The sequence below is a fragment of the Setaria viridis genome, chromosome 5, assembly GCF_005286985.2.
Source record: "Setaria viridis chromosome 5, Setaria_viridis_v4.0, whole genome shotgun sequence".
NCBI lineage: Eukaryota > Viridiplantae > Streptophyta > Magnoliopsida > Poales > Poaceae > Setaria > Setaria viridis.
The window spans coordinates 26,570,378-26,700,152 of NC_048267.2; the positions used below are offsets into that span (position 1 = coordinate 26,570,378).

Here is a 129,775-nt window from a genome sequence, read left to right on the forward strand (position 1 = left end):
ACTATTTACAAAACTTATTACATAAGTGGAGGCTAAACGGCGATACGAATCTATTAAGGCTAATTAGTTCATGATTTGACAATGTGTTGCTACAGTAAACATTTGCTAATGATGGATTAATTAGGCTTAATAGATTCGTCTCGTCATTTAGCCTCCACTTAAATGGGTTTTGTAAATAGTCTACGTTTAATACTCCTAATTAATATCTAAATATTCGATGTGAGACGTGCTAAAAAAAGCAAAGGGAACCAAACGCCCCCTAACCAGGACCTGATAGTCAGTCACTAACTGGATTCGCTCCACTCCTCGGCATCGTGCGTACTACAACCCATCACGACACGCCATTGCCTCTGCTGCCAACGGAGATAGGTAGTGCTCGTACCATGTCGCTACCCCGCCGCAACTTCTTCCTTCATGGTCCCTGAGAACCACCCTGGTCGCTCCTGTGCGATCCTCCACGCGAAACGAAGCATCGACCACTAGTGGAAAATTAAATATTGATCCTAGCCCTTAAGTACCAGTTAGTTTTTGACGTACCAGGTTTAACGGTTAGTTCCTCAGGAACTCCCCGCGACCCCTTTAGTGCTGGTTGGTGGCTCCAACCGGTACTAAAAGTCACCCATTAGTACCGAGTGGAGCCTTCACCCAGTACTAATGTGCCTGAGAGCCTTTAGTACCGGATGGAGGCTCCACCCGATATTAATGGGTGACATTTAGTACCGGTTGGAGCTCCCAACCGGTACTAACTTCCCTCCTATAAATCAGGCGTTTTCTTCCTCCTGCCCGAGCCATTTCCTCCATCTCGAGCTTCATCCATTTATGGCAAAATAGTGGAGGTGCTACCGGATTTTTGACCATTTCATGAGAATTTCACTCATTCAAGTGTTCTAAAGGTTAGAAACTTCATCCTCCCTTAATACATGGTTAGTATACTAAGTTTTATGCTTTAGAGCTAGAGCAATTTATGATTTTTAGAATAAGGTACAATGGAGAATTTTTTTCATTTATATCCATGTGTTATTTAGAGCTTATATTTGTGATTTTTAGAATAAGCTATAAATTTTTGGATGCTATGTTTCGTATTAGTCAAATAAATTGATATGAGGTTAGAGGAATAATTTCATAGTTTAGTCCTTTACAAATATGAGATAAATAAATTATGGGGAAAAATATAATTTGTTCATATTTTAGTCATTTGCAAATATGCGCGAGATAAATTGTGGTACATAGAGATAATAAGATAAAATAGAGGTATGTAATTAGTCATTTTTAGAATAAAATATAATGGAAATTTTTTTGACAAGGAAGGCAAAAAATGGAGTTTCTGACAAGGGTTTTGATGAGTTAATAAAAATCATAAAAAGCATGCTTCCCGAGAGGAACGAATTGCCGTCCTCAACGTACGAAGTGAAAAAGGTTGTTTGCCCTCTGGGTTTGGAGGTACAAAAGATATATGCATGTCCTACTGACTCTATCCTCTATCGAAGTGAGGAATATAAGAAATTGAAGACTTGTCCTGTGTGCGAAGCGCTGCGTTATAAGATCAGGCGAGATGATCCTGATGATGTTGAGGGGCTGACCAGCAAGAAGAAAGTTCATACGAAGGTAATGTGGTATTTTCCTGTAGTACCATGCTTGAAACGTTTATTCAGAAACATGGCACATGCAAAGTTGATACGTTGGCACAAATAAGAACGTAAGCAAGATGGAATGATCAAACACCCCGCTGATAGGTCCCAGTGGAGAACAGTTGAAGAATTTTCTGAGTTTGAAAAGGATGCAAGGAACATACGTTTTGGTTTAAGTACAGATGAATTCAATCCATTTGGCGAGTTCAGTAGTGGTCATAGCACTTGACCTGTGACCTTATGTATGTTCAATCTTCCGCTCTAGATGTGCATGAAGCGGAAGTTCATTATGATACCGGTAATTATCTAAGGCCCAAAACAACCTGGTAACGACATTGATGTTTACATAAAACTGTTGATTGATGAACTTTTAATGTTATGGAAGGAAAAAGGTGTACGTGTATGGGATGAGGATAAAAAGGAGAATTTTAATCTACGAGCATTACTGTTCATAACCATCAATGATTGACCTGCGCTTGGTAATCTGCCAGGACAGATAAACAAGGGATATTGAGTTTGCATGCACTGTTTAGATGATACTTGCAGCATGTATTTGAAACACTGTCAGAAGGTCATGTGTATGGGCTATCATCGATTTTTTTCCTGCTAAGCACCCGTTAATAAAGAAAGGGAAACATTTTGAAGGGGAGGAATAAAAACGTACTAAGCTCGTTCACCGCAATGGTAAACATGTATTTTCTATGATAAAGGATGTGAGAATAGTCTTTAACAATAGCTCTGGTAGCAACCTATTTCTAACGACGAGGACGGACATGCACCTATGTGGAAGAAGAAATCTATATTTTTGAAGCTACTTTATTGGAAAGTCATTGAGGTCCGTAATGCAATTGATGTGATGCACCCGATGAAAAATCTTCACGTGAACGTGCTTGGCTTCCTAGGTACATATTGTAACAGCTGCCAATTTAGTCATCTAAGTGACTTTGAAGAATTAAAAGCAAATTGGGAAGGAAAAGAAAAAGAATTTAGCCAAAAATCAAATTCGGGTCAAATTTGGCCGAAATTTGATTTTTGAATTTGAAATTCAGAAAAATTCGGCAAAAATATGGAATACAAGTGTAAGAGTGATTAGAACTTAGGGATCAAGAATTTGGAACAGAAATGGTGCAAATTATCTCAAAGGAATTAAAGAAAGGAAAAGGAAAACTGAAGTTACTGTTCCTCGTCTGAAAACAGGGACTCAGAAAAACAGCCGCAGAGTCTGTTTTCAAAATTGAATTCTGAAGAATTTTTCAAATAAGTGCATCAGGGCAACTATACCATATTGAAGTATGAACTTTGGACTACAAAATTTGGGTGTTGTTGGCCAGGAACATGGAAGGGAACAAATTCGAAATTAAGCTCAAAGTCAGCACACTGTCACAATTGACTATCACCCTAAAAAATGGTTAAGTCTGAAATCAGTAGTACAAGGTCGACTTTGGACTCAAATTCAGAACAATGTAGATCAAGAGGGGTAGGTGTTCTTGAGCAAAATGGAACATTGGGATGTTATAGAACACATTTGGAAAGAAATTGGACTGGAAGAAAAGGAATTGGATCACTAAATTGATTCACCAAGTGAGATCGACGTCACTGTCAGTTAACTGACGAACTGAAGTTTGGATTCAGTCAATTTCAGAAGGACATGAGAAACAATTCAAAATTTCGCCCGGTTTGATGTTTATCTTGGGGTAGAGCCAAAATAAAAGTTGGAGGACTCGAGTTTATCTACAACTTTTGTTAAGACGCTTGGGGACCCTTGGATGGAAGATCGACCGCAATTTAACTCTGAAAATTTCGGGCGTCAGAAGAAGGAAAGAGGGGCGATGACAGAGCAGCTGGACGTGTCGCCGCCGCCGTCGTCGGTCGCTCGCCAGCGCAGCTAGCTAGGCCACCTCCTCACCACATAAGCCTATGGGTAGGCCACGGTGTCGCCCATGCGCGCGGTGAACGCTTGAATAACTACCGCTCCCGCGCCGCCGTTTCTACCGCTGTCTTTTTACCGCCGCCGCTCTTCTGTCAAGCACCGCCGCTGAGCAAAATTCCACCGCCACACCGCAGCTCCCGTCGATTCCTTCCGTCCACGCCTCCGCCTACACCCCACCAGCAACCCTAGCAACTTGTTGCCCAGCTTCTCCACCGTCACGCCTTGAACCACCGCCGTTTCTGTCCGCCATCGTCACGCCGCCCGCTCACAGTGAGCCCTACCTTGCGCTGTTCTCCGTCCTTCTTCAGTAGTCGTAGGCGAGTCCTTAAGGTCCTAGGATGGTGTAGGAGTAGTTGTTCGAGTAGTTTGTGCCATCGTCGTGAGTAGTCGCGACCGGCCGGAGGTGTCGCCGCCCGTCGCCGTGGAGGGAATGGCTCCGGCCATCTCCCGAGGAGCTGTTGCCGCGCACGGGTGCGTGAAGGTGTAGGGGTGCCGTCTTGGCCTAGCTTCGCCGCCGGTGGGGCGCCGGCCGGCAAGTCGCGCCGCCCCCTGTTGCGCGCGCGTTTTGGCGGGAGGAGGAAGAAGCGCCTGGAGCAGCAGGCCCGCGCATCACAGAGACGGGGAGTGAAGGAGGCCGGGGTACGGGCGTCTTTGGGCCGACGCAGTAACAGCCCAAGAAGTCGGGGGCGGTCGGCCGGAAAAGAAAAAGGCCGGAGGCCCAGAGCAGCTAGCAGGCCGCGCTCGCGAGAAAAGAAGAAAAGAAAGGATGGGCCGTTGGGCCAAAGTCAGACCGGGAAGTGAATAGGAAAAAGAAAACGGCCCACGGGGCCCGTAAGTGGAGAAAGAGGCCGGCGGGTAGAAAGGAATAGGGATAGGTGGGTCCGCGCCGTGGGTCCCAGTGCGCATGAGAGGGGGTAGAGTTAGGATAAGTAAGAAAAGTTTTTCCGGGTGATTTTCGGGAAAATTCGATTTCCTTTAGGAAAGTAATTAGTTTAAATCCGTTTTACACCATTTAAATCACAGAAATTTCTAGGAGTGTCCAAAGTTAGTGAAACCAATTTTGTTAGGCTTGTTTTATTTTCCTTTATGCACTAAAATTTTTACACCCTAGAAAAATAATAAAAATTTGGGTATTTATTTAATGCCTTCCTTTTAAGGTAATTAAATAAATACTTAATATTTATAAAATATATAAAATATGAATAACATTTTCTTAATCACAAATTATTCTTAACTCATAGGAAAGTAGGTTTTCAAGTTAGAAAATAATTATAACTTTTTCTAAAGATAAAAGAAAAAGCCTTAAGGAGGGTTAAGTAAGAAAAATAAAATTGTGGGTTAACCTTTTTGGGTTTTTGTGTGTTGGCTTACAACTTTATCATGATAGGTTGTATAGTCCTTGTTGGCTTGCAACTTTATCATGAAGGAAAGTTGTATAGTCTTTTATTCAAAATTTTGCATTTCTAACCCCTGCATGTATTATGCTATAGATCCCGAAGCACCAGAAGGAGAATATTTGGAATTTTCAGAAGGACCTTCGAAGTTCGAAGAAGTTTTTGAGTTAGTCCCCTGTGAAGCCAACCCGTCAGAGAATACTAACTTTTTAAGCGAACAAGGCAAGCCCCGGTGCATTTATACTTATCTATTTTGGAGTCGTTATTTCATATGTCTAGTTATCGGTTATTTGCTTTATGTACGCACTAAGTCTCGGAGTTGTTTGAAACCTATTCTTGTGTATGTTCATGCCTTGCTTTAAGGACATCTTTGCCACTTGTTCAAACCTTAGAAGATAACCCAAGTCTAGAAATGCTTAGTTGCTTAAATGCTTGGTTTACCAACCTTAAGGAAAACTTTTGAGTCATACATGTTGCTTATGGAAGATAACTTGAAAAGTTGAAAGCGGACAGAAGCTAGAGATGTAGTTCTGTCTGCTAGATTAATTTGGTTAAGGCCCGATTCGTTGTCTTAACCTTTGATCAAGTGATAAGCATGTGATCACTTACTGGGTATGGGACCAGTAAAGCCCAGTAGATTAGTAAACTCTGTGATCGGGAATACTTCGTACCCGCGCTTGAGGTGCTGGAGATTGGCAGGGGTGTAGCCTGAAACTCACATGGTGATCAGGCCAGACGTGGGGTCCCATGTGGGGGTGCATCCCTGGGTCCAGGTAGTCGTATTCCTAATCATTGATTTTGCTAATCGAGAGGTTGTTAGATACGACCTGGACAGTCGTATAAAGCTGGTGATCAGGGTACTCTCCTGCATGATGTAACTAGATCCGGATCGCCGCAATTCTCGGTTATGAATGCACTTGATCACTGTTGAGCATCGTAGTATCAATTCATGCAATGTGTATACCTTTGGTTAATATTTGATGCGTGACTTAACATCTATGGTTGTTTTTACTTCCTGCTCATCATTTAGAATGGTTAGGTAATAACTTAACCCAAATAAAAGATAAAACTAAGGCATTACTCGTAGTATGTTTTTCGGCAAAAGTTATGTTAGCCAAACACACCCCAAAAGCTAGCATGCATTCCAAAGAAAAACTATTATATTGGTTAGTCGGGTAAGACTTGCTGAGTACCCCGTACTCAGGGTTTTCCCCTTGTGGCTATCTTTCAGAAGCTCCGCAGGAGTCTACAGAGGAGGAGACCCCGAAGTCCTTGGGTATTGTCCTGAGTCTCACAATACCCCTAGAAAAGAAGTTTTACATGCACATCTTCTCCTGAACTGTTTTTGTTTAAATCTTAGAACTCTGTCTAACACTGCATCGCTAAGTTTGTTTCAATCTATGTTCTGTAATAACTCGTACCTCTTATATGTATGTAAAAATGTAATGTTTGTTGATGTTATCCCATCGCGGATACTATCCTGATGTATGGCTATGAGACACGTCGTGGATCCTTCGAGGAGTCCTAGGGACACTCGACGGACTACCGGACTTATGCTGTTTTAGGTGCATTTCGGATAATTGCTGTTCCGACAGCGATTAGGCGCACTTAAACCAGCTTAAGTTGGGCGGTTCCGCCACAGCTGGTATCAGAGCCGTAGGTTGGGATAATCAACAGATATTACCTTTTAAAAATTGAGACTACATTAAAATAGTAAAAACAAGAGTCACAGGTGGCAGTAGTATTAACTGGTTGTTTGTTTTGCAGATGCTAACTGTTTGCTGCGTGTCGCTAGTATTCGGTAGTCTGTTATTTAGGGAGAGATTACGATGCCACCAATTTTCCTACGAGTGTGTATATGAGTCTGAAAGTACGTAGGAATCGTTGCATCATGTTTGCATTGCATGTTTTAAAAGTTTTGGGTTTGGTGAGTGCCGTTAGACCTGACCCCGTTTCTTTTATAGGATGTTTGAAGAAGGCTACACAGATAAGGATGGACGGACCCGCGGTCACTATTTGGATAAGCCGGGATTCGTGCAGTTGCTTTGGAAGACGCTACAAGAGTTAGGCTTCCACAACCCCCCGGAATATTATTGGAGAAAAGAAGATACTGGCCACAAACAATATTGCACTGTGTATGTGCATATTCCGGATGATGACACCCATCCCAATTGGCGTCTGGAGGAGGTGATGGAGTCGGGTTTTGAGTTCAACGACACCATAGAAAGGGCGGCTATGACTGCTCTTACTGAATTATGTGAGAACCACAAGGTGGAGGTAGGGTCGAGCTCCGCTCGGTTCTATCCTATCAAACATCAAGATGACGGAATCTGGAGGAGAAGGATTAAAGCTTTGAAGAACACTTCTCGAGTAGAGCACGATGTTTTGGTTGCTGCTGCTTCTGATTATATGACAGCTATGTACAACTTGCATCAAGCCTGTATCAGAGAATATTATAACCAGAGGCAGAAGAATGAAGACGCTAAGATGGAGTTGATGGGTGCCCGACATGATAAGGAAATGTACAAAAAGGCGGCGTTGGCAAGAGAGCATGACATGGAGAAAACAATGAGAGAACAGTCCAGAAGAATTGAGGATTATGAAGAAAAACTCAGAGTGATGCAAGGGTTTATTGAAGCTAGCAGGAGCATAACAGATAGAGCAAGGGAGGAAGCTGAATCAAATGTCAATAGGCTGGAAGCGGAAAGATTCCAACAGCTAGACGAGATCCTGTCACTTCGTCTAGCTTTGGAGGAGATGCAGGCCCAGGTACCTGCACAAAATATTGTCAATGTTCCACCGCCTCCACCACCAGAAGAGTCTCAGCCACCGAACCCGGAGGAAGCGGACCAATTAGTACCTGTGGTAGAAGTGGAAGAAGATCCGGTTCCACCTGCAGTTCCTGAGATAGATCTGTATGCTCAAGAGAATCTGGAGGGATTTGACGTGGATATGGAGGACGACTAGGGTGAAGCCCCTGCGGGAAATCAACAGTTCACTTGGGCCAATGCCAATGCTGATGGGCTAGATCCTCAGGGCTATGGACCCATGCAGCAATGGGGAGAAGAGGAACCAGAAGGCGGAGAAGAAGAAGAGGATCCTGAAGAAATGGAAGGAAACTCTGGAGTTAGCACCTCCGCATCTGATACTTCCCGCACTTTGAGCGACCCCGGGCCGGAGTCCGGGAGTGAAAATTCAGTCAATCAAGCCCCACCCGTCGCTCCCCCAGGGCAAACATTGATGACCGTAGACCAAGATATCTTGCAGGCAGCAATGGCTCGGCTAGGACTAAATGCCGAGGAACTAGGCATTTTCCCCTATGATGGTTGAAGTGAACTTGTCTGAAAAATGTTGTATATATTTATGTAAGATATGTGTGTTGGACAAGTAGTACGGAGGTTTTTGTAAAAAGTAACTCCAGGGCATGTATTATAAATAAGTATGTGTATAAGTATGGTTTATGTGTGATCGTACTGTGATGTGTGACATAATAGTGTGCAGGAAACCGTTGATAAATTGCACCCTAGATATTAATATCCTGTTTACTCTTGGCAGCATGACGGATCCCAGAGGACCACGAGCTTCGGGTTTAGGAGGTCAGGAGGAGAATTTACCAAGAGCACCCACGCTGGCAGATGCTATAGCCAGCCTTATGAACTCCGGGGCAGAACAGGCCCGATTACTCCAGATGATCGTACAGAACACTGGTAATGGTGGACATCGGCGGGATCCGGAGCGGGGTGTGTCCTACACCCAATTCCTGGAGACCCGTCCCCTTTCGAGAGGTTTATGGCTGTTCTGAACAAGTATGTTCGTAATCGTGCCCGTCTAGAACGAAGCATCGCAAAAGTATAAGGAACAGAGGAAGTCATTGAGTTTTGTGTTGACTTTATTGATGACCTAAGTTCGATTGGAGTCCTTGTATCATGCCATGAGGGGAGCTCAAGGGAAAAGACACACTAGGGAGGAAAGCTCGGATGGACATCGATGAGAGTACATGGCGTAAAGCACACTTCACGGTCCTGCAACAATCATCCCTGGTGGCTCCATACATGGAGGAGCACAAGGCTATTGTATGGTCCTCAAACCAAGGGAAGACTGAGGTCTGGATTACACGTCATCACATTGACACTTTCGCCTCTTGGTTGCAGCGACGAATGATGGGTGATGACACGATTGAACAACAACTAGCATGGTTGGCTAGGGGTCCATCTATCTCAGTATCGATATTCTAAGGGTACAAGATAAATGGGTACACATTTTACACAAGAGCTCAAGATCAAAAGAGCACAAACCAAAATAGTGGTGTTCGTATAGATGCAATAGACAACAATGAAAAAAAAGATAAATACTATGGTGTGATTGAGGAGATATGAGAACTGGAATATGGACCTTGAAAATCCCTCTATTTTAGTACTAATGGGTGAAACTTACCGGGGGAGGCGTAACGACAGACAACTATGGAATGACAATAGTGGACCTCAACAAGATTGGATATAAAGACAAACCATTCGTCATAGCCAATAATGTGACTCAAGTTTTCGATGTGAAGGACTGTCAAGCAAACCAATAAAAAGGTGCTAATAAGTCAGATGACCAGCCAAAGCGTTACATAGGGCCTGTTCGCTTCAGCTTATAAGCCGGCTGAAAAGCTGAAACGGCTGATTTGTTGTGAGAGGAAAACACTGTTTGGTGGCTGATAAGCCGGCTGAATAAGCTGAAGCGAACGGGCCAATAGTTATTAGGCGGGCGCTTGTTGGAGTTTCGCTAGAGATTCGGCGAAATCGGTCTGACCGGGTTCTAAAACTGGTCTGACCGGATCTCGCGGAGGCACTGCAAGGAGCGGCTCTGCGCGTTGCATGTTCGAGTGCGTTCGTGTGTTGGTCCGATTTTAGCGCCAACAATGTCATCCTCAAGAAGGTGTTGAACACTTCATCAAACATTGTATAGGATGAAAAACTTTCCCAGTTTCAAGTAATTGTGCTAATGTATAATGATAATTGCACAATTTCCCCGCAAATGTAGCAGAAAAAGAAAGGCGAGGCTCTTCACAAAAGACTGACCCTTCCTATGGAGTCATGTTATTGCTTTTAGCTATTGCTCCAATGCACATATAATGGAAGGGCATTTTCTTGTGCCACCAAGATGCAAATTCATTGTTGCTTTTGTCATTGAGTTCTCATAACATATGGGCCCAGAATGGAAGAACAAGATTTACTCATGTCTGAATGGAAAAGGAAAAAAATTGCCCCTACAATGTTTAATTAAAGAGTAATATGGAGTGTTGGTCCCAAACAAAAGAGGGCATGTATATTGATACAATGGTAAAAGTGATTTCTGATTTGTCTAAAAGGAGTAATGATATAATCTGTGTCAAAAACTTAAAATGTGGTACTATGAGCCTTAAAAGCCAGAAACTTTTGACATAAATTGGATCGGTGTCTTTTCCTTTGGTTCCAGTAATCGTTCATAACAAATTGCTCCCTATCCTGCTGTTGTTCTGTTTTTGCTTGGGCTTTGCGTTAGGTACTATCTTTGCTTGTTCACTGTTTTCGTGAAGTGTGTCTGTGACCTGGTTTCTTCCTTTGTTCTAGCTGCTTTCACCGGCTGGTGGAACCTGCTGGGGAGGTTGTTGTGAGTAAGTTTTTTTTTATTATCTCTATTTCAGCGTCGTTTCACGTGTTTAACTCCTGCCGGCACAGCCTTACTGTTTCATGGTTCCGACAGGAGCGCGGGTATCAGCCTTAACGTTTGTCACCTACCACTCCCTCCGTCCCAAATTACTATTCTCAAATTACTATTTGTTTAGGATGGAGGGAGTATTGTTTAATCTTTGTTTATTCCCTGTACGATACTTGTGTGGATGAACAATTCGAGGTAGAGCCGGTTTGGGATCTTTCGTGTCACTGGTGGAACCATGTGGAGGAGCGCGGGAGGTTTCTTTCATTGGCTCATGGTGCGTGCATTACCTATTTATTACTAATTCCTAGTTGTAGTTATGTAGACGGGCTGTCTGATCTGGGTATTCTAGTGGACCTATTTGTGCTTAAAGGAGCTTAATCAAAGCCGGCGCATGCTTCAGGAGTTGTTTCTTCAAGGAAACACCAGAATTATGATGTGTGCTCTTGTATTTTAGCTTTCCGTGGACTTCTGTTTTACCTGGTACTTCCTCTATCCTAAATTACTATTTGTTTAGTTTTTTCTAGACACAAACGAATAGTAATTTGGGATGGAGGCAGTATTATGTTATCCGAATTAGATAGCTTTTGTTTTGCTCCAGCTTGGGAGATTATATGAGCTCTAGCTACTCTCTTGCATAAAAATGGTATTGGCTCCAGATTGGCTGACAAAGCTTTTGTTTCTGTTCAGAAGCGGAGAAAGAAGACCCTGCCATCAAACTTCACCCTCAGGCGTAGCAGACGCATCGCAGAACTGCCACCAGAGTGATATTCAAGCGGCGACCATCGTCTGTCTCCGAGTTGGCTTTATATGCTGAGATCAGGAGAAACTCTCTGATGCCCTTATGGAGAGCTATAAGTTCGTGCGTTTGATAAACCTTTATGCAGAGAGCATATCAGATCCCTTGCTGCGCGCGTTGTTTGGATGGGAAGCACCACTTGGTTAATCACTGGTCGCTATTTTATGTCTGGATGATGATCATCGTGTCTGGATGCATGAGTCCACAGGATCTTTCTCCTCCAAGTTGGCTTTGATGGAGTCTTTGATGAGTCTTTGATGGAGTTTCTCCTTGCATCCATGAAGCCCGAGTGAATTTAGAGAGGAGGCTCATCTCTTTAATGCTTGGCTGGAGCTAAGCCGAGGTTGACCTTGCCGAGGAGCCTCAAAGAGAATATTTCATGCCGTAGTCCTGAAATACGAGAGACCAAACAATTCTACTCCTACCCCTCTTGAATTTTCTGAAAAAATACTACCGAACTTCTCCCACTTTTTGTTGGCACGACCGCACGAATATCAAATTCTCGAAATAAAACCAAAAAGCAACACGGGCCTCTGATCAAAATTCGGTTCCAAGCCCATTCACCACAGCCCACCCTCAGAAGGCCCGCAAAAGACCAAAAAAATAGAAGGCCCGCAAAAGACCAAAAAAAATAGAAGGCCCGCGTAACCGTTACAAGCGTCTTCCTCCTCCAGCCCCAACCATCCGCCACCGCCTCCCTCAAAACCCTAGGCCACAAATAAAACTGCGCCTCGCTTAAACCCGCGAGCCCTCGCATATGTTCCGCCTGCCCCCCTCGTAGCTACCACCCCCGCTAGAGCCGCCGCCCCCACCTCGCCGGCGGCCATGGCGACCCCGTCGCACGCGGCGGTGAAGTGCCTCAACACGTGCGCGTCCAGCCGCAAGCGCTTCTCGGTAGGCGTCTCCCCTCACCCCGAATCGAGCTCGCGGACGGGTTCTACGGGTGCTGATGTGCTCCGTGTTTGCTTGTGCAGTTCAAGACCTTCTCGCAGCGGGTGGAGGAGATCGACATCGATGTGTACCGCAGCCTACACGCTGTGAAGGCCGAGCCCTCCAGCGGCTCGTCCTTCTTCCTCGACGCCCTCATGGAGTGGAGGGTATGCTATTTCTGCTTCGCTTGCTTCATTTATTTCAATTTTTGCTATCCTTAAAATCCAGTTTGGAAGCAACAGGGGAGCTTAATTAGGTGCTTAATCCTTCAGGAAGAGTTGAACTGCCTTAAGTCTTGTTTGCTGATGCTGTCCTGTGCGTTATATTGTGTAATCTAGTCAGGGTTGCATCCAAGAAAATAGAAACAAGTGCCTTTTAAATTCCACTCAGTGTGGTGTGGACCTTATTCCGTCTAATTTGCTTAAATTTCTGATTGAAGAATTAGCAGAGTTCAAGGTTGTGATAGATAAACTTAGAATGTTGGGGGTCTACTTAGGAATTTTGGATTTGCTAGATTCTTTCTCATGCATAGGCACAGACAAAAATGATCTTACATGCTTTAATGCCCCAATTTCTTGCTTTGACATAACATTTTTTAACTTAAGTCCTTCAGTGTCAACAAGCAACACAAATTCGGACATCTGCTTTAGTAACTCTACCATGAATTTTTTTTTACAAGTTTCAACCACTCCTTGCTGCCAACCCCGCCCTCCCAAACAACTGATTGGCTCATCTTTTCTCGACCCTGTGAGAGCTGTTATCTTTCTACGCCATCATCCTCCATTGCCATGCTTAAGGTGCATCATGCCTCTCTGTGGTCACCTTTCTGGCTAATAGCCAGCACCATGGTTGGCCAGGTTTCGCCTGGCTTGTGTCTTGGTCCACCACTATGCATGACTTGGGTGAGTGCACTCTCGATTAGAATTCTACATTGACTGCTCCCACCACTGTTCTCGCTTTGCATCACCTGCTACTAACAAATCAACTCCACCACGGCTTCGCTTTAGGCTTGTGCTTTGTATGTCACAGTTCAATCAACCATCTAGGTCTATCATTCTGCTTGATGCATGGCATTGAGGTGCCAATATGTCAAGGGCAATGAACTCGTTAATATTTGTGGCCAATAGATTATGAATAGAGCTTAGAGGAGATTTGATTTTTTGAAAATTGATAAATTGAACTGAATATGTAAGTACACTTTCTTATAGACATAAGGAGTCCGTTAGGAGTTAGATCGGAAAGTAGACAGTTTTTATTAGCTATCTTTTTAGAAGGTGAAGAGCTAAAGTCAGATGTACTCCCTTCATTTTAAAATAGATTTGTACAGCTTTTACAATACTGTTTCATAATATAAGGCAATGCAACAGAAAGCAGGTTGAGTGAAAAGAATTCCTTTTCCTGTTCCCCTTTCAAATCCACACTCCTAGAATCAGACTTCATCTCCCTAGTCGCCATCAATGTATGAAGTCGGTGTAGGTTCTTTCCATGATCCTTTTAATTGCCATAGAGCAGATTGTAGATATACCCCACACCTAGTCCATAGTTGATGCTAATATGACCATGAGCGGTGCGTTGTGAGGATTGACACTGTGCCAAGGGTATGATTGTTCAGGAGGTCCAACACATGCACCAGCATGGCTCTCTCAGTCTAGTGATGGAGCCGAGTGCATGGTATAGGCTGATCACTTTCAGCAGATGTGTGATGTGGGCTGGCTGGGAGCATATCTGTAAGGGGTTCTGAGTTGAATTGTTGCTAGTTTTCTGGCCCTGACAGATGCCCTAGCTGGGCCTGCTTTGGCTAGTGATGGAGGTTAGGCCTTGATGTAGGTCAAGCACAACGTGTGGGCATGGCTTGTGCCCAAGAGGAGCACATCTGGAAGGGGTTTTGGGTTATATCTAGGCCTACTGAAATTAGTTATTTTTATTGCATGTGGATGGTTGTAGATAATTATTGTCACTGCCTTAATTTTGTTCCATTTCTCATGTTAATCCAGGAGCTTAATACTGCAGAGGATTTTATCTCATTTTATGAGGAGATGATACCATTGGTACAGACCCTACCTCAAATTGTATTGCACCGTGAAAAGCTCTTTTCTGCGCTTCTACTGAGAGTGAACATGAGTGCGAGATTGTCCCTGGAGCCAATACTCATGTAAGTGTATCATGGATTTATGCACTTAGTTGAATGAAATGACTTTGAATCTTTCTGGTACTTAAATGCTACGCTGTCATTGCCTTTCCTTATTTGTTTGGTTTGGGTCACACATATGTGAATCATTCATGATTGGTGAAGTTTGGGGTTTTTGTTCAATATCGTGTTCCACAATTTTGAAAAAGTTATCTGTATTCTGTATATAAGATAATGAGAAAAAAATTGGAAATAGACTCAAGGTTGTCATGCTTATATTTGATGATCTGCCAAAACTACAGGAATTATCATCCTTGATTGTTCTGTTGGACAGTAAATGGAACCTGCATGTGTCAAGCCTGTGCCTGTACTTAACTGTAGATGTTTTGTTGGATCTGCATACAACTCATATGAGTTAAAGAAAGCTAATTTTAAGCCACATTATGCTGTCTGCAGTTCTTTTTGTGTAAACTGGCACGGTTAGTTAGGACAGTTCTTTTTGGGTAAAACTGGCACGGTTAGTTTGGCCTCAGTTTATTGACGACTATTTGGCTGCATACATGCATTGTTTTCTTTGATATTCTATTAGCTAATTATCTTTATTTTGCCCTCTTGTGATCCTTAGTTTTGAACTATTTATATCTTTGGTTGAATAGAAACCATAATTAACCTGAATTTATTTTTTTAAATTCTTTTATTTTGCTTCTGTCAAGTTATCGACTCCATATGCTGTATCTTGGAGGATTGGAATTTCAGTCTCACTAGGTTACTAGTGGAACACTAATTTGTGTTTAATGTTGAATAGATGTTTGGTCTGTGGTTTGTTACTGATTTAGTCACTATTGGATGCTTAAAGGGTTCCTTTTTGGCATGCAGGTTGATCACAGCTCTCTCCAGGGACATTCTAGAAGATTTTTTGCCGTGAGTTCTAATTCAACTAAATTACTATGCAGTTATTGAGCATGGCTGTTAGTCTGTAGGGTTATACTGCTGCATAGGCCCTGGTCGTTATTTCTTGCTTGGTTTAGTGTTTGTATCAAAGATGATTACCTTGACCTAGTTCTTCCCTACGGTCTAGATTAAATTAACCTAAGAGGAATGTGTTCTCCTTCTCTATTGTTCTGCTGCAAGAATTGATTACGAGACTTTGTTTTTCATACACATTGAAAGGTTTTGAAGGTCCTTACTTGTAAAACGCTTTAACCTTCTTCTCTGTTTTATTGATTACAGCTTTCTAGGAAGACATGCTAATGGCATTTTAGCTCTCCTTAATGATGGTGGTGATCGTGATCCTGAAGTCCTGGAACAGGTTGGTCTGCTTAGTGTGGTTCACAAGTCTTGCTTGCAGTTGAGTAGCACAAGTCATATATGTTCTGTTGTATTTCAGGTCTTCACATCTTGGTCATATATAATGATGTACTTGCAAAAATATCTTGTGAAAGATATTGTCCAAATTCTAAGGTGAGTTTGCATCTTTAAAAATGAGGTCTAGGTGAGTTTGCATCTTTAAAAATGAGGTCTTCCTATGCTATTGGCTCAAACCTCATTACATGGCCTCTGCTCAAGCTTGCATTGTTGTTATCCTATAAAACCTGCATTTGTTGATATTCCAGTTTCAGCCATCTAACTGACTGCTCATTTTTATAATTGTTGAAGGATCACAGCAGCGTTGAGATACTACCCAAAGGATTATGTTAGAGAATTTATGGCTGAATCAGTTTCATTTCTGCTGAGGAATGCACCTAATAATCAGCTAACACAAGGTATTTTTCTTTTCTCACTTATATTCTTTTACTGAAGTATGTACGGAATAGGCAAACATTGAGTGGCAAATTTTGTATGGACTAATATTGCTCAGATCCATTTTTCCCTTTTCTCCACTGGCTTCATATCTTGTGCATCTAAAAAATGTTATCTATTTGCAAAAGCACATACTTCTAACATAGGAAGAACCCTTTTTTTCGTATAGATTCATGTCGTGTAGTTTTATGACTCTGCCAATTAAGCAGGAGTCTAAACCTAGCTACCAATACGGTAGGTGGGCTGCTAGGATGATCATGCTTATTTATGATGAGGTAGCTGCTTTATTTCAACTGACATTTTTCTTCATTGGTTCTTAGGTTTAATGAAGTTTCTATTTGAGGCTGCTAAAAAATCATCACCTGTACGGATAGACGGGGTGATATCTTTGTTGTTGCATGTCATGAAAGGAACTTCTACAAAGCTCCACTCAAGAGCTGGGAAAGTCTTGAAGTTCTTGTTGAGCAAGTCAACTTTTACCACTATCCATGATAAATTCCCTACTGGTCAGATAACCTTCTACCTATGACATGTAGTGATTTTCTTATACATCAGTTGCACTGCCCTTACATTCCATATGCTCTATCTATTGCTTGTCTTCATTGGCGCACCTCATTATGTGTTGCGTTATGGTTTAGCTGAATTCATCAGTGCCTTATACGATTCATAACTGGCTTTAGCATTCTCTATGTCTCATAACTATAATGCAGGGCCTAACATCATTTTCTTTTGTATAATCATGTCAGGCAAAATCTGTATTATGTTTCATAGCCATAATGCAAGGTCTAATATCATTTTTTTGCATAATCATGTCAGGCACAATCTATATTAACAGCATCTCATTTTTATACTTTATTGCTGTTCTTCAATAATGTAACCACTGGATAGTGCAAAACGCAGGGACTTCTACTGTTCATGAGGTCATGACGGGGCTGATTCAAAGATTATGTGATGAAGTGGATCCAAAAGAATTGCCGTTGATATATACTTGTCTATTTGAAGAAATCAACGACTGCCTTAAGGATGGCTGTTTGGAGCATTTGAAGTGCTTGATTGATTTTCTTTCATTTGCTTTACATAAGAACCAAAGCAATGTGTTCGGTCAGATTTACCATTTCATTGTCCATATGCTTTCACTGCATGAATTCATTGCTAATTCAGATGATAATTACTGGATCCTTTTATCGTTTGCCAGATAAGGTGAAGATAATTGAACTTGTTGAGTTGCTGGTTAGTAGATATGTGTTACCTGGTAACAACATAGTAGAAGCTGCTTCATCTGAGGTGCTGGGAAGTATTTTGGACTTTCTGCTGTGTGTTCTGGATGTTCCAATCATTTCTGGCAATTTATCAATCGTATCACCCTTTTATGTCCCAGTGTTTGAACTAACGAATCTGAGGTAAAATTTTCTTGCTGGTAGTGTTTGTTTACTTTGATAATTCCTGGTCATTTCTCCTTTTTTTTCCAAATGTAGTGATGTAGCACTTAACACCGTTTTCAACTGTGTTTCAGTGTGATTGTCTTTATAAAGAAACTTTTGGCAAAAGGTCCACAAATTACACAATATTTTGAAAGCCAGATATTGAGGTATGTAATATATACTCTTCTATTACTTACAAGATAATATACAATCACAATTCACATACAAAAGGTTTCACCATGCAATTTTATGCCTTGTAGTGCAATGTGCAATTTTCTTTCAAGTTCACCGGAAGAAGTTCTCTTTATCCTTCTGAATTTCTTTAAAGGATCACAGAAGCAAATAATTCTTCATAGCACTGATGCAAACCATCTGGATTCAGTGGAGAAAGTGTGCAAGTTCTGTGAATCGAAATTCTCTTTCTGGATAGAATTCTTAGATGATACAGTCAACATTTCCAATCAATCTAGTAATCAGATCAGTGAAAAGGAAGCTGCTATACTGTGGGGATCTATTTGTTGCTATCCTTACATAAATGGTGTACGTCAAGATGGTTTGTCACTGTTGAAGAAGTTAATCTGCAACTTCGATCGGTTGCTTGAAGTGGGAGAAGGTGATTTTCTTGAAAATTTCTTTAGTTTCTTACAATATAAGCACCATAGCTAGTCTTTCTAACAGTCATAAATTCAATTGACTGACGTGCAGAGAACGTGAATGGTCTTCCAATGACTACCTGGAGAGGTTTAATTGGTGCAGCATTGTCATCATACTGTGAACTTTTGCTGGTTAACACAAATATAAATTCAGAATTAAGTTTTTTCATATCACTTGCCAAGAGTCACAGTACATGCCCACAAGTACTGTCTGCTGTAGCCGAGTATTTGGATTCCCTACAAGCGTAAAGCTGCACCTCCAGTTTAATTCTTGTCTTCTTAATTTGTTTGATTCAGGCAATTTTTCATTCTTCATTTTTTTTTCTTTATGCTTCTTTGAGCAGGGTAGCATCCCTTGAAGTGACAAAAGAATTTGATCCACAAAATCTCTTGGATCTGTTCTCTATCTTTGCTGTCAACTTGAGCAGTCCAAACAAGGATGTCCGGATTTTAACATTGAGGATTCTATCATATTTTGTGAAAATGGACCAACGTCTAGGCACAAATGAAGAGAGACCACACAAGAGACAAAGAACAGAAGATTCTGGAGAGGAAACAGCTAAATACACTAATGTATGTCTTGTCAGCTAATACTTTTACTTGCTATTTTGCTGGCGTTGCTCTAATGTTTTCCATTAAATCAGGTTTTGGATACCCTTCTGAGTGTTGAGTCAACTCCAATTTCAGTATCTACTAGCAGGAAAATTGCTATCTTCATTTCTCGGATACAAATGAGTATATCTTCCAAGATGGTTCATGATGATTACATAACTTCTCTCTTACATGGTCTTATTGGCATATTATACAATAGATTTAGTGATCTGTGGCCACCAACGCTGGATTGTCTTGCTGTCCTTGTTAGAAAACACAAGGAGCTTGTGTGGAGTCAGTTTGTTCAGTTTGTTGCAATTCACCAATCAAAAGGTTTGACTGTGAAAAATCTGGAGAAGCTGGAAGCTGCAACCCAACCACAGTGTATGTATCAGGCATTTATCTAATGTTCCTTTGGCACCGTTCTTCTAGAAACCAACCCCTAAGCGCCCTTACCCAAACACACCTTACCCCTTCGTTACCGTTTGTGCATGTCCTCATCCTCTACATGCATTTATTTGTCCATTGAGATGCTCTTTTCATGTCCTGTGCAGCCATATTACCAGTTCTATTTAGAAGTTCTTGACACTCAATGGGGATTTGTATGAGATTTGAAAGGGTGCATTTGTAGGCTGTGCGGCGGTTGTATTATTGCCAAACCGTTTTCACATCGGCACATAAGCTATGGTTTTGGTGACAAAGTTCTGGTGTGATATGCAAGTTGACACCTGATGATCTACTGTGAATTTATTAATTTGTGCTCCCTAACTTAGTGTTTTGCATGCTTCTACATTAATAATGTAGTCTCTCTTGTGCAACTTGATTTACATTAATTTGTTGACTCAAACATTTTTGTGATTTCCATGTAATTGGCCTAAAATGCTTGGTACTCATTATGGAAAGCAACAGATACGAAGCAGTAAGGGTGGATGATGTGTACACTTACATTCCTTGTGTCCATTTGTACTGCTGTTTCTTACTCCATGTTTGGTATTGCAGCTATTTTTGACTGCTTCAGCTTTTATCTTGCTACGGACTTTGATTGCACACCGGTTGAGACCATGGCTACCTTGTTGCTTCAATCCCTTCAAAGGATTCCTGATGTTGCTGAGTCCCGATCTCGACATCTTATACCACTATTTCTAAAATTTATGGGCTATGAATATGATGATGGCAGCATCTTTAGGTATTTAGTTGATAAACTATCTTATTTCTGCAGTTTATACTTGAATTTGGAAGTCCAATCCTTGTTGATGCAATTTTTGAACTTCAAACTTCTGCAGTGCTGATTCATATATGCCTGAAAAATGTAAAGGCAAACAATGGAAGGCGATTCTAAAAGAATGGTTGAACTTATTGAAGTTAATGCACAATGCACGGTCGTTATATCAGAGCAAGGTTCTCCAGGAAGTACTAACTACAAGGTTTGCGAATGAATTAATATATTTCTTGTTGCAGCCTGCAGGTGAATTATTAGTTGTGTATTAATTAACAATTTATTCCCAGGGTTCTTGATGACAGTGATCCTGACATACAAGCAAAAGCACTGGATTGCCTATTGAACTGGAAGGATGAATTCTTGACCCCATATAGTCAAAACATTAAAAATCTGATTGACATTAAAACTCTTCGTGAAGAGATGACCACATGGGCAGTTTCACATGACTCCTTGTCAATTCTGAAAGATCATAGAAGTCGTGTTGTTCCTCTGGTTATCCGTGTGTTGACACCGAAAGTAAGGAAGTTGAAGCTACTTGGTTCTCGCAAGGTTTGTGTTTAGTGCTGCTTATCTATCACCATAAGTATTTACTCCCTGGAATCGATCAGTCGAAATAAAAGATGTTTTAGGCTTGATGCAAAAGCCTATTAAAGAATGACATTCTCAGTGTCATTGCTGATTTTCAGTTTTCCTGCCTGCATGCATGCCTTATTAGTTACATTTGAGTTCTAGTATTGGTTGCAATATCGTCGTTGTAGGCTATAGCCCCATGTATGCAGCACGGACTAGGTGCTCAGATTAAAATTTTGCGGATATGTGCGCTTAATTAAAACAAATACAGCCGCTTTATTATGCCTTGGCCTGTGTGCTGACCTTCGAAACGTCATTCTTTAACAACTGGAGGGAGTAGTTTATCATTTGCTGCTTGTCTGACTTTGTCATTATTTTTTTGCATTCTGCCAGCACGCAGGTGTCAGTCATCGAAAGGCAATTCTTCGTTTCCTTTTGCAGTTTGATTCAAATGAACTTCAGCTCTTTTTCTCGTTACTTCTGAAGTCCTTGATCCCTGGCAGCCTCCAGCTTAAAATATTTGGTTCTCAGTCTGACAACCCACTTGGAAATGTCTCTGACATTATTGGAACTTCAACAGAAATTTGTATAGAGAACTTTACATGGAAAAAGGCAAATGGTTTTCTTCATTTGGTCGAAGAAATTTTTGGTACTTTTGATATGGCACACATAAGTCCATTCCTTAATGTTTTATTAATCATTGTTGCTCGTTTGCTGGAGAGTTGCATGCGGAATATCAGAAGTGCTAGTGATGGGAAATATGGTTGCAATCAATCAAATGACCATGATGATGGCGGCCTGGCAAATGTTGAAGTGGGTAATTCTGCAAATATGAATGAATGCCCTAAAGAAATCCATGGAGCAGACCATACAGAGGTCTGTCATATCATTGCCTTTATCGATTCTTTCAGTTTTAATGTAGTGCCATGTATCATATCGTTTCACATAACTCCCAAAATAGCTGGTACTCTTGTAATCAAGGTCAGAATGCCATGTAACTGAACTAACCAGGGTATCTAATTTTTTAGGGAAAAATTAGCGCCATCCTTTCTTCTTATCATTAAGCTATTATGCATTTTATTGGGCAAGTGTTCATATCTTCTCGTAGCTAACTGCATCAGCAACCTCATTCTGTTGCAGGCAGTGTCGATCAAGCAGTTGAAGCAGTTGGAGTTGAAGCAGTTGAAGGAGTTGAAGCAGTTGAAGGATCTGAGGTCTTTGTGTATTAAAATTGTCTTCTCAGCACTTAGTCACTATGAAAGTCATGACTTTGGAGAAAACTTCTGGAATATTTTTTTCTCTTCAGTGAAACCTCTGGTTGACTGCTTCACACAAGAAGCTTCAAGTAGTGAGAAGCCAAGTTCATTATTTGCTTGCTTCATGGCTATGAGTCGGAGCCCAACATTAGCACCACTACTGGAGTCAAATAATCTTGTACCAGCTATTTTTTCTATTTTAACTGTGAAGACAGCTTCGGGATCCATCACCTCTTATGCACTTGAGTTCATTGAGAATCTATTGAGGTTGGATATTGATTTGGAGCAGCAAGATGACAATTCAGTGAAGAAAATTCTTGTTCCACATATGGATGTTCTTATCCATAGTCTCCATGATTTTGTTAATCATCGCAAAGAGCTTAACAGGTTACTCATACCACTTATTTAGTAATACTACCTCTGTCCAAACTAGATTTTGTCGTGGAATGCAACGCTTGACCACTTTGATGCACCAAAGTACTCCCTCGTTTTACCATATGTTTTTCCATCGCTTTTGGGGAGTACGTGGTAGAATACGTCCATTTAAGAATCAAAAGTATAGTTATTGTGACGTTTTCCACTCTACCACTAATTAAATGCCTGCAATGTGGAAGATTAGTTGTAGCATGTTATTTAATATTGTTATGGATGGTCATTTCACACCAACTTTCTCTTGGAATTACCACCTCCAGTCAAAGTTGACATTTCAGACAATATTGTTTATTTGCATGTATGTGGGAGTAGAATTTTCTTGGTTAGTGGCTTAATGCATATGGTGGGCTATGGACAAATATAGGGAAACAGAGGGAGCCCATAAATTTGTCACAGGAGAATCATCATTAAAAATACTTATATATCATAGACATTTTATCTTTGTTCTGTACATAGGAAAAGTACTTGTCAGAGTTGTGGATCCAATGCTGTGTCTACATCCTAAAACAACAAATGAAATATGCTGTATATAATATATGTAGAGCTTTTTTTATAATGTTTTTATCATCTATTATGATAGTTAAACATCTCTTATGAGAGACTCAGGACTTCAAAGCCATTTTCTTAGATGTCTGTTAAGCAAGTGCATTAATTTTCTTATAATTCGTAACTGCTTGGGTCGTATCCTCTGTTAAAAGTTTCGTTCAGCGCTGCATCTGTTTTGGTGTGGTTATCTCTTCCGACAGTGTTTACTGCACATTTAGGAGCATATGTTTGTGACATCAAAAGCATGACTTATGTCCTGCACTTTCAACGTGTACAGGAAATCTGGTACATGGCTTGGGCAACGTGAACTTAGATTGTTCAAATTATTGCTAAATTACATCACAGACGAAGCTGCAGAGAATTTCATAGACCTTATTCTTCCTTTTTTCAGTAAGAAGGATTTGAACTCTGGTGAGTCTTTTTTTAGTAAACCTTTGTGCACATTAGCATGCATTGTAAATGATTATTCATTTTTTCTTTTCATTTGGGATTGTCCAGCAAACTTGACATGATCTGCCATGGTTCTTTAATATTGCAGATGAGTGTTTGGAAGCACTACGTGTTGTGAGGGGAATAGTTCCAAATCTAAAATGCAAGGTACCTGCAAAAGTTCTAAATGCACTGAACCCATTACTTGCGACTGTTGGATTGGAACAGCGGCTATGCATCTGTGATATTTATGATGGGCTGTCATTGCATGAATCTTCAATGTCATTTATGGTAATTCTTGCTCTATTTGTAATGTCAACTTTTCCACGTTGCATGTTCCTATTTCACAGTAATTGGTATTTTTCACAGGCTGGGTTAATACGAGATCTGAATGCAGTTTCGACATCAGAACTTGGTGAACTAGATTATGACACAAGACTTAATGCCTATGACAAGGTTAACCCACAGTTGTTTCTTGGCCTGACAGAAGAGCATGTGGGCGCCATACTATCTCATTGCGTGTATGATATGTCATCTGAAGAGTTGATTTTTCGTCAAAGTGCATCCAGGGCCCTGCAAGCTTTTCTGGATTTTTCTGCCTCAGTTATGAATAATGATGAGTCCAAGTACTCTATTGAAACTGCTGATGTATCTGGAGAGAACAACACCAGAAACATTTGCACAAGGAACTGTATTCAGAAGATACTAGAAAAAACTTACCTGCACAATATGGGAGTAGCAATGGCTAAAGATGTATCAATTCAAAAGGTGTGTTTATATTTATTCTTGTCCATATCGTAGTCTATGATATTATTGGTTGAAAGGCTGAAAATAATGTTGTATTCAGGAATGGATTATTTTACTTCGGGAGATGGTCTTCAATTTTAATCATTTAGCATCCTTAAGCTCATTTAGGCCTCTCTGTAAAGAGGATATGGAAGAGGATTTTTTCCACAACATAACTCATTTACAGGTAATTTACTGATTCAGTTATCCCAAAGGCCAGATAAAGGAGTGTAAAACTTATTTATATTTACTAATGCAGGCAGGTAAAAGATCAAAAGCATTGTCACTTTTCAGACAGGGAATCAAGGAAAACAACTTTTCGGAGGTAAATGTTAAGATAACACTCCAGCTGATGTTAGTATGATATGTGCATCGTATGAAATTAAATTGGTGATGATTGATCATTTGTTACGGATGTTGATTGAACGTTCAAGTCATTGTTTGGTGGACCCGTGATGTGAAGTAGAAGTTTATTGCCTTTTGGTAATTAGTTACCTTGTCTCTTTGCTTTCAGACTAATATGGCTTTTCACAATTTTTTATATGATAGTGCTAAACAGTAATGTGACCTGTGGGCCTATATTTTTCCCTTTACCTTCAAGAGCCTAAGAGTGTGGTGTGGAAGACCTGCATTTTTTTTTTTGAAATCTTACAACACTGTAACAGTGTACAGAACTATCATCACATGATGCAGCAAGAAGGTTTATCTTCTCAGGCAGTAGGATTCTATGTCGTCCAATATTGTATTAACAAGTGCTTCAAAGGAAATATTTTAATTGTTGACTACAGGAAAATGTGTTATTATGGCCATCTAGTAAGCACTCAACACCTAGAAAATGAGATATGTTCAAAGTGTCTACATTTTTTTAGAAAGAAAAACAAATGTATCTGTTTCGGTTACAGGGATTGTTTGACACAGCTCCCGCTCCAGCTCCAAGATCCATGAAGGATTTGGAGTTTGTAGAATAAAATAAAGTGGTTTAAACATGTGTTTTTAAAGTAATAATAAAATTGCTTAACTTCAACATGCTCACAGCTCCAGGAATTTCTGGAGCTAGTGCAAATTTCACATCCAGGGGCACGGGCGTCCTCAATTGTGAATTTTATCATGTTAAGTGTTTCAAAAAGTCATCGAAACATCAGTATGTAGCACACATAAGTTATGTATAGCTGCAACACTTCAGTTTCAAATTCTTCCTAGATGTCAAGAAACAGAACAGGCATTGCTCATCATGTGCTGACCATAACAAATGTTTTTTTTAATCTCGAGCAAAGATGAATTTGAGATTGAACTTTGGCAGGTTTATGTAACTTTGTGTATTCTACATACATGATTTTTTTTTAAAAAAAACATTGCGACATGTTGGGTTACCTATATTTATGTAAAGGGAAGCTCAAACCCCAGGGCACCAATGAATTTCTGTTCTGGAGCTAGGTATGACAAGCTCAAAAGAAATCTTGGAGCTAGAGCTATGCCAAACAGGGTCAATGTTTCCGCCGTTGGCTCTTGTGTTTGCGTAAAATCTCTTGGAATGTTGTGATTTTATTGGTACTTTGTTTCATACAACTATTAACTCGATATTAAGTTGTGCAACGAGTGTCCAATGGACTGAATTTGTTCTACTCCCTGTTTGTTTATTCATTTCTATTCCCTGTTTGTTTATTCATTAACATTACTTCTTGTGCTGTCATTTTAGGATATCACTATGAAAGTGTTTGTTCCACTATTTTTCAATATGTTTTCTGACGTAAAAGCTGGGAAGGGTGAACAAGTCAGAGATGTATGTTTGGATACGCTATCTGCTGTCGCCGCCAATGTGCAATGGGAGCACTATAGAACAATATTGACGAGATGCTTCCGAGAATTGAGCCTTAAGCCTGATAAGCAGAAGGTCATATTGAGGTTGATTTGCTCAGTGTTAGACGCGTTCCACTTCATGAAGCCTGCAAAAGATGCCTTGGGAGATTCTGATGCAACAAGTGAAGATACTGATTCTTCAATTACATTCTCTTTAACTGCAGTCTCTTCTGATAAGCAAAACTACCTTCGAAAGGTAGTGTTTCCACAGGTTCAAAAGTTGTTGGGGGCAGATCCAGAGAGAGTTAATGTCAACATAAACCTGGTAGCACTGAAAATACTTAAGTTGCTACCTGTGGATTATTTTGAGGCACAACTTTCGAGCATCATTCATCGAATCTGTAACTTCCTCAAGAATCGTCTTGAAAGCATACGTGATGAAGCTAGGTCTGCTTTAGCTGCTTCTCTGAAGGAACTTGGGATTGGGTATTTGCAGTTTGTGGTCAAGATATTGAGAGCTATACTGAAAAGGGGCTTTGAGTTACATGTTCTGGGCTACACACTTCATTATTTGTTGTCAAAAAATATAACTGCTGATATGAATGGTAAGCTTGACTACTGTTTGGAAGATCTGTTGGCAGTTGTTCACAGTGATTTATTTGGAGATGTTGCTGAACAAAAGGAAGTTGAAAAGATTGCCTCCAAAATGAAAGAGACAAAGAAGAGAATGTCATTTGAGACTCTTAAGCTGATTGCTCAAAGTATTACATTTAGGCAACATTTGCTGAAGAAGCTAATCTCACCTGTTTCTTCACATCTTCAGAAGCAACTTACTCCGAAGTTGAAAACACGACTTGAGATGATGCTGCACAATATAGCCTTAGGGATTGAGTGCAATCCATCTACTGAAACATCAAACTTATTTACTGTTGTGTATTGGCTTATTAAGGATACTACTACAGGAAGTGAGTCTGAAAGCAAAGAGAATACACAATCCGGTCCTGGTCGAGGGAGTTCTGTAGGATTAAACTTCCCTGGCCTTGGTGAGAGTGGATCACAAAATTCTTATATACTTACCAAGTTTGCACTTGACTTGCTGCGTAATCGTCTGAAGAGCATCAAACTAGATAAGGAAGATGAGCAGCTCCTAAAGATGTTGGATCCCTTTGTAGACCTTTTGGGAGAATGTCTGAATTCCAAATATGAAAGTGTCCTCTCAGTTGCTTTTAGGTGTCTTGCCTTATTGGTGAAGCTTCCTTTGCCATCTCTCAGGGACAATGCAAATATTATAAAAAATGTGCTTATGGACATTGCACAGAGAGCTGGAAACTCCAATGGTCATTTAGTCACATCTTGTTTGAAGCTACTTGCTGATCTACTTAGAGGATTCAGGATTTCACTTTCAGATAATCAGCTCCAGATGCTTGTCCATACTCCTATGTTTGTTGATCTTCAGACAAATCCTTCCCCTGTTGCACTATCACTTCTGAAGGCAATAGTCAGGCGAAAGTTGGTTACCCATGAAATTTATGATATTGTAGTTAAGATAGGAGAGTTGATGGTAACAACGCTAACTGAATCTATACGGCAGCAATGCATTCAAATTCTGCTACAATTTTTTCTGAACTACCCACTTTCTGAGAAGCGCTTACAGCAACATATTGACTTTTTCTTGGCGAACTTAAGGTATGGATATCCATGGCTACTTACTTAAACATCAAATCTACCCTGTATGCTAACGCAATTGAAAATTGCAGCTACGAGCATCCTTCAGGAAGAGAAGCTGTGCTTGAAATGCTCCATGACATTCTTACAAGATTTCCCCAGAGGATTATTGATGATCAGGGTCAAACTTTTTTTCTTCATCTTGTGGTTGCTTTAGCGAATGAACAGCATCAGAATGTGTCTTCAATGATCCTTAGAGCAATCAAAAAGCTGTTAGAACGCATTGGTGATCAGGGAAAGAGCTACATTTTTGAGTATTCGCTTTCATGGTACACTGGTGAAAAACAGAGTTTGTGGAGTGCTTCAGCTCAGGTTACCATTTAGTAGCATTGTTGTATTTTGCAAGTAGTAAAATTTCATTTCACCAAAAAAAAAGGATTTCTTTTACACTTAGCAGTGGACTAGTGTGTGGGTGGTTGCAGTTTGCTTTTATATTTAGGTGGCATTGAAGTACTTTCCTGGTTCTTGTACTTTACAGGTCATTGGTTTACTTGTTGACGATCATACATTACGAACGGGCAAACACCTTAAAAGTATTCTGGCTGTTGCTAAAAAAATAATGGAATCATCTGCTGTTGCTTCTGGAATATTACGATCAGGCTTATCTGATGAAACTGTCCTGCCACTGTGGAAGGAGGCTTACCACTCTGTTGCCATGATGGAGAGGTTACTTCTTCGCTTTCCAGAGTTATATTTTGAGCAGAACATGGAGGTATGATAACTGTTGTGCCCGACTAATATTTCTCATTGCAGATGTAGTATGATCTTACTATCGTTTTGAATTTGTAATAGCTGTATTGTTTGCTCGTTTCTTGGAGTAATTTGGCAGTCCCTGTTTTTCCCTTCATAATTCTATAAATGAAATTTTCCTTTTTGGGGATGGGGGGGGGGGGGGGGGGGGGGGGGGGGGGGCGGTATTGGGGCCCTAGAACCCACAACCTGCGGGTTCATGTTTATAGCAGTTACTAGTGAATTTCAGACTTTGATTTGTGATTGCACATAAGGGGGTGTTTGGTTCCATGGACTAAAGTTTAGTTCATGTCACATCGAATATTCGGATGCTAATTATGAGGACTAAACATGAGCTAATTATAAAACTAATTACACAGATGGAGGCTAATTCACGAGATGAATCTATTAAGCCTAATTAATCAATCATTAGCAAATGGTTACTGTAGCATCACATTGTCAAATCATGGACTAAATAGGCTTATAGATTCGTCTCGCAAATTAGTCTCCATCTGTGCAATTGGTTTTGTAATTAGTCTATGTTTAATACTCCTAATTAGTATCTAAACATGCGATGTGACATGAATTTTAGGGCCTCCTAAAGAACCAAACACCCCCTAACTTAAAAACACTGCTCAATATATCCAGTGCTGCCAAACAATCGTATTGTGCCATTTAGCATTCACAGCTATGCCTTTTACCCATTTAATGCAATTTATACAATTGAGACACTTTTTACTATTCACTTATTTATACTTAGGATCTTGGATTTTTTTTATTCTTAAACATACTTTTCTTTCAAGCCTTATAAACTGGTCATTTCCGTTGCGGTCTCAAAGTTTGTGACACGGTTATAACTTGCAGGAATTATGGATAATAGTATGCAAGTTGCTGATCCATCCTCATTCGATGTTGCGTATTATTTCAAGCTCTCTGGTAGCATCGTATTTTGCTACAGTTGAGAAGAGGAAACGTGAGCAGAAATCGGTTGCTACATCATGGTTGCTAGTTCAACCAAGCAGGCTATTCATAATAGCTGTTTCTTTCTTGAAACAACTGAGAACTGAACTTAGTGATACTACAGCAAATAATCTGATCGTACAGAATCTTGCATATTCGATCTGCAACCTGCATATGTCAATTAGGCAATCGACCTCGACACATCAGTTTTGGTCTAGCGTTAGTTCTCATCATGGTGCCTTCCTTGAGGGTTTTGAATTGCTTGGTTCAAGAAAAGTAAAGAACATGTTTCTTCTTTGTACTTCAACAACTACTGATGTATCTGTATCAAGCCTTGACAGTAGTGAAGAGCCTACATCTTTGTTAGTTTCTTCAATCCTAAAGAGGATGGGTAAAATTGCAATGCAGATGCAGGATACACAGGTAAGTTCCATTCCATCAGATGTCATTTTCCTTGTATGTTTCTTGGTATGTAATAATTTTCCCCCCTATCCATGTGTAGACAAAGATCGTGTTCAATTGCTTCCGCATGATTTCATCAGCTCTTGGTTCTGAAGAATCACTAACCTATGCTGATCACTTCTTGGCTCCATTGTATAAAGTTTCTGAAGGATTTTCTGGGAAAGTTGTTAGTGGTATGATATTTGTCTCTTTTTTCTACCCCGTCTTGCTAGTGACCTTTATTCATTTTCAGCATATATATAAATTGCATAGTATAGACATGTTCAGTACGAGCTTTTTTCTCCCCCCCTGTCTGAGCTTATCTGAATACAGTATTTCTGTTATGGTTTCAGATGAAGTCAAGCAACTGGCTGAGGGGGTGCGGGACAAGTTACGTGATCTGATTGGTTCCGAGAAATTTGTTGAAGTCTACCAGAGTGTTAGGAAGGGCCTGAAATATAAGCGGGACAGTAGAAAGCAGGCGCAGAAGGTTATTGCAGCCGTGGACCCGGAGCGGCATGCCAAGCGAAAGCAGCGCATGGCAGCCAAGCACCGGGAGCATAAGAGGAGGAAGATAATGGCAATGAAGATGGGCAGGTGGATGAGGTAGTTTTGCTACTCTTTGTATCAGCCCTGCTGGATCAGCGACGAAGGAAATTTTGAATTGTGCAGTCTTCATTTCTCGACTGCTAGTTCTTCGCTCGAGGAGTGCCAGCAGGATTTTTTTCGTTTTTTAACGTGAGGCTGTGCCGTCCCAGTTTTTTTGGTGAGCTACTGAATCCAAAGTGTATGGCGTGTAAGTTATAGAAGAGGCCAGGATAAGATGCGATTTGTAGTGGATTTCTGGGGAATGATAGGTTATGTTATATTTAAATGCTGCGATTAGATTATTGGAGTGGTATACTGACACGAGCGCAGATTGATGTCACCGAGGTGTCTTGCGCTAGAAACAAATCATACGTTTATAAGTAAGCTACACACGATATGTTTCTATGCACAGGTCGATTATGGCGTCCTCCAATTCCAGGATTAGACCCTAGGAGAGTTGATCTGTACACCGCGACAGAGCCAATGCAGTGGGTTCTCCCATGTCGCGGGTGCGGGGGGTCGATCGGAAAAAGGACGACCATAGGCCCTTCTGCGCTTTTTTTGATATCAATCACAAAAATGCAATGGTAATAAAAAAATTGTGGATGTTGATACATCCGTAAGACATGAAGGTTCCTATATGCAATGTTGATTTGTACCTGCCTAAGTGCGTTTTTCGTCCTTCATTATGTACTAGCAGAAATGTCTACTAGCAGAAATGCATTTCTGCTCCTGCATTATTGATGTTATTATTCGCTTATTCCTAATATTTTGATTTCGCTTTACAATATATTGGTGCGTTGTCCTTAGTAGTCCTCTCTTTACAAGTATAGCAGTAGAAGATATTTGTGGGTGGTTTGATGCCATATGTTTATTACGTGGGAACGCTTCATAATATGTTGGTGCGCTGTCCCTAGTAATCCTCTCTTTGCAAGTATAGTAGTAGAAGATATTTGTGGGTGGTTTGGTGCCATATGTTTATTACGTGGGATCCAAGTATGGAAATAAAAAAAAATTTACCACTTAACATACGCTCTATCCTTTCATTCGATTTCCCTCGTACTCATCGTCATCCAGCTAGTCGTTGCCTCTTCATCCATCGGTGCCACCCGCATCGTGCCTCATCCTTGCCAGCGCTTGGTTCCATCGGTGCCACCCGCATCGTGCCTCATCCTTGCCGTCGCCCAAGCGCTGCACATCTCGCCGTCACCCTGGCAAGCGCTCGTCCTCCCGGTGTCTAGCCTCATTCCTACTTCGAGCACTAGGCCACAGCACCTCTAGCCGCCATGAGCATGAGTGCGTTCTCTTCTTCTCGTTTCCATCCACCTCCCTTCTATAATCCACTCCAAATCGTAGTGTTGATGGGTTCTTCAAGAGAGGATACAATAAGATAATGGGTTTAGATTATGTATATTAATTAATTTAACGCATTACATGTTAATGTTTATACGACTTAATCTACAGCCTGTACTATCTACAAAGTTATCTTGTACAATAGTTAACTCTATAATCTCTTAATTTGTTCATAGATAAGAAAATATGAGATCATAACTTTGCAATAACGCAACAACAATAAGTCCTACAATAAGTCCTTAGTACGTTTCCAAAAAAAAATTCCTACAGTAGCTAATAATTGTTAGTTGTAGATTGCACTTCAAATCCAGATGACTCTGAGGTGGCTTGGTGTGAAGTAGGCATCATCTACTATCTCCAGTCTTGAATGGCTAGCATCGCCATTCTAGAAACAAACTGGAACAAAGATACTAATATATCTCTACAACAGATAACGAGTGGTTTCGAGATAGTTGTAGTTGTTTTCCAGCAAGAGCACCAGCGGTCCGAGTAGATCGGTAGCAGGAGCAGTGATAGTAGCTCCTGCTGGTCGATCTTCAATTTAGTGGTGCAGAAGATGGGGGGAGTCAGCGCCAGCGGAGCTATAGCTCCGCTAGCAGGAACCAGGAAATCGCGTGGAGGCCGGAGGCCACGACGCGGATGGGGATGACGGAGGTGGCGTCCTCGGGGCCGATGCCGGTGGGGAGACCCTAGGAGTCGAGAAAGCTGAGGCGGTGGAACGCGTCTGCTTGACCGTTGCAGCACCTCCGTGCTCGTGCGCAGGCACACAGCGGTGCCAGTGGCAGTGAAGAAAACTGAGCCGGAGGAAAGCAAGAGGCATCTTCGGTGGACCTCGGCTCAATTGTAGTAAAGTTTAGGGACCTTTTTATAAAATTGTTAAGACATATTCCAAGAACTTCGGGTTGATTATGAAAAAGTTGATTATAAAATTGTTCGTAAAGTTTAGGGACTTTTTGTCATGGTTTTGGAATCTGTAATAGATTGACGAGGCATAAAGCCACTTTTCTGTGGATGGATATAAAGAGGTTTAAATTGCATGAAAGGTGTATTGTGCCATAAGGTTGCATGTTGCTTTTTAACTTCTTTGCACTCCCGCACATGGGAGAGAAGAGGTAGAAATGTGTAAAGGCGCTATGCACCCGAGCTGCACACATGGAAGAGCCGGAGAGGAGAGAGAAATGTGTACTTTTTGTCCATTGTGCATCCTCCCCATAATCTTTGTACCGCTCTCCTCTAATTTCAAAAGTCAAACATACTCTTGCACACAATAATTTAATTAAGGAGCACACAACTATTTAATAAAGTAAATCAAACTCCAATGATACTCTACTATACACCGACTATTGTATTGATGACTTAACTCATCAAATTGTGATGTACATGGTAGTATCAGGACTCAGGTTGCCCGTCCCCAGTGTACTTCATTTTACCGAACTATTTGCCTGTTAATTGCCTTTTAATTGATCAAGTTGTTGTACATTCAACGTACCATGCATCTAGATCTTTTATAAACCTAATTTCAAAATTCTAAATGAATGCAATATACACCTCAAACCAATTTGTACAGTTTGAATGCACAAATAAAAAATTAGTGTTTAAACTTATTTTTGCACCGTATTGTACAAAGAAACCATATGAACACAAGCAATAAAAAATTGTTAGAGCAATAAAAAGATATGCATAAATTCAATCTATGATATACACACCTAGATTCATATTTCAATTTATACAATCGGGCATAATCAACAAAAAAAGGGAGAAATTGGTGCACATATACCAAAATCAGAGGCCCGGATTTGGTCGGAGAACGATAGGAAGAGAGAGACGGTGGGAGGAGAGAGGGGGTCTGTTCAAGGAATACCATCTCCTTTATTATGTGTTGCAACAGTATAGCATACGATGGGACAAAAAGTAAATACATCGATGGGACATAATTCAGTATGCTAGTATAGCTCGTGGATCTCGAGATTGGACTAAAACCGAAATAGACAAACACCTACTATAACTCTAAAAAGTGTTAAATCTTAGTACACGGCAGGGATCAAAATTTCGCTTTAATTTCAGTTTTTTCGTCATGATCAAAATCACTGTTCATCCAAAATATTGCTCTGCTCACGAAAAGATTTACCTTTTAACTCAAATTCTGCCCAAAATTTCACGAATCCCGGTCATTTGGATGGGATCGAAAATTGTCGAAAACGAAATTTAAAACCCTAGTCCACGTAGCATCATCTTCCTATTGCAACAGGACGGCGGCCTCTCAACTCTTAAGTAACGCCTCGCGACCCCATCAGCTTCTTCTTGTGCCCGGTGGTGGGGTCCAGTGTCAGGCATGCTGCTATGACTTGAGGAGATAGCTGCACATGTGAGTTTCGTTCCGGAGCATCTCCATTCTTGTAATATATTAATTCAAGATTGCTCTGAACGGCAGCAGGAACAAAAAGCTCAAGTTCACAAGCTAGCCAGCATCCATTCAAGATCCGTGCTGTACGGTTGTGTCCATTAATTTCGGTAGTCAAATACTTTGCATCAGTATGTTGAAAATTCACAAAGTATATTTTCTTCAGGTAAATTGCACCCACACCATATAACAACTTGCTTGTTAGGTGTGTACGGATCCAACAACTTGTGTCAGGTGGGTGCAGATTAGTGCAACAGCTAGTAAAATGCTCAATCTAATACACTGGCTTGATAGGTGGGTGCAGATTCATCCAAAAACTTGCAAAATGCTCAATTATGTACAATAATTTGTCGAATTGGTGCATCCGTAGTTCAAATGTTAATTATAACAAGCAACATATTTGTTAATGTGAGGTCACAGTATATTCACGTTGAAACAAGTTATTGATCATTATTTGACCATTGATATTCGTGTCACAATGGTAACATATTCGGTCAGGACTAGAACATTCAGTGTTTACGAAATTAATGTTATGTCTTCGTATTAATTATTTTTCTATACAATGATTTAATTTTGATTGGTTATTTTTAATTTTATATTTAATATTGATAAGTTCGCCCTTACTATTTTACATATTTGATTGTATGCATCTTTGTTCAGCTAAAAACCCCAATATGTTAATACATACTAACAATACCCTTTACAAGAAGTTCGGTATAAATATTTTTTAAACCCTGATGTACATGTTTAGAAAGTAAAAATAAGCTAAAATAAAAAGAAGCACACTAGCTTCTTTACAATTGTTGAATATATAAGCAGAAGCACACAAGAAATTTAAGGTCTAGGGTTTCTCTTATGCACTTTAATCTTTCGGTAGTGCTAATAGCGTAATTCTAAAATTTGATTCCATTTTAACTAATGGTCAAATTATGTACAGAGTTAAAAAGCAATAGATTCGACACGATCAACCACTTTGATCAACTAAAAATAAGAATTTTTTTATCAGAAGAATATTCACATGTCCATCTAATTTGCTAATATATTGTCATTTTAAAGTTTGGACCGTGAGTGCACCAATTTGCCAAGTTGTTGCACTAAATTGAGCATATTACAAGTTGTTGGAAAAATTCTACATCCACCTGATAAGTTATTGTACTAAATTGACCATTTTACATGTACTTGGACCAATTTGCACCAACTTGATAAGTTATTGTACTAGATTAAGCATTTTACAAGTTGTTGGACCAATCTGCACCCACCTAATAAGTTATTATATGGTGGGTGCAATTTCTCTTTTTCTCAAATAAGGTAATAATAGGCGTCACATATACAAGTTGATTAGAATAAAAGGTAGCACGGTTCGTTCATTAGCCCAGTCATGCAGGCAAATGCTCCGCGTCCATATTGAACCACTACCGTATACGTGGACTGTATATCAGTAGTTCCTTCACATCAATGGCGGAGGGAGGGGGGCCACGGGGTGCCTGGCACCCTGATACGCTACTAATCCTTTAGACTCTGGTATAAATATATGCTGTTCATTTCAAATGTTAATTGTTTTTTAGTCCAATAAAATCTAGCTGATGCTCGTCTTCTCCCTTCATTATTGTTTGGAACAAGTTATTAAGATTAGTATTAACTCTTCAGTATCAACTGCAACCACCGAAAGATGCTTTCAGCTATGAAACTTGCGAAGACACGTCTCAGATGTAAAATGGGAGATGGATTTCTACGAGATTGTTTGGTAACTTATATTGAGAAGGAATTGGCTGCATCAATCAGTACTGATGATATTATTACAACGTACGATCTTGCTGCTAGTCGTGAAGCTAAATTTAAGTCGATAGATATGTAATTTTATTTTGGTTAAGATTTGTGAAACATGCTATTATTATATGTGACTAAAATTAGCTCACATGACTATCAGTTCTACTTTGCTTTGTCCATTACCCTCTTACATCAAATCATGACTCCGCCCTGCTTCACATTGTCAAGGAACTGCGCCTGCACAAAGTGGTTTCCTTTAGGAGCCTGCAGGCAATCTTTAGGACCGCTGTAAACATTCCTACGACTCAGAAAAACCAGGCGTAATCTTTCTCTCCCGTTACAACGAACCGTAACTTGGAACTTTAAATCTTCAATTGTGTGCTTATGGAGTAATCTATCAAATGCATAAGACACAAATGGATACATCAACTTCAACTTACACCTATAATAAAGCTCCTGGGATTAGCGAGCAGCCAGGGTCCTGGCTCTGTTCACAGTCACACTCATTTGTTTAATATTTCTGCTTTCTCCCACGATAGCGGCCCACGGGCACCTTCCCGAACCCCTCCTCTCGCCCCGCCCGTCCTCGCACATCAGCGGGCACTCCATTGGGATGTCCGTCCGCCGCCGGTTCAGCGTCGATCTTTGTCTCCTCGCTTTTCTCCGCAATGCTGCTGTGGAACGCCTATGCCGCACGCAATATCCCTGAATCCTTGGTCTTGGCCTCGGCCTCAAGCCCCCTCGCGCCGCGGCAGGCGAGACCATGTGCCCACGGGGAGGTACCTGGGCCTCGACCTCTCCATCATCGCGGGCGCCGGCGTTTGACGTGCTGGACGCGTGAATAAATTGCGTGAGCACATGAACGGCATCTCCTATGCACCGTTTTGTTATGTACTTAGAAATATCCTAGATGTATAATAATATCTATGCATCTATAGAAGCTAAAATGATCTATAATTTGGGACGGAGGGAGTAGTTACCAATACGTTGATACAGTTTGTTAGACACGCACAAACGATCGACATTAAGGACATTAATAAATTGCATGAGCAAAAATGGGGCGCTTGGAATTGAGCAGTTGCTCCTACTTTTCACCACCTTACGTTGCCCTTAAGAAACATGTCTCTCGGCCATTCTCATCTCGACTCCCTCAACAATTTCGGTTATTAGCCATAAACATAATCATGTGTACTCAATTGAGACATGCTGTGCAACCCCCGAAAACTTGAAACCACTCCACAAACCGTCAAATCTCTTATCACAATAAACCAAGGGCCTTATCAACTTCACAACTTGGTGTCTCGGGACCATCCCATGCCAAGGTAATTATAGAAACCCAAGTTTACTTGGGCAATCAATACTTGTACTTGGTCAGATTTTGTTCCCCACGATTGGATCATTTTTTTTAGGGCCCCACGATTGGATCATTTGGAGTGATCGATGCGCTGACGACGTTGACGCGGACTGATGTCATCGGTCGAGTCGCCACGGCGTCAAGCGCCGAGTCAGCGAATCTGCAAATAGCAATATGCCCCACAGCTAAGCTCAGGTCCCGTTTAGTTCTCCGGGAGCTCCTAAAATTACTGTCACATCAAATATTTAGATACTAATTAAGAGTATTAAATATAGACTAATTACAAGACCAATTGCATAGATGGGGCTAATTTGCGAGATGAATATATTTAGCCTAACTAGTCCATGATTTGATAATGTGGTGCTACAGTAAACATGTGTTAATGATAGAATAATTAAGTTTAATAGATTCGTTTCGAGAATTAGTCTTCATCTGTGTAATTAGTTTTATAATTAGTTCATATTTAATTCTCCTAATTAGCCTATATTTAATTCTCCTAAGTAGCCTCTTCGATGTGACATGAATTTTGAATTTTAATGCCAACTTAAGATCCAAACGCTCCCAACCAGACGACGACCATCCAGTCCAGCAGACAGGCGCCGGTCGCAGTCTGCAGTCACCCGATGGTGTGCCAGTCTGGCCTGCCCAAGTTTCCAACTTTCCATGGATCGTCAACCACGCACCCGTGCGTGCGCACAACGGGAGCGCGCTCACACTCACACACTCCATCCAGCCAGTTTGGCAGCGCACCAGGTCGCTGTCCCCGTTTACCCGACCCACCGGCTCGCCGTGGCATCAGGAGAACGGGGGTCGGGGGCGGCCGGCCTCCGTGGCTCCCGCCCCGCCGGCCGTCAAAGTCTTCGGGTCCACGGCGACCCCGACCCGGCTTCCGCCTAGCTAGAACTAGCTCCCCTATCACGTACGCATCCGGCGTGGGCGTGTGCCGCGGGGCTCTCCTGCTTCCTCCCGGCAAAAGTCCGGCCCTCGTGCGCACCGCTGGCGCTGCCGCTTGACTTTGACTTGAGCGCCAGCCGCCCGAGATGGAGGAGGCAGGACCCGATCGATAAGAGCCGCCCGCACAGCGCTCGCTTCGCTGTGTGATCGATCGCTTTGCGTGGCGCGCCATGTCCTCCTCGTACCAGGCTCTGCTCTCGCTGAGCCCCGCGGACTGGATCGGCGGCAGCGAGTACGCCGGCGACGGCGATGACGCTGCATCCGCCGTGGTGTCCGGCTACCTCTCCTTCGACATCGGCGTTGATGATGTCGGCGAGGAGGAGTACTACCACCACCACCCGCCGGAGCCGGCGGCGTTCCATGCGGAGCCGCAGCAGGCGCCGGAGACGCTGCTCCTCGACACGCTCCAAGCCCAAGCCGACTACTGCGCCAGTGGCGTAGCCGGAAGTAGCAGCGAAGGTGAGCTCGGCAAGCAGAGCCACACGGACGCGTCGGCGCTCACCTCAGAGCAGCGCGACAAGTAAGAGTTACAAACTTTATTTCAGCTGTTATTTATATTCCTGCCGCAACGATAAAGTAGCATTAGGTTTCTAAATTTGTAGCAACTGAAATCTTCTTCTGCTCCTGCTGAACAATATTTATTTCAGTGGCTTCACTGCTAGCACCGGCGGCGGCGCGAGGGGCCTCCGCCTCCCCCTCCCGGCGGCGGCGGCGCGGAAGAGGGACGGCGGCGGGAGGATCGCGTTCAAGACGCGGTCGGAGGTGGACGTGCTGGACGACGGCTACCGGTGGCGCAAGTACGGCAAGAAGCTGGTGAAGAACAGCCCCAACCCGAGGAACTACTACCGGTGCTCCAGCGCGGGGTGCGGGGTGAAGAAGCGAGTGGAGCGGGCGAGGGACGACGAGAGCTTCGTCATCACCACCTACGACGGCGTCCACAACCACCCCTCCTAAACTATGTCATTTCTTCTATTTACCTCTTAATACAATTTATCCTATTTATTTCTTCATGCACAAGTGGAATTTTAAGTTCAAATTTTGCAAGATGATAACATAAGACATGTTACAAAAATATATTATGAATTTTTCATCACTATTTTGGTAGGATAAGATATTTAATAATAAAATTTATTGTTGAGGTACAAAATTATATAAAAACTAATGATGAAAGATTCACAAAATATTTTTTTAATATAGATTATGATATCCACTAACACCTGCAAAGTCTAAAATTAAAATTCAACTTGTGTATGAAGAAATAAAATTGATAAATTGCATTACGAGGTAAGTTGAACCAAATAGCATAGTTTAGTGGGTAAATTGAACCAAAATATAGTTTTGGAAGTTATCTAAACTTTCGCTATATAATTTGGACTTTTCCTTTTCTCAGTGACATGATTGTTAATCGCTAACAGTCCAATTTTGGTCGGTCACTGGACGTTCTCGGGCTCACATTGCGCCCCGTCACGCGCATAATCTTGGTCGTCCATTCCCGTGCTGATGCTTGGATTTAACCTCCCGCATCACCTTCTCCATCGGCAACGTCTTTCCTTTGGCAAACTCTAGAGCTATCGCGAGCTTTCCTGACACGTCGTCCACGCGACCTCCCCGCTGATACCGGGCACCAGAAGATCGTTCCAATTAACTTGGCCACTTCCAAAGCAAATCCCCAGTGAGCAAGCGCAGACCTGCACCCGTACAAGGCACGTTGAGCGACGAGCACCTCACATCCGCCTGCGACTCGATTGGAATCCATGGACATAGGAGATGCTAACCGAGGAGATGCTAACCGGTGAGGACATGGCAGCGGATCCGCGACCTGACGACGCAGCGGGGCTGACCGGTGGCTAGACGGCGCAGCGGCACATACCAGCGACACGTGGGTGGAGCCGCAGGGCGCTGAGCTGAGCAGCAACGCGAGGTGCCAGCTTGACAGGGAAAAGTGATTACAAGCTGTTACTCTGATTTCACAAATCAACTATTCAATTAAAAATTGTACAGTTCAACCCAACCTAGGTTGTTTGTTGGGTAGCTCTAGTTCAATTATCATTATATTTGACATGCGAAAGGTAACACAAAATCTCCATAGATATCTTATGCAAATGAATATTTACATTAGTTACTCGCTATTACATTGATTCCTCACATCAAATATTTAATTAAAAATACAGTTCAACTTAGCCTGTGTCTTTATTTTGCCTAACAATGGTTTAGTTATAGTTGTATTCGACATGTGATAGCTAAGCAGATCTCCAAATATATTTTGTATAATGAAAATTTACGTCCATGCATTAATTATAAAAATGATCGTTGTACCAACTTTTGTCGGACCCTAGATTCCCATTATAAAAGAAATATCGGGCTGGGGTTGGATTCAAACTCTACAACAACCTCCCATCTGTTATAATCTCTCTTTATTTTTCACTATGACGTCATCTCGTAGCTTCTTCTCCCAAGGCCTCTCAATTCCTCCAATGGTTTTTCCACCACCAACCATATTGGATCTAATGGTAATATGCTTTCAATACGCCAACAACAAAGATTACTTTTTGAAGCGCAAGAATGCAACATCATGGTGGGGGTAAGAACATCTTCGTCAGCCTCGTTCTCTTGCACCTACCTTCTCCATAAAGGTATGAACGCGCGCTCACTATATTTCACCCTACAAAAATATCCCCTATGTACAGAAAATTTATGATGCATTGGTTATTTCATTTTCAGCCTCCAACAGATGTTCAGAATTACTACCTTTGCTATGTGGGTTCTACACAAAGGATGCTATCTACAATGCCATAACCATATGCCATAGATGGAAGGGAACGCACAAGGAGCTTTGCACCTATAGCAAACCCAACTCATGTTGGTGGTTATGCACAACCGGTACCAACCCATCTAGCCATGCCCAAACATGCATCAAGCAGCACCTTTGCTGGTTTTGACAATAAGGTCTAACTAGCTATTCATAAACCTAACCATCCATATTTTCAATTTATCATTATTTTTATTTGTGTATTTAATTTGCAATTTGCAATAATTACACTGTAAGTTTGCAATCCGATGTGTTTGTTTGCATGTTTCTTGTAAAAACTAAAGAGGAAAGCTATGACCGCAGAAGTACCACCTGGACCATCCACCGATGTTGTCCTTGAGTCAAGAATAAATACGGTCTCCGGTTCTAACGAGAATTGTCAGGTGTAGTATTTTAACCTTATTATATGTTGTTTATGATTGTTTAGATGTTAAAAAATCAGATATACTCCTTTGGAATTTTAAAAGACCGTGATTAAGCTATTTGTTAGACTATTGTACCTTTTTCAAGATGAAGTGAATATTGCTGAGCTCTGTTACTCTATCACCCTCAAAGTAAAACATTAAAAAATTTGAAAAAAAATCATCCTATATGCTACTTTTCACAAAATTCAGCAAAAATCATTATGAAACTGTATGAGTATGTATCTCATTCTTTGATCTATAAAGTGGTTTTATGCCTTTATCAATAACACTTCTTTTTGGGAATGTATTTATATTTCATTTTAAAAAATATATATAGGAGTTACATATGCACATAGCAAAGAAGAGGAATACAATCATGACTTCATTACTTACCAATGAAAATGATGCTGATGATGCTGCGGAGAGGGCTGCAAGGGAGATTAAGTTCTTTCCTCTAAGCTTGAATCATGGGCTACCTAGCAGTGATTTTGAATTTTTTGATTATGAGATGTCCTCCATATTTGGGGGTGCATTTGATGTGGAGATGGATTTATCACTTAATCTTTCCTCTTCGAGTGGCGAATCTGGCATCAAAGTGGATTTGTCCTTGAAGCTCTAGAACCTAGGCCCCGAAGTGGTGCATGTTATTGTTGTTCTATTCAATGGATTGTTGTTCGTTGTTATGTTTTTGCTATCAGCCTAAGAATAAGATTGCTAAACATGTTTAGTTTTTAGTTATATGGGTGTTAAACTTGTTGGTTTCGGTAATGTGGCATGTCTTATCATATATAATGCAATGATTATATTATTTTAAGCTCTCAATTAACCCATTCAAGCGACATGAGTTTCTAAAATTGCTTGTCCTTTGGGTTGTTAGTAAAATTGGCCGTACAAAATATGTTGAAATCATTTGCAAGTTCTAGATTAGAACAAGTATGACGACTCGACACAATTGTGAGGGACTCGACCCAAGAAGTGTTTGGAAGCAAATTTCATTACTACCACCTCATTTTGTTTTTTGTTTTTTTTGCTTCCTGGCTATAGCATGTTGATTTGTAGTGTTCACACCACTGGATATAAAGTTGAATATTGGAAGGTGATGCAATGTAGACCTGAGCAAACATGGTCCAGATGGGCAAAAAACGCCAAGCTCACCCATGAACAACCAACAAACCCGATATTCCCGCCTAGGCTAGAATGCATATCATTCACGTGTAAAAATAAATTAAATTAAATAGGCATCCTAGGCCAGCCCAATAAAATCCCAAATTTTGAAATCTAAAATTCAAAAATACAGACTCCAATTTTTTTTCTAAAATATGCATAGCAAATTTAAACCTAGAACCCTACACTACAAATTTTATGCATAAAAATGAATTCTATAACAACATGTGCATATGCTTGAGCTAACAATCAACTTCTACCTCAAAAATATTCTATTGCTAGCCTACGCTACAAATTCTACTCAAATTTGAAATTCAATTTCAAATTTGAACTTCAAACCATTCTCAAAGAAATAGAAAACCTTTAAACGGGCCGGCAACCCAGAAACTTGGCCCGCTTCCCTTTCCGGCCCGATCCACCCCCTTCCGCCAGCCCACACGCATGCACACGAGGCCCAACAGCCAAGGCAGGCTCGGATCGGAGCAGAGAGATGAGAGAATGAAATAAAATTGTTAGAGAGAGAGAGAGCAGACCGAGAGAAGATAAGGACCAGAGAGAAGATAAGGAAGAAAAGGTACGGGAGAGAAAATGAACAAAAATAAAGAATAAGAAAAAAAAGGAATTAGAAAAAATGAAGAAAAATAAATAGGGATAATAAAAGAGAAAAATAAAAAGAAGAAGATAGGGTACTATGGACATTTGGTTCCAAGTTCCATCCATTTTAGAAAGCTAGGAGAAGCCGTTTTACCAAATGTTTTTTCAAAAGATAAGCCAGAGCTAGAACCATTTTTGCAAAGGCCACAGCTATGCCAAATGGGCCCCTATTTTGATCACTAGAGCTCCAGAACACTGTATCAAAAACTTTTACTAATTCTCACTATTATACTTTATTCACTCTGATCACAAAAGGTTAACCCATAGAAGAAATTATAGATTCGGGTGCATAGATTCAGAACCAAGAGATTGTTCAGTTAAAATTTCCATTCTCCCTGTTATTCAAGTAATTAATTCACTTCTCTGTCCTTACTATTTGATAACATAGAACCTATCCGAATAAATATTCCTTCCCCTCAAGGGCGAGTATGAAGATCATTAGACAAGTGCATTTCCTGGTTTCAAGGAAATGATGCTTCCTGGAAAGCTAATTCACATTGTGGTCGATATCACTTGCTATTCACAGGAAGTCAGGAAATTTGCAAATAACTGAGGACGTTGAGATTTGAGAAATGGGTCTATCTTGGGCAATGGCAATTTCACAGGATGCTTAAGCCTCACAAATGGGGAACTGGCCTTGTTTGGGAACTAAATAGTATACATGAATCTGCACAGGTGAAGGAGACAGCAACCGCACATCCTAATAGGGAACTACCACGAGCACTTGTGCAAGTGAATTTGAAAGCATTTACTGTGAGATTGGAACTGCTGGAAATGAATTTTAAAGCATGCCAACATTTGCAGCAAGATCCCAAAATCTGCAGAGCAGCTGCTGAAACAATACATATTATGTAGTGATAGAATGATCTGAAAAGAAAAGTATCTGTGAATACACAAGGTTGACATCTGCGCATGATCGATGTATGGCGTGTCGTAATCACATCATTAGGATTTAACTTTAATCTCTCTGACAATAATCACGTCAGGATAACATCTGGACCACAAGAGGCTATGAGACGCTTGCTAATTCCAATCATAACCTCCAGCATTTTTACAATGGGCGATTGGGATTCTTTACGACGGGGGTTGTCTACACCGAAAACTCCCTGTGATGGCGCGGCGAAGCCGCGCATTAGTTTCTAGTTGCTTACTACGAATGTGATAGCATCATTTGTGCCTGGTTTTTATTGGGTGCGTACAAAGCTCACTGTACCTTTGCTGGGGGCCCAATACAAGTCGGCCCTGATTGTTGTTCCTGCTGGCGCAGCCCAGCCCCCAACAAAATTGGTTGGGGCGGCGTCCTGTTGTTCGATGGACGTGCAGAGAGAATCGAAAAACCAGATGGAGCAAAAACAAACTACCGCAGCTAGAGCGACAGCGATCCCTGAACTGTCAAGGCTAAGCAAGGAATATACCAGGTTTCGTGCCGTTCGTGCGGCCGTGCATCCAGCCAGACCGCCTTGGAGCTGTCAAGATCATCCAGCCAGGCCCGTTGGGTTGTAACTTGAAAGTCAGGCAAAACTAACTGGTTTCTAGATCAGCTAAAAACAACTTGTTTCCAGACGGGAAAAAAACAACAAAGTGCCATTGGAAGCTAAAACAGTCGGCTACGTGCAGATGACGTGGACCTCATTCTTTTTTTGAATGACGTGGACCTCATTTTGCATTCACACAGCATGGATTAAGAAAGGTTTCCATCTTTTTTGCCACCCATATCAGCAGCTTTGTTTGTCGCAGCACAAACCTTAGCTTTCACTCTGTTAGCCTGTCACCATGTTTGAGTGGTGCAAAATGAACCCTTTCTTCCTTTTCATAAACAAAGAATTTAAAGAAAAAAATAGCTTGCCGGCAATCCAAAACAGTGCAAACGCGTAACGCACCTAGGCGCCGACGAGAAAAAGAAATAGTTAAATGAAAAAAAATGTTTCATCCAGATCCTCCCAAACCAAATCACGAGAAATCGCCCATCAGCTGCGGGTGCAGAACGGCGAGGGCACACGTGTTGTGACGTCGCGTTCCACGGGATCATTGACGGGGGGAGCCCCCAGACGCCACGCAGGTCTCTGAGCTCACGGAAAAAGAGAAACAAAAAAGAATTGGACGGGATCAGATTCGAGAAGAAAAAAAAAAACAAAAGGCAATTAAGCTCATACCGTGTGATTATATAGAGGCCATTAAATCCAAGGGAGAGCAAAGAAGAGGAAAGGAAATTAGGAAAGGGGGAAATTCATAAAAAAGAAAGGTGGTGCAGAGGATAGGAGGAGGGAGGCAGGGAGCTTTACGTCTTCCAGAGGCCTTGGTCGCGTCTCGAAGGTTCTTGCCTTGTTCGGAAGGGATGGCGTCGGAGGTGGAGGACGAGGCGGCGGCGGCGGCGGCGGGGTCGCCGCTGGTCGCCAACGGGACCGCCGACGTCCGCCGGAGGGTGGGTTTCGCCGCGCCGCTGCCCCTGCAGTCGGGCTGGCGTTCGATTGGTCTTTCCTTCCCCTGGATTTGCTTTCGGTTGTTTCTATGGGTTCTGATCTTGTTCGGCGGGATTCCGTGGTGCGCAGAGGGACCAGGCCAAGGAGATGCTGTCCAAGCAGGCCGTCAAGATCGCCACCAAGGCCGAGGAGCACGAGCGCTTCATCTTTAAGGTCATTTCCCTCCCCCTGCCTCCGCTTACAATCCCTTTCCTGCCTTTTCTTTTCTTCTGCAAATCATGTTGTCGTCAGAACAAATCTTGCCGTTCCCTGCTTTTTTTAATCGGAATTTTAAGGGATTGTTGGCCTGTGTTTCTGTAATCAGTCCAGTCGCAGGCAATTCTGGTGAGCGTTGTGTGATGCACCTGTTCGACGAGTACGAGAGAATTTTGGAGATGGTCCTTTTTATAGGGGCATTTGGGCGGAATGGGGATACAGATACTGTGGCGGCACAGACTTTGTGCATTTATTGTTCGTACTTTACTGCAATGATTATTGGGTGTAGGGAATGTTCTCACATGGTGCTGCATGTGTTAAATGTGCAGGTCACACACTTGCTGGGTGTTCTTGGATTTGGGGGATTTTGCTACCTCCTGGGTGCCAGTAAGCAACTGCAGCTTTGATCTATTTGGTTGCAAGTTAAATAATAAGGTTCTTGTTGGTTCCTCTTGTAATGCTGAAGGCTCTGGTCTTGTTTGCAGGACCACAGGATGTTCCTTATGTGTACTGCCTGTTCTATGTCATATTCGTTCCGCTTCGCTGGATCTACTACCGCTACAAAAAGTGGCATTACTATCTCCTGGTGAGTCTAATACTGTCTCACATTTTGATGTCCTGGAAGTGCATCAAATATCAGAAACGTGCTTGAATTTTTCTCAGTTCATCAACTTATGTGTGTTGGTTTCACTGATTTAGTGTTCTACCTAACTTAAGCATAGCTGTTATCTTGTTCTGCACAACTAGTGAACTGATCTTACAATAGAAAGCTTTGACAAAGATGGAGTGAAGTGGCACGTGTTAGTAGGATGAGTGGATGATACTGTTTTGTGACATTGGGGCAACTTATTGCAGTTGCACAATATATGTGTAAACTATTGTCATATATCTCTTTATTTTTCCTTTGAAAAATATAAAAGAGAACCCCTTGCTAATGATGAGTGGATGATAAAAAGTATGCCTCAGTATGTCCAGATCAACATTGTAGGTTCTCTTTCATTTTGTAGTTTGAATGCTCTTAGTCACTGTTAAGTTTGCTGGACACCATCTTGATATTCTCTTGATGGAATGTCTTCCATATGTAATCTTGTGTGTAAATCTTGGGATATTGTTTTCCCTTTTTCCAGGACTTCTGCTACTATGCCAACACTTTTCTCGTTGTAATGATTCTCTTCTATCCAAAGGATGAAAAGTTATTCATGGTTTGCTTCTCATTTGCAGAGGTATGAAAAACTTCGTTTTTAATTTCTGATCCATTTCCAAGAAATATTTTTGTAATCATTTTAATCCTTGCAGGGTCCGCTTGCTTGGGCACTAATTGTGTGGCGCTGCAGCTTGGTATTTAGCTCATTTGACAAACTTGTTAGTGTCCTGATACATCTTTTACCTGGTAAGTGATCCCAGACGTGAACAGCCCGATTCAATGTATATGATACTTTACTTTTGTGGTTATAACATCATTTAGTTTGTTAAACTATTTAGCTGTTTCAGTTCTTTGGAACATTTGACCCAATATGTGCAAGTAGTTTGGGAGCTTTACATTAGAATTATTCTCTTTGTTCATTGGCATGTGAACATGTGATGTTAGTGTGCTAGCTCACGATTCCTTTAACTTGTGGCTTGTTTTTAGTCGAGCTGAGCTTCTTTCTTCCCTTATTACTGAAAATTATGAAATTAGTAGGAGTACTGAAGCCAAAATATTGAACAATTAGAAGCAAAAAGCGATCGGCATTTACTCTGAGATATTGAACAAAAGTTTTCAATTTTGTCTGTTGGTCTACATAAGGGGTCTGAGCCTGAAGTTTGGTCTGGGTTATATTGATGCCTTCTCAGATTTCCTATTGGTCCTCTGTATACTGTATGAGTTAGGGTTATTCAATTTTGTTCCGCACCCATTACATGTCCTTTCTGAATATATATATATAGAGAGAGAGCTTCATGACTGATTGAGAGCATTTTCAGGGATTGTTCTGTTCACTATCCGGTGGTGGAACCCGCAAACATTTGCTGCCATGCATCCAGAAGGAAGAGCAGCCAGAGTTACATGGCCATATGTGGAAGACAAATCATATCTCTGGACATGGCTGTTTTTTGTTCCTCTAGCTGCTTACACCTTGTGGCAACTTATGTATTTTCTCATAGTTAATGTGCTGCGTCGACAGAGGTTATTAAGGGACCCTGAAGTCATGACATCATACAGGTACATGTTTGCATTTTTAGGTCTAGCATGCACTATACCTATTAGCCTGCTTTGCTTGATGTGCATCTGTATTTTTCCATGCCCTCTTGCTTTGTACTGAGAGAAATGAACTCGATAGCTTAAAGGGTAGGCTTATGATATATTAGCATTTGTGTTCCCTGACACTGTATGCATCACCTGGCTGCCATTGAATGGTATATTAGCACTAAATGAACCTAGTTAATCATAGTTGCAACTTGCAATTGTATGTTCATGCAATGACTATGTCCTATGTACATTGATGTAGTTCGTGGATTTGATATTTGAGTTTGATTCTGAATTTATATACAAAAGAATCTTCTCATGCTATGTGCCTCAGGTATTTACCTTTTTTTTTTCCTTTTTGCTAACTTGCATTCCCCCAGTTCCTGACTCCCTGTTTCCCAGTTAACTAAGTTTGATTCGAGAAAGTGTTGATATTCTCAAATATCCTTGATCGAGACATGGAATCTGAAGCAGCCCAGTAATTTTTCCGTTATTTAACTGTTTTCAGGGAGCTCTCGAAGAAAGCACAGAAAGCAAACAACATCTGGTGGAGGCTGAGTGGACTGTTGGGTGATAGGAACCGGCAGGTCATGTACATACTGCTCCAGGCACTGTTCACAGTGGCGACGATGGCCTTGACTGTCCCCATATTCCTGTCCTACCGGATGCACATTGTGTTCCAAATACTGAAGGTGTGCGCATCGACATGGAATGGCGGGAGCTTCATCCTGGAGGTGATGCCTCGGCAGGTAGTACAGAAACAGCAGAAGAAGAAACTCAACATGAAGCCTATCAAACAGGTGAACTCGACACAACATGTGGAGAGTGATGATACGTCGGGTAACCACCACGAGCACACAACCGAGGAGCAAAACCAGTAGTGGGGGAGATTGAAGCAGGATGTAAGATTAGATTTTTGCTGTTTACTGATACAGTCTTTGTTATTACTTTGTGTGAGTGTTGGTTTGGTTGGGAGCTATATAACCACTGTCCGAGTTGGGGCCTCTAGGTTTAGACTCTCACCGGGGGTGGAGATCTGGAGATATGATGCGTGCGCGTGTTTGATAGTATGGGCAAAGATGGTGCTAGTTGAGATGTTAAACAGTGCATCGTGTACCAGTATTGCCTATAGGAGGTTCTTTTACCTGTTCCAGTTGCGAGTTTGTTTTCTTCTTCTGTAGGCGATGCATGATTTTATTGCTTCAGGTTGAAGGCCGGATTATGATGATGCTTCTGGAAGAATCCATGCATGTTTGCTGTGTGCAAGAAACGACGATTCCCGGAAGATGCCTTGCAAATGCAATGGGCGACTTTGCAGGTTGACTGATACCAAGTCGGTCTGGTAAACTTATTGTATCGTTTTTCAGGCCCATAAATAAATGCCTCAATGCAAGTCGTTTTGGCTTTTATATAGATGAACGACTTATATTTTGGAATATTTTGGAAAGGAACGGAGGGACCATGCAAAGCACGACGACGCGTGCACACAATTTAAGCTGGTGGGCTCAAGGAAGGCCAGGTGAATTAACCTACCAACCCCTTAGCTGACACTGGGGAATGAGATTCTTGACCCCATGGCGTGATACTTACACAGGACATAGTACTATCACAGCTAAGGTCTCCTCGCTTGACCATTTCATCCTGCGTAGTACGATGAGGTAAGCACCTGTTCGTCACCACCATGACGTTCAAACTAGATTAATCCACCCTTTCGAAAAGCAGATGAACCCATCCATTCAATCTGCCCCCAGCAGGCTTGAGTAATTTCCGCTGAATTTAGGCCCGCGAATGGATGCACAAGTTTGAGAAGACCAGACCAGTTACTAGCCAGCTCGGGCTCTTCGATCTATATAACCATGGCAAGGCTCCTGTCTTGAGATCTTCTTTTAGTTTTTTCTTCTTGTTGCCATCACTGTTCCTTTACATTTCCGAGAGACCTCTCCTCGATCGGAACCGGGTGTGGTCGTGGCCGCAATGTGGTTCGGCACCGTGACACCGTCCGCCGCGCTCACCGCCCTGGCGTTCGCGCTCCTCCTGCTCAACTCGGGCGTCGCCGCGCGCCGCGCGCTCGCACGCGGGGACGCCGGCGCGGCGGCGTTCGTCGCGGCCGCCGCCGTCCTCGTGGCCGCGCTCCTCGCTGCGGTCCGGGCGCACGAGCGGTGTCGCGAGGAGGAGGAGGAGGACGGGCGGCGGGGCCGCCGCCTCAGGGCCGTAGCGTGGGCCCTGTCCGCGGCCCTCACGGCCATGTTCGCGCGCCGCGTGGCCGGGTTCGCGCCGGACCGGGCCGTGGCGGCCCTGGTCTGGGCCATGGGCGGCGTCACGGTGGCCGGAGGGTTCTGCTGCCTCTTCGTTCACGACGTCGTTGGTGGGCGCGATGCACGGCCAGCCTAGAGCGCGCCCGCGCGCGTCGTCAGTTGGCTTCATTACTCGCCGCCGTCATTCCACAAAATACACGTGCCATACAGTGGAATTCTAGCAAAAAATAGCTACCCGTCACCCTGTGCCAACCTGCCTGGAGAATTCATGTTACGAAATGACTAGCACAGTACTTGAAAGCTCCGTACACGTTTTCTTTTTTATCAAAAAGTTGCAAAAGATAAAACATTTACTATACTTTAGAAGTTTGTCAAAACAGTACTATTATACTCTTATAACTTTGTTAAACTCAAAATATGACAATTCAGTAGAGTATGTTCATGCACTCGATAATGCCAGTGTACGTTAATGCCTACGGCTATGCGTCTGTTTTTTTTTCTAAAAGAAACCCCATATGCAACTCTTAGTGATCCAAAAACCCTTGAAGTATTCCACTATATGCGTGAATGTAGAATTTTAATTTTTTTAGCTGTATATGTGCATTGTATGGTATGTGTACTCAACATATCTTCTTTGTAAATTGTAATATATTGAAAATCATGATGATAACGGAATAAGTTGAAATGTATATATTTTTTTATCTTTTTGTTGTCTCTCATTATGTGAATGCTAATGTCAATGGATCTATATAAATAATTGGGGCAAGCCAAGTGCAACATACCAACAGGGCTAGAATTGTGCTACAAATGTTTGCTCCATTAAGACCTCACAGGAGGCTCGTTCCAGATAGTGAGGTGTAACAACTCTACCTAAATTAAGTGCTTTTAAGTATAAATCAGTGGTTAATCCCTAGTTAAAGAGGTGAAATGACCATTATAACCCTAAGAAGCTCTTTTGGAGTTTGAAATAAAACTTGGAATTTTATATGCAAACTTAAATTTCTGCCCAAATAAGAGTTGTAAAACTTTTAAATTCAAACAAATAGAAGAAAAGTGGGAAAAATATGCAACCAACTCTGTGATGCTTGTTTCTATGTGTAGAAGCTCAGAAAAATGGTTAGGGCTCTGGTCTAACACTTTAAGTCACTGTTTTGACTTTAATTTGTAATCTAAGTATAAATCTTCCTTTTTGCATAAGAATTGTTCCAGAGCTTAGAAAAATGTGAAACTAGTTGGGTTAATTTTGTTTTGCTGTGAAGGTTGCAGGAAAAATGTAAATTGTTGTGCAAATCAGAAAGAAAAGCACCCTCCTTATTAAGCATGTGTAATTACAAACAAAATAGAATAAATAGTTAATCTTCTCCAAAAATTGTGAAAAATTCACCAAAGCTCCTGTAACCTACCCTTAATACCCTGGTTAAGTTTCACCCCTGTTGCAAAGTAACTTTAAAGATAGAAAAAGTTAAGTTCATTTTACCTTAAATAATGAAATGCATATAACTTCTTTTTAAGTCATCCGTTGGCCCCCAAACTTTTACAGTGACCTAGTGATGGCTTAAGTGAGATGCTGAAATTTTATCAATGCCTTTAAAGTAGTTTGAATATGACGTCATTTTGGGTAATTAATCAACCTAAAGTAATAAAAGAAAAGCACAACTCTAATACGATAAATGAGTGGAAATTGAAAGAGGTACATAAAAACATTTAGAAATAAGTAATTAAGCTAATTGCACCCTAACCACCTAAACACGACCCTTCACTCTCTCTATGCAACTCTAAAATGCGAGAAACTATATATGTACACAATCGCCATTCAACGCGAACTCAAGTTCAAAACGACCACTTCCGTTGAAGTAAAAGAAAGTAAATCTCGCCTTGCTATGGTTGTGTGACTCTTGTTTTCAGCCTTGCCTTGTGTCGTTAAATAAATGCGCGAGTCCAACTAAACGTTTGCATGTGCATGTCATATAGAAGCAAATCTCGCCGACGGAACCTACGAGCTCCACCCGGCACCGGAAGAAGACCCCACTGCGGAGCTTCACCCCTTGGAAGGCGAGCCCGAACCGGAGCAAGACCCCGAGGACCCGCTAACTTTTCCTGAAGGCAAGTCCCGGAGCATAAATTCCTATCTTGATTACTTGCAATATTATTGATTACTTGATTGCGCATTTACGTTTCTAGGAGTTGTAATGAAACCTTAGATGCATGAACTTAGTACCTTGTTTGAATACTAGCCGCTAAAGTCGCGTAGTTGCAATGCTTAATAGGTTTCGGTAAAAGTCGAGTGATTTCCTGTCACTCGCGAGTTATAGGAGTTGAATGTTTATTTATGTTGCAACTATAAGGACGACGGACGGGGTCGGGCTTACGTTCGATACTTGGTGATTTTCCCTGTCTGTCTAAATGAAATTGATCTAAGGTCGAAACGTGTCGGTGTTCGTGATCAAGTGTTTGAAAGTACTAATCTCATACCTAGTATGGGATGGGGAAGCCTAGTACCTGATTGAACTGGGTCGTGGCTTATACTCCTGCTGTCCTTGGAACTTCGTTCCCATGGTACATCATGTGGGTGCAGTGGCGGCCACAGTATGGCAGAGGCCGGGATTGTGGAGCATTGCACGCCAAAGGTAGTTTGGCCCTGACACGTGCCTAAGGGATCGATGGGGACGACTGACAAATGAAGCGACCCTTCGTGGTGCGCGGATGTCGTGAGATTAGGTTCGCCATGCATGGTTAATAAATTTGAATCGATTCGTCTGCCTCTCACAGTTTGGGACTACTTGATCGCTATTCTGCACTGAGTAACGATGAAACATGATTACGAGATTAAGTTGATGCTTGTCATAAATTGCTTGGAAACTATGCTTGCTTAGAATAGTTGCTAATCTAGACTGGATAAAGAACGTAGAACATGAGCTAAAATATTGAAAGTAAGGACCGACTATAGACGCTTTTGGCAAAGCAAACCCAAAGCCAGAAAGCCTTTCATGTCTAAGTTTTGGTGAAAATAGCTATCACCCGACGGGTCAGTCTTGCAGAGTATTAGTTGCTCAGCCTTGTTGTGGCTTAATCTTTTCAGGTGATGTCAATAGTTTGGTTGCTAGTACCACTTGGCCTACCCGGCTCCCTCCGGGCTGGACAGTCGAGTGGGATCCCTCCTCGGACGGTGAGGGAAGGGATTTTTGATGTCATGGTCGGCTCCGTCGTGATGTCATGTATCGACGTTTAGTTTCCGCTTGTTTTATTTGACTTTTCAAACCCTGCAACTTGTTTGAATTTTAGAACTCTGATGTAATAATTCGTGAGACTAAGTTATGTAATGGAATGTTGTAACCTCTGTGCTACTCACCTTCGCGTGAGCGATGCTTCTCGATCCTGTTCATGTGGTTAATCAGATGAAATCCGACGGTCGACCAGGTTGACTTGCTTAAAGTGCATAATCGCGTGTTAGGCGACTTCAATGCATTTTAGTCAGGTTAATTTGGGCGATTCCGCCACATGAGGGTACACTATGCTAGAAGACATTTATGTTGGCGGTCAAAATAAGTTTGTGCTGGCGGGTTTTGCACCAGCCAGCAATCTTAAGCTAGCATAAATCGGCCTTTCTGTTGGCGGGTTCATGACCGCCACCGCAGAGGCATGTGCGCTGACGGACGAGTTAAGTTAGCCACAACCACAGAATGCAATTCTGCTAGCGGTGGCTTATAATGCCCGCTAGTACTAATAATTTAGGAAAACAAAAAAAAGTTGTATCATGTATTGCCTGCCGTGCATCAGGGTGGCAACGGGATGCAATGGTATTTGTCCCGACAGATCCCTTAAGGTAGAGAATAGATCGACGATTTACCAAACAAATCAAACAAATCAAACAAATCTTGCAAATTACATCTATTCCAAGAAGATACATTTGGATTTGAGGGTTACAAGCAAATAAAAGATTCGTAATAGGCTAATGGCTGATAACAAAGGAGCTAAAAGAGAATAAAAACGAAACTAGAGATTCTTCTAAAAAAACAAAACAAAACCAGAGAGTGAACAAGAAACTCAGTGGATCTACGCAAGCTTCCTAACCCCTGCGCTTGCCCACGGCCGCCGCGGAACTCTGCACCTGCACTTCGTTGTGACTTGTGAGCATTATCGAAGAGGACGCGACGGAGCCAGATGAGGAAGGAGGATGACGAGCTCCGCAGGCCGGTGCGCCTCCACTAGCCGCCCGCATCATCGCTCTTCCAGCACGTGCTGAACGCTGCTCCGCCTCCACGCCCACCACTGCCGTGGACTCCGCCTTCGCGCCGCCTCTCTTCTAGCGTGCGCCGACCACTTCTCCGCCTCCAGGCCCGCTGGCTGGCTGCCGCTGTCGGCCATACATCTATGGACCCACCGGAAGGTTTGAACAGTCCTACAATATAGGACTGTGTACCGAGACGTGTCAGGCATGAAGACTACGGTACAGGACAGCGTGGTCTACGTGGAGGACAAGAACTAGTCGAGGGTTAGGAAACTACTCATAGCAATTAGAGTAGAACTCTCTAGTCGAATCCGATTAGTACTCTTGTAAAGCAACGGACCTATAACACCGCTCCCGGCAATATAAGGCAAGGCAGGACCCCCCTCCAAACAACTTCAATCAAAACAATCCAACCAACACACAGGACGTAGGGTATTATGTGACATAAACGGCCTGAACCTGTCTAAATCGTGTGTTCGAGTTCACCTTCAAGTTCCTGATCTCGGCGAGCCCCACACATAAAACACTACCTCGGGTACCCCTTCGGTATACCGGTTGTCGGGTCTAAACACCGACAATTGCCGCCGTGGACTCCACGCCCGCGGGCCGCCGCTGCCGTGCACTCTGCCTCTGCGCTCGCCTGCCGCTGCTGCCATGGACTCCACGCCGACCGTTGCCGCTTGTTGCCGCGACGGCCCTGCGTGGAGGAAGGTAAGGGATAAGGCAGAGAGAGGAAGGAGATGTGAGGATAGGAGAGAACGAGGGAGATAAAAGGGGGAGAGAGGGAAGCCTGCGCGTGAATTTTTTTTGTTGGCGCTTCGCAACTGCGAATTTTGGTTTCCCTGCCACATTTGGTACCATTTGCGCTAGCGGGTGTTTATGTCTGTGTTGACGGATGACATATGCTCCCACCAACACAAAGCCTTTAATTTTTCTGTTTACTTTGAATTTTTTTTAAAACAAGTAGATTCATTTAAAATTATAACAACTCTTACAAAAGAACACATATGTAGTCTAATATATGTATAAATTATATTGAGATATGTAGAATGATTTTTTTTGTCAAGTTAGTTCACAAGTTTGAAAGTCTAACTTGAGTCCTATGAAACATTGTAAGGTAATGTACTATTTGTTAACAATGTATGGTCTAATGTTCTTAAAATATATTGAAACTTTTACCACATGATAGTGCACTCATAAAATAATTTTGCACCGACTTATATAATTTTTAGACCACATTTAGATATTTTTACAATTTGTTTTCACCAAAAGTCTAAATAGAATTGGCAAATATACCTAACAAACTTTGTGATTTTTTTCGTGCACTTTCATGGTTTAGGCTAAAATGGAATATATGTCTTCATCATTTTTCTAAAATTTTAAATCTTATTTGTGAAAAAATTTAGTTCAAGTATCAATTAATTTCAATAAACGTGCTTATAATCATTTAAATCTTAGAAAATAGTAAATTATTTCAAAAAAATTGCAACTCCTACACAACAACACATACGTAGTCTAATACATGTTAAAAATATGTTGTGATATGAAGATAATTTTTTTTTAGCTAACTAAATACTTTTGGCCCTTCTCATTGATGTAAATTGAAATGTATTTGTGCTGACGAGCGATATAAGCACCCGCCAGCACAGATGCATGTGTGCTGGCGGGTGGCAATTAGATCCAACAACAATCAAAAATCCATGTGTCAGCCCAAATCATTTCTGGCGTAGTGGCAGAGAAGTCGTCTGCACTCGCTGATATGGCAGAAAGAAATAGATCTCGGTTGTTGATCAACCGTGGATAAATAAACATCATCAACAGATCGAATAAAATATGGTTGACTAAGCTAAGCTATCCCAAGTCTCCTAGACTCCGACAAACTTGCTGTTTCAGACCTGGTAGTGCGTAATAAACCCGGAGGAGTCCCAACTTGTAAGTCGGTCTCTGGTGACCAGTGCCCAAAAAGAAAATGAAAATGCGTATCAGACTGAACATATGAAAACGACTAGAACGTGAATTCCCATTCAACCCAAGCCCCTGCATCCTTGCGCTTCACATTTGCACGGCATATACTCCACATTAGTTCTGTAGTTAACTCTATGTGCATTCCGGTTCCACAATCAGTAATCTGTGGGCTACGCATTGCTCTGCCAACTGCCACGGCTGATGTCTCAACCTCGAGCTATGGTTCCCTTGTCTTCGTTATCACTGGTGGGCACATCCGTCTCGAACTTGTACATTGGCTTTGTCCATTTTTGTTAGCATCCTCGGTCATCCGTAATTGGTTGCATCAACTCATCTCCCGAGCAGACCGAGCGCGCAGGCCAGAGGTAGAGAAGGGTACAGACTAGAGACCATGTGACGACCCATCAATACGATCAGATCTGATTTATCATTATTGGAACCGACCGACTCTTACTTTTCAGTATACGCACGCTTTCTTTTCGAGAAAAAAATAATAGAAACTTCCATTGACAAGACTCCAGAGGTCCATTATTAGGGTATAGTAGTGTAGCAAATAAACGATCGAGCTGATCATGAGATGAAACCATGGTGAAATTTCGTCGTGTCCTTCTCACGTTTGATTGTACAGACGGTGACGTCCACGTAGGGCACGCGTCCTACTCCGTTCCAAATTATAATTTATTTTAATTTTTTAAAGAGTTAAATCATTTTATCTTTGATTAAAATTATAGAGAGAATCATAAAGATGTATGGCACCGAATAGATATACTATGAAAATATATTTAATGAAGAAACTAATGGTACTTATTTGGTATCATGAATGTTAGTATTTTATTGTATAAATTTGGTCAAACTTCAGATGGTTTGACTCTCTAAGAAAATTAGAATGACTTATGATTTGTAACAGAGGAAGTGCCTATCTTTTCGAATAACACGTCCAGCAGCAAACGAACAGTCAACACTCGACAAGATGTATGCGTGTGCAATGTAGATGTAAGGCGATAGAAAGCAAGCAACAAACCGCCTGCAATAAATATTAAGGGGGTGTTTGCAACACTCCAGCTCACAAAAACCAGCTCCACTCCACTAGCTCCAGAAAAATATGGAGCTGTTGTATGTGTTTGGCAGATTGTAGTGCTCCAGCTCTAGAAATATGAGGATTTGGTGGGAATGTTCTATTTTGCCCATGGTGGATGGCTGGTTGTGTTTTAAGTTCATGCTTATGGGCCGAGTTCTAGTACGTCAACACAACAAACTTTTACATTATTCAGTTCGAATTTGACTGAGACGGATCGACGGAACAATATAAACAACTCTCAACTGTTTTAGCGTTAGAGATCTTTAGGTGAACACATAAGCTGATACGCAGATCGCTGATTATCTGCATAGCACCTGGGATTGAGGGCGGAGATGTTCCCAGAGTACGGCGAGCACATCGGCGAATCGCACTACTCCGATGAGTGCGCCGCTGGTCTCGTTGACAACCCAGACGTACCCTACATGGTGCGCGAGGGCCTGGGCCATGACGGCCACAATCGAGCTCCTGGAATGGCATGCCACGGCGTCCTCCGTCGACCGCAGCCGAAGCTCCCTGATGACATCCTCCTCAGGCGTCATTCACATCCCGATGGTGAGTCGTCGTCGAAGGAGGTTGACGATGACGATGGGGACAAGGGAAGAAAGGCGGCCTCTGCGGTGTCCATGAGCTCCGCAATGGCGTTGAGGCCTCTATCCTTGAGCTGGGCTCTGACGGCGCGAAGCAAGAACTCCGGCGGCATGTGCGATAGAGAGCAGTCGATGTACATCATGACGTCGCCCATGGAGAGAGCAGTGAAGGCGGCCGATACAGACTCGACATCACACGACGTGAACACGCTAGGGCAGATCTCACCGACGCTGGACCTGCCTAAGTGTGGCGGATCCACTTTGGATTAGCTTGATTAAACATGGTTGAGTCGCCTAACACGCGACACTCATGCCTTAGCCAAGTTAACACGAAGTGCCGTCGGATTTCATCCGATTTAACCACTTGAACAGGACCGAGTTAGCAAACTCACACGAAGGTGAGCGGTTCCAGAGAATACAACAAGTCCACTGAGTTAAACAAATTTGGCCATTTAGCTCAACACAAATGAAGTCCAAGTTTTACATGGTTCAAAAGGAAACAATAGAAGGTAAAAGCGGAAGCTAAACGCAGGGGTCGGACGTCCTTGGTGAGGCCAGCCAAGACGTCAGTGATCCCTCTCCTCGCCGTCCGAGGAGGGATCCTACTCGACCGTCCAACCCGGAGGGAGTTGCGGCGGCCAAGTGCCAACAGAAGAAGACTCGAGAGCAGCGACTTCACCTGAAAAGAAGAGCCACAACGAGGCTGAGCTACTAAGCTCAACAAGACTTAACCGACCGGGAGTAACTACTCCACCACTTCTAGACATGCAAGGCTCTTTGGCTAAGGGGTTTGTTTGTCAAAACCACTATGTAAATCCCTATTTTTAAGTTTTAGCTCAGGTTCTAAGTTCATTATCCGGTCTAAGTTAGCAGCTTACTCTAAGCAAACATAGAACCAACCAAAAGGTATATATATCATCATCAAGACCATGTCATCATCAGATTCCTTTATTACTAAGGGTAGCATAGCGATCAAGTAGTCTCAAACTGTGAGAGACAGACGAATCGATTCGAGTTCTTTAACCATGCATGGTGAACCTAACCTCACGACATCCGCGCACCATCGAGGGCCGCTTCCTGTGTCGGCCTTCCCCATCAATTCCCTAACCCGTGTCGGGCCCATTTCCTTTGGTGCAATGTTTCACAGACCCGGCCTCTGCCGTTCTGTGACCACACTTGCCACCACGTGCGGCTGCAGGGGAAACTCCGTTCCAAGAACAATGGGGCGACCGCTCACGTCTAGGTTCAATCCGGTACTCGGCTTCCTCATCCCATAATAAGTATGAGGTTAGTACTTTCGAACACTTGATCACGAACACCACCACTGTCGGGCCTTAACAAGTTCCATAGACAGACGGGGCGATCAGCCGACCACCAAAAGTTAACCAAACCCTGCCCCATCCATCGTCTTTATAGTTGTGACAGAAGGAGAACAACCAACTCCTACAACTCGCGAGTGATAGGAAATCACTCGACTTTTACCGCTTCCTATTTAAGCAAAGCATCTACTCGGTCCAACAGCTAGTGTTCAGATCAGGGAACTAAGACATGCATCTACGGTTTCAAACAACACCTATACGTAAATGCACAAAACAAGACGGAGAAGGCATGCGCAAGTTTGGGAAAAACTGGGGTTCATGCTCCGGGGCTTGCCTTCAAACAAGGAGGAGGGAAGCTGCTCTTCTGCTTGGGCGGCTTCGGCTTCTGGAAGCGGGAGCTCGGTTGCAGCTTCATCTTCCGGCGCCGGGTGCAGCTCGTAGAAGCCGTCGGTGAGATGCAACTCTACACGAAATGCAATGCAGGGGGGTTAGCATTTAGACGATTATTTCAATAGCAACACTTGCGAGTTTTAGCCCAGAAACTTTGTAGCAAAGCTACGGAAAAAGGTGGGGAAGTATACTTGGGTTGGTGGAGATCAAGATATAAGGGTCGGATGGGAAGGAACTTATGATCTGACCCTTAAACTAGAGGAATAGATGTGCTGGGGTCCTCAGACCTAACGCAGAGGAGTCCCCAATTTTTACACATATACCCTCCGGTCAAGGAAAAATATACAGCCGAGCCCTCGGGCGAGGCGGAGAAAGGGTCAGTGAAACAGGTAGGGTCGGGCGAGATGGAGAAAGGGGTCGGTCGGACAGACAGGGTCGAACGAGGCAGAAAAGGGGTCGGCAGCTTACCCTCGTCTCACAGGTGAAGCTTGGGGTCGGGAAAGAGCAGACTTGGGCGGAGGAACTGGAGCACTAAGATTTGCAGCAGCGATGTCCGGCGGTGCTCCGGCGGCGGCGGTGCTTCTTGTGGACCACAAGCAAGCTCTTGCGCAGCGCGAAGGAGCAAGCGGCTGGGTGAAATGGGGAGAGCGGCGTTGAGCGGAGAGGAGAGCTTCTCAGGAACTTAGACGGTAGCGCTTGGAGCACGAACAGAGAGCAAGGCGAGAGGGCAGCGATGGCGGAGGGGGCTTCCGGCGGGGCTCTGGTATTCCCTTTTATAGCTGCGCGGAGGAAAGAGGGTTAGAGCGGCACGAAGACCGGGAAGAAGCGATGGAGTGCGCTGCCGGGGTGGCGATTGAGCAGCGGGGCGGCGGAGCAGGACTTTGGGGATGACACCGTCGGCCAAAGGGCACCGAAGACAGGGCGGCGCAGGTGCGGTTTTGCCGGTGGTTGAGATTTGGCGGATGCGGGCGTCTTCGTGCGGTGGATCTGATGGAAGTGACCGGGGGAACGGCGCTAGAAGCGAGGGCACACAGGTGAGAAGACAGGCGGGCTGCGATCGCGCGGGCGAGCGCGAAGCAACAGACTGTCGGGGGCGCAGCTCTGACAGGGCGGGAAAGGAGCTGTCGCGGCCGTGGTTAGGGTTGGCAGAGGAGGAATCGTCGCGTAGCGCATTTGGGGTGGCGTGACGATGGAGATGCGGCGGAAAAGACGGGAGGCGTCGGGCTCTGCAGCCGGGGTCCGGCGGGGTGATGATGGGCGCGAGCCGCGAGGTACTGCAGAAAGGGTAGCAGAGGAGCTTCCGCTGCGATTGGGGAAGGGGCGCGAGAATCCATCCGGTCGTGGCCGGCGACGGGACGGAGAGGCGGGTGTCGGAGAAGTTGAGCCACGCGGCGGAGAAGCTCTGAGGCGGGCATGCTACTCGAGTGCGTCTGTCTCGGAAGATCTGGGGAAAAGATTTTGTGGGCCCACCGGTCAATCTCGGTTGGTCCACTGCTCAGATTGAAAGAGATACTGTGGGAAGACTTAAAAGGATCCGGCGGTATGGGTTTGGGGTCGGCAGGGTCGGAACGGGGAACCAGCGGAGAGGGGTCGGATCTCAGGGGTCGGGACCAGAACTGAGGGTGAGCACTCAACTCGGGAAAACTGAGAGGGTTATTAGGGACTCGGAGTTGATTAACTTGAAAGATTTGGGGTCGGTCGTCACACTAAGGAGGCTCGGCTGGCGGCGCCTTAGCCTCCTAGGCCGCCATCTTCATGCCCGCCTAGGCCCCCATCTTCCTGTGCTCCAACGCCGCTCCTGCCTCCGCCCAAGGTCCGGTCGGCGGCGTCTAGGCCGCCATCTTCCTGCCCGCCAACACCGGCCCTACCTCCGCCCAAGGACCGGCCAGCGGCGCCCAGGCCACCTAGGCCCCCATCTTCCTACGCTCCAACGCCACCTCTGCCTCTGGTGGCGTCCAGGCCGCCATCTTCCTGCCCGCCAACGTCGCCCCTGCCTCCGCCCAAGGATCGGCCAGCGGCGCCCAGGCCGCCTAGGCCCCCATCTTCTTGCACTCCAACACCACCCCTGCCTCCACCCAAGGTCCGGCCGGCGGCGCCTAGGCCACCATCTTCCTGCCCACCAATGCCGCCCCAGCCTCCACCCAAGATCCCACGGCCGGCAGCGAGCTATCTCTGGGCGGCATTGGCCCCCGCCAAAATCGAGCCGTGAGGATGAGCTGAGGATGGAATCGGCGGATTAGGTGGAGGACGGTCGCCATCGCCATCCATTTCGCCGGGTACAAGCGCCGGCGGCGGCCCAGGGACAAGCGGCGGCGCTAGGTCTTGCGACGGGAAGAAGGGGGCGACGGGAGTCTTTTCTTTTTTTAATCGAACCGGTACACGTGTAATGGGTGGCAATGGTGCGTGAATACCCACCAACTTCATGAGGAGGTCTAAAAAGAGAGTTTTTGGAGCACCCCTTGAGGTACTCCACAAAAACATAGATCTGACCCCTACTTCACATTTTTTCTGGAGCCGGAATTGGTGGAGCTAGACGTGTTTGGCTGCGATTTTTTTAAGTTGGTGAAGTGGAACTAATTTTTCTAAAGTAGAATGCTGCCAAATACCTGTAAGGCTTGAGGATTTTCGTTTCCCTGGAACATCCCTAGCCGTGGAGTGGCGGAGATGGTTGAGATAGTGTAATGCACCACGTCGGCACCGTCATCCACAGCGCAAGTTAAATTATTATAAAAGCACGCTTCCTCGTTGCCTGCTATGGCAATAACCAGTAATAATGATGCGATCATGTGAACAATTATTAATTAGTAATGACACATCAGCATACAGTAAACTGCTTGCATTGCATGTGGTGCAAATATTTTAGTTGTTCTGCAGAACTCACAAACTAGGCTTCTGGAAACATTCTAAAATGGCCGGACACGGTACGCTACGGGCGTTAAATTGCTGAACTTGGGTTTTGCAAGGAGCTTCGTGTCTGGGCACCGTGTCAATCTCCATTTCCACAAGCGATGATCTGGAGTCTGGACCAACTCCTACGACATCAATTATTATTCGTGTCAAAATCATACGTGTGCCTGGAAATTCTAGCAAAAAATAGCTACCCGTCACCCAGTGCCAACCTTCCTGGAGAATTCATCTCCGGTGCCGAGTTGGTCGTTGCGTTGTTCGTTTGCTTGCTGTTCTGTCCGGTCACCGAGTCTTTGCGCCCTTTGCTCTGAATGTGTAGAGCGACCATGTCTGGTATACTACATCCATGCGGCGCCCTGGTTTTACTTGCGTATGCTGCGAGCCTGCGAATTTATGTGTTCCACTTTTGTCGCGAAAATGAACGCGTATACTATGTGACGGAAGCGGTTGCGTTGCGTTTCGAGAAGGAGCTCGACCGGGCACTTCGGCGGGGCTGAACGCATAGCCTGCCCAGGTTTAGTCACCAATGTGCAATGATTGCACATCGAGAGCGGCGCGTAATAACCACGTGAAGTAGCTTCGTCAGACCTGTTTTTTTCCAAAAAAGATAGCAAGCTTTTATACTATTCTAAAAACATAAAAAGCGAGTGTGTCGTGAGGGCAGCATACATACACATTTCCCTTTTCACTTCCTAACTAACTGGGGTAATCAAATTTACAGGCCTCCGGTGGGTTAAAAAAACATGAACAGAAACAAAACACGGAAAAAATTTAATAATAAAAATTTTAAAAAAAGTTGTACACAAAAATTTGAAAAAAAAAACTAATGCAATTGGCAAAAATCTAGTGCACAAAATTTTCGGAGAAACTTTTGCAAAAAAATCTAACAAAAAGTTTGAGCATAAATTTTTGAAGCAAAAACATCAGAATAAAATATTAAAAAAGTTCAGCACAAAACTGGAAATGAAAGTTTTGAAAAAACTGAATAAAAAGTTGTGTACAAAAATTTTGCATCAAATGTCATAGAAAAATAAAAAAAATAAAAAAAGAAATAAAGGAGAAAAAGCTCGGCCAGTCCTACGCCCAGCCGACGTTGTCACGACGCTGAAGGGAGTCACGTGCCGCCCAGGAGGCTGCTACCCCTGTCACCCCTGCAGGTCAAGCTCGCTGGATCCGGCGGAGAGCAAGCGCAGCCGCTATCGTGTTGCCTCAATGGCGGACGTTGAGCCCCTCCGCCACCGCTCCCCCTCACGCCAACGAGCGGTATTCGCTGGATCTGGTGGAGGCGAGCCCCTCCATCCTAGTGCCTCGCCAGCGGACGGCGAGCCCCTCCGCTGCCTCTCCCAATTGCAGCCGTGGGTGGCGCTCGCCGGAGCCGACGAAGGTGGAGCACGGCCTCTATCTTCGTGCTTCCCCAGTGAAGAGCAAGCGTTGTCGCTGCTTTCTCATGGCTCGCGCAGCGCTAGCGTAGGGCCTCCACTGGTGGCTTGGAGGCTGGATTGGGAGCGTCGTCAGAGAAAGAGAATGCAAAAAGGAAAGAGCAGAGAGGTGAAAGAAGATAGGAGTAGTTGAGAGGGAACAGCGGGACCCACCACGTGCTATATTGCTGGAAGAGGAAGGAGAGGCAGTGGAATCAACTGTGCAGATAGAAAGTCACGGGCGAGTGGAAAGTCAGCATTGCACTAACTAGGAAATAGACTGGTATAGACCTAAGGTCGTGATTGGTAGCTGGGAGGGGCACGTCCGGCCATCCGCTGGACCGACCAGAACCGTCTCGTGCACTCTCCCCTGTTCAGTTCGCTTCCCCATACGAAACGGCCGCACCCTCTCGTTCACTTTCCCCATTCCATCCTGCATCCCTCCGTCCGTCCAAAGGCGACCTTCGCTCGCGAGGTGGGATGGGGCGATGCTAGCGGGAAGATTTCGGGCGAGCGCAGGAGATGGCGCCATCCTGGGGATAAAGGCGCGGGAGGCTATGGTTACCTCCCCATTCTCGCGCCACTGCCTTCACTCCCCTCCATTTCCCTGGTGCACTTTCTCCTCTCCTTCCCCTTGTTCGACCTTGGTTCGCCGGTGCGGTCGAGGTCCTCTGGCAGCCTACCGTTCGTCCTCTGATGCTATGACGGTACATCTCCCCCTCCTCTAATGCTGGTTCCTCCCCTCTCCCGTGATGATCTATTGATTCGTCTATTTTTGTTTGGCGTCGATGAACCCTAGGTTCTTATATTCTCAGATATCCGCGATGCTTTTGTTCGTGTGCATCTGGATCTATGTTTTTGTGATGTGGATCTATGTTTATTCATACTTGTTGATCGGACTTATCGATTCATGTATGCCTCACTCCTTTGCAACCAATCACGCCCGTATTACTAAGCAAAGTGCCTAGGTCGATGATGAATCCTTGCCGTCGGAGGAGCACCCTCAGGTGTGGCAGCCGCGTCTTAGATAACATGTAGTTCTAAATGTTTGCTAGCTTAACAACATGACCCCAAGTGCTTGTACTCAATTCTAATGAACATTGCATTGTATTGGTAGACATGGATTTCCAAACTAGGCGCTGAGCGGTGGCTGTTGTGGTTGCTGCAGTGGCTGCATGGTTTTTCATTTGGTTTAGGAGGAGAGCTCAGGATGCTCAGTCCATTACCTATGGATCCATGCATGGTAGAGAGGGATCAAGAGAGGATAACGAACCTAAGATTCATTTATGAATCTAATGATGTTCATTGTGTTAACCTACTAAGGATGAGAAGGGCACATTTTTTCCAACTGTGTGACTTGTTTCGTTCAAGGGAGTTGGTTATGGACAGCATACATGCCACTGTTGAAGAACAAGTTGCAATGTTCTTACATGTTGTTGGTCACAACCAGAGGTTCAGGGTCATTAACATGACATTTAGGAGGTCACCAGAGACTATTAGTAGGTTCTTTCACCAAATCTTGTATGCAGTTGGTGAGTTGAGGAATGAGTTGATTGTTCCACCATCCACTAGTGTCCATCCTAGGATCCATGGTACCAGGAGATGGTACCCATATTTCAAGGTTGGTGGCCTTTTCATGAATGTAACCAATTGACCTTACCCATATGGTAGTAACCTTTTCATATGATTATTTATTTACTTGATTTAGGACTGCATAGGAGCAATTGATGGGACACATGTCTTAGCTAGAGTTCCTTTGAAGATGCAAGCTGCCTTTAGAGGCAGGAAGCACACCATCACTCAGAATGTTCTGGCAGCAGTGGACTTTAACCTCAGGTTCACATATGTGCTTGCTGGTTGGGAGGGATCTACACATGATGCTCTAATTTTGGCTAATGCTATTGAATGGGATGATGGCCTTAAGAGTCCCAAAAGGTACCATACATCATATATACACAACATGCCAAATAAATTGCACCCACTAAACTGATAAATCATGTCCATTTGTTACATTATCTAGGGAAATTCTATCTTGTGGATGCTGGATATGCAGCCAGGCCTGGGTTCCTACCGCCATTTCGTGGTACAATGTACCACTTAAGAGAGTTTGGTTCCAACAGACCACAAAACTAAAGAGAACTGTTTAACCTAAGGAATTCTTCTATTAGAGTGACAGTAAAGAGGGAATTTGGTGCTCTCAAGAATAGGTTCAGGATCCTTGACAATAAGCCTTTCCACCCTTACAAAACCCAAGTAAATCTAGTTCTTGCATGTTGTATTATGCATAACTAGATACTTAGGCATAGTTAAGATGAACATGACCCCACTGAAGCTGCTTGGACTCCAAACTCCACTGATACTCCCTCTAAGCCAAAGCATAGTCCTGACAATGGAACTTGGGCAGAACAGAGGGAAGCATGGGTTGCACAAATGTGGCAGAATAGGGGTTCTTCTAGAGTTTAATTCCAATGTTGGAATGAAGTACTTAGGGTTTATGTATTGTTTAGTAGCATTGATGGAACTTGTAATATTTGTTGAGACCTATGGCACTTTGCTGTGATGTTTATCTGCAATTATGAACCTTCATTTGCTTTGATATTTATCTGCAATCATGAACATTTTCTTATGTTGTTCTGGATATGATTGGTACTCTAATTGTGGTTAGAAAATGGCTGAGATGGGTGAGGATTTTGTTGGTATTGTCAATGAGGTTGGAGCTCAGAGTGGGGTGGCAGCTGGGGAGGAAGCCAACCCACCAGCCCCTCCACCCAATGGAGCCCAGCCTGGGGGGCAATGCAGTGGACCAGTGTTCAGTCTACCTTCATGCTTAGGAGGTTTCATGATCTGGTTGGGCAAGGGGTGAAAACTAACAAAGGCTTCAAGGAGGTTCATGTTAGGCAAGTTGCTAGGATAGTTTCTGAATTTAATAAGGTCAATGTCACCACCAATCGGATTTACAACCACCTGCGCAAATGGCGCTAGAGGTGGGTTAAGATTGTTAGGCTCAAAGATCTTAGTGGTGCTCTTTGGAATAAGGAGCATCACATGATAGTTCTTGAGGAGGAGCATCTGATAGGCCATACCAAGGTTAGGCCACAACCATATATGTCTAACTGTTATGTGTAATTATTGCCCTTTATCTAACTGTTATACTATATGTTTGCCCAACTAGAATCACCCTGCCGATACCAAGTTCTTGAACACCCCTATTGAGAACTATGTTCAGACGGAGGTCATTTTTTGGTCTAGCCAGGCTACTGGTAGGTTTGCTATGGGTTCCAATGAACCCTTAGGTGTACCAACTAACCTTGGCCAATTTGAGGGAGATGTTAGATTAGAGACCATTGACTTAGGTGGGAATGAAGCTGATTCTGGTAAACCAAATGAAGCATCCAATGGGGTGGACAACTCAAAAGGTAGTGATGACAAAGATGAGGAAGCAAGAGGTGGTAAAAGGAGGAAGGTGTGTGAGGAAGAATACCAACTCATGCATGGAATGATTGTAGCTGTTGCCTCTGTTGCAGATACCCTCAAGGTTTCTCAACACAATGAAGTCCATGAGGATATGTATGGTTGTGTCATGGCCTGCCCTGGGTACTCATAGGAGGCATTGATGTGTGCCCTAATGTATCTGCTCAAGAATAAAGTAGAAGGCATGTGCTTTGTTCAGATGACAGAAACCCATAGGATCCTGTGGCTCAGGACCTACCTGAGCCAAGCCTACTTCTCCTAGATGCTTACTAATTGGCATATGTGCTTTTGCTAGTAGCCATGCTAATTTTCTATGCTATAGTCTGACTTTTGGGGTTAGCACTAACCACTAATGGTGATGATAGAGACACCATTTGAAGTCTATCCAAGGCTGCATATATTTTTTTTATAGCATAGGACACATGGTGTCACCTTCAGGAGGTGATGAGGAGGGAGCTGTGAGGTGTACACATGAACACCTGAACTTATGGTTGTGATGGACCTATCCTACCTTTGTTCTGGTTGTTTGTTCTTTCTTGGTGGTTGTCAATGACATGTTACTGAAGGTAAGACCATATGCCTGTGATGATTCCATTTTTTGCCAAGTGATGTTGTTGGGTAACATCTGATGATCTTGAGCTTGTGAGGTATTGGGATATTGGTGTTGTTGTTCATATTTCTGTTTCTTGTCTATCTATTTGGCTGGTTGTTCTGTCTTGATGGTTGTCAATGACCTGTTATTGAAGGTAAGACCATATGGCTGTGATGATTCAATTATTTGCCCAATGATGTTGCTAGGTAACATTTGATGACCTTGAGCTTGTGAGGTACTGAGACATTCTTTGTTCTAGTGTTGTTGTTTTTGTCAAGTGATGTTACTTGTTTGTTCTTTCTTGTTCTGGTGTTGCTATTCTGGGACATTCTTTATTGTTGTCACTGATGCTCTAAGCTCAAGGTCAAAGGATGATGCAAAAATAAAAATAAAAATCTCACGCAAACCTTTACTCTACCACAATTTCTTTGATCATACTACACCTTGCAATTGAATCATGTTTTCTTCTCATTATAAGGCACAATGGCTTGGTATGTTGTCTATCGAGGTAGAAAGCCTGGGGTGTATGCAAATTGGATCACATGCCATCAACAAGTCACTGGTTATCCAAATTGTTGCTACAAGAGTTTCACTTCCAAAGAAGAGGCAACTGCATCTTTTCTTGAGTTCACTGGTGATGGAGATGTCCAAGTTCCTTCTTTGGGTCCACAAATGGCGGTCAATACATATAGTTGGCTCCATATCATCGTTGTGGTGGAGCTTTTTATTATTATAGCACTGCCTATAGTAATTAGTTTTCTTTGGAAATAAATTATGAACAAATAAGATAAAACGAACTGGTCAATTCCTCATGCTAATGAACATTGGTGGTAACCTCACCAAAATGGTCCTAGGATGTTCTGAACATCTCCCATTCATCCTACCAAATAAGAACTCTTGTGCAATCTTATACAAGAAAACGGTGCATCCAATTCAACCAAACAGCAGCTTGGATCATTCAGCACGACAACAATGTACAACCAAACAAACCCAACTGCATCAGGCCATCCTGCCTCCCGCTGGCCGGTACCACCCCTCCATCATGTATGCCTCACTCCTTTGCAACCAATCGTGCTCTAAAAGAACGCCATAGGTTGACTACTGTAGTACTCGAAGGTCTCCGCCACTTGGTATACATTTCCTTTTTTATCAAAAATTGCAAAAGAAAGCCCGCTTGCTACACTTTGGAAGTTCATCAAAACACTAATATGCCCTTTCATTGAAGTGTGCTCGTGCATTCAATTGGAGAGTTTAGATTAGCATCTATGACCATGCGTATGTTTTTCTAAAAGAAAACCTTACATATTTATGTGCTGGGAAAAAATTCTTGGGCTATTCAACTGCACTATACGGCCCTTATCCGTCTAGCAACTCGACTTTTATGGTGGTATTTTTAGTGTTCCAACTAGCAATTGCATCTACCGCCCCGTTCTGGACATTCAAATAAATTATATGAACAAAAAGGCCAAACAATGCAAGCTTCAGCTATTTTAAATTATTTAAAGGTTGTACCTATGTAGTGGCTCTATTACACTATCCCTAAAATCATAGGAAGTTGGCATAGCATGTCTAGTCGTTGATGAGCATGCCACACTAATAAATAGCCATATTAATAAGATGTATTATCTTCGTATTGTCATTTTTACTTCCTCTGTCCTAAAATATAGCTACGTTTACCTTTTTTTTAAAGTCAAATCTTTTTAACTTTGACCAACAGTACCTCAAAAAATGATTCATTTCAAATAGAAAAGGTTATATATTATACTTGGTTTCATGATAAATCTACTAACATTATTTTTTATGGTATCAATCTCTATGATTATTTCTCTATTCGCAGTCAAAGTTGAAAATGTTTGATTTTGAAAAAATCTAAACGTAGCTATATTCTGGAACGGAGAGAGTACTTTTTAGTCACAACATTTGAACATTTATCTTATTTTAAAAATATATACATAAGTACCGTTTGTTTTGTTTTGTGACTTAAATAATAAAGATATTTTAAGCATGAATTATTTTTTGTATATTTATATTAAAATTTGTAATAAGATGAATGATCAAATATTGTGAATAAAAGTAATAAATATTTAAAGGGAGTATATGACATCAAAATCTGATACCTGATGGTAGGTACAAGCACACAGATGCCTGTATTTGCATTGGGCAAACAGAAGAAACACTTCATGATCCCCCAACTGTACAAGGAAAGCGACCATCCCTTTCACCGTACTTTCTTCAGCATTTCACACTTACATTGCATGGAGTAAATACCAAAAGGCTATTACATTGCATCACATAATTCCATTAATTGTTAACAATAACGATCCTATGCTACAAGGCTTAATTACTCGGATGCGGTAGCGCTGACGACGGCGTACGCAGCATGGTTTACCTAGCTCCGCGAAGCTATCGGCGAGCGAGCAGCCGCTGATCAATCCGACTCCTGCAGGCCGGCGAGCACGACGGACCCCACGAACAGCCCGGCGGCCCCGGCCGCGAGCACGGCGGCGACGACGGCCTGGACGGCGACGAGCGCGACGGAGTCGTCGGGCACGACGACCACCTCGGCGACGGCGGCGACGAGGAGCGGCAGCGAGATGGACGCGAGCACGGAGGGGGACGTGCCCGCCGCGGTCTCGACGAGGCTGAGCAGGCCCAGGTCCTCGGCCTTGGAGAGCAGGCCCAGCTGCTCCAGCGAGGAGAGCGTGACGCCCAGCTCCTCGGCCTTGGACAGCAGGCCGGCCTTCTCCACCGTGCTCAGCACCTTGCGCCGCTCCAGCTTCTTGAACACGTCCACCGACACCTCCTCGCTCCCCTCCGCGAAGATGCCCGCGCCGAACCACTGCTTCGACCAGTTCTCGTCGTACCGGTTCACCTGCACGAGGAATCAACACGAGCAGCTTGAGGAGCTTGGCACTTTTGGCATGGTGAATTTCAGCAAAAGTCTGGTTGGGATTTGCGAGGGATGTGATGGAATCCAAACCGGGAAATGTGGGCGGAGCTGCGAGAGACCAATTTACCTTCTTCTTGGGCGCCATGGCCGTCACCTTGAAGCGCCGTCGGCTCGAGGATGGCAGGAGGCCAGCAGGCTGGGACAGCCGAGACGAAGAGCAGCAGCCGGAGATCGCTGCTGGTATCGCAGCCATTTCTTCTTCCTACTCTTCTCCCCGGCTGCAACAACGCAATTTGGTCCTGCCCTGTGTTCCCAACACTGTTTTTTTTTTCCGCACGGCTCCCTGTTTCGCTGTCCGCAGCAATCGAAGAAATCTGAATGTGACCACTGGTAGAGGGGCTTATCTTTCGGCTGGACCCACGGGCGAAGTGAGCGAAACCAAGCCACAAATATGTCGCGGCGACGTTCCCTACCGGCCTGCCCACAGGCCACACAACTGAACAAGCAACCACTGTACCACAGCCAAGCACATGGCCTTTGCCCACGCCTCATATTTTACCAATCTTCAAGCTAGTTGTAAAGCCCTTATCCAATTTGAGATTTTTAAACTTCTTCATGGTCCTGTGTATTCTTCCCGGTTCAAACTGCATGCCGTTTAGGACATGGTCTATAAGGTGACTTTAACCAATAGTTTCTTTGAAATATGATAAGAACTTCATGATAGATAATTAAATATTCCGAAAGTATGTTTTATAGTAAAGCTATAAACACCTATCTTATATTGTCAAAGTTAAACATATTTGACAATAAGAATTTTAAAAATACATATATTATAAATCGGAGGGAGCACTTGATTTGGCCACCGGTCCGCCACATTGTTGTCTAAGTTACTGACATTATTAGCCGCTTTTTACAAGTAAAATGACGGTAGATTTATTTGACAAAAATTAGCCACATATATCACGTGCAAAAATAGAAAATCGTTGGCTAATCGTAGATTAATCAGTTGAAAAAAAATATCAAAGCTCACTCTGGTTCGAGCCTAGACGCAACCTTGCAAACCTAACGAGCTAGAAATCGAAAGATATAGTTAAGGCTCGCTATGCGTTTTCTAGTCCTTCTGGTTTCGATATATTTTCCTAAACCTCTTTAGCTGAGCTCAAGCTTAATCAAGCTTTAGCCAACCTTCTTACACAAGGTATTGTGTTGACACATGGGTTCTGTGGCTTCAGACGAATATTAAATTACTCCCCTTTCTTCAAGTGAGCCACAGATTATGTAGTGTAGTTGTGGGGCTCAGGACTAGAGTTTAGACTCCAAATCTCCCTCCAATCTCCAAGACTCCAACCTAAAAATTGGGAAGGTAGGCTCGGTGGTGGTGGCAGGCGTGGCTGCTGAGGACAAGCGATTCGGAAAGGTTGAGGCGATGAGTCATTGAATCTTGATCACATGGCTTAAAAAGTGGGTTGCTAAGAGCTGCTTTCAACAAGATACCCACCGAAAACAAACGAGTAGAAGTTCTGAAGAATTTTGTGGTTGTTTCTCTTCGTTTTTATAGGTTTTTTTTAGACCCTCTTCGTTTTTATTGGTTGCTTTTCAGGGTTGAGAAACAGGGCAGCCACGCTGGGGATCACACACAAACCACCTTAGTAGAGTGGGCCGAAGGCCCATCTCAACTGCCACAGGCCCACAAGATAAACCAACAGCGTGGCGGATTGGTTTCCTGCAGGTTCAGCTGCAACAGGTGGTGACTGGTGGCCATCTTGACTACCTAGAAATCACTAATTCTAAGTTGATTGAAATGACATACAGTATTTACCAATAGAGCAGGAGATTTCTTGCCTATTTTCACTTCCTGGCCTTGAGCTGATGAGGAGGGAGAATTTGGGTGAAGAAATTTACCTCTTTCTGTTCTGCTGTAAACTGTTGGGTATGGTTATAATTCCACTCTTCTGCCAAAGAAAACGGGGAACATCAAAGGTAAGATCTGGCTTTGTGTTTTTTTCAGGTGTCATATTTGCCCTGTGCCCTTGGTGACAGTCACCTCTTCACTTTTTTTTTTTCTTCTCTTTCGAACTCAAGTACATGTGAACTATCTGACAGAAATAGGTCTTGCCGGGGACGAGCTCTGTAAGAAAGTGGAACGGCTGACGAAACTGCAATAGTCACGATAACCTAATTGATCAGCAGCAATTATCTTATCGCCATGTATGTAAAATCCACTTGGTTTTGGGTGAAAAGTAACTCCATCACCAGCGTTGCTATGAGAGCTGAAGGTCACATTCGTAATTGAGACCTAACTCCACAGTGGCACAATCAGATACATGACAGTTGGATTCCTTTGGTCCATCCCCATGTGGTGGATCCGTGGATGCAGATGATAGTATTTTTACTTTTCAGACAATTTTGGGTGTTTAGGGTGCTAGGAATTAGAGTGATTGGTGAATAGCTGAAAGCTGTACTGAGAGTTTTTACAGATACATGTAGTATATATATCCACATACACATCCACAGATATGCTCTGTTCCGTTGACATTTTTGGATATTTCATTTAGGATGAAGCATTAGTTGGTGGACCTCATCATGTACATCGAGCCTACCGGTGTTCTGCAGTTGGACAGTCAGCATCAAGATATGTGTAAATCAGAGGTAATAAGTGGAGCAAGGAGGAAAAGGGAGAGGTTCCTGGGAGATTGCCAAGGAAACCTTCAGATCTTTCTACACTAGAAAGGGACTGTTTGATAGTAACCTTTAGATCTTTAACGGTTTGCTAGTGGAGATTATACTCCTGTACTTGTCATTTTGAGCACATTAGAGGACCTTGCTTGTCGCAAGGAAAATATACCGTACGATGGACTGAGAAAAAAATCACTATATCATTAGTTTTCTCTTAGAATTTCCTAACACCATTTGGAAAGGTAGAAATAGGCCAGTAGCCCAGTACCATCGTCACAGATGCTGATGTCTAGAAAAATAATGTCATGAATGGAGAGGATTATTGCCCTGCATCATTGGTCATCACAAAAGTCTGATAGTGCCATCATCATTAGGCTTCCACCTATTTTGGTGCTCTCGAGTAAGAGTTTAGGGGGTGATTGGTTGGCTTCGTATCTACGGCTTGGAGGGAGATCTTTCCTATCTTTCGAGATCCACCCAACGATATGGGGTCAAAAAGTCAAAAAAAAGATAAGTGATTCGTTTTAACCCTTATAAATAAAAAGAAAACGGATTCTTGAACCTCTTTCACGCTCATGTCACGTCGAGGTACTTCAGAAAAAAGAATCGCAAAATCCGATCCAATTTTTCGTAATCGATTAGTTAACATGGTGGTTAACCGTATTATGAAAGACGGAAAAAAATTATTAGCTTATCAAAAAATCATTAGCTTATCAAATTCTCTATCGAGCCGTGAAAAAGATTGGCTTGCACGAGAGAGCTAGGTCACGGTTGGCCAGATCCGGCGCATGCGATACCAGCATGATTGGTTTGCTCGTTCAGTTCATCCGCGATGAAAGGAGACACTGATTGGTTGCCTTCACGTACACACGGCAAGCTAGTTTTTACACAGGTTCGTGCATCCATTGCGCTCGCGCAAGCCTGGCCAGCCAGAAACACTCATTTCTCTTGTATCTGCGGAGCCTGGCCGGGAGACCCTTTTTGCACCCTGTGAGCTAGGTCCAAAGGCCGGTCCAGGCAACCAATCACCTTGCATCTGGAGAGCTTAGTTGGACTAGATACAGCGAACCAATCACCCCCTAGCGTGTTCCACTAAGCAAATGGAACCCTAATGTTAAAGGCATCTTTCGTAATTAAGCTCCTGATACCTTATACTACTATTTAGTGGTATATAGTATAGAGATGGTTTAACCATCTATTATTACGAATAAATTAGTAATTATTGCATCATAAGAAATATGAGTAAAGTGCATGGCCGGTCCTTAATTTGTCCAGCTGTAGCACTTAGATCCCCGTACTCTCAAAATGCATATTCGGCTCTCTAAAATTTGCCTCGGATGTTATTTAGATCCCTATACTCTCACAATGCAATTTACCACTTAAATTTAGCTTCAAGTGTCATTTAGGTCCCTAGACTCATCCCACCAATAGAACATGATAAGATCAAATTTTGTGCTTTCAAGCAAGCCATTAGTTTTATTTGCACATTTCCTGACTTGTTTTATTGCCCATTTAGCTTCAACCAATATTCATCTTGTAATTTACGGAGCTTATAAGCCCATGGTCTTAGTTTGGTAAGTGCAACTGCAAGTTATTTAAATTTGAACAATTTTCCAAGAATAATATAGCACGACTGTCATACACACCTAGCAAGCTAAGATATTGTCTCCAAAGTAAAAGATCATCGAGCATTCTGGATTCAGCACATCAATATTCTCTACATACATTGAGCTGAAATTCACTTTAGTTGACTATAATTAAATTTTATGTATATACAAATAAGGTTTTACCAATTTAATTGGGCCGACAATGCTTTTAGAGAGTATGTGGATTTAGATGACACCCGAAACTAATTTTAGGAGGTTAGATATACATTTTGAGAGTATAGTGACCTAAATGGCATCGAGTTTAGATTTATGGAGCTAGATCTACATTTTAAGTGTACGGATCTAAGTGATACATCCGGACAAATCCGGCTATGCACTTTACTCACAAAAAATATTACAATGATGTCATTTGTGTTCTTCCCATAATATCCTTATAGTACTATCTATACTATTCATGTATACTACCCATACTATGGGTGAAGTTTCCAATAGTATATAATTAATTAACTTGGGATGTTTTTATACTTATTCTTTTCAAACACTAGTACTCTAAATTGCGTAGTATAGCCTAGTATAATATAAGTATAAAAGGGCTCTCATAATTTTAGGAGTTGCGATGGTACACACGGTCAGCTCTATGTGAGGTTGTATTTTCCTTATTGTATTTTCGTACATAGCATATATAAAAACACGCTAAAAAATACTCATAAATTGAAGTTTTTTTTGGGGGGTGGGAATAGGAGGAGCAAGCTCCTACTGGTTATATATTAATAAAATAAAATTATATGTGCAATGAGGAGGGGAAAAAGTTACAACAAAGAGAGTCCCTAAATTGAAGTTTTCTGGGGACTACGTGTATGTACGTTGACAAGGAATTTACCTTGGTGGTGCTGGTGGATAGATTGTGCAACCTGCAGCAGCTTCCACTCCTCTTTTCCCCCCAAATCTAGGACCCCCCTTCTTTTAAGAAAAAGCAACGACGCTGAGCTGGAGGCTATTAATGAGTTGCCCGCGGCTGTCACATGCTGCTCCATGGCTTGGTGCTTGGAGATGGGAGGAGGCGTGCCACCGTGTCGGCACCCATCCAGGATCCACTCCACCAAATACCCCGCCATCATTTCCGGCCGAACATGCCATCATTCCCGAGCGGCGCGGCTTGGCCTGGAAAACACTCCAGCGACGGCCATACGGGTGTACACCGGCCGTGCAGGGAGCTACGGTCACGTGCCATGTGCTTGTGCTTTTGTGGGTTTCCAGGATCTTCCGTGTTGATTCGAGATTAGATTAAAATAATCTTAAAAATTTAATGATCTCTGCGCCAAACATAGCCTTGATGCCCATCTTGAGCTTTGTCATACTGGTAGCCGATTTGGTAGTAATCCGGAAGGACATACCAAAAACATTTAATTTTTCGTACGATAGTGCTTAACGCGTATGTCCAATGTGTAATAATCCTGCCCGGGTGCATTATTGCTATTTTCTTTTCATATACGATTCTCTCTCTTAATGTATTTCGAATGAGGACTGACGCCCCAACTACCTTCATCAAATAGCTACGCAGGACAAGAAGAAAACTTTGCCGCAAGTGCCCGGACGAGCACCTCTAATACCCTACAAGACGATGCTTATACATATATGCAAATGATTCTTCTTTTTGAAATTAATATGCAAAAACGATTCAAAAGAAAGAATCTAGCCAGACCACTCGTGTCCAATTGGAACACCTCTTATTTATTGATAGATGCATACATGCATGTACAGCTGCATATAATTTGTACTAGCTTTTTTTTTCTTTGCAATATAATTAAGGGTCGTTTGGTTGCCAGGTTAAACTTTAGCACCTGTCACATCGAATGTTTAGATACTAATTAAGAGTATTAAACATAAACTATTTAAAAAATCGATTGCACATATGGAGGCTAAATGGCGATATTAAGTCTAATTAGTCCATGATTTAACAATGTGCTACTACAGTAACCATTTGCTAATGATGGATTAATTAGGCTTAATAGATTCGTCTTGCCATTTAACCTCCATCTGTGCAATTAGTTTATAATTAACTAATATTTAGTCATCCTAATTAGTCTCCGAATATTTGATGTGACATGGATTAAACTTTAGCTAAGGATCCAAACGTTCCTGAGCAACCTTATTAAAACTTTGCATTTAATTTGCAATGGAGATGCCCTAACCCAATTTCGTGCGTCAACTTGTCGGTGCAATGTCGTCGTTACTTTACTCGCCCCCTGTTCTGCAGCAATTGCCGCGCCTAACCGAAAGATTAATTAATCTGTTCGAAACGTTCTACCGATCGAGATGACGAGAGATGGTAACGTCGGACACGTACGGGACGAGGGTGACACGCCAAGCTAGCTACATGTGCAGTCGCGTGTCAGCTTCGGCGGCGGTTACGAATTTCTGCGATGACGCCTGACGCGCAGCCGCGAGAGCTGGCGATTAGTTCTCCGCTCGGTTTCGGTGGCTCGTGTTTATCCAAATCTCTCCGCCAAATACTCCTAGCCGGTAGCCGGTGCGTGCTGGTGCTACCACATGCCGTGCCGTGCTCCCCCACCGTCCTTGCCTTTCTTCTCTGCTCTCCAGTGTGTGAGCCTGGGGAAACTGCTAGCGCCACCCGCAAGCTAACCCAAACTTGTGTCTCACCCGATTCTAGAAGCGCCATTGCGATGGCACGGAGCTGTAGGATTGTTAGGGAGGCGTGTGTACTTAACCTAAAGTATATCCACCTTTTTTTCCCCACCCCACGAGCATGGACCATTCTATCTGGGATTCTGAAGGATGTTGTGGACCATTTAGCTGCTCGATACTATTCTTTACATATTTTGCTTCGTTTGGCCGGTCAACCAACATAGATAATCACAGTTCACAAACAATATGGTTTTACGCCCGAGGGTTGCTTAGTCAAAAATTAATATAGCTTGGTCAATTCTTACAACATAATTCTTGTTCCTAGTAAAAATGGGGAACGTCTGTAATTCGATTCTTTACGTCTGGCTTCTGGCTTCGCATGGACAGCCAACCAAGCTAAATAATCACAAAATATCCGGTGAATCGACAAAGTGAGTTCCGCATGTTCACTCCATTGCTCCGTCGAACGTTAGTACGATAAATTAGAACATCATAAAAGCGCAGCTTGATCAGTGCGCATGGACAACCCACCAACCTAGATAATCACAAATTATATGGTGAATCAACAAAGTGATTTGCGTGTATCCACCCCAATTGCTCCGTCGGACGTTAGCGTGATAAATTAGGACATCATAAAAGTGCAGCTTGGTCATCATTCCAAAATATGTGTGTGTTGCCGGTAGAAAAAAAAAACAGTCCTGCAATAGAACCTTACACACGCAGCTCGATGAATTCCCCCTCCCATGCGGCCCCCATTTTCGTTTTAGTACAGTGCTAACCATCGTTAATTAAGCTGTTATTAAGAGCAACTTTAAGAGTTTTTCAAAAAATTATTCCCCAAAACTATGGTTCTTACAAAAAGTTTTTTTCCCAAAAACATATCAACCCACAACAGATCGCTAACCAATATTTCAAAACAGACCACATCATTGTAATTGGGCCCAGCCCGCGCCTCCCTGCTCCCCCATCTCATTCTTTCTTCTTCTTCCCCGTCTCATTGTCTTTTTCTTCGAAGCTTGAGCCAACCTCGAGCATGGTATTGGGCCACGTCGCCTGTTTTTTTCCGCACCGTCGGATGTTGAATGGGTTGTTCAAAAGGGGCTCTCCAGACTCTTCGTCCCGAGCGGACTCCTCGCCACCGCCGCCACCTCCCTCTGCGCGTCGCCCCTACCCCATTGCCTTCGACACAAGAGAAACTCCGTCCGCCTCCGCTCCCCTCCACCGATGCCAAAGCCCAAGGCAGAGCGCGTCGCGGGGCTGTGACTAATAGTGAGCACTACAAAAGGCCAAAGCTGTGGCTCAAGGCAGCCACCTCCTAGCCATTGCGCGTCAATGGAGGTCGGGCTCCGCTAGTCTAGAGGCTCACCGCTTTGTCGCAGCTCGTGATATGCTCTTCCTCAACCCCGTATCATGGATGGGATAGGATACCGGTGTGCTGCTCCGCCTCCGAGGCGGCCAGACAGCTCCTGCCTCTTCACCACACCGCCGCCGCCGCCGCTCCAGCAATGGCGTGTGCCGGCGTCTCCACCGCGCCGCTCTCCCGCCTCCACTCACTGCACGTGGGAACGGATAGCACGCGGGAAGGAGTTCGGGGCGATTGGGGAAGGACCAATCCCCCGCATATATGTGGGGCGACAGATGTGTTTTTAGCATCCGTGTATTTTTACAGGAAGGATGGGGGAGCTGTTGGAGGTAAGTTTTTTTTATTTTCCCCCTAAATAAGGTTTTGGGGCAATTTTAAGGGAGCTTTTGGGTTGCTCTAACTCAGGCCATGTTTACTTCCCTCCAAACTCCCAACTTTGACACTATGCAAAAAGAAGATTCCCCATCACATCAAACTTGCGGTACATGCATGGAGTACTAAATGTAGACGAAATCAAAAACTAATTGCACAGTTTTGTTGTACTTTGCGAGACGAATCTTTTGAGCCTAATTAGTCAATATTTGGACAATAATTTACAAATACAAATGAAACGCTATAGTTGCGCATTTTGCCTATCCCAAATTGGGAAGTAAACAAGACCTCATTTATGCGACCCGTGATGGGACGGTGTGGATCTAACAATAACAGAGGGCAGCAACAGAAAAAAAAAAAGAGTGGACAAGTGGCGGGGAGTTTCGGTGACAGTGGTGGAAAGCAGCAGCTCTGACCACATTCCTACACCACCACGGCACCACCACTCCACCCCTGCGCTGCACAATTTCCTCCCCCCTCCCACTACTTTATTGCACAAACCGAATCCCACGCCTTCTCTTTCTCTTTCCCTTCCTTTCTATCTCTCCCTCTGCCTCCTGCTCCTCCTGCCGGCTGCCGCCGCTGGCTGATCCCTCTCTCTCTCTCCTCCCCCCAACTCCCAATTGCCGGCCGCTCCTCTTTCTATCTCCCCCATTGCCACCTACTGCCCGGGAGAGAGGAGGGAGGGGGAAAGGAGGGATGGGTTCTTGGGAGCGCGTAAGAATCACATGATGCCATTACCAACGCCTCCCTCTTTTCTTTATCTTGGCATATTCTTCTCCTCCGCTTGTGTAGATCCTTCTTTTTTCAGCCCTGCTTAGCTTCCAAGCCGGCCAAGGTTGCTCACCGCGGAGCGTTTCTTCGATCGAAGCACACTCTGGTAAGGTATAAGGCAAGCAGCCACAGCTCACCTGTATTCGGGAATCGGCTCCCCGTTTTCCTCCTGCTGCAGCAGATTCTTCAGTTTTGGATTGACTCTTTTGTCTGTCTGGTTTCAGTTCCAGCTCCATCGAATGTTGATGCAAGGAAATCGGTAGTTTTTGTGACCGGTTGTTGGCTTGTTCGAGAGGAGGAGCAATTTCTTGGCCGCGACTTTTAGGCGAATTTGGGGGCAATTTCAGTAAATTTAGCAGGAATCAGGGAAGCCCATCCGGAAATTTTTGTTTCATTTGCGCGCTCCATGATTTGGAGCTGTGGCTCGATAGTGTCTGCTCTCTGGAATTCTGGTGCAGATTTTTACCAATTCCAGTCAACTTTGATCGAGCCAAGAGAAGGTACCAAATTGGGAGTTCCAGTTGGTGCTGCATCCTGCATTCTCCTGAGGCCATCGGTGGGGAATTTGTGCTCGTTGGTGGCAGATGGGTTGCTCCAACTCCAAAGTGGACAATGAGGAGCCCGTGAGGAGGTGCAAGGACAGGAGGCAGCTCATGAAGCAGCTGGTGCGCCGACGTCCTGAGCTTGCAGCTGCACACATTGCGTACCTGCACGCCCTCCGCAACACAGGAGCCACTCTCCGAGATTTTGCCGAACTGGAGTCTGCATTGTCACAGCAGCCACCTGTAGGCCTTGCGGCACCTGCATCGCCTCCTCCTCCTCCACCACCGCCTCCTCCTGAACCATCGATGACATCCTCAATGCCACCCTCGCCGCGCCCCCCGCCGCCTCTGCCTTTTAGTCCAATAACCACCGTAAGAAAGATGGAGAAGAGGGATAATGAGCTCCCACCACCATCTCTGGCTTTTAGTCCACCAGGGATAAGAATAAGAAAGGTGGAGAAGAGGGATGATGAGCTCCTCCCACCACCTCTGGCTTTTAGTCCACCTAGGATAAGAACAAGAAAGATGGAGAAGAGGGATGATGAGCTCCACGGGGATGCTTCTATGGATGAAGATGAAGATGATGATGATACTGACAGCTGCTCAACTCCTCTACCCCCACCCCTCCCACCAGGTGTAGCATGGGAGGACTTGGATCCTTACAACTCCTTGAATTTTCCATCTCCATTTGCTGATAGGAACGATAGAGAAGTGGCCTCACAGGTTACCATGGATGATGATCCTTGGGTGGAGACAAACCTCGAATTTGATGGAGAGGAGGATGAAAGTGTGCTTGACAATGATGATGGCGTTGTGAATAGGGTCCAGATGAATCCAGTGAAGAGTAGGGCTCTGGGTGATGACAACTCTTCAATGGTGGGCTGGGTAACAAAGGATTCAGACTCTACGTCAGTGCCTTGGAGGAATCAGAAGTCACTTGTACAGATTGTTAAGGAGATCGACGAGTACTTTCTGAAAGCAGCAGCAAGTGGGAGCGATGTTGTCATTCTTTTGGATTCTGCTGGTGGGCGGCCGGATGCCTTAGAGATTGAGACAAAGAAAGGTAATATATGTCCATGTACTGTCATTTTATACATATTTTTGAGATGTCAGTCAATGGCTTCTGCTGTATGCTCCTTTACTTTTTGGGTGGTGTCAATACTCTTTTGGAGAAGTCTATAAATCATAAAGCAACCTAGTTGATATTAGGTCAATGTAAATGTGTTACACCCTGAGAAATGAAATCGATGACAAGATATCCATAGTCCTCAACTGGTATAGAATTGAGTTGATTTAATGTGACCACAAGTCATGGATTTCTGCTTTTGACATTATTCATTCATATCACTGTCCCACTGTTCCCTAAGAATCCAGACTCGGAAAAGGGGATGTATCTTTGTATTGAAGAGAGAGAGAACATCCGGACCCTTACAGAAACAACCACATGACCTCAATAGATGAGGCTTAAGCAAGTTGCAGTGAATGCTCATCAACTGTCTCCAAATGAAAAGATCAGCAAACAAATCGTTTATGCACAACAACCTGTCTTAATTTGATCTAGTTTTAAGCTTTATGGGATTCGATGTTCATATATTCTTTAGGAGCAGAAATTCATGCTTATGAACCTATAATCTTTTATTTGTTTTAGTTAACCTATGGAGCTTCTGGTCTACGTACATTTTGGTTCTCCAAAATATTATTTTGCGTAAATGTATTACATCCATGGAAAGTGACGGTTAATACATTATGCTGTTGTAGTAGGGTGAAAAAGAAAGGACAGAGACATTGTCTTTCTTGGTTCAGCCAAACACTGAATAATGTTGTTTATTTTTCCAGTTACAGGAAAAAATTCCAAATCTGCAAAGGTTTTCTCCACACTTTCTTGGAGCTGGTCTTTCAAATCTCAGCATGCTAACAGTGAATCCTCAGTTCTGAAGTCAAGTGATGCCTCTGGATACGGTTACCATGGCAAAACACTGGAGAAGCTTTATGATGAGGAGCAAAAACTCTATAAGTTAGTCAAGGTGAACTATCAGACTCCTAGCATTATTTGTAGTGGGTCTATTTTCCACTGAATGTATGGGATGCATTACCCAGTGCAGTCAGTAAAAGGCTGTTAGCGAGACTTTGAGGTGCCACAGTTTATCTGGGAAATTGTTTCTTGAACAATGAATAGCACCTTTTTTCTGTTCTATTAACAAGAGAGCACAACAGCATGATGACAAAATGTTTACAGGCTTCCATTTTATTGGTTTACCAAAGGTGAACACATTGTTGATTTTTACTATCCTTTGTCTTGCAGGATGAAGAATTTGCAAGGCTCCAGTACAAAAGGCACATCTCAATGCTACAAAAGCTGGAATCAGGGGACCATGATAAGCTACATGCAGAAAGAGTTCGGGATGCTATTGAGGAATTGCAAACTCGGATAATTTCATTGGAGGAAGCTGTGAGTTTGGCGTGTTTTTCCATATCAAAGCTCAGAGACGAGGAGTTGTATCCTCAGATTATTGAATTATCTGCAGGGTAAGCTCCAGAAGTTAGCTAACTAAAATACTCCTACGGTAAAACCTGCTATTTTAAAAGAAACATTCACTTGGTACTTATTATTGTATTAACATTAGCTGGTAAGTTATCGGAACTCCCAAGTATGGCTTATTAACTTGTATAAGTCACATGTTCTGAGTGTTGTCATGCTGGAGCTTTTTTGTAATAGTTTTGACCGGAAGCTTTTTTGTAATTAGTTATTAGTTTCCTCGTACATAATGTGACTTTTGTCGTGGAATGTTGATAGTCAATAATGCTGGCAACAAGTTATCATTGTAGCTCAGTGTAAATGCCTCAAATGTTATCTTTATGCTGTCTTAGTCCTTATCGCAGTACTATTTCATTCGTGTTATCTATTCTGAACTTTCTTATTTTGACCTAGGCTTGTGCATATGTGGAGAAACATGTACGAGTGTCATCAGGTCCAGAACAACATTGCTCAGCAAGGTAGTCTCCTATATAACAGACCTGGGGGTGAGCCAACAAGTGACAGTCAATTCCAGGCAACATCTCAGCTGGAAATTGAGGTCTCTGGATGGCACAGTGCCTTCTGTAATCTCATCACATTGCAACGCGAATACATAAGCATCCTTAACCAATGGATTAAACTCACGGACTGCCTTCCTGATGATGATGGCTTAATGAAAAGCTCATCCGGAATCCGTAGTCTCTCCGAGGAACTCCAGCGTGCTCTTGAGAGGCTACCCGAGAAGGTATAGTAGAACCAACTTGGTCTTTTCTTTCAGTCGAAATCCAGCTTTCAGGAACCTTTGATTAAGAATATATCATTTCTTTTTTGTCAAAATAAGATACATATGCATTCTTCATGTATGAACTGAAGGATTAGTATACTCATCTGACATGAACTTCATCGCACTTGCCATTTAGCTATTTTCACAAGCTCCTCTCTTTAAACGGCCCTTATTTATTCAAACAGGTAGCAGCTGAAGCAATAAAGACTTTTATGTCAGCCATACACTCTATAGTTGTACAACAGAGTGAAGAGCGCCAACTGAAGAAAAAGTCAGATAACATGGAGAGCAAGTTCCAGACCCAGTTAGAGAAACACAGTGAAAATGCAATGCAAAACTCAGCCCAGCCTCCAAATAAGAATCAGTATTCAGTATCAAAGAATGAAATGAAATTGGATGCATTTAGAAAGCAGGTTGAGGAGGAGAAGGCAAGATACCTAACCTCTGTAAAGACAAGCCGAACCATGACGCTGAACAATCTGCAGACAGGCCTTCCAAAGGTGTTCCATGCTCTGATGGGATTCTCAGGAGTGTGCGTGCAGGCATTTGAAGGTATCAGCAGGTGCAGTGAAGTCGCTGTTAGCCACTCTGGAGCGGTTTCGCCAGCCATTTGTGCGTGACCCTTGCTTGGATGGCTGTGATTATTCATTGTAAGTAGGCAAAGTATAAACTGGTTCCACGTGAATACCCTTCTTTCTATAACTTCTTTAAATAGTTTTTGGGGATGATTTTTAAGTCAATACGGGCATATTAGTCTTGAATAGATCACAAAGTCTCAGTTTGTGAGGAGGTTGTTACTATGAGGTTAGTGGTAGAAATATGAAGTACCATAATTGAATTATGTGGCTGGGATTGTCGAAAGGATTCATGCAGATTTTAACAGCATGTTCTCACAATATGGTGATGCTATGTTACTCATCGCAATACATTTCCTGTGTCTAGAGGCTGTCCCGGATCACAACCGACATATGATTTTCTTGTCATGAATAAATGCATGGGAAGCACTACTCTGTGCACAAAAAATTTACCGCATTATTGTTTTTTCATCACATAATAAGTTCTTGATTCTATTTACATATTCAGAATCTCGGTCCTGATATGTAAAATGCTTATAGGCTTCTAAAGTATTTTTTTTCGAGTTATGCAGTGGTTGTTAACATTACTGTATATATTAATTTTAGACAATTACCTGTCAAAGTTGTTCCTTAAATAAGATTTAAGGTAAAATATAGACATCAATATAAATTTGGAGATTATAAACTGCATACTACATATAAAGATAAACACAGTGTTTATAGCCACCAAAAATTGATACTACTTGCAGGACAAATGATTTCCCCAGTGAAGCTTGACAAAGTTCAAAGTACACAATAACATGAACTAAAAACAGTTCATACTAAAGCTAACATCACAAAATAATCAAGAAAAACTAAAAAATCTTAAGAACAAAACTAGCAAGTTACTCAATGGCCTTCATTGTTTAGAAGTGAGAATTTTCGGAAAGAGACAGCATATAGAAATGCCATGCAGTAAAGCTTGTTTTCCACATAATCTGCTGTTGGAACCATCGTCTCAATCGTAGTGTGCGTACTTTGAGTTTCAGCTCAATATCATGTGAGTGGGAACATGGCAAGGATGGGGATTGGATCTGAGACTAAGAAGTAAAAGATTGAATGGAGCACCCAATGTGCAGTATTGGTTGTAGCAGTATTTTTCGTTCTAGAAAAAAACATTATGCTGCGTGTGCACCTGATGGCTCCAAGCTACCACCATCTTTGTCTAGTATGGGAATTTATTTTCACATGATATACCAAATGGTCCCGATATATGATGTGATTTATGGATCACACAAGACTAATTTGGCAATGTGACCAATGTTGGTTTTTAAGAAAAAGCTGTGAAACATGCTTTTAAATGGCCTATTACTGGTGGAAGATAGGCAAAACTCCTTCAAAAAAAAACTTAGAGACGTGCTTGTTTTCGATGGACATTTGGTTGATAACTCGTTTAATTATTTTAAACACTAAATTTGATTCATCTGCTTAGCTCATTGGTTGATATCTTTAGTTGTTTGCACATAAAGGGGGGAACACCATTAAAGACCAGCTTATCCCCAAAAGCATGCTTTCCCACTAGTTTGTCCTCGCTTTTGCCATCCAATCAATTTAACATTTGCACCATGCCGTGGTCATGGCATACCAGGTCTAAGAACACATGGCCATTTAGCTATGCTATGCATACATGAAAAGTGAGAGATTTGATATTAAATCACTAATTTGCAATATTGCGCAGATATGCTATTTCTCTTAGTTGTGTAATGCTTGGAGGGATAGACGTGGTTATGTTGAACGAAAAATATGGTTAGAAAATGATTCGCCAATCATGCACCATTTACAAAATAGAGAGTATTCTTGTAAGCTCATCTCTTACATGTAACCTTAATAATTAGCAAAGATAATACCGTGTACAAGAGCCACGTAAGAGGTAACATTATTTTTGAAAATAAAGAATGTTCTAACATTTTGGCACTTGAAATAAACCAAAGCAAAACTCTGGCCTAATCATTCACCGGCGACCTTGCCTCGGCGAAAGTAACAGCACCCCAGACCCAGACCAATCAACCCAAATCAAACTTCACCCAAACGGCGGAGGACGGAAACGGAAGCCCGAATAGAAAAGCGTGCTCTTTTTTCATCCTCTCGTGTGTGTGCGTGCGTGCGTGCGCCCCCCTTCCTGCCTCCCCCCACCTCGCGATCCCAATTCGATCCGCTCGCCTGCCCTCCCGATCCGCCGCGCCCTCCCCGGCCGCCCAATTCGGCCGCCGCCGCCCGGATTCGCGTGGGCCCGCCCGCGGATTCGCGCTCCCCGGCGCGCCAAACCCTAGATCCGCCGCTGCTCATCCCGCCGCCGCCATGTTCTGGCGCATGACCGGCCTCTCCGCGGCCTCGCCCGTGAGTACCCTCCCTCCTCATCCAATCATCACTCGCTGCTGCTTCTCTCAGGTTGGGTGCGTGGGTGTGCGGCTCTGTGCCTGAGAGCTGCGGGTGTGGTCGTTTTGTTTGTGTCGGATTGGGTCGGTGGATTGGATTTGGATTCGGCTGTTGGGTTGTAGTGCTCGCTCGCTTTGAATAATTTTCCTGGTAAGTTCGTGGTGGAGTTATTAGTGTATGTGTGCGCTGTGGTTGCAAGGTGCGTGATTTGCTTTGGCGAGTGCATTATTGTGCTGTTCCCGTGGATTTGATGGTGCTTGTGGAGCTGAGCGTGTTGCAGAAAGGAGCGATATGCCTTGGTTCCGGTTTGGTTAGGTTTCGTCACAGCTTCGGGATGACTGGATCATTTGTGTGTGATAGTTAATGGCAGTTGCGATGTTTACACTCAGCGTCGTGTCTTGTTTGTGACTCTGTTTTATGGGCATTTGCTTTAGACAAATGTTTGTTAGCATCTTCATTGACATGAAGCGCCCGGTACTCCGGTGCACAGGTAGCTTCTGTAGTCGCAGGAAGGATTTTTATGGTGTGTTTGAATATTGTATTAATTGCTATGCTCTTCCCTACATTTTTTCTTATTAATTCTGTTGATTGGAATTCTCCGGTTGGAGTCACTGATCTTGTATTCGTTTTAAGATACATGGGGGAACTGCTGCATGGTCTCGTAATATATGTTGAAGAAAAAAAGGTTCTGACACTTGTAATTTTGTTTCAGTGCTCATTTTATGTACAAGCCTGCAACTTTGTATATTGTCAAATTCCTTTTGTGAAGTGATCAGGAAATTTGATCTTGCGGTCAACACAAAATATGTTTATTCTAGATAGTCATTGCAAAGAGCTCATACCACAGAGATCCTGCGTCTTTTTTTCTCATTTGTTACCAACTTTGCTAACATCATGTTTTATTTTTTTCAGGTGGATACAATTCTGGACAAAGAAAATTTTACGTTGGAAGAACTTCTTGATGAGGATGAAATTATTCAGGAGTGCAAAGCACTGAATTCACGACTCATAAACTTGTAATTTTCTTATTAATTTATTCTATTAGTTTCAGCAACATGAATGACATGTTTAATTTACTGTTGCAACTTACCTTTCTTTCCTTTTTCAGTTCTTGTGTGCGAGTTACAATATTGTAGCTTCACTTGTGACACATATGGTGCAACAGTTGCAGCACTGAATGATTTGCCTGTTAGAGAATAACAATACTCAATAAGAGTACTAATGAGATAATTTTATTTGTTTCTGCACTTAAATTCATCTGCACAGTTTAAAATATGGAAGACAAAGGTGCTTACTTGTATGCACATAAAATCATAGTTCAGTTAGCTTCATTTTTGGAACTTGGCACTGTTCTATATATGTTTTTTCTTTTGTTTGTCTTCTGCAAAGAGTTGGCCTTTGTGTTTGGATGCCTTATTGGGCTTTCTGTCTTGAGCATCACATATACCCAAATAGGACTGCTTTCCCCATATGTAATGCTTGAATTGTTATTTGTAGCTTACGTGACAAGGCCCAGGTGGAACAGTTGCTTCGTTATGTTGTGGAAGAAGTTCCAGAGGACAATGAAAAAAAGCGCTCTTTCAAGTATGACATTGATCTTTATTGTTGCTGTCATTTTCTTTAAAACCTGAGCTTTTCACTTACTCAAAACTTCTCTCAACTCCTTGTAGGTTCCCTTTTATTGCTTGTGAAATATTTACTTGTGAAATTGATGTCGTTTTGAGGACCCTAGTCGAGGATGAAGAGGTTCAAATTCTTGTCATACTTTTGCTCTTTTATAAGTTTCCCTTGTAATATTTTTAGCTGTAGATCATTGACATTGGGACTTATGTTGTTTCCCCTTTCCCCCCTTTTGTGTTGCAGCTAATGGACTTGCTTTTCTCATTTGTGAAACCTGATCATCCACATAGCACACTATTATCTGGTTATTTCAGTAAGGTAATTTAGTTTGTTTTCATTATTTATGTCTCAACTATCACATAAAGCCTAGTTTAGGTCTCTTGCAGAAGTTTTCCATGTGGTGGTTGGACTTCATTCTGTAATTTTTTTACTGAGCCTGAACTCAGTTCGATCAATCATGTGTTCTAGGTTGTAATATGCTTGATGCTGCGGAAGACTGCCCCACTTATGAATTATGTTCAGGTATTCCTCATGTTCTTTTTTAAATAATGGATCATTTATTAATTGCATTCGGCATACAAAGCCTAACATCATATCTTTTATTCTTTTCATTTCTTTTCATAGTTTGGTTTAACAAAGAATTATACACTCAGTTAGTTTTGGTCTCTACTGTTTCCTATCTGAAATCTTCTTTAAGCAAAATGTGATACCCTTTCACCATGTTTCTGCTACAGTACAAGCTTGTAGTTTCTGTTCAGCTAAGTGTTTCAATGGAAGATAACATTATTTTTTGCTTTTATAGGGGCATCCAGAGATAGTTGTCCAGCTTGTTGACCTGATTGGCATCACATCAATAATGGAGGTATGTTTTATCAAGAATTATTTTCTGATTAATGTACCATTGGGTGCACTTGGTTCATTCTGTCCCTGGAATTTGTCAGGTGCTGATACGACTGATTGGTGCTGATGAGAACATATACTCAAACTACGGTGATACATTGCAGTGGTTAGAAAATACAGATGTCCTTGAAATGATTGCTGATAAGTTTAGCTCATCGGTAAGTTACAAAAGCTATATTGCCCAGGAACATATTTTAGCAAATAAGCAATAGATACTTATTAATTTGGAATTGTTAGTCACAGCATATTTATTCATGTGATTTCTTGAGAAGAAATTGCAATCATAAATTCCTGTTTAAGCTATTTATTGATATGCTCAGAACCACAGAAACTTAGTATGCATTTGAGATGTTGATACCTATATGGCATAAATAACAGAGACTATCTCAGTTATTTAATAAAAATAACAGATGAACTACCTGTATAACAGTGCAAAATTGTAATATTGAAATAGATAAAACTGTGTGAGCTGAGTGTCGCTTGCAGTCAAATATATCCTCTAGAACTTTCAAGCCCTCAACAATGAAACAATGTATTCAACCCACCAAACTTCTAGTACTCGTGAAACCTTCATTCCTAATCTAGTTTTATAGGCAGTGTTTTAAAAAGCGCTAGGCGCTAGATGGGTTAGTGCCTAATCACTGGTAGGCAGGTTAGGCTGTTATCGTACAGGGTGGTGCTCAGGTGACTGATTTTTGAAAAAATCATGTAGGGTTTTTTTTTTCCATCTAGGAATACACTAAACACTGGCTTAACATTTCTAATATAAAGACAAAAATATTTAGCAACTATTCTATGAGCAGTCATCTCTTCGCGGTTTTCTCTGTTACTATCTTCCCCTCTTGCATCTTGCAGTTTATCAACCATAAACCCATCACAATAAAATATTGGCATTTTATTCTCAATTCGCCAATTTTCCCTCCCACTTTACTCTCCCTATCACATTGCACACATCATTTGGTGAGTTGAACTTGATCACCTTGCCAAACTTATTCAGTTCAACTCACTATTCTCTTTCTGTCGCATTTTGTGTAACTTGACTGGTTGCTGATGCTGGCTCAGAGGAGCTGGGGCATGTAGAGGAGATAAGTTGCTTGTATAGCTCCAAAGGTTCATGGTGGGTGGTGACCAGCAGTGATGGCTGATGTGTTCAGTTTTTTGTTTATTTTATTTCTAACTTCAGAAACTGAAATTACTTGCTTATTCAGCATGTTTGCTAATTAGAGGCCAAGAGATAGCGTTAGGGGGTGTATTTATACTGGAATTTTATATTGGGAGACTGCTATTTGATAGTTGAGGGTGAAACTTAGTCTTGTATGATATTTGAGGAAGTTATTTGAAATTTTCCCTCCCATAAATATTCGTAGTGTTCACTCGTACTGCAATTGCATTCCATTTGTTGTATAAAAAATGGTAGAAGTATTTTCTAGCAGAAAAGTTGATGCTATAAATTCTTTCCAAGCAGGATTCTCCTGAAGTGCATGCCAATGCTGCAGAAATTCTATGTGCAGTGACACGATGTGCACCTCCATCTCTTGCTGCAAAGATATGCAGTCCAAGGTATTCCAACTTTATTCTGTGGCCACATGTTAATCCTTATTTAGTTATTTTGGGTAATTTTTGCCAAGGAGTTAGTGCATATCTTGGGTAGCTTAATGAAAAGGTGGATGCCCCATGAGTCATAAAAGGGTCTAAAATGCAGTCGACCAAGAAGTTGTCACCCCATACAAGTGGATATTTTATTGTTTTGTTTCTCATCATTTTAATTTTTCTTTGTTATGTTCTATAAAATTTCAGTTTTGTTGGAAGGTTGTTCCATCATGCTCTTGAAGAATCAAGACCGAAATCTGTTCTGGTTCATTCGTTGTCTGTGTGCATATCATTGCTGGATCCAAAAAGACTTGCATCAGCTTCCTATCAAGCATTCAGAAGCAACTTAAGTCATGGGGCATTGGTCACTGCCAGTCCAGAGACAGTTGATGGCATGCTTGAGAGCCTAGGTGAGTGTTGGATGTTTTGTCCACATTTATTTGGTTTGGATCATGCTTCATCATTGCTAGGCCTTCGAAAATGACATGCTAGAGATCTTTTCATATTCAACACTTTCAGTGATTTTATGGTATGACTGACATAACTTTTTAGGCAACTTGCTGATGTTATTGGACACTTCTGCTGCTGAAAATGTATTGCCAACAACTTATGGATGTTTACGCCCACCTCTTGGCAAACATCGTCTGAAGGTACGGGATGATGGCCCTTTTACAATTAACCTTGGATTTCAGTGACTAATTTTGTTGCTTGAGCTCTTTGTTTCCCACATGGATGGATTTATGTATTGCATGCTTCCCATAATACAATTAACTCATTTTTTCTAGGCTTAGTAACCATTAGCCCTGTTCATGAGTCGGTGTCGGGTCCAAACCGGATCAACCCTTGTTTGGAATGGGTTTGCTGGTTACAGGGTTAAAACCACATCCTTGGAAGTGTTACTATCTCAGGAATGTGAGAGTATGATCACTGTCCATTAGGGATAACACATATATAGAGTCCTCATGGGCCGTATCGGCCTACAGACTATATGGGCCTTGATATACTTAGCAGGAAGCAGGTTGGGTTTCCAGTGGTTTGTAACCAATCAAACTGGCCAACCTGTCTTTAACCTTTTAAGTGCCACACTAAAACAAGAAAGAGAACGTCCTGTGTGGTAGACAGTAAAAGTGTGTCAAGTAATGAGCGAATCTTCTTGAAAGAAAAACAGCACCGCAAATATTTTATCCAAATTACTCAGCCATTCACCCTACCTGCTATGCCCAGATCCATCCCTTTTCCCCTCCACATATGCGTGTTTCCTAACTCTTGAATGTTGAACACTAAAAGAAAGAAAGAAATAGATCATTTAATCTCTAGAAACAGGAAGCGTCGAGCAAGGAACACAGCTTCATTCTTCAATAGGTGGTATCAGGAGTGGCATGTGAACTTGTGAAGCACCTTCATGGAGGCAAAAGAGCTCTGTGTGACAGCATAGCTTTGTACAATAAAGGCTGTTGGCAGCACGGGACCCTTAACTGCACTGACCTGCGGACTGCGAGGCAGACAATGTATGTGGTAAGCAAGGTTATGGAAGCGCCATTGGTGCTGCCATCTAGCTCTGGTGAGCAAGGTCACCTGGCTCAGACTAATGATGCTTCCAGGAAAGATCCAGGCTGGAGTGCTGGACAATCATTTGCATCTCCAGATCACTAAGCAAACGTGTACCTCCAGCACAATTGTGGCAGTGTCCTTAGGCCTGTGTCCTTAGTCCTGACCAGTTATATGGGTGACAGGACACTGACTTAAAGGCCCATAAAGTACCTAGGCATGCATGCATTTTTGAGTCCTGAACCCCTGATGGCATCACCCTTCATGATATTTACTGGTTTTCATTTTATCAATTTTATTGTGTCTTGTTTGTTTTCCTGCTCATTGTTGTTATAAGCTGTATTTATTTTGTATCTTTCAGATTGTAGAGTTCATCTCTGTGCTGCTTACAATTGGTAGTGAAACTGCTGAAAAGGAGCTAATAAGGCAATCAGCAATAAAGCGCTCAATTGATTTGTTCTTTGAGTAAGTGTGGATTTATTTTTTTGTAAAGTTGTTTTGTTTCTCTGGTTAAAATCCCTTATTTATTATTGTTGGAACACAGGTACCCATATAATAACTTTTTGCACCACCATGTTGAAAATATAATTGTTTCTTGCCTGGAGAGTAAAAGAACTGAACTTGTTGAGCATGTTCTTAACGAGTGTGACATTGTTGGTAAAATTCTTGTTGCGGAAAGACTTTCTTCTTTGTCGACAGAGTCTAATGGGGTACGTCACTGATAGGGTTTAAATTCTTTTGCTTCACTCTAGAGGTAGAATTCCTTTGTCATCTTTCTTTGTGACTTCTCTGCTCAGCCTACCATACCCTCGGAAGAGAAAGCCCCTCCAAGAATTGGGAATGTTGGTCACATGACAAGGATAGCCAATAAGCTTATTCAGTTGGGAAATAGTAACAGCACAATCCAGGCACATTTACAGGTTATTCTCCCTTTGCCATCTAGCAATCTTTGGTTTAAAGGTATTAGTGGTTTTCCGCTGACCCTTGTGTGTTGAACATTTTTCTTTTTAATAGGAAAATACCGAGTGGGTTGAATGGCAAACAAATGTGCTGGTCAAACGCAATGAAGTGGAGAATGTTTATCACTGGGCTTGTGGGTATGTTCCCTTTCCTCATCTTTTCTTTTATATGTATATATATTATTGATTGCTTTCGATTTATCTAAACATTGCTGCCATGCTTTGTTGAGGCAGGCGCCCAACATCATTACATGATCGTGGTAGGGATAGTGATGATGACGACTTCCGAGACAGGGATTATGATGTGGCAGCTCTTGCTAATAACTTGAGTCAAGCATTCCGTTATGGGATATACAGCAACGATGACATTGAAGAGGTATGTTTAACTGTTTTGTTTCCCAGTGCATACATTGTCACCTGTGTGGGGAAATGATCAGTTCCCTTGCATGTCAGTTCTCTACTCCATTAGTAATAGCATGCTCCAGGGTACTGCTAAATATTGATGATACATGTTGGTTTTGTGAATGCAGGCACAAGGATCACTTGAACGCGATGATGAGGTAATACTATATCTCATTATTGCTTTCCTGCTCATTTTAGTTTGTTTGTAACATGCAATGTGATAGATGTTCACTGCAGTTTCCTGAACATCAAAGTAAATGCAATCAACTTACGCAGAAAGGAGAAATAATACATTGGTGTTTCTTTTCGTGGAAATTTGAAATTCTGGATAGTTAGTAGAGTGCAATAAATTTGGATTATATATTTTTTTCTTAAGGTAGAATAAGGTTGAGATTCTGACATCTTAGTGGACTGTTTTTTTCATTGTTCTTTCAGGATGTGTATTTTGACGATGAATCAGCTGAGGTGGTAATATCTTCTCTGCGTCTGGGAGATGACCAGGACGGGTATTTTGCTGTCTTGAAATGTTTTGTCACCCTTCTTTTTGTCTTTACGAAATGGCTGATAAATTATGTATCCATGTCTTTATATAGCAGCTCCCTCTTTACAAATTCAAACTGGTTCACATTTGATGGAGAGAGAGGCATCAATGACCGTATATCCGATTCTGTTCCCTCATCGTCACCCAATTCTGAGGAGATATCCCTAGAGACTGAGGAAGCTGATGATGGTAAAGTCATTGGCACTGAGGATGAAATGGAAACTGTTTGCCTTGGAAATGGGAGTACAGAGGAGGCAAAGGATGTAGCAGAATGTGTCGAACAGCTAAATTGTAGTACAGCGAATGAGCCGTTGCAAAATACAGACAGTCTGGAACGGCATTCAGATGTTTCAAATGGCAGTACCGAAGTAGGTACAGCCGCAGCGGCAGAATCTTCAGCCCCATCAGTTGAGATAGTGGCAGAATCTTCAGCCCCATCAGTTGAGATAGCGGCAGAGAAAACGGCAGATGAACCATTAATGGTAGAGAGAACAGTAGGTGAACCAGCAGTCTCATCTGATCTGGACAATTCTATCTCTGAAGCTACACCGGGTGCTAATGGAAGTGAGCCTGCTGACCCTGAAGTATCTTCTGAACAAGTTGGCAATGACACTGATGTACAGCAACCAGTAAAGGAAGTTGCTGGTGAGGATGTTGATGAAACAAAAACTGATGCAGTCAAAGCAAGCGACTGAAGTAGCAACATGTCGAATTAGAGCAATTACTTGTGAACTCGGCGGTCTGCATGATTTTGCTTCATGTCTGCTCAGAAGCCACGGAATAGTCCGAAGCAAACTGCTGTACAATAAGCAAGTGTATTGTTCTGCCATCCACCGTGGCATATCACTGTACAAATGAGCACCATTGACTAAGGCACGCTCACCGTGTTGTCTGAAACTGGTCATTTTCTTTGAAATTTACCTCCAGTTCATGTGCTCTGGTCTGGTGGCAGTCTTCGTGAAGTTGTATGTGATACCTGAAAGAACATTCTTTGAGTGGCAACTGGTTTTGGCTACGTAGTCTTCTGTTTCTTTAGGTTAACTGTGGAACTGTAATATGATGTCATATTATTTCTAGTCTAGCTATTGTTGTAAGTTTATTCAGACTCTACATGTTTCAGTTCACCTTGAACATGTTATTTTTTATAAAGATTCCCGGCCCCATGTATTCAATTCTTAAAGACTTGTTTGATCAACGCAGTCGTTACTATTTTCAACATTGCGAGATTCATACTTCATTCCAAAATGCGACTATGTTTTTAAAATGTGGTGTTTTAGTTTAACGCAAAATTCACGAACAACTACATCAAATTAGTTTCATTAATTTCTCATAAAATATCTAGATAGTGCATTATTATTTGGTACTCCCTCGGTTAGGTTTGTCCTAAATCAATTTGATTTGACTAAGTTTACGATGAAGAGTATAAATATGTATGGTTATGAAATATGTATGGTTATGAAAATATATTTTATAACGAATCTAATGAAACTTGCTAGACATCAAAAACATTGATATATTTTTATATAAACTTGGTTTTAACTTAGGCTGGAACTAAAGGGATACTCTTTGCGGGACGGAGAGAGTAGTATAGATTTTAATGTTTTTTATAAATTTAACCAAAATTTCAAAAAGATTGTCTTTCTATAAAAATTAAAAATATTTTGAAGCCATTTTTGCTATGTTGATCTTTTAAAGCAATTGTTACCTTAATACGAATTCATATATATGTTAACAAAACACAACATAGTTCGATTTGTACGGTCACCGAGTGTTCAGAATGTTCGAAATTGCTCGCTCTTCAGGCTGACAGGAATCCTACATACAGCTGACGTGGTAGCTAGCAGCACATCCGGGTTCACGGAGCAAGAAGTATTTTTACACGGACATGTCAAGCACTTTGCAGGATTTTTTACAGATAATTCAACTAGCAACTACTCCCTCCGTCCTAAGTCAGAGTGTATTAAGTTTGACTAAATTTACAATGAAAAGTATCAATATTTATAAAAAAAATAGGTATGCTATGAAAATATATATCGTAAGGAACCTAATGAAACTTGTTAGACATTGCTAGGCATTAAAAGAATTGATATATTAAACTTGATCAAATATAAAATAATTTAACTTTTAAATATAAAATAATTTAACTTAGGGTAAAATTAAAGGACACTTTTTTTGGGACGGAGGGATACTAGTACAACATTATACTCTTTTGAGAAAGAAGAAATGGACAGCAATTCTCTCAGTATTTACAATACAACTTTTCGGACCGTTGCCTTTTTACCGGTTCGGACCGATCGCGATGCGGCTGCAGTTGATCGCCATCTTTGTCCTTGGCCAAGTCGAGGTGTCGCTTCCCCAACTCCATCAGGAAGCTGCGTTCGTCTATCTCGCCGCACAGTCGGTGCAGCCTCTCCATGGGGTCGTCGTCCTCCCGCGGCGGCGCTCTGCAGAAGAGCGCCTCGGCGTCGATGCTCATCCCGCCGGCCGGGTCCACGAACCCGACGCTCGGCGCGGCCTCGAGATGGGTGAGGTTCCGCATGACGATGCTCATCGTGCGCGTCACGTGGAAGTCCGTGTTGTCGTTCTTGATCCCCTTGGCCACCGGGTAATGGAGCTTGTAGCCCTGGCTCCTGTAGTAGCTGTCGTAGCAGTGCACCGGTATGGCGTCGTCGATCTCCTTGCCAATGGCGACCGCCGTCTGCGTGCGTCGATCGACAAATTAATTTCAAAATTAACTGAATTTGAATTTGCCATATATTCACATTCACCTAAATTGGTTTTTGAAAGTACCTCGTAGCACCAGCAGGCGGCGACGTGGTTGACGGTGTACCCGCCGCCGCCGAGGAGGAGCAGCGGTAAGTTGTAGCTCCGCATGAACCTGACGCACTGGGCGTGGCCGGCGATGGACAGGTTCTGGTTGCCGAGCCTGTCGCCGGAGAGCGAGTCGCCGCCGCACTGCATCACGATGGCCTCCGGCTGGAACACCTCCATGACCTTGGCCATGATGGGCCTGAACAGCCCGTGGTACCCCTGGTCGTCCATGCCCTCGTTCAGCGGCACGTTGACGGCGCGGTACTGGCCGTCCCCGACGCCGACGTGCTCCACGAGCCCCTTCCCGTCCGGGAAGAAGTTCTTGGTGCGCTGGTGGAACGACACCGTCATCACCCGGGCGGAGTCGATGAAGGCGGTCTCGACGCCGTCGCCGTGGTGCACGTCGATGTCCACGTACAGCACGCGGCGGAAGCGGCCGAGGAGCTCGTGGATGGCGACCACGATGTCGTTCACGTAGCAGAAGCCGCTGGCCCTCTCCCGGCACGCGTGGTGCAAGCCGCCGGACCAGTTGATGGCGATCTCGGCCTCGCCGGACACGAGCGCGCGCGCCGCGGCCAGCGACCCGCCGGCGTAGCGACGGCAGTAGTCCCAGAGGCCGGCAATGGGGGGGTTGTCGACGGAGCGGTCGTCCTTGGCGAACGCGCCGACGTTGAAGCCCTTGGCTGCGTGCGTCATCTCGCCACCGGCGGCGAAGCCCTCCGGGGTGACGTCGCGCAGGAGGCCGACGTAGCCCTCGTCGTGGAAGCTGGAGATCTCGTCGGCGGTGGCGGGACGCGTGCGGAGGCGGGCCATGTCGCCGAGCAGGCCGTAGGAGCGGATGAGCGCGTGCGCCATGTCGACGCGGCGGGGCACCATGACGTGGTCCTCGCCGTAGTCGACGCCGGCGATGCCGCGGTCGTAGTAGTAGCACACGCGCCGCTTCGGGCCGTCGGGGCACGACTGCGACGGCAGCGAGTTGCCGCCGGTGTCCATCTCGTCAACGACCGGTTAGAGCGCGCGAGGGATGCAGAGTAGAGTACTAGAACAGGCGCGTCGTGTCGTGCGTGTGCTATGCGGATGCACGCCTTTATGTAGACGAGCGGACATGGTGTCCGTGTCGGACTGCGACAACCAAAATAGCATCGGAATCGACCTTCTCAGTCCGGATCGCAAGAAGCCTGCTGACATACGTTCTAGGACACATTCACCAGCTGGGGAAAAGCTTCGATTATAACAGTGCGGCACTCCGTACACACACCCAACCATCAATCAAATTTTAAAGGAGTAAATCTGTAAAAAAAAATATAGATATCTCTATAACCAGCAGCCTCTTCATCATCATCACATAATAATGTTAATAGTTGTTCCTTCCTTATCCCCTCTTTCTGGTGCAACCAAGGCCGAGCTATATAGCGAGAAAGGAAAACAAAATTCGTTATGGCTGCAGCGTGCCAACCTGTAACGTTCCCTGAGGTCATCAGGTTAATTTTTTTGACAAATTACATTATCTCATGGTTATTCATGGCCATTACTTTCATCTCAAAAAGATCAAGCGATTTGTTTAAAAATAAAATAAAAAGGGCAAATCTTCTTACTGAGTTTGTTAAAAGTCAACAGCAATGGGCTTGCACTGGTGACCATTGTCAGTTGTGGATCATGCTCCCCGTTTTGGGATTGAGGACAGAGGTTCACACCTGGGGAGGTTCAGAATTATAATAAACCTAAAGATAAATGATATCCTGTCTAACACAACAGGTCTACATAGAAAATTACAGACAAATCCTTAAGGCTTGCATTGCTAGTTGGCTTGACTAACTGACATAGTATCCTGAATGATTTTCAGAATTACATGAGATGTATCAACAAATATATACAATAAGGTCGCAATTGCAGTTGCAAATTGTTTCTATATGATTAACACCATTTTTTCAGGGAACAATTAACATTATTTTATAGTGACATATGTTTATAATTTAAAATTCCAGACAAATAAAATCATGCGCTTTCAGTATTTCGACAAACATACCTAATAAAGGATTTTGACTCCTTCAATCCATTTCATGAAGCAATTAGATGACATTTATTGAAATTAGCCAGGTCTGATCTTACGATGCATACCACAAGCTTGGCCATTTCCTCATTATGCCACTGCAAATGCACCACCATTCAGAAGCAGGAAGGTCAAAGCAGAAGCCCGAGAAGACTGTGCACAGAGAAGATGCGGACATTTTTAGCCTTAAGGACAATATGTACCGTAGAGTTAGTTACTTGAAGGGAACTAATCCTCAAGAGTCAAGAAACAGGTTTGATAGAGTTTAAATGAATCTGTGGATGATAAGGGCTAAATTACTGAAGAAGTGCAGATGAACTGCTTCTAGCTAAACTGAAGACATGAACTGTGTACTCTGTTAACGAAACTACGGTGCAGCACCTGACTGATTATCTCAATTCGTCGTCAGAGGTGATTGCTTCACTGATCACGACAAATTGCCATGTTTGTGCAATTTCGTGTCAAACTAACAATTGGATCCCAAACGAGGGGGGTGGGGGGGTGGGGGGGGGGCAGAGAATGTCTCACAACAAAAGATGCTGGGGGCCTTTTTCTGGACTGCAAATGAATCTGTGCGCTCATCAGGTCTTCAAAACATTATCTGCACATTCAGGGTTACCATGTGAATATTAACTGACAAGCAAGTTCTCAAGAGCAGTCAGGAGTAAAAAAATACAAGGAACTAAAACTTTTACGTACCAATAGTATTACTCTTAAGTCTCTAGGATAATGCAATGATTTTGGTATGATTAAACCCTAAAGATAATGCAGAGAAAGCATGCCCTCTATATGAAATGAATGCTCTCCCGCCACCGGCCATGAATGTATGTTGTTATCTGAAATAACTGAAGCCATATAAGCTTTCTGATAATCATCTTATCTGTCACAGAAGGAAAAAAATGATACAAATTTCGCGTTATAAGGATGTGCAATATTTGAACCTCCACTGCACATTTCCATGATTCCTGGGCAAGATGTCTTTGGAAGAACTAGCTTAAACTTCAGCTGACATAGAGCCGCATCATATACAGCTACAACTCAAAACTGGAATAACCATAAGCACAAGAACCAACCCAAAGCTGAAATTTGTAGTAGCCACTAAATTTGTGGCTTGAACAAAAGAACAGTTAAGCTTTTGAAGTGCCAAACAACAATATGGCAATCTGGGCATACTCAGAATCCAGTACAGTTGATGTAATATCTAGAAATGTTTTGGTTGTCACTGGGATTTCCAGCTGCGCTCCAAGTGACACCACTGAGAACTCCAGTATGGATGTAGGCATGGAATTACATGCAATTAAATAACCAGTAAGCTGATCAGGACAGGAGTGCATCAAGATACATAAACAGAATCACTAGCAATCAGAGCTGAAGGTCCGGCAAGATGCACATTTCATACTTGCCAGCTAACTTTTCCGCAAGGTTAGATTGCCAGTTATTTCAGTAAGCATAGGTAAGGAAAGAAAGAGTAGCCTATATGCAGCAGTCATTCAAAACAGCAGAAATAAGCATGCTGGTAGTACATGATTCTAAAATAACCAAAGGCACATGTGGTATATTTTAGCTAGCATAGTTATGAACTTATGATCTCTGGAACATCAAATATTGGAAGTCAAATAATTATAGAATTGATGTAAAAAATTGCTTCACACCACCACTAGAGCACTGGCCAGACAGCATACAAAAGTAAGCTTATTAAACATACTCAAGATTTCACAGTACACCCAAATATACTGCAAGGCACCAGTCTTCACAAGGCAGTATGCTGCAAGAGACAAGAATTTCTCCTGTCCAGACAACAATCCATACAGATATGAACCTATAACAGTACCAAAGTATAACTATTGCAGAAATTTCACAGTTCAAAGCTCAGTAAGCACATCACTTCTGTGGCAGAAATGTCATTTAGTTCACCACATAAAAGTAACCAACAAACACACACAACCAGAGTAAAAACACTGAACAGAGGAACGTAGTTAATATATAGATCAGGCACCATGGCCGTTTCAGATCTATTATGGTGCAGCACATCAAGAGCACTAGCACAATTTCACGCATCTACACACTAACCATCCATTTCCATTTCCATAATTCCATTCAACAGTGCTGATGACAATACTACTGCTACCAGATAAGTTAAACTGAGAGAGCCAGGACTACACACAACCCAACCAAACTAGTACTAGCACCACCAGACACGGAACCTATCTAAGATGAGGTGAACTTGGTGACGGCCTTGGTGCCCTCAGAGACGGCGTGCTTGGCGAGCTCCCCAGGGAGGACGAGGCGGACCGAGGTCTGGATCTCGCGGGAGGTGATGGTGGGCTTCTTGTTGTAGCGGGCAAGCTTGGCGGCCTCGGCGGCGAGCTTCTCGAAGATGTCGTTGATGAAGGAGTTCATGATGGACATGGCCTTGGAGGAGATGCCGATGTCCGGGTGCACCTGCTTGAGCACCTTGAAGATGTAGATCTTGTAGGTCTCGACGCTCTTCTTGGCCTTCTTCTTGCCCTTCTTGCCCTCGCCGTCCTTGCCGGCGCTGGATTTGCCCGCGGGGAGGCGCTTCTCCGCCTTGGGCTTCTTCCCCGCCGGGGCCTTCTCCGCCTTCTCGGCCGCGGGCTCCTCCTCCGCGGGCTTCTTCGCCGCCGGCTTCTTCTCCGCCTTGGGCGCCATCGGTGCTGCGGCTGCTTGGGTTTCGCGGCGCGGTGGGATTTGGGGAAGGGGGATGTTTCTATCAACCGGAGGAGAGGGGTGCGATCGGTTTATAGGCCCGGAGAGGCGGGCGCTGATTGGTGCAAAGGTAGGAAGCACGGATCGATGACGTGGAGGGGTGCGAGGCGTTAGCGCCGCTGCAAGTGGACGGCTGCGATGAGTTTCCACGCGGATTGCTGACGTGGTCAGAGTGTGGGCGGGAGGACCGGAGGAGCTGGGCTTCGGCGCGCAGCTGCGGCGGGGCCGGAAATGCTTCCGTGTGCCCGCCCGGGCTGAAGTTAGGCCTGGTTTGGTTTACGCTCCTTATTTTTACCCGTCACATCAATATTTAGATATTAATTAGAAGTATTAAACGTAGACTATTTATAAAACCCACCACATAAGCGGAGGCTAAACGGTGAGACGAATCTATTAAGCCTAATTAGTCCATAATTTGACAATGTGTTGCTACAGTAAATATTTGCTAATGATGGATTGAATAGGCTTAATTAGGCTTAATAGATTCGTCTCGCCGTTTAGCCTCCAATTATGTAATGAGTTTTGTAAATAGTCTACGTTTAATACTCCTAATTAGTATCTAAACATTCAATGTAACACGTGCTAAAAATAAGCAAACGGAACCAAACAACCCCTTATTACGACCCTTTGGGTGACCCACAATGGGTAGAAAAATAGTACATAGTTAAATATTATATTCCATTCGTACTATAGGCTGCCTCATAGGACACATGCTGCAGCAAATTAGAAGTGGGGATAGATGATTCCTTACTATTTTGACGGGACTCCTCTTATTTCTTAACATCGTAGCTCTTTTCAAACTAAGGACTGCCTGCTATGGACCCTGCTCATATAGACTGATTTGCCAAAAATATCGTGGTATGCTAAAATACTTTCTCTCTCCCTCTCCAATAGTTACTTTTGGATCTAAGGGATCACTGTTGTAACAAATTATCAGAAATCAATCTCCAATACCTCCTCCAATGCATGGGCCCACACATCAGGGGTTTATTTATTTTTTTTCTTTTTCCCCACCCTTCTTCCTCCCACACCTCCCTTATTTCTCCACTCCCAACCTCTCCCGCTCATCCCGACTGACCGCTACGGGCCGCCCCCTCCCGATCTCTCCCCGTTGGCAGCGCCTCCTCCACACGCTCACCCCGATGGACCACTACGAGCGCTTTGCCCCTCCCCCGGTGGCCTATGGAGAGGAGCGCGAACGGAGCCGCTCCTTCTCACGACCATGCGCACGAGGTGAAGATGTAGCGGCGGCGCCCGCTGGCTTCTCGCCGCGGCCCTGTACCCTCCACCCGCTCATCCGCCTTGACCGCAACCGGATCCTCGCCCCTCCACCGGTGATGGAGCCGGTGAAGAGGAGCACAGACGGAGCCGCTCCTCCTCACCGCCATGGCGCGAGGTGAAGGCGCAATGGTGGCGCCCGCTGGTTCCTACTCGCCGCGGCGGTAGCTGGAAACTTCAAGGAGCCAACAATAACCGCCAATAGGGGAGAGCATTGCAGTGGGTTGCTTCTCCCATGCATTAAGGGGAGAGGAAGTGCGTTTTTGGCAATTGCCAAAATGATTTTTGTATGGTAATATGCTAGAGATGCTCTTATATTTGCTTTGTTGCAATCTTGTTTGTAGTGATTGTATTTCAATCGTATTTATATTTCTTTTTACCTGTATACGTACCAGGTGAAGGAATCTTGTTAAATGACATGACATAAATACAATATGTAAGCATGTCAATCAATGAACTTCAAGGGATCGTTTGTAACTTTTGCATTAAAACATTCTCTTCCCTTCGCTGCCATTGAATTAAATTTCGCATCCCTTCAGTACCATTTCCGTCAGAGGAGTGTTAAGTGACATGTAAAATGACAATTTTGCCCTTATAACATATTTAAGCTAATTCCCTTGCATGCCATTGCAGTGGGACGGCATGACCTTGACACAACGCATGAATATTTTTTAAGAGAACACATCTTCACATAAGCATCATAGGTGGACTTTCACATGGAATTTTTATTTCCTTTTGACGTACTAAATTTACAAGGACTGAAACATAGCGAACTTATCTAAACTCGAGATTTCAGATCGTACAAAAAATAGGAAAATTTCGATCACTGTACAAAAATTTAGAAAAGAAATCACCACAAAAAAGTTCGTTCTTCTCAATTTTATTTCTCATGTTGTTTACATAGTCCACACATTCACAAATCCAATAATCCATCGATAATCCATCTCGTCGTCGTCGTGTGATACGAAGAACAAGGAAAATGAAAGGGGGACAAAGGGCCTGCTTGGCTCCTATCTGCTAGTTTAGCACGTGTCACATCGAATATTTGGATGCTAATTAGTAGTATTAAATATAGGTTAATTACAAAACTAATTGAACAGATGGAGTTTATTAAGCCTAATTAGTCCATTTGATAATGTGGTGCTACAGTAACCATTTGCTAATGATGGATTAATTAGCCTTAATAGATTCGTCTCGCGAATTAGCCCAGGGGTTTCGCAATTAGTTTTATAATTAGCTCATGTTTAATCCTCTTAATTAGCATCTGAATATCCGATATGACACTGCTAAAGTTTAGCATCTGGTATCCAACATTAAAAAAAATAGCAGGATCCACTCGGCGAGCCGGCCTTAGGGGGTGTTTGGATCTTTAGTCCGGACTAAAATTCATGTCACATCGAATATTCGGAGGCTAATTAGGAGGACTAAATATGAGCTAATTATAAAACTAATTACACAGATGGAGGCTAATTCACAAGACGAATCTATTAAGCCTAATTAACCCATCATTAGCACATGTTTACTGTAGCATCGTATTGTCAAATCATGGACTAATTAAGCTTAATAAATTTATCTCGCAAATTAGTCTCCATCTGTGCAATTGGTTTTGTAATTAGTCTATCGGCATGTTCGCTTCAGCTTATAAGACGGTTGAAAAGCTGAAACGGCTGATTTGTTGTTAGAGGAAAACACTGTTTGGTGGCTGATAAGCCGGATGAATAAGCTAAAGCGAACAGGCTCTATATTTAATATTCTTAATTAGTATCTAAACATTCAACGTGACAGGAATTTTAAAAGCGACTAAACAAACAAACACCCTCTTTGCCTGCTCGGAATAGCAGCTGCGGCTGCAGCAGCCGCCAGCAGTTGCTGCAGGACCTATAGCCAACCGCACATAAGCAGCATATAGCAAGCCAGACAGCAGCAGCTGCTCCAACCAGCCCGCAAGCGTGCATTCAAATGGCTTGGGTCTGGTTTAGGCCGGGTTTAATTGCTAAAATTGGGAGTGCCAAAATTACTGTACCAGCACTGTAGCACATTGTAGCGTTTCGTTTGTATTTGTGAATTATTGTCCAAACATTGACTAATTAGGCTCAAAAGATTCGTCTCGCAAAGTACAACAAAACTGTGCAATTAGTTTTTAATTTCGTCTACATTTAGTACTCCATGTATGTATCGCAAGTTTGATGTGATGAGGAATCTTCTTTTTGCATAGTGACAAAGTTGGAATTTGAGGTGAACTAAACAGGGCAAACTTCTCCGGCCGTATCTTGCCCACCCGAACATCCCGACGGCGCACGAGCCCGCCCGCGTATGAGCGTGCGTCTTGCCTCAGCTGCTCACCCAAACTGCGCCTTGCACATACGCTCACCCAACCGAGCGTCCCGGCGGAGCACGCAGCGCGCCCGCCTGCGCATGGTCGCGCGGCTCACCCCGGACGCACTCTAAGGGCACCCCTCCTCCCACGTGGCTCGACCCGGCGACGCTCGCCGGCGCGCTAGGTCTAAGTGCCATTGAACCATAGTTTCCGATTTGGGAACTAGGATTTGGCCATTTGGGATAGGTTGGAGTCGGGCGCGGGATCGGCCTGCTGTTGTGTTTACTTTTTCAAATCCAATAGGACCCCTTGTTTACTTCACCCCCAACTCCCAACTTTGACACTATGCAAAAAGAAGATTCCCCATCACATCAAACTTGCGGTACATGCATGGAGTACTAAATGTAGACGAAATTAAAAACTAATTGCACAGTTTGTTGTACTTTGCGAGACGAATCTTTTAAGCCTAATTAGTTAATATTTGGATAATAATTCACAAATACAAACGAAATGCTACAGTGTGCTACAATGCTGTAGTAATTTGGCACCTCCCAAATTTACCAAGTAAACAAGGCCGGAGTAGGCAATAGGAGATAGGGAGTGGCTTCGATTCCACCGGCGTGAAGGTGCGGCCAGAAGCAGGCGAGGCAGGGCTCTAGAGCGTGGTCACCGGCGTGATTGAAGACGACGGAAACGAGCGGTGATTGAGATTGTGGGCTCGTGTTGTCATTGGATGAGGGGCAAGTTCGGTAGTTGAGAATAGTTGAGAATAGACAGAAGTGGCTGTTAGGAGGGTGGGTCCATCTGGTCAATGAGGAACGTTTAACAGCAGCTGACGGAAACGGCAAGGAGGGGAAATTTTATTCAGTGGCAATGAAGGGAAGTTAAAAGTTTCAATGGCATTGAGAAAACTCCTATAATTTATAATGGCATTGAGGCTCATTTATCAATCCGTGGAATAAGTGGAACGCTGGTTCTCATTTTATACTAATATTATTAGTGAAATTAAGTAAATATATTGTGCAGAGAGGCACACTAAATGAAATAGCAGAGATTGACGCAAGATAGCAAAGATTAACGCAAGATAGGAAACGGATATAGATAGACATTCCCTTCCAAGGATATAGGCTCACATGAATATGCTTCTACTACACAGATGGGTGCTTCCCTCACTAACTATTATAATAGTTACATGCTTGCTCGACCTTTTTCCCTCTCTTGCATACTGTCACTACGCAAGGTTAATCAACCACCTTGCTTACACACACTCTATATCAAAGAATCCGCATAGTTAAATCATTATGATTACCACAAACTCTACTAAGAATATGTATTGTACAGAACAAGAGCTCACATATGTAAACGAGGCATTGCAACGACATAGATCATGATGCATTAATGGGCATAAAGAACATGTAGTAGCTACATATTAAGGATCCAATCAACTCTAGGGATGAACAGAGGCTTCACTCCATGATCTTACACATGTTGAAGCACAAACGGGGCATGGGATATCTGGAGAACACCCTGACCAAGATGAAGATGAGAGGAGCTATGAGGGCCTCAAGCCGAACGGCTTGGGCACCCTAGGCCGATATGTCTAAGGTTTCCTTCCTCCTCTGAAGGTTTCCTTCGATGTCGGAAGTCCTTATTAGATCTAAACTCTATTCATTCTCTTGTGACGGCGATGGAATGCGATGAATGGATCTCCCTTCATGTCAGTGGTGGAACCAATACTTTGCTGTTGGGTCTTCCCCTATTTAAGAAAAAGAATATTCGATTATGGAAAATCTTTGACCTAAGGATATAATTAGTGCAACAGCTAACTAGCACCAACAAGGACATGGCCAGTGCAAGTTTAGCTGCTCCTGCATTGCAGTTCAATGTTCATGTTAGGGCTTTCCAATATCCGAAGACTGGCCCAAATGCATCTTGTACAAACACTATTCATTTATGTTGTATTTCTTATGATATTGCAACATAGTCCAAAATACAATACATATGCAAATATGAGGTTATTTCATATTCCAATTGGCGGGTTAGTCCAATAATGGCACTTAAATGGTACAAAAAGGTGCCATTAACGAGCGCCAATACTATTGCGATGAGATCGATAGAAATGGTTTGATACAAATGCCGGAATGACTATGATTCATGTAATCATGTTCATGTGCACACAAGAAATTGGTGTAGTTGAACGTTAAACCAACTAGTATTTTCTCATGTTTGCACTGATTTTCCTCAACTAGTCCTACCAGTAAGTAATATATCTCTTACTATTTCTCGATCACTACACTAATTTGTGTGCTAAGTTCTTCCATACCCTTTTGAATGTGTTGTCACCTCTGATTTGCGCTTAGCCTGGACCTCTTCCACAATGTCTGACACCTTTTCCTTTGCTTTTATTTTGTCATCTCTATCTACCTCACCTAAAATGTGAGTTGAAACAATATGCAAGTGCAATGTTTAGCTCTATTTCTTTAATTTCTCATAATATATTTTAATTTCAAACTGAGTTATCAAGACTCTCTGCCTGCAAGTCTCTAGATATATCTTGTACAAATGATTTCCTAACATCTTTAATTTCATCAACAGCTTCTCATTTCTGTCATATACCCACAGGAACGCACCATGCACGATAACCCTGTTGCCCTCTTCAGCTAGTTGCCCAAACTAATAATATTATTGTATAAATTTGGTATATAATACACCTCAGCGATAAGCGTTGCTCACTATTCTTGTACTGCAGTAGGATGGGGTCCTTTCTCTTGATCTCTATAGTGGATCCATAACCGAATTACACTTGACAGCCAATCTCTCATCCAACTCACTAAACACAGCCCTCCGGCCTATCATATGGTTGTTAGCTCCATATATTGTCTATGTACCAAACATTGGTGTTGGTTTTCCTTCTATCAGTTCACTGATTGGGATAAAGTTTTCTTCATTTAGCATCAAATATCCTGGTAGTTTCCTCCTTGCACACGTCGGCAGCAGAGTAGGTTCATCATCTGCCTCATCACCACAAAATGCCTGTAGATGCCACGATTGAAACACTTGTTCTTGCTTTTCCCCCTTGCACCAGGCTTAGTACGAGAGCCATCAACCTCATGTTGTCGACAAGTGCTCCAATTGCCATGACCACCTCCAGCGCGGCCTCGCCATGCGACCACGGCCTTCACTACTGCTGCCACGGCCACTTGAGCCCGATGCACCATCACTGCTATGCTTATTGGCATGTGCATACCACTCAGCATGAGTGAGTAGGAGCCAGAAGGTGGTCCCGTCGTCACTACCACACTTCCTGCTTAAGCCCGCCCAACACCCGTGTTAGCATTTTACCGATGCAACACGGAACGACATTGGTGGCAGGAGGCAACTACTTTCTCTGTCCCAAAATATAGCTACGTTTAGTTTTTTTAAAAGTCAAATCTTTTTAACTTTGACTAACAATACCTCCAAAAATGATTCATTTCAAATAGAAAAAGATTACGTATTATAATAGTTGGTTTCATGATAAATCTACTAATATTATTTTTTATGTTATTAGTCTTTATGATTATTTCTTTATTCGCAGTTAAAGTTGAAAATGTTTGACTTTAAAAAAATCTAAACGTAGCTATATTCCGGGACAGAGGGAGTATGTTAGTAGAGTTTAGCAGGGCGCTGTTTTTTTCTGAGTGGAAGCAGGACGCTGTTAGGGGTTGATTGCTGCTCAATATACTTAGTTCACTTGTCAAATTTCTATCTCGATAGTGGAGTGAGGCATTCAACTTATTAAGTTCAATATATAAAAGACATAATGAGACAATATTTTTTAGAAAAATATTCTAAAACATAAGAAAGTTAATATGAGCTACATTTTTCTTGTCAGACTTAAAATATGTGCCAAACAAACTGAAACTTATTGTAACGTTATAACACCTAGCCACCTAGGTAACCAACACTCACTGTAAGTAACAAAACAATAGCAAGATGCTTCTCCTTGTCTATAAGACTAGGCAATATAAATGATACAATATCCAAAAAAATCCAAACCCAAAAGAAAAACAATACTACATAAGCACGACACATACACCTAGCAAACACAAAAGTCGTCCTTAGATTTGCTTGCTTGCCTTTGCCATCTCACTGCTCTTTAGCTTCTTATACTTTGTAGTTGCGTGATGCCATCTTCTCTTAAAACTATGAGCCAAATCAAACGATAAGTATATTTCACCAAAAGAGCTTAATGATAGATGCTGCATGTAGATTAAAAAAAAGACCCTATCACTTAGCTAGCTGAACTAATCACCAAAAGAAATAAAAAATGATAATGAAGTAGATTATGAACCACCTTTTTATTTCTTTTCCTTTCAATGGTTGAGCCCAAAATGTGCAAAGCAAATCAGAATATTCTATTTCATAGAATGATTCCATTCTTTCCTGATACAACATATAAAATCAAGCAAGATAAAACCATCTGAAGGTATTTCTCCCCAAAACTTCAAGACATGCCAATCCAAATAACAAAAAGCTCTCCCAAAATAAACAACATAACACAAACCACAACACACATGACACAGCAAATGAAAACAAAAGCAAAAAAGAAAATGAAAAACACTCTTATCATCTCACCTTTGTGCTGTTGTGCAGCTGTGCTGTGCGGTGCCATTTCCTAAAATTACACACCAAACCAAACTGAAAAAAAGCAAACTATATCTTTTCCAGCTAGAGATATGAAATTACAAGGATCCCATCTATAAGTATCGGGAAGATAATTTTACTCCCCACCCTGACCTAAAACCCTCACCTTATCTTCTCGTCTTCTCGACGCCTCCCCCCGGCCTCCCCGCTTCTCCTCGAATCCTACCGCTGCTGTTTTCTTGCTTCCTTGCGTGCTGGCGGAGCAAGAGGCGGCTATGGCCACCACAACTGACGCCGCCGCAGTCGCGCCCGTGGAAGAAGAGAACCCCGCCCCGGTGGCGGCGGAGGCGGCCGCTGAGGAGGACCCGACCAAGAAAGTCGAGCCGGCCATGGACATCACCACCGACGCCGCCCCAGTCGCGCCGCCCCTGGAGGACGAGAAACCGGCTCCAGCGGCGGGCGAGGAGGAGCCTCGGGAATATTCCGAGTCGAAGGAGATCAAGGCGGGTCGGGGAGAGGAGGAGGAGGTGAGATTGGAGGGGCACGGTGAGGGGTTTGGGGGTCCGGAGGCCGAGAACGGCGAGGCGAAGGGTGCCGGAGGAGGTGGTGACGGCGGGAAGGTGGAAGAGGCGGAGGAGGATGTTAAAGGTGTGAGCCAGGGCGCGGCGGAGGCCGAGAAGGACGACGTCGGCGGAGAAGCTGTGGCGGCGCCCGCGCCAGCCGGGGAGTCCAAGTCGGAGACCGGCGAATTGGGGGAGGAGGATGCTTCTCTGGCTTCCCCTGATGCGCCTGAAGGTGATGAGAAGGGTGGATTGCGGGAGGAGCAGGAGGAAGCAGGTGCTGCTGTGGAGGCCGATGCTGTGGATAAGGTAGCGGATGACGGGCAGTCGGCAGTGGCCGAGGAGGAGAAGCGGGAACCGGAAGCCGCCAAGGGAGAGGAGTTAGTTTCTGGGGGTGGAGATGTTGGTGAATTGGGCGATGAGAAGGAGGTTGAGTTCTCTGCTAGGAGCATGGAGGTGACCAAACCAGAGGATAAGGTGCCTGTTGCTGAATCTAATGGTGAATTAGCTGACAAGAAGGGAGCCAGCGATGATGTGGTGGCTCTGGGAAGTGAAGAAGCCCTGGAAGAATCAACTAACAAGGGTGCCGATGTTGAAGACGAGGCCGCCAACCCTGAGCCAGCCAGCGAGCCGAGTCCAGTGGTAAGTTGAGCATCCTCAGTCTGGTTTTGTTGCTTACAGCGTTGATGCTAGTGGTGATGTAAACAAATTTAAATGATGCATCAATACAGGTTCTGAATGATGCAAGCGCAGAGGAGCCTGCTCCAGCATCTGCAGACAGTGTGATTGAGGATAGCCCTGAGAAAGGGCAGAATGCTGAAGGCCAGGATGCTGCCAGTGAAGCCCCAAAGGAATCAACTAACATGGATGCTGATCTAGAAGATGAGGCCGCCAAGGTTCAGCCATCCAGCGAGACGAGTCCAGTGGTAAGTGGGCGTACTCAATCTGATTTTGTTTCTTATAGCGTTGATGCTAGTGGTGATGTAGACAAATTTAAATGGTGCACCAATCCAGGTTGTGAATGATGGAAGCGCAGAGGAGCCTTCTCCTGCACGTACAGACAGTGTGATTGAGGATAGCCTGGAGAAAGAGCAGGCTGCTGCCAGTGAAGCTGTGGAAGATGCTGGTGCCAAGAAACTCAAAGAGGTTGAAAATGGTGCTGCTGCTCCAGAGCTGGCTCCAGAATCAAGCAATGAATATAATGGTGCTGATGAGACTAAAGGTGCTACTGAGGTTGCTGACCATGAAGAGGAGGCTGGTGACAGTGACATAATTGAGGCAGAGGCTGTGGCAGATGTTGAGGATGGGGTTGGTAATGAGGCTGATGAGGATGATGATGGGGCAAACTCTGACACGAGTCCTGCGCGGGTTGCTATCTTAGAGAGCTCTGAAGCTGCAAAGCAGATCATGAAGGAGCTTGCAGAAGGATCCTCTCGTGGTAGTGTGTCTGGCTCAAGAGACTTCACTGAAAGCATGGATGGGCAGATTATGCTTGATGATTCAGAGGATGATGACGATGACGATGAAGAAGATGGGGATGAGAAGGGATTTGATTCTGCTGCCCTGGCTGCCCTTCTGAAAGCGGCCACTGGTGGATCATCAGATGGGAATATCACAGTTGCTTCCCAAGATGGTTCTAGAATATTCACCATGGATCGACCTGCTGGTCTGGGTTCATCAGCAACTTCTCTGAGGCCTACTGCTCCTCGACAACCTGCTAGGCCAAACCCATTCAGCCCCTCGGAGCTTGCGGTTACTGCTGATCCTACTGAAGAGATGACTGAGGAAGAGAAGAAGTTGCATGACAAAGTTGAGTTGATTCGGGTGAAGTTTCTACGTCTGGTTTACAGGCTGGGAGCTACTCCTGAAGAAACAGTAGCAGCACAAGTTTTGTACCGTTTGAGCCTTGCTGAGGGTATCCGACACGGAAGGCAGACCAACCGAGCTTTCAGCCTTGATAATGCACGGAGGAAGGCCTTACTTCTTGAAGCAGAGGGAAAAGAGGATCTGGACTTCTCATGCAACATACTTGTTCTAGGAAAGGTTGGAGTTGGCAAAAGTGCAACTATCAATTCTATTTTTGGTGAAGAGAAGACCAGAACTGATGCCTTTAGCTCAGCGACCACCAATGTGCGGGAAATTGTTGGTGTTGTGGATGGCGTCAAGATTAGAATCATTGATACACCAGGCCTTCGACCCAATGTGATGGATCAAGGATCAAACAGAAAGGTTCTTTCTGCTGTCAAGAAATTTACCAAGAAATGTCCCCCGGATATTGTTCTGTATGTTGATCGTCTGGATAGTCTGAGCCGTGATCTCAATGATTTGCCTCTTCTGAAAACCATTACTGCTGTTCTTGGTTCATCCATATGGTTCAACGCCATTGTAGCGCTCACACATGCTGCCTCTGCTCCTCCTGAAGGCCTCAATGGTGCTCCCATGACATATGAAGTTTTGATGGCTCAGAGATCCCACATCATCCAGCAATCCATCAGGCAGGCTGCTGGAGATATGCGTTTGATGAACCCAGTAGCCCTTGTTGAGAACCATCCTTCTTGCAGGAGAAACCGTGAGGGCCAGAAAGTGCTTCCAAATGGCCAAAGCTGGAGGCATCAGATGCTGCTTTTGTGCTACTCCTCAAAGATATTATCAGAAGCCAACTCACTTCTGAAGCTTCAGGACCCTAATCCTGGAAAACTCTTTGGGTTCCGTTTCCGCTCCCCGCCTCTTCCCTTCCTGCTGTCCTCACTCTTGCAGTCAAGAGCCCACCCCAAACTTTCTGCTGAGCAGGGTGGCAATGAAGGTGATTCTGATATTGAATTGGATGATTATTCTGATGTGGAACAAGATGATGAAGAAGAAGAATATGATCAGCTTCCGCCCTTCAAGCCCTTGACCAAAGCTCAGCTTTTGAGGCTCACAAAGGAGCAGAAGAATGCATATTTTGATGAGTATGACTACAGGGTCAAGCTTCTCCAGAAGAAACAATGGAAGGATGAGATCCGCAGGTTAAAGGAGATGAAGAAGAGGGGGAAAACTGATCTGGATGATGATTATGGGTATGCTAATATTGCTGGTGAGAATGATCAGGACCCTCCTCCAGAGAATGTATCAGTTCCCTTACCTGACATGGTGCTGCCTCCTTCATTTGATTGTGATAATCCCACATACCGGTATCGCTTTCTGGAGCCAACTTCAACTGTCCTTGCAAGGCCTGTTTTAGATGCGCATGGGTGGGATCATGACTGTGGTTATGATGGAGTAAGCGTTGAAGAGACACTAGCTATCCTTAACAGGTTCCCAGCAAACGTAGCAGTTCAGGTCACCAAGGACAAGAAGGAATTCAGCATCCATTTAGACTCTTCCATTGCAGCAAAGCATGGAGATAATGCCTCATCTCTTGCTGGTTTTGATATCCAGACTGTTGGGCGGCAGCTTGCATATATTCTCCGTGGTGAGACCAAAATCAAGAATATCAAGAAGAACAAGACCACAGGAGGATTCTCAGTAACTTTCCTGGGCGACATTGTGGCAACTGGACTGAAGGTCGAGGACCAGCTCTCTCTTGGGAAGAGGTTGTCACTAGTTGCGAGCACTGGTATGATGAAAGCCCAAGGGGACACTGCATATGGAGCTAACTTGGAGGCACGCCTTAAGGATAAAGACTACCCAATTGGCCAGTCCCTGTCAACCTTGGGTCTTTCTCTGATGAAGTGGCGCCGGGACCTTGCTCTGGGTGCTAACTTGCAGTCACAGTTCTCCATCGGAAGGGGCTCGAAGATGGCGGTTCGACTTGGTCTGAACAACAAGCTGAGTGGGCAGATCACCGTCAGGACAAGCACCTCAGAGCAGGTTCAGATCGCACTTATTGGTCTCGTGCCGGTTCTAGCTTCCATCTACCGGAGCTTCCGGCCCAGTGAACCGTCGTTTGCTTATTAGCCTGTCAGGAACTACTTATTTGATCACCATATCATTTCTCATCCTTTACATATGAACCATATTTCCTGTCATTTCAGTTTACTCTTTTGTAATTGGCAGATTGTTCCTGTCATAATTTTGTCTGAAGAAGGTTGTGAGTTTTGTCTGGAACTATAGCTGAATAATGTCGAGGGATCTATTATCCTTGTGGTTATCAATCTATTACAGTGTTGCTATTGCTAAAGGCTATTCTGTATAATCTGTCAATAGTTCTGCTTTGCTAATAGTGCTGATGTTGTGATTAATGTTACTAGCTGGCGAGAGCATGCCTTGCATCTGGCTGCTAACGTCTATGATCTTTGCGGTTATCAGTCTTTTATCGTTTTGAGATCCAGAAGTACTGGTGCTTAGACTGCTGGAGCAGCACATGTTTCTGCATATGCATCATACTGAAGACCTGAACTCTTTATGTTTATCAGTAGACAGTAGTTTAAGTGCATGCTTTTGCATCAGATTGTAGAGATGTCATTCAAGATGCATCGTGGATCCAGAAGTTTTACTCAGAATTTTTTACTTCTTGCTATGCTTCTTGCGATGTGCTTCCTGCTTGGTGGAATTCTTGTGGTCAGATTCCTGCAGGCAGGCGATGGCAGTGTATGTGCCTGGAAATACTGCTGAGCTTTCCATCACTGTCACTTCATCCGGCGTTCAGTATTGCAATGTGAGCTATTCCCTGACCTATGCAATCCGTCCCCGCAGATAGTAGTTCTACGGCTCTTCGGTTCCCTGCTCTTTCTAACAACCGCACCATCAACATCTTAACTAAACCGTGTGGTGGTATAATTATTTGAGTGCTGGTTCGTTCTTGCTAGAGCATTCTTTGGGATTTCAAATTCATGTTCACGAATAACCTTCAATAACCTCTCTCCTCGGATTATGAGAAGAAGCATCTAGAAAATTTAGCTCGACCCCGTCCAGCTCTTTTTTCAGATATTTTTATTTTTTCTTTTATGAATTTGCAGAAATAAATAGGCGATGCAAAAATTTGCAGAAATGGACCCCTACCGACAGATCAAACGGCTACCATCGTCTCAACTGGCAGTAAAAGAAGTTACCGCCGGGTGAAACGGCGGTAACTTTGTGCGTGCGCCACGTCAGCTGCCAAATCCGCTTACCGCTGTCTGATTCGGCGGGTGGCACACATGTTGCTGTGGCACGTGGGACGAGGTAGTTTTTGTCGGATGGCACGACGGTATCCGGTTTCCGCCGGATCAGGGGGCGGTAACAGGGCGCCGCCGATTCAAACGGCTGGAGCGGGATGTTACCATCGCTTGATTCGGCGGTAGCTAGCCCGCGCCTTTAAAAATGAGCAGAGCGGTTGGGGGACAGGCGCGCGTTGCTCATTCGTGACCCAAGAAACTGAGAGACAGGGAGGGAGGAGAGGAACCGGGAGAGAAGAGGAAGAAAGGGAGGGAGGAGAAGAGAAAGAAGGGAGGGAGGAGAGGAGAGGAGAGGAGAGGAGAGGAGGGGACAAGAGAGGGAGGGGAGTAGGGTGGAGATTGAAGCTCGGATCTTCACTTCGCTTGAGGTATTATCAGAAATCTTCTAGTTTAGCTTAACTCGTAGTTGGTAGATGTAGTAGTTGATATGCTATATAAATGGTGTAGTGTTTAGTATTAGATGAAATCTAGGTGTTCATATGAGACATAGAAAAATACAGGTTTGTCGGTATAGTGGATTTAACTTAGTTATTTATGTTATAGTAAAATTAGTTTGTTGATTTATTTAGATAAATTTAAGAGGAATATTATTTTTATATAGTTATTCAGAATGTAGGTGTTTTTGGGGTTAGTTGAAATTATTACATTTAGTTGTAAGTTTTGTTCATGTCGTGCATATCTTTATATAGTTTTTCGGAATGTAGTTGTGATTAGGGTTAGTTAAATTTAGTAATTTAGTACTGACCTCTGTTGATGTCGTGTATATTGATAGGGTAAAGTAAAATTAATTTGTCTTTAAAATTGTTATCATTTGTAATGCACGAGTTAGGATTTGTTGAAATGTAGGTGTTGTTGGAGTTAGTTAAATTAAGAATATTTAGTAATAATATCTGTTCATATCTTGTATATTGATAGGCATGTCGGAAAGTTTATTTTTCCAAGTGTTCTATGGTCCGGGGGAGGTTAGATATAGTCAAGAAGAGGTAGATTTGTTTGAATTTCAGTCGTTCTGCAAGCAATTACCAAGAGTCAAGAGAGAGGACTTAGGCTTCAATATGCAACTGGCTATTTAAGGCTTTCAATCTTGATAGAGATCAAGTTGACCTGTCTGTTAGGGTTGTAGTGAGGTTTCGAACAGACATAATATTTTGGGAGTTGATGCCGATTGAAGAAACCCAGAACTGGAGAGCCTATGTAAATGCTTGTACTCAACACGGTTTACCGTTAATATTGTTTGTTGAAGTGTTCTAGAAGATTGGGTCTAGCAGTCAGTTGCAACAAGAAGTCGGAGGTGGGGAAGTTATAGGCAAGGAACGTGTGGAGGTTATTGATGGGCAAACTGAAGAAGATACTGAAGATGGGGTAGAAGAAGGAGATGCAGAGGATGAAGAGGCACCTCATGAGTCAAATGGTAAGGCTAATGAGGGGGAAGACATCCCTGGGTTAGTTGAGCAGGTAGAGAGGGAAGGAGAAGAGGACCTTCGTGCCATGGATGATGACTCGTCGGATGAGAATGATGCTAATCCTGTCCTGCGGAACTGGTCAAGTTGTGATCATTCCAACCTAGCAGTCAATGAAGGGAAAAATGTACCTTGGGAGTATAGGGAGAAAGAGGTTTGTGTGTGTGCTTTGTACCCTAGTGGGGATGAGGTGAAGGTAGCTGTGAAGCGATGGTCAACTTTATCTTTGCAACGATAGTTCAGGGTGGTGAAGAGCAACCCGATAGTGTATGATGTGTGTTGTGTCAAAAGCAATTGCCCGTTTAGGGTGCACGCATACAAGAGGAAATGGAAGGATTAGTGGGAGGTGACTAGAGTGGTGGAGCACCAATGCTTGCTGGATGAATTGCGAGCACAACACCGCAACCTCACTGCTGATTTCGTTGCTTAATACATGTATCCTCATATAGTGGAGAATCCTAGCTATGAAACCAAGTCGATTATTTGTGCCATAGAGGAGAAGTTCAAGTACAAGATTAGCTACCACAAATCTTACCGAGCCAAGCAGAATGCATTAGAGATGAAGTGGGGTACATACGAAAAATCGTATGATAACCTTTCTGCCCTGTTGCACACTGTATGCCAGAGGAATCCTGGAAGCTACTACGACCAGAAAGCCTATCCCTCTGCTCAGATTCCAGACAAACAGGTCCTGCAATGGTCATTCTTGGCCTTGGGTCCTTGCATCGAGGCTTTTCAGTGATGTCATCCAGTCATTTGCATTGATGGCATATTTTTGACTGGAAGGTATAAAGGCACAATCTTGACAACTATTGGGTCTGAAGGTAACAACCAGGTGTTGTCGCTGGCGATAGCCTTTGTGGAGAAAGATTCTAGAGATAAGCAGATGATTACGAAGGACATGGAGGGCATTTGTCTAATTCATGATCGGCACAAAGATATTCTACAAGTAATTGAAGACCTACAGAATGGCAGTGTGGAGTGTTGCAGGATAGCGCAGTGGCCGGACTTGAAGTGTAGGTGGTGCATGAGGCATATGGGGGTAAACTTCCATAGTCAAATTAAAAACAAGACCCTTACGATACTAAACCTACAATTACATTTCGTACTCAATTCATATGTTGCATGCATTCACATTTCAAATACAAAATAGGTAAGCCCCATCTAATCATTTTCCGTCTAATAAAGATTTTGCGTTAGTCTAACCCGTTGCACGATGCATATGTTAGGTGGACACGTCAGGGTGGTGCTGGGCCAGCGGCGCAGTGGGGTCCGAGGATGGTTTCGTATATGGAGATGTGGACGGATGCTTTGGAGGACTTAGTGCAGGAGGACCATCTACAATCTGACGACACTTTTGCAGCGTACCTACAGTGATACTTCCTGAGGACACGGACACACGTCATGCACATTCCTAGGCAGGCACCGACGGAGACCGCACCACTGACAGACGTACCCATGTTCCAGGGATGTGAACTTCGACATCGCGGTACGCTTTTGCATCATTTGCTACTCAAACTGCTTTTGATTATGTTGCACTTTGTACGGAATATGGTGTGCCTAACTTGAACTATGTAATTGGTAGTAGTATGACGTTATTGCAGCAGTTCAGGCAACGGTGAGGACTGGCGTGGAGCAATGCTAGACCATGTCTCCGCAGGAGCACGAGTCGATGTACAAGAGGATAGAGCACCTCTGTACTAGGTTCCTGCGGGCTGTCAGCTGCCGTGGTGGTGACGTCGATGTTCTACTTCCACCACGGGCTACCTCCCCCGGGTTGTCTTCAGCACCACCTACGCAGCACCCCGGTTCATCTTCAGCACCACCCTAGTTCGTCTTCTGCTGCACCCACACGTCTGGCGTACCCCGCGGCGTCTTGTGCACCGCAGGAACATGCAGCCCCCCCGGGGCGTGGACTCCTCCACGTGCACCATCTTGGGCAGCTGCTGCAGCAGGTCCTTCCACCTATGCGCTAGATCCACAGTATTTTACCCCCACAAGTATGTGTTCGTTACTTTCTCATTTTCCATTCACCAATTGTTCTCTAATTGGTCATACTAACTTATAATTTCATGACACAGTTCCGCAATAGTACAGAGGATTTAGTGTAGCAGGACCATCTTCATGTGGACTCCGTGTGGATGAATTAGGTGTGTCATCAATACATGTATTCTATTCCATTGCAAATACGGATTGAAATTGACAATAACACGTCTTGGTTCGATAGTAGCATGGGTGGACGAGATCCAGAGGATGAGTTCCGCATGGGTGGACTCCTTTTTCAGCTATGACGCTGAGAAAATAGGTCCTTCGTAGTTGGGTGACGCGCCAGTGCCTCTGACATAGGGCTACACCTAGGAGTTTGCGACACTAGTTGCAGACACACCAGGACATCCGACTCACAAGGTTTCCCCTCTGGAGCCCTTTACGTACGACCGACTGCAGACTAGAGCAGCGCAGCGGGCCGCGAGACGTGGTCTTGGTGCTGTGCATCACAAGCGAGGACGCATTTAGTCTATAGGGCCTCCTTTATCTTTTGTAGGCCGGTGCAGGCTATAATGTGTACGATGCTGTAGACTATGATGTGCGCTCTTTTGCAGACTACATTATGTAGGTCAGTGCAGAGACTTTGATATGTAGGCCGGTGCAGATTATGATGTCCATGCATGTTCTTTTTCTTTTGCCATTATGGACATGGTGTATGGACCATGTCACTAGAGTTCTATATATCAGACGTTCAGGCAACACTCAAACGCACTACTACCACTTCCCAACCCTAATGCAACACTTGTAGTGAGGCTGCGCCTCCCTCTAAGAAATGTCGTCGTGGAGGGATGAGCAAAATGGGATTCCACCATGGAATGAGCGCCCCAAATGCCATTGCGGGTTCTGTGCATGGTTGCAAGTATGGGAGGATCGAGTATCTAGGAGGAAGAAGGGGTGTAGGTACTTCAAGTGTCCAGGCATTGATGATGATTTTAAGGTTAGTCCGTTCATAAACATTTTAAATATATTTTCTATGTAGCAGAACGTAGAACTAATCACGAATGAACATGAACATGCAAGCATGCACATTTATAGAATGGATCGACACTAGACCTTTAGGGGAGGTGGGCATAATCCCAGTGGTGCTAGAGACCAAAGCCCAATACTATGGTAGGCTGGAAGCGGCTCGAGATGAGGCATGTCTTGCTCGGCTCGAGCAAGAGCGATGTATCTGCCAACAACAGATCCATTTGAAGGGCAAGGAGGATGAGTTGCAGAGGCAGCGTGACCAGTTAGGTGCTCAAGAGCAGCACTAAAATGACAGGAGGAAGAATTCGAAGCTCGTTAGGCGCAACTCCTCCAGGAAGAAGAGCGACAAAAGAAGATGAAGAAGCAGGAGGTAGAATGTTCCACCAAAATAGCAAGGAAGGGGAAACTACCACGGTTTACCTAGTAGAACATTAGTTGTGATCCACCAATTTACATTACCTAAGACATTTTATCGTGCTCTTTAGGTTTATCATGTTGGGCGCCTCAGTTGCCATTGTATTGTTGTTTGTACCGTGATAACATTTTATCTCCATACTTCAAGTACTCAGATTCCACACTATTCCCATTATATTGCTCTGCTACCAGTACAGTACTAAAATAGTGCTAATCCACTATTGACGTGAACCGTCACTGAAAAGCTTACACTATAGACTACAAAGACCCTAAATGTGAGCCTTCTCAGGCAGATGCGACTCGACACTGAGCCCTACGTTCCTGCACTTGCAAAGCCTATACCTAGCCTTTTTCAGGATGATTGAACACGACGAGGTACTGAACACATGGGGGCACAGTGCATCTCCATCTCAACACTCCTTATATTGGACCTCCCTCTCCCGTATCCTTCCATACTACTGAGCAGGAGGAAAAACAATGGTATCCGCAAGAGGCAGAGGTCATGGGAGGAGGGGAAGAGGACGGGATGCTCCTATTCCCATCATCACTTGGTTATGTTCTTTTGACCCAACCGAGTATGAGGCATCCCTCAATGACTTCCCTTTGTATGACAGGACTAACTACACCCCTCCAAACTGCCTTAGGCCTTATGATGACCGCCATGATGCGTGGCCAATGTGTCACCATGACGTGGCTTGTGCCGTCCAGCTGTTTGATGGCTACGGTGATGGAAGCCAGCGTTTCTTTCGATGCCTGTATGACTTGGTGAGTCAAGTTATTACTTCCTTACTCTTGCTAAGCTTTTCATGCTACAAACTGACATCATGTTCAGTCTTATCTCGATGAAGGAAACTGCCGTTACGCGAAGTGGGTCGATTCTCCACTTCTTGAGCCAACCCAAGAGTACATCCACTACCTCAAGTGCAAGATCTTTAACCTCGAGTGTGAGGTGGAGGATTTTCAATCCGAAGTTGATGTAAATCCTTGGGCAGTTAACATCGCATGTGACTTGATTTATATCGATCCATGGTGCAAGTGCCCCTACCACCACAACAAGGATCGCCCCTCGTCTCCGCCATCCTCTGAGGGTGTTGGCTACTATGAGGCTGTGCCCTCCTAGCTCTTGCAAAGCCAGTTCTACTAGAAAGTAGAGATGACTCTATCCCCGGCTATTTCAATTACCTAAGGCATGTTAGGTTTAGCAACGACACATATTTAGGATAGCATTCGTGCCGCACATGGCACTGCAATATATAATTAATTGTTCATTTTAGAGTCATTGGTGTTCGTATGTTGTGCACGAATTTTATTTCTATCTATTGTAATTTCGCTGGAAACAGCTATGTATCTAATGGCCGGGAGTTAATTCATTTTCAATTATTTCCTCGAAGCGCTCTACCTCTCTCAAATTAGGAAGTTTCATATTGCAACCAATAGTGACATATTCGAATATTTAGTGCTTCCAAAGTAACTTGATATTTTTTTAACTCGGAGAAAAATTTTACACGAAAACAAAAAAAATCCAACTTATAGCCGTTTCAACGGCTATAGCTGCCTCCACGCAATGCAATTGGCGGTTGGAGCGAAGGGGCCAGCTGAAACGGCGGTAGTCGGCTACCGCCATTTGAAATGGCGGTAGCTAGCTCCTCCCCTCCAACCGCCATTTCAACTGACGGTAGCACCCTTTTAATTTTTTTTACCTACCGCTGTTTGATCTGGTGGTAGAGGTCTATTTCTGCAAATTTTTGGATCGGTTTATTTCTGCAAATTCATAAAAGAAAAAATATACAAATAAAAATTTCCTTTTTTCGCAAAGAATTGTAAAGGCCCAGGCCCACGAGGCAGGCAGCCCGACCCAAGAGATGTCAGCTAGAAGTCGGCCGAGCACCCAGCCAGAAAACCCTTGCGCCCTCTCGATCGGTTCCATAGTAACAACCTTACAACCTCAGGCGGCGACTCATGGAGGACATCCGCGGGCTGCTCTGGAGGCAGCAAAGTAGGAGCCAGCTGATCCCAAGTCGGGGATAATTGAGCCCCCCGTGGGAGAGGAGGTGAATGAGGAGAGGGCGGCAGAGGCGATGCCGTGGATGATGAGGACAGCGACGACGACATGAATGGTTGGGACGAGAATGGCGACCCGTATCTGCCATTCATCGCGCCCTGGCATCGGCCGGCAGTACCTTGCACTGCAGGTAACGAAAAACCTCACCTCAACCCAATTTCTTTTTTAAAAAAAACTTCGGTATTTTTGGAGACTCCACACCACGTAACCTGTTTTTGTAGACCAAAGAGAACGCCCATCATAAATTTGTAACACATCTACTAAGACCTTTCCAAAAACTGTAAAAACTATATTGTTATGAATTGAATGACGGTTGCAAAATCATGGTGTCAAAAAATATGGGTTTTGCATCAACAACATTCATGCAGTTCCTTAGAAAGAAGAGTTTGTACAGACCAGACTAACCAGCTGAATATACACAACTGTTGTTTTTACAGGAGGAAGTTATACGATAGAGGAAGCAGAAGAAATAGCTGAATCTGCCCGCAAAAGGAATGGCGGCCTGATGACAGAATGGGTTGAAATGGCTAACAACAATATGACTCCTTTGCCCGCTTTTCGAAGTGATCCAAATTAGCTCCTTGAGCAAAGGCGATCCAAATTGGCTCTCTTGTATGCGCAAGTTTGCTGACAATTCAAAGTGAAGCTCTGCACACACAAATGGTACCTAAATGGAATCCACGGCATCAATTTTTCATTTGGTAAGTGAATTTGTGAGGTACACGCCAATTTGTGAATCCTTTTGGAAATTCCAACACCGCACAAAGTTCACATTTTTTGTTGAAAGGTGACCAATGATGGTCTGGCGGCAAGAAGTAATAAACGTGAGAGACCTAGGTCGAGGGCCACAATGACAATGACGGGCAGCGTCTGTACTATCGCTCCATGCTGATGTACCATTGGTTTAGGCTCAAAACACCGAGCCTGGAACCACGATGCAATTGACATGCATTTGTAGCACACGTAAGGCAAGGTGCACTGTTGTCGGTTGATGCACAGGAGGGACTCTTATCTTATTTTTCGTGAATGAGTATTCAGAGCAATTATCTCTTTTAGGATTGATGGGAAAGATAATCAGATTTGGTTAATGTGAAAAAGACAAGATAATCTAACCGATAAACTCCAATACTTGATTGTAAAGTTATATGACACTGTAAGCTAGTGGGAAGGTCACATTGCATCTCCAAGTGCTTCTTCTTCATTGATGTACCGATGAAAATAACCTTTCTTAAAATGGCTATAAAGTGTGCTCTTCTTCACACCGAGCACATTAGCAAGATCCTGGATGGTTTTGCGCTCTCTCAAAGGCACAGTTTTGATTGCCTCCATGTCTATTTTTATTTCTTTGCGACCACAATTTTTAACCAACTTGTTTTTCACACCTTCTATACCACTATAATCCTGTCCATTGCGCCACACCCTCAGCACAGCTCTAAGTGGTACATCAAATTTCAGGGCAACAGCCTTGGAAACTCCATGGTGCAGTATCGGGAGGATGTGTCTTCGCCAACAACTCTAGATATATGGCGACCTTCAATTCATCCGAGTAGTATCTCCGTTTCTTCACATTTGAACCTGCACAAAGCAAATCAAAATTTAAAATGTAAAAAGGCCCAATCCAGATGGTGAGATAAATGTGGTCGCTGTCTACTGTAGCACGTCTGGCAAACATAAACAGAATATAGTATCAAGAGGAAAAAGAAAAAAAATCCATAGTACTGAATAAATATGTTGTTTATGTCTAGTGTTAGTGTACCACAGCCGACAATAGGATCAAAGGGTGCTGTATCAAGTAATGAAACAATCCACGGCACATAACTTTCAGGTAACTTTCTGAATTTTTAGTTCTGGTAACATGCAGGTTTTTTATGAACTTTCTGAATTTTTGCATTAATTAACATGAAACCGACTTCTGAATTTTTCAGGTCAAGGAAAACATGCGAAAGAGTATTGAACTTGCAGCAGGGTCAAGACATGACCAGTCTGCAACTAGGAGCCATGATACAAGAACTGAAACTGATACATGAGCTACAACTTCTGTACCTAGTACGACTGCTGGAAAATGAGGGGAAATGAAGTAAAGTGAACACTGAAACCATCAATTGATTAGTTTGAAAACAGACGACATCTAAAAACAAAGAGATGCTGATCTGAAATCAAAACTGACAACAATAGTACTTACCCTGATCTGCAGCAGCATTACCTCCTACTCCGTGTCCCATAGATCCAACCACATCTTGCTCATTTGCATCATCTAAAAAGCAAAGAGAGGCGCTCAAGAAGTTCTATCTCTCCGAAAACAAAGAGAAGCGCAGACACAGCTCAAGAAATCCACCTACCCTGCTGGCCGGCAGCATTCTCATCCCCTCCTTCTGAAGCTACTCCGTCTCCTTGTTCTTCTGCAGGTAACGTGCGCACGACGCAAAATGGGAAACAAAGTCAGAGCAGGGAGCAAACGTAAATAGGCACCGGCGTCTAGTTCATGCAGTTGACGATTATTACCTCCATCTCCTTCGAAGTCTAGTTCATGCGCAGGAGCATCCCAATCCGGAATGTCGTTACAATCTATGGGATTGTTTAGGTCCAAAACGGGAGGCGGCTCAAGGTTGAGGTCAAAGGGATGTGCCGCCATTGCTGTTCTACACCTCATAGGCTCCTACTGCAAGCATAGGGAGAGGAGGCGGTGGAGAGATGATTTCATCGGGAAAGAAGGCGACACATATAGGTAATGGCGCTGTTGGTTCCAACGCGTGAGAAAACGCTTCGTTGCCTGGGTATTTGATTTAATTTCATGGCCATGATATTGATAGCTGATTACTCCCTCCGTCTCAAATGATACGCCATTTTAACTTTTAAATATAGTGCATATCTAGATGCATATAAACATCTATAAATTTAAAAAAGTCAAAACGACTTATAATTTGAAACGGATTTCCTTTAAAAATAGCTTCCGACGACCTCATGGACAAGCTCGGTGCCGCCGCCGCCGAGAAGGTCATCTTCATGGTCCCTGACAGCAAGTTTGTGCGCCGAGGGTGAAAAATGGCGTGGCGTATGGTGCAAAAAGAGTCTGGCGCAGCAAACACAAAAATAAGCGGATTCGAACCTGGAATTCGTAGCTCTGGGCCGGATGTCCTCATTCGGCTTTCTAAAATCAAGGTCCATCAAAATTAACCACTTAATTAGACAGGTAGTTACAGCTAGAATTACATCAAGTTGCACTTTACATGGAATGGAGGGACTATATGTTTATGCGGGCACAATAGAAAATTAGCACTATACTAACCTTTCCTTAGGATGTAAGATTCTGTTCAAAATACCAGTTTTTTCCAAGACTGGAGAGTGGAGAGGGTAGTTAGAAAGGATCCATTCTAATCAACTTTGCTAATACTCCATCCGTCCCAAATAATTATTCATTTTAACTTTTCTAAGATACATAGCAAAAATTATATCGCCAAAATAAATAGTATTTTGAAACTTCTGAAACTGAGGGAGTAATACAAAAATGATTTATTAGTTTCTATGTTATATTTTTGGGGCTCTGTACAGGGCCTGCACTCTCGGTAAAATGAGTAGGATTGCCTCTGATTGTTAGCAGATTTTTGATTATCAAACTATACAAGAAAAGACACAGGAAACTGCATTTGAGAGGAGACAGAGAAGCCTTCTTAATCTACACAGAATTTACCCGATTAACACAATCTGAACCCATTATTCCAGCTAAAGAAGACCACACGAGATCGGCCTGTTATTCCACACATTCACACTACAGAAAGCTCAACTTTTCTCCACTGATCCGGCTCCTTTGCCCTCAAGATTCTCCATTGCTGAAGCCAGATAGCTGTCGCAGTAACCGGGTGGCTCGTGGATGAAGCACGAGATCACATCGCGCAGGGTCACAACACCGACAACCTCAAGGTCATCATCCACTACATATATACGGTGGGTTATTCTTGATGCAATGCTGTCGATAATGCTACCAAGGGAAGTGTCAGGGGCACAGGTGGGTGGTGGCTTCACCAGGCAGTTGTTCCCTGAATCAGGAAGAGTGGAGCCTAAAGTCTTCATGAATTCGATGATGGTAAGTTGCCTGTATTGAAGAATCATTAAGGAGATGAGGGACATATAGTAACAAAGGATCACAAGATAAGATGGACTGATACCTGAAATTCGAAAATAAGTCAGGTCTAAGCAACAGAAAGCGAATATCCCTTATGCTCACACTGCCAACAAGTTTCCTTTTGGGACCTTCCACTACTGGTACACCACCAATTTTTTTATCCTTCATGCACTTGAAAGCTTCTAATATTAGATCATCACTCTTCACGGTGATAACCTAAATAAAACACAAAATATATCAGCATTTACAAATATCTGTTGCAGACCAAATACACAAAGATGTTAATATTATAATATTCCACAGCTTGCAGGTGTAAAATTAATCAGAATATTATAGCCTTGGGGGACTGGCTCTTGCATTAAAAGAGTGGAATTTAATTGAACAAGCAATTTAAGGAGACAAAATAACCTCATCAATCGACATAAAAGGAAGTCCCAAGTCTGAAAGAGGAAGTGCAGAAATGTAGTCAAACCAATCCCTTCCTTTACACTCCTGAAGTCCTTTGACAACACCAGTCTGAGTAATAAAGTTCCTGATAACAGGTTTGTCAGGCTCAATCACTGGGACATTTCTCAATCTGTACTTGGAGAGCAACAGTAGTACAGTAAGCATGGAACTGTCCAATGTAATGGGGATGAAAGGAGACCAGTGGTATGACTCTACAATTGATTGAACCTGCAATAACGTGAGAATGATTGAATGAGTACAGGCTAGCAGGAATTAAAACAAAATTATCATCATGCAATGTTCATCTAAAGTAAAGGGCCTCAACAGTCAACAGATGGCTGAAGTTTCTTAGCAACAAACCACAGAGTTAACTCTATGGTAACAAAAATTCAGTATATCGAATCAGTGAAACATTCACTCAAACTTCACATGGATGGATTCTTAAATTGATTAATTTTGGATACAGCAGATTTACTATTATCCATGAAGTGCATAAGAGCTTAACAATTCAAGATAGATTGGATGCCTTACTGTTGTTGATTTGAAAGGTTCTTGTTCAAGCAAAACTTTGTAGAAATCTTCTCCTAAGTGATCTGCAGCAGCTAAACCGTCCTTTGCGACACCCTTTTCAGCAGTTAACCCACCAGCAACAGCAGCCCCTACTGCAGCTGCAGTCAAGCCAGCCACTGCCGCTGGGCCAGTTGCACCCAATGCTGCGACCCCCATTGCACCAACAGCACCCATTCCAACTCCTGCAGCAGTTGCCGATCCAGCAGACAGAGCAACAGAAGCAAGCTCAGCATTTTCTAGTACCCAACGGATGATTGCCGAATAATCAATAACACCAAGATACCGCCCTTGCCAATCAGCTGGGGCCACAGGTTCCGGATTCAGCACAGGAGCTGCCCTTATGTTGTTTTCTGAGAGAATCCTCAAAGCCTCAAGAACAGAGGTGTCACCATGAATTTCAATCACTGCTCAGAAGAACATTGCGAATTACGGACAGTACAGCAAAAAAGATGGAATATACAAGATATACAACAATTGAGTAGATCTGCTTGGCAGAAGGTAGTACCTCGGCCAGCAGGAACCTCAGGGAAGGATGAGACTGGAATCTGAGCAAAGGCAGCGGTCAGTGATTCTTGCAAAGACAGTGGGAGCTTCTTTTTGGATTGGATAGCCTCAAAGTAGGCATCGCAGCTTGGGAACTCTGCATTTTCCTTGGATTGATCCATGCCTACAAGAAAACATACATCATTTATCACCAACTATTACAGGTGCAGAACGAGAAGCATCAAGACAAGTTTGCCAGCATACTCAAGTAATGAATATAATTAACTCTGTTTGCAGGAACTACATCTAAATCAGACACCCCCTCTGAAGGATAGGGTGGCATTCCTATTATGGCATTACAACGAACACCCTACTGTCGTGGTTCGAACCTGAAACCATTAACCATCTATCTAAATCATCCCAAACCTCACAAGGCAAAGAATCAAGAAGAAATTCCATCCACTTTCGTACCCATGGAATCACATAGATCGACAGTTAACCACAGTACCACCAGAGCACATCCGTATCACCTTGGGCCTGGATGCAGGAGTAGAGCCCTCGAGAAGCGCCGCCGCCTC

At 43.3% G+C, this 129,775-nt stretch overlaps 11 protein-coding genes across 16 annotated transcripts in view; 7 read left to right on the forward strand and 4 right to left on the reverse strand.

Annotated features, from left to right (window-relative positions):
• Nucleotides 1-12,122: 12,122 nt before the first annotated feature.
• On the forward strand, nt 12,123-30,733 carry LOC117857748 (uncharacterized). Its single transcript, XM_034740584.2, has 31 exons — nt 12,123-12,324; nt 12,405-12,527; nt 14,355-14,512; nt 15,365-15,409; nt 15,719-15,797; nt 15,876-15,949; nt 16,145-16,251; nt 16,609-16,794; nt 17,189-17,389; nt 17,484-17,688; nt 17,802-17,876; nt 17,970-18,322; nt 18,415-18,607; nt 18,707-18,935; nt 19,007-19,337; nt 19,953-20,139; nt 20,237-20,377; nt 20,460-20,721; nt 21,136-21,618; nt 21,883-22,385; nt 23,254-23,387; nt 23,515-23,696; nt 23,775-24,173; nt 24,253-24,378; nt 24,451-24,516; nt 25,888-27,674; nt 27,746-28,025; nt 28,192-28,425; nt 29,307-29,825; nt 29,905-30,037; nt 30,197-30,733. The coding sequence occupies exons 1-31, from the start codon at nt 12,256-12,258 to the stop codon at nt 30,451-30,453; spliced, it is 8,121 nt and encodes a 2,706-aa protein (XP_034596475.1). The 5' UTR covers nt 12,123-12,255; the 3' UTR covers nt 30,454-30,733.
• A 7,310-nt stretch (nt 30,734-38,043) lies between these two features.
• On the forward strand, nt 38,044-39,680 carry LOC117855307 (uncharacterized). The gene is made up of 2 exons (XM_034737623.2): nt 38,044-38,780; nt 38,908-39,680. The coding sequence occupies exons 1-2, from the start codon at nt 38,431-38,433 to the stop codon at nt 39,212-39,214; spliced, it is 657 nt and encodes a 218-aa protein (XP_034593514.1). The 5' UTR covers nt 38,044-38,430; the 3' UTR covers nt 39,215-39,680.
• Nucleotides 39,681-45,491: 5,811 nt separating this feature from the next.
• Nucleotides 45,492-49,343, forward strand: LOC117858337 (glycerophosphocholine acyltransferase 1). The gene is made up of 8 exons (XM_034741390.2): nt 45,492-45,713; nt 45,841-45,924; nt 46,296-46,353; nt 46,452-46,552; nt 47,094-47,189; nt 47,263-47,356; nt 47,929-48,166; nt 48,699-49,343. Exons 1-8 carry the CDS (start codon nt 45,627-45,629, stop codon nt 49,069-49,071), a joined length of 1,131 nt encoding a protein of 376 aa, XP_034597281.1. The 5' UTR covers nt 45,492-45,626; the 3' UTR covers nt 49,072-49,343.
• Nucleotides 49,344-49,396: 53 nt separating this feature from the next.
• LOC117858338 (uncharacterized) lies at nt 49,397-51,146 on the forward strand. The gene is made up of 3 exons (XM_034741392.1): nt 49,397-49,532; nt 49,639-49,848; nt 49,971-51,146. The coding sequence occupies exon 3, from the start codon at nt 50,165-50,167 to the stop codon at nt 50,579-50,581; it is 417 nt and encodes a 138-aa protein (XP_034597283.1). The 5' UTR covers nt 49,397-49,532; nt 49,639-49,848; nt 49,971-50,164; the 3' UTR covers nt 50,582-51,146.
• A 19,378-nt stretch (nt 51,147-70,524) lies between these two features.
• Nucleotides 70,525-71,700, reverse strand: LOC117854931 (uncharacterized). The gene is made up of 2 exons (XM_034737191.2): nt 71,418-71,700; nt 70,525-71,272 (listed from the first exon to the last, which is right to left on the reverse strand). Exons 1-2 carry the CDS (start codon nt 71,541-71,543, stop codon nt 70,829-70,831), a joined length of 570 nt encoding a protein of 189 aa, XP_034593082.1. The 5' UTR covers nt 71,544-71,700; the 3' UTR covers nt 70,525-70,828.
• An 8,705-nt stretch (nt 71,701-80,405) lies between these two features.
• Nucleotides 80,406-85,495, forward strand: LOC117857633 (protein ALTERED PHOSPHATE STARVATION RESPONSE 1). 2 transcript variants are annotated; one of them, XM_034740408.2, is made up of 6 exons: nt 80,406-80,839; nt 80,953-82,333; nt 83,107-83,294; nt 83,573-83,796; nt 84,200-84,530; nt 84,755-85,495. In XM_034740408.2, exons 2-6 carry the CDS (start codon nt 81,313-81,315, stop codon nt 85,187-85,189), a joined length of 2,199 nt encoding a protein of 732 aa, XP_034596299.1. In that variant the 5' UTR covers nt 80,406-80,839; nt 80,953-81,312; the 3' UTR covers nt 85,190-85,495. The 2 variants fall into 2 exon arrangements, with proteins under 2 accessions (XP_034596299.1, XP_034596300.1); XM_034740409.2 differs by having other exon boundaries at nt 80,406-80,834.
• A 1,741-nt stretch (nt 85,496-87,236) lies between these two features.
• Nucleotides 87,237-96,299, forward strand: LOC117857632 (uncharacterized). Of its 4 annotated transcripts, none has more exons than XM_034740407.2 (19): nt 87,237-87,520; nt 88,472-88,575; nt 89,057-89,143; nt 89,230-89,305; nt 89,423-89,497; nt 89,648-89,701; nt 89,982-90,041; nt 90,121-90,237; nt 91,545-91,639; nt 91,877-92,079; nt 92,222-92,319; nt 93,579-93,682; nt 93,762-93,927; nt 94,015-94,137; nt 94,232-94,314; nt 94,411-94,552; nt 94,707-94,736; nt 95,014-95,084; nt 95,175-96,299. In XM_034740407.2, exons 1-19 carry the CDS (start codon nt 87,482-87,484, stop codon nt 95,812-95,814), a joined length of 2,367 nt encoding a protein of 788 aa, XP_034596298.1. In that variant the 5' UTR covers nt 87,237-87,481; the 3' UTR covers nt 95,815-96,299. The 4 variants fall into 4 exon arrangements, with proteins under 4 accessions (XP_034596298.1, XP_034596297.1, XP_034596295.1 ...); XM_034740406.2 differs by having other exon boundaries at nt 87,238-87,520; nt 95,172-96,299; XM_034740404.1 differs by lacking the exon at nt 87,237-87,520 and adding an exon at nt 88,182-88,244 and having other exon boundaries at nt 95,172-96,299.
• Nucleotides 96,300-97,275: 976 nt separating this feature from the next.
• On the reverse strand, nt 97,276-98,923 carry LOC117859315 (histone deacetylase 19). Its single transcript, XM_034742544.1, has 2 exons — nt 97,910-98,923; nt 97,276-97,817 (listed from the first exon to the last, which is right to left on the reverse strand). Exons 1-2 carry the CDS (start codon nt 98,921-98,923, stop codon nt 97,359-97,361), a joined length of 1,473 nt encoding a protein of 490 aa, XP_034598435.1. The 3' UTR covers nt 97,276-97,358.
• A 3,007-nt stretch (nt 98,924-101,930) lies between these two features.
• LOC117854425 (histone H2B.6) lies at nt 101,931-102,717 on the reverse strand. The gene has a single exon (XM_034736607.2). It carries the CDS (start codon nt 102,648-102,650, stop codon nt 102,189-102,191), a length of 462 nt encoding a protein of 153 aa, XP_034592498.1. The 5' UTR covers nt 102,651-102,717; the 3' UTR covers nt 101,931-102,188.
• Nucleotides 102,718-111,065: 8,348 nt separating this feature from the next.
• Nucleotides 111,066-115,650, forward strand: LOC117855214 (translocase of chloroplast 101, chloroplastic). Its single transcript, XM_034737516.2, has 3 exons — nt 111,066-112,130; nt 112,220-112,414; nt 112,503-115,650. Exons 1-3 carry the CDS (start codon nt 111,204-111,206, stop codon nt 115,425-115,427), a joined length of 4,047 nt encoding a protein of 1,348 aa, XP_034593407.1. The 5' UTR covers nt 111,066-111,203; the 3' UTR covers nt 115,428-115,650.
• An 11,485-nt stretch (nt 115,651-127,135) lies between these two features.
• LOC117858995 (SNF1-related protein kinase regulatory subunit gamma-1-like) overlaps nt 127,136-129,775 on the reverse strand; it is a 2,911-nt gene continuing 271 nt past the window's right edge. Inside the window, exons 1-6 of one of the 2 annotated variants that reach the window (XM_034742158.2) lie at nt 129,728-129,775; nt 129,220-129,381; nt 128,676-129,118; nt 128,106-128,372; nt 127,741-127,913; nt 127,136-127,667 (exon numbers count right to left, since the gene is read on the reverse strand). The exon at nt 129,728-129,775 is cut by the window's right edge and continues 271 nt beyond it. In XM_034742158.2, coding sequence (XP_034598049.1) covers nt 127,355-127,667; nt 127,741-127,913; nt 128,106-128,372; nt 128,676-129,118; nt 129,220-129,381; nt 129,728-129,775 — 1,406 coding nt within the window. In that variant the 3' untranslated portion in view covers nt 127,136-127,354. Of the gene's footprint in view, nt 127,668-127,740; nt 127,914-128,105; nt 128,373-128,675; nt 129,119-129,219; nt 129,382-129,668 lie in introns of both variants that reach the window. The other variant, XM_034742159.2, reaches the window with a different exon arrangement.

Excerpts from the sequence above, each read along its gene's own strand:
- LOC117857748 (XM_034740584.2), top strand. The coding sequence starts at position 12,256 with ATGGCGACCCCGTCGCACGCGGCGGTGAAGTGCCTCAACACGTGCGCG. Across the intron at positions 17,689-17,801 it reads TTTGAACTAACGAATCTGAG|TGTGATTGTCTTTATAAAGA; the intron begins GTAAAATTTTCT and ends ACTGTGTTTCAG. Across the intron at positions 24,379-24,450 it reads ACAACATAACTCATTTACAG|GCAGGTAAAAGATCAAAAGC; the intron begins GTAATTTACTGA and ends TTACTAATGCAG.
- LOC117855307 (XM_034737623.2), top strand. The coding sequence starts at position 38,431 with ATGTCCTCCTCGTACCAGGCTCTGCTCTCGCTGAGCCCCGCGGACTGG. Across the intron at positions 38,781-38,907 it reads ACCTCAGAGCAGCGCGACAA|TGGCTTCACTGCTAGCACCG; the intron begins GTAAGAGTTACA and ends TATTTATTTCAG.
- LOC117858337 (XM_034741390.2), top strand. The coding sequence starts at position 45,627 with ATGGCGTCGGAGGTGGAGGACGAGGCGGCGGCGGCGGCGGCGGGGTCG. Across the intron at positions 45,714-45,840 it reads CCGCCGACGTCCGCCGGAGG|AGGGACCAGGCCAAGGAGAT; the intron begins GTGGGTTTCGCC and ends CGTGGTGCGCAG. Across the intron at positions 47,190-47,262 it reads TTTGCTTCTCATTTGCAGAG|GGTCCGCTTGCTTGGGCACT; the intron begins GTATGAAAAACT and ends TAATCCTTGCAG.
- LOC117858338 (XM_034741392.1), top strand. The coding sequence starts at position 50,165 with ATGTGGTTCGGCACCGTGACACCGTCCGCCGCGCTCACCGCCCTGGCG.
- LOC117854931 (XM_034737191.2), bottom strand. The coding sequence starts at position 71,543 with ATGGCTGCGATACCAGCAGCGATCTCCGGCTGCTGCTCTTCGTCTCGG. Across the intron at positions 71,273-71,417 it reads CCATGGCGCCCAAGAAGAAG|GTGAACCGGTACGACGAGAA; the intron begins GTAAATTGGTCT and ends TTCCTCGTGCAG.
- LOC117857633 (XM_034740408.2), top strand. The coding sequence starts at position 81,313 with ATGGGTTGCTCCAACTCCAAAGTGGACAATGAGGAGCCCGTGAGGAGG. Across the intron at positions 83,797-84,199 it reads ATTATTGAATTATCTGCAGG|GCTTGTGCATATGTGGAGAA; the intron begins GTAAGCTCCAGA and ends ATTTTGACCTAG. Across the intron at positions 84,531-84,754 it reads TTGAGAGGCTACCCGAGAAG|GTAGCAGCTGAAGCAATAAA; the intron begins GTATAGTAGAAC and ends TTATTCAAACAG.
- LOC117857632 (XM_034740404.1), top strand. The coding sequence starts at position 88,197 with ATGGGGGAACTGCTGCATGGTCTCGTAATATATGTTGAAGAAAAAAAG. Across the intron at positions 88,576-89,056 it reads AATTCACGACTCATAAACTT|CTTACGTGACAAGGCCCAGG; the intron begins GTAATTTTCTTA and ends TGTTATTTGTAG. Across the intron at positions 94,315-94,410 it reads GTTTATCACTGGGCTTGTGG|GCGCCCAACATCATTACATG; the intron begins GTATGTTCCCTT and ends TTGTTGAGGCAG.
- LOC117859315 (XM_034742544.1), bottom strand. The coding sequence starts at position 98,923 with ATGGACACCGGCGGCAACTCGCTGCCGTCGCAGTCGTGCCCCGACGGC. Across the intron at positions 97,818-97,909 it reads CCGCCTGCTGGTGCTACGAG|ACGGCGGTCGCCATTGGCAA; the intron begins GTACTTTCAAAA and ends CGACGCACGCAG.
- LOC117854425 (XM_034736607.2), bottom strand. The coding sequence starts at position 102,650 with ATGGCGCCCAAGGCGGAGAAGAAGCCGGCGGCGAAGAAGCCCGCGGAG.
- LOC117855214 (XM_034737516.2), top strand. The coding sequence starts at position 111,204 with ATGGCCACCACAACTGACGCCGCCGCAGTCGCGCCCGTGGAAGAAGAG. Across the intron at positions 112,131-112,219 it reads CCAGCGAGCCGAGTCCAGTG|GTTCTGAATGATGCAAGCGC; the intron begins GTAAGTTGAGCA and ends GCATCAATACAG. Across the intron at positions 112,415-112,502 it reads CCAGCGAGACGAGTCCAGTG|GTTGTGAATGATGGAAGCGC; the intron begins GTAAGTGGGCGT and ends GCACCAATCCAG.